Here is a 141,245-nt window from a genome sequence, read left to right on the forward strand (position 1 = left end):
GTGTTGTCACCAACTCCGACTTATTCAGTTGTGACCTCGCCACTGTCATGGCTACAGTATACTGTCCACCAGTCGCAGGATAACATTTGAACTTGTCTGGCCTACTTCTCACAGTGACCCCTTGAAACATTGCTATTCCTTTTTGAATCTGAAGGAACAGAAGCCCCCGGGCTTACTGCCAAGCATGTGGAGAGTGGAGTGGCCCTTCAGGATTGCCCACCTGCCCCAACAGTGGCAGTGCACATGTGGTACTCTGCCCTGGAAATGCAAGCATAGTGAATGTCCCAGAGGTGCCTGTCCAGGGGCTGCCCCACAGGAAGAGCTTGGGGATTAGGCCAGCGGGGACATTGTGCTGCTATCCTATTCACTGAGAAGAATGGATACTATGTCCACAGCTGTAGGAACCTGACTTGCACATTTCTATGTAAAAAAACACTTATCAGGCATCGTGACTGGCTCATTGTTAGTGTCAAATATTAGAAACTACTGTTTCTTAAAAAAAAATTTATTTTAAAGGCAGAATAAGAAAGAGAGGAAGAGAGTGAGGTCTTTCAGCTGCTTCTTCAGTTCCCCAAATGGCTACAGTGCTGGGAGCTGAGACAATCTGAAGCCAGGAACCAGGAACAACTTCTGGGTCTCCCATGTGGGTATAGTGGCCCAAGGACCTGGCCATCTTGTGTTGTTTTCCCAGGCCGTTAGCAGGAAGCTGGATCAGAAGCCAAGCAGCTGGGACTCAAATTGGTGCCCACATGGGATGCTAGTGCTGTCTTATTTTAAAAGTTTTAAATTTTCTTTTCAGTGTTGTTTACATAGTTGAGGGGGATGCATGCTTTTATGGCGCTCTGATGAGGGTGGGGAGGTTCAGGAATTGAGGAAGTGGGTAAGACAAATGTTCACTTGTCTTTTTCTCCTGTGTTCACAGGGGAGGAGGGAAAGGAGTGCTCTTTGCTGTCAAACTCTATCATGGAAGGGAGACAGTCAATTGATGATATGTTAGACCCCCAAATACGGAAGAATGCTCTGAGAGTGTTACTTGAGTGGCTCTGGTAGTTCTGGGAAGTTACTGGTCTCATTGCTCCAGGGTTGAGAAAATCCTTCCATGGTCCACTGGTTGACAAAGTCCAACAGAGTGCACCCACAGGCCCAGGAACATGCTGCAAAGTTTGGCCAGGAGAATTGTTCAACCTGTTCTACATTCTATCCTGACAGGGCACTTGATGTCCCTTGCTGGCCTAGATGGCCTACCTCTCACAGTTTCAGCGTATGCTGTGGACTGCCCTACCTGGCCTGCCCCTAGACCCAGCTCACATATGTGCTAATAAGTGCTGCAGCCCAGCCTGATTCTGCCTGCTCCCAGCCCTGGCCCTCACGCTCACCAGTGGGAGCTGTGCCTAACGGGAAAGTTCCCTTACCAGTCCTTCCCCTAGCAACAGATCTCGAACATGCTTCTTGCATGCTGCCCAGAGTGACATGGCTGTCCCACTGCAGTCTCAGCTCTTTCTGGTGGGTGCTGTAGCCCAGCCGAGCCAGGTGTGACCCACAGCCTGCCCCAGCTCTAGTGCATGTCAGCGGGTGCTGAGGCCTAGCCCAGCCTGGTCTGTCCACAGACCTGGCTCTCAGAAACGCTGACGAGTGCTGCTGAGTTTCCTGGTCTGACCCATTCCCAACCCAGGCTCTTGTGCTCCCCAGCAGGAGCAGTGGTCTAGTAAAGGAGATCTCCAAGTTCCCCTAGCAGGCCTGCTCCCAACCCTGGAGTGCACATGTGCCAGCAGGTGCCAAAGCCCTGCTTGGTGTAGTCTGTCCTCAGTCCCAGTCTTTGCATGTGCTGGCAGGTGTTGCAGCACGGCCTTGCTTAGGCTCCCAGATCCAATGTCCGATGGGTTCCTGTCAGTTTCTATGGTCCAGCCTGGCTTGGCCTGCCACTGCCCCCAGCTCTGCACCTGGACTGACAGATGATGGAGTCCTACAGAGAATTACTTCACTCTCACCTTCAGTGAGACGTCCTTGGCTAGTGAGGCATTCTCAGTGTGGTCTTGTTCTCTCAGTGGGCTTGGGTTTCCTCTGCTTTCCTCTGTTCTGTGATTTTTGCAGGACACACAGTTACTGCTCTCAGAGAACTCATTAAGTGAACAAACCATACTGAGGTGTTTGTATTTTGATGCAAACCAAGTGCGTGTACAATGGCCCACAGATAAGGTATTTCACTACTCCTTACTCATGTGACGTGTAGTTGCAGGGTCTGGGGTCAGTGGTGGGAATAACTCTGCTGTGCCCATCAGTTGATTCCTGAAGTTGTGTGGTCTTCTCCCACTCTGGGCTCCCATGGTCACCCTGGGGTTGACTGCTCTTCTGTCCCTGAAGGCATGTGCTCTCTGCAGGAAGAGAAGTGGCCTGGCTTGGAAGTAGTGTATGTTGTTTTTGTTTCATATTGTCCTGGACAGAAATCGGTCACATGTCCTCACCCATGCTCATGGGAGGCTGGGAAGCTCAGCTGTGTGTTTGAAACAAGGGTGGCTTGGTGGAGGGGCACATGACTAGCACCAGCCATGCAAGTGTTACCTGAACATATAACTGCGGTTGACTTATGTAGGAAGCTTTCCTGTGCCCAGTACATGGTGCAGTTCTGCAGCATGGCAGTTCTCTGAGGTCAAGTGAGGGTTGGCCTATGGCAGGCTCCCACAGGCAGAGGGCATTTCCATGTGTGAGTTCACTGCTACATGCTGACGCTTGGGCACCAAGTACTCCCACATTCCTGTGTGAGTTCTCTAATGTACATGGGAGGCTGACTGGTGGCACAATGTTTTCTCCCATTCCTTCAGAGGGCTTTTCACCGTGAGTTGTGACTCCAAGCAGAAAGTGTTCATGTGATTATTCAGCTGTGTAAGTTCTTTGATGTGCAGCAAGGGCTGGTTTTGCACAGTTCTCACATGTCCTTTAGTTACAGGAGGTTCTGCATCTTGAAGTTCAACTTCTGAAGACAGTGTTTTCCACACTGATGCCATTGGTAGGATTTTTGCCATATGAGTCCTCTGAGGAATGGTGAGAGAGACTTTGGATGAAATCATTTCCCTTGTTTATTGCAATCACAGGGCTTTCCCCCAGTTATGTTCTCTGATGTGGAGTTCTGACTTTCAGTACCAAGTGTCCTGCATCCTGTATGTTTATGTTCTCCTTCAACAATGTGGGTTCTCTGATGTATAGTGAGGGCTGATTTGGGGCAGAAAGTTCTCATACAGTCCATGTTCCTGTGGTTTTCCAGCTGTGTGAGTTCTCGGATGTGCACTGAGAGCTCATGTCTAATAAGGCTTTGCACATCCACCACACTTACTGGGTTTCGCAGTTGTGTGAGTTCTCTGATGTAGAAGACCCAATTCAGGCAAGATTCTTCTCTGCACTCACAGGGTTTTCTTCTGTGTGAGTTCTCTGGTGGATGCCAGGACCTGGCTTTTCCCCACATTAACCACACTCGCAGGGTTTCTCTCCTGTGTGAATGCTTTCAGTAGGATTGTTCACATTTGCTACATCAGTTGTGCCTTTTCTCCTATGTGAATTCTCTGATGGACTGTCAGGTTTAACTGATGGCAGACGGGTTCCCTGCACTGGGGACATTGTTTCCTTGTATGTTCCTCTGGTACATCTTAGGCTCTGGTTTGCTAGTGAGGGTTTCCTCACAGTTAGATGGTTTTCCTCCTGTTTCCCAATGCTTAGTAAGGTCACACTTAAAAAAAAATTATTTAGGTTTATTTGAAAAGCCGATTTTACAGAGAGGACAAAGAGGCCTTCTATCCACTGGTTTGCTCCCCAAATGGCTGCAATGACCAGAGTTCAAATGATCTGAAGCCGGGAGCTTCTTCTGGTTCTCCCACACAGGTGCAGAGTCCCGACCATCCTCCACTGCTGTCCCAGATCACAAGCAGAAAGCTGTACCATCTACCTGCTGGACAAAGTTCTCTTGATCTGTTTCAGGAGTGGGCCCTTTGTCAGGAAAGATGACTTAGAAATAGGATTCTGCGTCTGTGTTCACCCTCCCCCTTAGAATGCAGAGGATTTTCAAATATTAAATTTTGTCTTCCCTATGACAGATAGATTCTTGCAAATTACTAATCCAATGTGACTTCCTCTGCTTCTTAGGATGAAGGTATTGTCTCCCTTTTTGCTGGTGTAAATGGTTTGGTTCTGCAGCCCAATTGTTGCCTACCATATTTGTAAGTTCTTCTGACACCTTATGAGAGCAAAAGCCTTGACTTAAAGGTTTTTATTGCGAGTATCATAGTTGAACTGTCTCCTAGTTTCACAGAAAACTATCTTAAATGTTTGTCATTTTCTTCATTGTTTTAGAATCATTTTTACAAACTGGAAAATGCTAGACTTAAACCCAACCCCCCCAACCCCAGACCTGAACCATGGGACCAGTGTTGTGGCTGACTGCTTGGGAAGGCCGTGTAAAACAGCCCAAGTGCTTGGGCCCCAGATACCCATGTGGGGCCCTCCAGATAGTCATTCCTGACTCCTGGCTTTGTCCTGGCCCAAACAGGCTGTTGCTGGCATCTGGGGAGTGAACCACCAGATGAAAGATCCCAGTCACCCTGTCGTTCAAGTGACTTGTTTCTTTTTGAATTCTTCAGGAAGAAATTGTAATATAGCAAGTTAAGTCACTGCCTGAGATGCTGGCATCCCATTTTGGAGGGCCAGTTCAAGTCCTGATTGCTCTGTTGCTGGTACAGCTCCCTGCTCACACACCTGAAAGGCAGCAGATGATGGCCCAAGCACCTGGGTTCGCATACACATGTGGGAGACTCAGAGGCAGTTTCTGCTTTGGTGCAATTGTTGGGGCCATTTGGGGAGTGAACCAGCAGATGGAAGTTCTTTTTGGCTTTTTTCCCCCTCTAACTTTGCCTTTCAGTTAAATATATCTTTAAACAAAATAGTTTGAGCTCTTCAACATGCAGCCCTTGATCCATCTGAGTTTGGAACTCAGTCTCTCACATTCTGCTTCTGTGTCCGGGGAAAATACCTTCCCATATGTCCATGTTGTGACCTCCTTCCCGTACTTCCATGTTGTGACCTCCTTCCTGTACTTCCATGTTGTGACCTCCTTCCTGTACTTCCACACTGTGACCTCCTTCCTGTACTTCCACACTGTGACCTCCTTCCCATACTTCCCCACTGTGACCTCCTTCCTGTACTTCCATGTTGTGACCTCCTTCCCATACTTGCCCACTGTGACCTCCTTCCTGTACTTCCATGTTGTGACCTCCTTCCCATACTTCCCCACTGTGAACTCCTTCCTGTACTTCCATGTTGTGACCTCCTTCCCATACTTCCCCACTGTGACCTCCTTCCTGTACTTCCATGTTGTGACCTCCTTCCCATACTTCCCCACTGTGAACTCCTTCCCATACTTCCCCACTGTGACCTCCTTCCCATGCTTCCCCACTGTGATCTCTTCCCCGTACTTCCATGTTAAACCTCCTTGTGGTCACTCCTTGTTTTCTGTTCTCATCAGCTCGCTGGGTGACACCCTCTGTAAGTATGACTCCAAATAACAGGAGTGATATAGGATGTGGTATGTGTTAATTACAAGACCAGAAACCTCACCCTGGCTTTGTCCCTTCCTCTAGTTAAATGTTTATGTACTCCTTGTATAACTTCTTACTTAATACATGATCTTTTCTTGTTTCTCTCTTTCTCATCAGAATGTGAACTCTGTAATACAGGGATAGTATTTTGATTATTGATTAAAATCCTCTGTATAAGACATGTTGAAAGAATTAAAAATATACCAATAGCTGAAAATAAATATCCATAAAGGGCCAGTGTTCTGGAATAGTGGGTGAAGCCCTAACTGGCAATCTGGAAGCCCACATGGATGCTGGTTCAATCCCAGGTGTTTAATTTATGGCCTGGCTCTTGCTTTCTGTGCCTGGGAAAGCAGGAGTATTTGACTCAAGTGCCTGGGCCCCTCTACCCAAGTAGGAGACCCAGAAAAAGTTCCTGGCTTTGGCCTGACATAGCCCTGGCCATTGTGGAGAGTGAACCAGCAGATGGAAGACTTGTCTGTCCCTCCCCATCTCTTTTTGTAACTCTATTTATTAAATAAATACGTAAAATAAATCTTTTTAAAAAGCTTATAAAAACTCCATAAAGCTGATAGAAAACAGAAAAACTAACTCTATTGAAAAAATATAGTGAAGAGCAGTGTCCCGGAAGAGTGAGGTTGGGTCTTGGGAATCACAGCCATTCAGCGGAGGATGATGTGTCTGATGCGTGCTGGCCAGCCATCCTGCGGCTTGAAGCCTGGTGAGAACAACTTCCACAGCGGACCCCTGCTGGCCTCCCTGGCCAGAATCCAGTAGTCAGCTTGGGAGACTAGTTAAGGGGTCTTTTACCACCTCTGTGTCCGCTCTGACTTGAAGACCACCCCAGGTTTGGGAAAGCAGCATCTCATTAATGAAAAAGAATGCAGGACTTTGCCAAACTGCTAGGTTGGGTCCTTGGAAAAGCAACAGGTTGGCTACCAGAGCTGGACAATGAGGGCCAAATGGACCTTCTTGTTGATGAGGGAGGACATGTCCTTTCTGCGCTGAACTTGTAGACCCAAGTGGACTAAAACGCGTGTGTGGTTCCTGCATTTACCGGCCAAAAACACCATGTTACTCTGGGGCGTCCTGGGGAGTTGGGCTCACCCATCAGTGCCGCAAGGCTGTGTGTCCCCAGTGTCATACCCTGCACAGGCCCTCTGAGCGTCACTCAGTCCTGTCACCCTCCCAGGGGAAGCCCAAGGCCATGTCTTCAAATGACTCCAACTTGTATAACAGTATAACTCCCTACCTCATCAGTCCTAGGTCACAAGTGTATCTTAGATCAGCTTCTTTGTATCCTGTAGGGTAGGACAAAGAAAATTCATGGTCGAAACACCTCTCCCCTGTACCAATATTTTAACCCCTAAAAATACTACTGCAGAGATTGCTGCAGGATCCAGAACATGCTTACTGCCAGGGATAAAGTAGCAGTAAGGCTCTTGTCAGGAGCCTGTGGTCTAACAAAGACAGTGTCACAGCACGTCTGGGATTCTGCCTTCGGTCTGAGAAACATGGAGTGCGCTGGACACAAAGGACACAGAACCCATCAGCGAGGGAATCCACCCTGCTGGATCCAGGAGAACGGCCCTGGGCCATGACAAGCAACGAATGCATTGTTCTACTCCAACGACAGCTAAGAAGCTGAAGAGACACATCTCTCCAACCACGGCCCCCGAGACCAGGACGCTGGACAGCTGGGTGAAGACGGTCATCACTCCTTCCACTCTTGGGCCTGGAATGCCGAGGAGGATAGTGGGAAATCCAGCAGCACTTTCTTTGTCAAGAATATTCCTAAGTATTTGCCATCTGATTCTATTGTGACTAGAATTCTTTCTTCAGCTTTCATTTTGGATGGTTTATTTCTTGTGTACAGAATGCAACTGACCTTTGTAAGTTAAATTCACACTCTGCGCTTCACTGCACTTACTTGCTGTTTCTACTGAGTTTTAGTGAATTACTTAGGATTTTCCAAATACAAGATGTTGTCATGTGTGTAAAAGGATAGGTCCACTTCTTCATTTGCACTTTAGATTCTTTGGCTGTTTCTGTTGTAGAAATTGCCTTGGACAGCACCTGTGTACAGTTTTGCATAGATGTGGGAGTGACCGTTGTGTGACGTTAGATCTGGGTTGTTCATGTGTCATTCATCAATGTGAGGAGATCCGCTTTCTTCCTACATTGTTGAATGCTTTCATCAAGAAAGGGCTTTGGGTTTTGTCTAACCTGCTTTCTGCTGAGATGGCCGAGGGGTGAGGGTGCCAGGCTGACATCAGCTGACGTCTGCCCTTTGGGGAACGGCATCGTGTCGCTGAGGCAAACCCACCATGATCACGGTCTAATTGCTTCATTAGTTGCCGAGCGGGCTTGGATTGTAGTTTGGGGAGGATCTCCCATCTGTGGTCCTAGGATCCGTTAGTCTGGAAGGCTGTTTGCTTGTGATGTCTTTGCAGGGCTTGGTATCATGGAACGGTTGTTTCAGGGAATGAGCTGGGACACTTCTTTTCTGCTGCTCTTTCTTGCAAGATTTGGGGAGAAGTGGTGTGAAACTTTCTCTGAATGTCTGGTAGTCTTCACTCGTGATGTACTAATCTATTGTGATGAAAAGCAAGCAGTGGGCCATGGGGCAGCAGTTAACATGTCCCCTGGTTTGCTGGGTCATGCGGCAGTGCCTGGGTTGGAATCCTAGCCACACAGCTTCCCTCACAAGTTCCTGCTAATGCATGCCGTGGCAGTGGAGGGGGTGACAGTGTGAGTAGACGGGTCCCTGCAGCCCCATGGAGACCTGGGCATGGAGTGGGTGACAGCGTGAGTAGATGGGTCCCTGCAGCCCCATGGAGACCTGGGCATGGAGGAGGTGACAGTGTGAATAGATGGGTCCCTGCAGCCCCATGGAGACCCGGGAGCCTTCTGGGCTCCTGGCTTCAGCCTGGCCTAATACCAAATGAACCAGCGGATGGGAGTTATTTACTTGTCTCTCTTTCAAACAAAATAAAAAGTAAGTGATAATTAAGAGAAAGAGATGCATCAAGCTTTCCAAGACTGGCCGTGTCTGCAGCGTCAGGGACCCGCTTGTGAGAACGGCGTGTTCAGAACCCCATCTCTGCGCCTGCGCCTGTGCCGCTGCTAGGCTGGCACCGAGCAGCATCTCCCTGCAGGGCACAGGGACCGGCAGAGGGATGCTGTCCCAGCAGCCGCGGCCCGTCCACTGCCTTGTCTGCTTTGACAACCCCTCAAGCCAGCTGGCCGGGTTTGACTCCTTCCCTTTTAAAACTGCTGCTGATCCTTGTGTGTGTTTCGTTTGGAGGCCAGGCCCGTTCCCTGGGAGCAGCTCTCCCACGCAGCTCCTTTTCATCCTGTGAGTAGCACACTTGGCCTTCCCTGGAGCTCATTTTTCCTTAGTATTGATTAGGTCTTGTGCTGCACTTCTGTGAGGTTTGCTTCCTGGTCACTGCTGCCCACCTGGGGGCACTGTGCCCAGGGGAGGTGCCGGCCTCAGCCTCGGCTGCGTCCTGCAGGCCTGTGGGTGATCGTCATGAAGGCCGGAGAGCATGCAGAGAACACCAATCTCATTTTCCTAATTTCTGAATGAGGAGCAGCATGCTGGGGAGGTGGAGCTCTGTGTGGCCAGTCCGCTCCTGGCCTCTGGGAGATGGTCCGGCCCTGGCTTGCCTTGTTGCGTCTTTGCAGGGAGGTGGTGAGCGTGTTCCGTGTACAGGCCAGTGAGTCAAACAGTTGGTGCTGCGAGCTGGCGGTTGTATGCCTGTTGTTCTATTTTGGACAACTAAATGTCAACTCCACTCCTTCAAATGGTGCAAGGACCGTCAAGTCGGGCGCTTCTACAGGCTGCCTTGCTATGTGTGCCCCTCATCCCCGTGTGTCCCTCATCCCCCGTGTGTCCCTCATCCCCCGTGTGTCCCTCATCCCCTGTGTGTCCCTCATCCCCCGTGTGTGTCCCTCATCCCCCGTGTGTCCCTCATCCTGTGTGTGTGTGTCCCTCATCCTGTGTGTGTCCCTCATCCCCCATGTGTGTCCCTCATCCCCCGTGTGTCCCTCATCCCCCGTGTGTCCCTCATCCCCCGTGTGTCCCTCATCCCCTGTGTGTCCCTCATCCCCTGTGTGTCCCTCATCCCCAGTGTGTGTTCCTCATCCCCCGTGTGTGTCCCTCATCCCCCGTGTGTGTCCCTCATTCCCTGTGTGTGTCCCTCATCCCCTTCTGTGTGTGTCCCTCATCCCCCGTGTGTCCCTCATCCCCTGTGTGGGTCCCTCTTCCGTTGTGTGTCCCTCATCCGTTGTGTGTCCCTCATCCGTTGTGTGTCCCTCATCCCCCGTGTGTCCCTCATCCCCTGTGTGTTCCTCAGTCCCTGTGGCCCTCATCCTGTGTGTGGGGAGAACTGTTGCAGGAGAATACTTACAACTGCATGCTGAGCTCTGCCCCTTAGCCTGCAGGATCATGGGGGTCACATGCAATGGTGCCCATGCAGAGGCCACTGTGCCCTGGCTCAGTAGGTCTGAAAGCTAGCCCATCGCTCCTGCTTAGGTGCCAGGGAGGAGGTAGCTGAGCAGGGGCAGCGACCATGGGAGGCGAGAGGGCAATCCCCTGCAGGGCACCCGTGCCAGCCAGTGGCCAGTGTGCGTCGCTTTCACTGGGGCTACCACCTGGTGCAGGCAGAGGGAGAGGAATTGCAGCCATTCTTTCCCCAAGGACACATCCTAAGCTCTCTTCCGTTGATGGATGCATGATGCCATTTAGCTCATTGAACTAATGGGCCGGGGGCGGGGGGAGTGGTTGGGATGGAGCAGCACGGGGCTGTGGAGGCTGCTGTTCTGTTCCTGTCCTGCCCCGTCCTGGCAGGCTGTGAGTAGTGGCTGGGGGAGGCACTGGCCATGCTGAGCCTGGGAGGGACTCCCAGTGGAGCACAGAACATGAGCCAAGCCCCCAAGCATCGTGCATGATGGACCTGGCCAGGCTGTGGGGTCCAGCCCATCGTCCTCATGCCGTGTGCTGAGCCCCTCAGGACTGGCTTTTGAGGAAGAGCTGGTGGATCTGAAGGGTGTGCCAGGGCCACATCTCCCTGGCAGCCCTGGGCCTGCTTCCTTGCCCCATCACCCGGGCTCCTGAGCAAGCCCCAGGGTCCTGATGTCACCGGCACCCCACCTCCACATCAGAAAGGCTCCTGACAAAGCCACGGTGGGGACATCCATGAAGAACATCCGTGGATGTGTCTGGGTCAGTCACAGGCACGGGCAGGCAGTGGGGACAGAAGCAGCCACTGTTGGTCTGGGCAGTGTGTGCGTGGGAAGTGTCCCAGCTGGCAAACAGGAGATCAGAGAGGGGGTCAGGTGAAGGGGGAGTGAGGAGGCCACCAGCGGGCGTGGTGGTGACGCTGATTCCGCTGGCACTGCCCGTGCCCTCAGGCTTCTCTGATGGGCAAACTCTCTCCAGGCCATGTCAGCACTGGCAGAATCCCTGAACATTAACCTTGTTGCTTGAGCGCCTGCTGCACAGCACTGTGCCAGCCCTGTGGGGTGCAGGACAGCCAGGGAGAAGGCACGGCCAGTGCCCCGAGTGCCCCCACAATCATCGTGTGGACTGCTTCCACAGGCCTGGCCTGTGCAGGATCCTTGGGAGCTGGGCCTGGAGCCAGTGTGTTCTAGGCTGGAGACCCCAGGAGCTGGTCAAGGCAGCAGCCAGCAGGGCCAGTGCTAGCATGGCTGCAGTGTCTAGGACACACATGTGTGAGACTCCAGCAGTTGCCACCCGGGAAGGCATCAGACCAGCAATGGTTCTTCTCCTGGGCTGAAATGCAGAGGATGCTGGGTAAGACGCTGCTTCTCTGGCAGCTCACACTCTCGGACGAGGTTGGGGAGAGGCCCAGCTACGGGGCTCCCAGGCCGCAGAGCAGGGCAGAGGGACGGCCACCTGTGGGCTTCGGCACGTGTGGACATGGACTGTGGGCAGCACCCCTGAGTGGGGACGTGAATTGTCCCTCCCCTGACAGGAGCTGGGCCTCCAGCTGCAGGCCAGGTGGACCGGCCAGGTGGGAAGGGGAACACACACCCAGCTGGTGGGCAGTGACGAGCTGGAGGGACCTTCCCAGCCCTCTTCAGATCTGTAGTACATGCAGTCTTAGCTGAGGTGGGCCCTGGGAAACTAAACACTCTCATGGTTCAAACATCCGGTAAAGATGGCAGCTGCCCTGTGCTCGCTGGGGCTGTGGGAGGCCTTTCCCTGCGGGCAGCATCCAGGTGTGTCCAGTCAGTGCCTGGTCAGTGCCCGGTCAGTGTCCAGTGTATTCCTGTACAAACGGTGGTCACAGTGGAAGTGTGGGCAGTGGGGCGGCCAGGAGAGAAGGCGCAGGAGGGAGTGTGCTCTGCAGGCCCAAAGACTAGAGGCAAGTTACAGAGCAGCCGAATGAGGAGCGATGTGTACTAAAGGCAGGTGGCTGTGTACAAATCCACTCTGTGCCACCTGGCCAAAGGAGGAGGGGCACTGAGGGGCAGGGGACTGACGGAGCCAGAGCCCAGAGGGAGCTGGACTCCTTGGGCCTGTCGGGCATGAGGGCATGGCCATGCGGCAGCCAGCCTCCAGCCAAGAGGCCTCTGTCCTCAAGGCTGGTGCAAAGCTGGCAAACACTGTCCCCTGTGGCCCATGAGGCGCCCAAACTGTCCCCACACTCCCTGGGACCCAGCAGGGCTGAGGCGGCTAAACAGCACCCAGACACCTGGGACCCAGCAGGGCTGAGGCGGCTAAACAGCACCCAGACACCTGGGACCCAGCAGGGTGAGGCGGCTAAACAGCACCCAGAGGCGCTCAGCCCGTGTTGAAGTCGAGACGTTGTCACCTCCCCCCAGGTTGGTGCCTGCAGGTGTCAGGGGTGCCAGCCAGAGCAGAGAGAGCAAAGAGGTGCTGTGTGTTAGCCATGCCCCACCTGTAGGCCTTCATATAATGGGTCTATGCAATCGTCTCCCTGAACTGCACAGCTTAGAGTAAATTTGAAAGGCCCAAACTCAGAAAGGCGTGGTTGTAATGTCTTCTTTTCACAGGATGACACACAAACCTCTTACAATTTCAATAAAGCGTTTCCAGCACCTGTGTGTAAATGCATCAGCCAATGCTAAATTCATTTTGGTGCAGTGACAGTCGGAGACCCATGCATAGTTTTTTCATGATAGGTATTTCCATAGGCTTTCTGATATGTGAAAAACATTTGCTTCATAGGAAAAACCCACATATGCTCCTGGGAGGAAAACAGCCAAGATCTGACCCAGCCCTTCACGGAGGGGCAGGCAGCAGAGCCCCCCAGTGCGTGCGAGAAAAGGGACACAGAATGACAAGTGGGACGTGAGAATGACGGTCAGTGGGGAGTATCGTGTGTGCCTCAGAATGGCACAAACAATGTGAACAGAAGTGGAAGGCAGAAGGCAGACAGCCCAGAGGTGCAGAGGGGTCAGCAGCTGGAGTCCTGCTTGGCTGCTGTGCCCAGGGATGGGCAGTGGCTGGTGCTTTGTGTTCTGGTGAATGCTGGGAGGGTCAGGTGGGCACAGGAGGGAAGATGAGGCGGAGAAGTGGCAGCGGGATACATCCTTCTGGAAAAGCAGCCGTTCCTGGGAGGGGCTGTGCGAGGCCCCTGCTCCCTGGGCTGCTGTGAGGGTGAGGGGAGCCCTGGGGAATGGGCGGTGCCCCTGGGCTGCTGTGAGGGGTGAGGGGAGCCCTGGGGAATGGGCGGTGCCCCCTGGGCTGCTGTGAGGGGTGAGGGGAGTCCTGGGGAATGGGCGGTGCTCCCTGGGCTGCTGTGAGGGGTGAGGGGAGCCCTGGGGAATGGGCGGTGCCCCCTGGGCTGCTGTGAGGGGTGAGGGGAGCCCTGGGGAATGGGCGGTGCCCCCTGGGCTGCTGTGAGGGGTGAGGGGAGCCCTGGGGAATGGGCGGTGCCCCCTGGGCTGCTGTGAGGGGTGAGGGGAGCCCTGGGGAATGGGCGGTGCTCCCTGGGCTGCTGTGAGGGGTGAGGGGAGCCCTGGGGAATGGGCGGTGCTCCCTGGGCTGTTGTGAGGGTGAGGGGAGCCCTGGGGTACAGGCGGTGCTCCCTGGGCTGCTGTGAGGGTGAGGGGAGCCCTGGGGTATGGGCGGTGCCCCCTGGGCTACTGTGAGGGTGGGGGAGCCCTGGGGTACAGGCAGTGCTCCCTGGGCTGCTGTGAGGGGTGAGGGGAGCCCTGGGGAATGGGCGGTGCTCCCTGGGCTGCTGTGAGGGTGAGGGGAGTCCTGGGGAATGGGCGGTGCTTTCTGGGCTGCTGTGAGGGTGAGGGGAGCCCTGGGGAATGGGCGGTGCCCCCTGGGCTGCTGTGAGGGTGAAGGGAGCCCTGGGGAACAGGCGGTGCTCCCTGGGCTGCTGTGAGGGTGAGGGGAGCCCTGGGGTACGGGCTGTGCTCCCTGGGCTGCTGTGAGGGTGAGGGGAGCCCTGGGGAATGGGCGGTGCTCCCTGGGCTGCTGTGAGGGTGAAGGGAGCCCTGGGGAACAGGCGGTGCTCCCTGGGCTGCTGTGAGGGTGAGGGGAGCCCTGGGGTACAGGCAGTGCTCCCTGGGCTGCTGTGAGGGTGAGGGGAGCCCTGGGGTACAGGCGGTGCTCCCTGGGCTGCTGTGAGGGTGAGGGGAGCCCTGGGGAATGGGCGGTGCTCCCTGGGCTGCTGTGAGGGTGAAGGGAGCCCTGGGGAACAGGCGGTGCTCCCTGGGCTGCTGTGAGGGTGAGGGGAGCCCTGGGGTACGGGCTGTGCTCCCTGGGCTGCTGTGAGGGTGAGGGGAGCCCTGGGGAATGGGCGGTGCTCCCTGGGCTGCTGTGAGGGTGAGGGGAGCCCTGGGGAATGGGCGGTGCTCCCTGGGCTGCTGTGAGGGGTGAAGGGAGCCCTGGGGAACAGGCGGTGCTCCCTGGGCTGCTGTGAGGGTGAGGGGAGCCCTGGGGTACGGGCTGTGCTCCCTGGGCTGCTGTGAGGGTGAGGGGAGCCCTGGGGAATGGGCGGTGCTCCCTGGGCTGCTGTGAGGGTGAGGGGAGCCCTGGGGTACAGGCAGTGCTCCCTGGGCTGCTGTGAGGGTGAGGGGAGCCCTGGGGAATGGGCGGTGCTCCCTGGGCTGCTGTGAGGGTGAGGGGAGCCCTGGGGTACAGGCAGTGCTCCCTGGGCTGCTGTGAGGGGTGAGGGGAGCCCTGGGGAATGGGCGGTGCCCCCTGGGCTACTGTGAGGGTGAGCGAGCCCTGGGGTACAGGCAGTGCTCCCTGGGCTGCTGTGAGGGTGAGGGGAGCCCTGGGGAATGGGCGGTGCCCCTGGGCTGCTGTGAGGGGTGAGGGGAGCCCTGGGGAATGGGCGGTGCCCCCTGGGCTGCTGTGAGGGGTGAGGGGAGCCCTGGGGAATGGGCGGTGCCCCCTGGGCTGCTGTGATGTGATTTTACAGTGTGTGTGAGGGCCAAGACCAGGAGCCTTGAGGCACATACTATGAAACCTGGAGGAACTGCCAGTGAAGCTCCAAGGGAACTCGTGGCGGGAGGGACGGGGTATGGCTGGTGGTCAGTCCCTACTGATGGACAGCGGGGTTCCTGCCTCCCACGGGGGCGAACTGGTTGGAGAACCCCACTCTGGGCTCCAGCCCGATCCTGTCCCGGATGCAGCAGGCAGCTGGGGAGTGACCTGTTCGTTTCTTGCTCTCATCAACCTGAGCAGGATTGGCAGGTGAGGATGGGGGGCCTGGCAGGTGCTCTCCCCCTCCCAGCGTGCGTCATGCAGGTGTCAGGGACGACGCAAGAGGCTTTAGAAGAAGGTGGGGGAGGACGCAAGGGGCACCTGGCCTTGGGGCCCAGGGACCAGTGCATCTCTGTGCTGTGTGGGCGGTGGCGCTCCCGGAGGAGGACGCCTCCTCTGCCAAGACGCTTTTCCGTCTGAACACTAGGCCGTGTAAAGCACAGTAAATGGAGTCTTTGCAATCTATTTATGCAAAGCCCTGAGTTTACTGCATGCCAAGATTGAAATCCACAACAAACACTTGCTCTGCTGGTCGGCTGCATCGGACGTTGGGGAAATGTGTAGTTAATGATACAGTATAAACTAGATAGCTCAGTTCTTATAATAATTTTGTTATGGTCAATCTAAACCTAATGTCCTTTTCTCACAGTGTTCTCTGCTGTCCTAAATCTTTCCTCTGAAAAGCAATAATGGGAAGCCCATCAGCAGGGCTCCTGGGGACGCCGTGACGCTGGAAGCAGCCCTGATCCGAAGGTGTGGTACTGTCACCTCTGACAGAATAGCACGCCACCAGTTCAGCACCACAGCCTGGCCAGCTGCCCCAGCCCAGGCTTTGCAGCTGTCTCTCAGGCTTCAGGCTCAACACCACAGCCTGGCCAGCTGCCCCAGCCCAGGCTTTGCAGCTGTCTCTCAGGCTTCAGGCTCAGCACCACAGCCCTGGCCAGCTGCCCCAGTCCAGGCTTTGCAGCTGTCTCTCGGGCTTCGGGCTCAGTACCACAGCCTGGCCAGCTGCCCCAGCCTGGCTGGCCTCACAGCTGTCTTTCGGGCTTCGGGCTCAGCACCACAGCCCTGGCCAGCTGCCCCAGCCTGGCCGGCTTTGCAGCTGTCTCTTGGGCTTCGGGCTCCAGCCATGATCCACCAGGCGGTCACTTTCTCCTGGTGTGAGGGAGGCACCTGGACTCTCCCATGTGCTGATGGGGACCATGGGCTGGTGGCTTTGCCACGCTGGCTGTCATCTTTCTGCTGCCCAGGGCCAGCTGGCAGCTGACCCTGTATGGCTTGGTGTAGCCAGACATAGGCACAGGGCCATCCTTCAGTCAGTCCTGTGCCCGGCACAAACCCCTTGGGGGGAGATGGAGGGCCCTGCCAGACCTCCAGGCCTCCGTTCCCCGCACTGGGTGCTGCAGGGGCTCTGACTTGGGGTCCTCCCTTCACTGGCCTTGCCAATGTTTGCCAGGAAGGGGTCCGCCAGCTTCCCTGTGCTGAAACCAGGGAATCTTTAACGGTGGCTTTAGGAAGCCTGTGGGAGGCGGTTTGACCTTGGCTCCAGAATTCAGTGTGAGTCCTTTATTATGTGGCCGCGGTGGCTCTTGGGGCGGGCCCTGAGCTGATGCTGCAGCCTGAGCAGAGTCCCCACGCCTCAGCCCCTGGGGCAGGGATGTCCACTGGGGAGTGGGAGTAACTGGACACCAGTGATGTGGCTCAAGAGGCCCCAGCCTGGGCAAGCCACCAGCACAGTCAGGGCTGTGCCAGGGCGAGTCCTGCGTGGGCCTTGGTCCCGGCTGTGAAACCAGGCGTCTCTGGAGGTTTTGTGAGACAGGATCCCGGGACTGGTGCTGTGACGTAGTGGGTAAGGCCACCGCCTGCACGCATCACGAATGGGCCCAGTGTGTAACCAGTCTGCTCCAGTTCCTGTCCAGCTCCCTGCTGACGCCCCTGGAAAGCAGTGGAGGACGGCCCAAGTGCCTGGGCTCCTACACCTGCCTGGGGCACGTGGAGGAAGCGCCTGGCTCTGGCGTTGCTCGGCCATGGCACTGCAGCCATGTGGAGAGTGAGCCAGTGCGAGGAGGCTCTGTCTCTCCCTCTCTCTCTGTGTTGCCCTGCCTTTCAAATACACTAAAGAACAAATAAAGAAGGGATCCTACTTGTTCCCTACTACACGGAATCTACATTCCGAAACCCTTTTCCTAGCTACCGCCCTACAGACACGCACACACTACACACATTTACACACATATACAACATACACACATCACAATATAATACATGTCCACACAACATATACCCACACAACACATACACACATAATACACACACAACACACATGCATACATATACACCAGACAATACACATGTGGTTACACCATGCTCATTACATACATGTCTACACACAGAGCACAGGTACACACGTGTGCAACACCTGCACACAGGGCAACCCCGGTTCATGACACCGCTGGCCCCTGCCCATCAGAGGCCGCTCTCACCTGCAGGCTGGGCCTGGCGTCCTCTTCAGCAGGATACTTACGGGCTGCTGCACTGTGAAGGGGTGTGGCGAGCGCCAAGCCTGCTGACCACTGTAAGATGCCTGCCGGGGGATCCGACAGCGTCTGAGCACAGACCTGGGAGTACAGCCCCGTCACGGCCATGGCAGGGGAGGTGCTGGGCAGCTGAGCCGGACGAGGCCTGCCGGGGGATCCGACATCGTGGCCAGGGCAGGGGAGGTGCTGGGCAGCTGAGCCGGGCGAGGCCTGCCGGGGGATCCGACAGCGTCTGAGCACAGACCTGGGAGTACAGCCCCGTCACGGCCATGGCAGGGGAGGTGCTGGGCAGCTGAGCAGGACGAGGCCTGCCGGGGGATCCGACATCGTGGCCAGGGCAGGGGAGGTGCTGGGCAGCTGAGCCAGGCGAGGCCTGCCGGGGGATCCGACATCGTGGCCAGGGCAGGGGAGGTGCTGGGCGGCTGAGCCGGACGAGGCCTGCCGGGGGATCCGACATCGTGGCCAGGGCAGGGGAGGTGCTGGGCGGCTGAGCCGGGCGAGGCCTGCCGGGGGATCCGACATCGTGGCCAGGGCAGGGGAGGTGCTGGGCAGCTGAGCCGGGCGAGGCGTGCCGGGGGATCCGACGTCGTGGCCAGGGCAGGGGAGGTGCTGGGCAGCTGAGCCGGGCGAGGCCCTCCCTGGGTTTGAGCACAGGCAGGCCAGGCAGTCACCTTTGCATTTCTCTTCAAGCTTCTTTTTTTCTGATTGTGAACTTAATTCTGATTGTGGACTCGTGAGCTTAACCACAAGATGCGCTGGAACGCACTGGTGTGTACATGTGTGCACACGCATCCTGTCAGACACCCAGGAAGGCTCGCTGGCCGGGTCTTCTCCACCTGTGGGGTGAATGTGGGCACCTTGTTCACTCATGGGCACACTTGCCTCATGGCACCTCGGCCTCCCTGGGGACTTGAGGCTGTGTGGCTGTGAGGGGCGTGCGTGTTCCTGCCCAGGGGGCTGATGGTCTGCCGGGCACAGGCTCCCGGGGGGAGTGGCTGTGGGGTCTGGATTCCTGCCGTGCTGTCTCAGCCCCCACCCCCGGCACCACCTTGTGTGTCTTTGCCAGGCTCACGTGTGGCAGGCCATGTTTGCAGGTGTTTATAGGGACTTTGAGCCTGCCTGTCACGGTCCTCACGGAACACACACGAACATGCATGCTGTGTCCTGCTGCTGGTAGCCAGAGAGAGTAAGAGCCTTCTCACGATCATGTGGGCACCTTGTCCAGTGGCGGCGTGGGGCCTGGAGAGCAGGTGTGGGGAGGACCACAGCAACAGGCTCCGGCGCTGTGGACGCCAGGCTGCCGGCAATCACTGTGGGAATAAAGCCCCGTGATCCACAGCCCCTCTTCCATCAGCTCCGCGTCTGCAAGGTGGTGACAAGGAGCGTGAAATACGGCCCGCAGTGCGTTCTGACGGAAACGGGTGAGGAGATTTACGGCCTGCAGCTGCGGCCTCGAAGGGGAGGCTGAAGGACACTGGCTCCCCAGAAACTTCCCTGCCAAGGGCCCAGCAGAAGAGGTGAGCTGGTGAGCTGTGGGCGCGGATGTCTGCTGGGCCCGGGGTGCAAGCCTTTCCAGGGAGGGAACCGGCCTCCTCCCTCCGCTGGCCTCACGCACCGCCAGGGAGGGGTCCTCCTGCCTGCTGGCCACCCTCGGGCAGGGGCCAGTGAGGCACTGGGCACTTCGACACCACCGTGGCCTGCAGGCGGCTCCAAGGGCCTCTTCTCCAGGCAGGCTGTCCCCACTGCCGGGGGAGGACATGAAGTCGGACGCATGGCTGCCCTGGCTCCGCGTGAGAGCTGGGCACTGACCAGGACCAGCGACAGTGCAGCTCCGTCTGAGGTGCTGGCCTGCTGCGTGCGTAGGTACCAACTCACTGAGAGACGCCGAGACCCAGCCTTCTGCAGGCAGCCTGCAGCTGGCCTGGCCTGCTCTGTCTCGTCTCCCTTCCCGCTATGCCAGGCAGAGCTTCCTGGGCGTGCTGGGTGCCCGCTGTGCCATGTGTTCAGCTCGCAGTTCAAGCTCTGCCTAAAACAGGGTCCTGTGTGACGCTCATGCTGTTTGCTGTCCCTTGGGTGCTCAGTGTGGGCATGGCTGGCGCTGGGGTGGGCTCCTGGCCCCCTGTCCCGCACGTCACCCTGTTGCCATTGTCACCCTGCACCTCGCGTGTCTGGGCTTCCTGGGGGGCAGGGCCGGCTCTGTGCCCCCTGGGCTTCCGCCTCTGTGCCCGCTGGTAGCGGGCAACGCTGCTTGAATGTGTTTTTCCCTGTGAATGTTCTCTCACAGGCATTTTCACACATTAGTAATTTTTCCTCGGTGTCACCTTGCCTCACGGAGGTGCTGTGACAGCTCCCGGCCTCTCCTTTCCTTGGGGTGTCCCCGTTGCTCCCTGGCTTTAGACCTTGCACTTGGTGTGGTGCCAACACTGCGTGCTCTGGCCACACTTGGCCCCAGGCACCCTGGGAACAAGCCCCAGTGGTGACGTGTGGGGCCGCAGGGCTGGACCTCCGAGGCTGTCCGCGGCTGCACGGCCACCTGGAACTGTGGGGCAGTGGCCCCTGTCCCTGGCTGCCAGGCCCAGCTGTGCGGGGACCTGGCCAGCTCATCAGCGCCACAGGCAGCAGCTGGCAGGTCCTGGCTGCTGCCACTCTCGCTCTCCGTGTCTTGATCCAGCTGGGGCATGGGACCTGTCGAGACCAGGAGGTAACTCAGCTGCTGGCTGTGAGCTGGCTGTGCAAATCCCCGCGCTCACACCTCCTCCGACTCCTGCTCGCCCGGCCCAGCGGGGGCTGCCTGCTGGCTGGCAGGTGACACCTGCATGGACCAATTCAGCACCAGGCTGCCTGCCTCTGCAGCTGTGGGCCATGTGAGAGCTGCCCCGGGCGTCGCTTTGATGTGGCCTGGCCCACCCCATTAAGCCCCTGCATGCTGAGCTGCCTGGAGGGGCTCTTCTCTGGGGCAGATGGCGCTCCGGCACCTACCCTGGGAGTGGGGGATGTGTGTGTCAGGGCAAGCATGTGGACGAGCTTGTATGTGAGGATGAGCGTGAACTGAGTGTGTGAACGTGTGAGGGGTGGGGGATACCTTTGTGTGCGCATCCTCTGTGCGGCTTGCCCTCACGATGCACGTGGCAGCAATTCCAGCTCCTTTGCTGCTCTGGCTGCTGCCTGAGAGCCCCTCCCCGCCCGCCCAGCATGAGCTGCTGGGCGTTCCTGGGCTCCTGTTGGCTCAAGTGCGTCCAGCTTCGGACGCTCCCCAGGAAACCTGCACGGCTCCCGAGGAGACGTGGCAGCCCTGACGGGGACAGATGCAGGGGCTCCCAGGAGGACGCAGACCCAGGGTGGGGGCATTGGCAGCCAAGGGTCCGGGTGACGTTCTAGACCTGAGGGTGAGGCCAAAGGCACGGACCTGGCCATTAACCTTGTCCTTGTCACATGCACATGCGTGTGGCAAGGCCTTCTGGGAAACAAGTGCAGGTGTCATGGGCCGCCTCCAGGGGGCGCTGTGCTGGGAACACTGGGAAAATCCCCTCTCTGGGTGCCGAGTGGAGGGAGCCCACTTGTGTGGGGTGAGCACCCAGGATGTTGGGCCAGGGGCCTGGGGGCTGTTTCCAGTGTGCCCAGAAGCAAGCTCCCCCGCGGCTCTGCCGCCCAGGTCCCACCTGCTGGCAGTTTTGCCTGAATACAGAGCGTGTGTCAGGTGCCTTCAAGCGCGCCGTGCCAGCCTGCTGACTCTGCTGGGTGTTGCTTTGCATTTTCATGGTGGATATGTGCCCTGTGGCTTAGCTGTCACCGGAACTCTTCTGAAAAAAGATTCTTTTTCTCAAGATGTGGTGTTTAGTTTTTCAACAATTTGACACGTCTTTCCAGGTTGAACATGTTGGTACCTTGCATCACCGCTTTTCTGCAGCCTGTACCATCTAATTAAGCCAGAAAATTCAGAGAAAAATGCTTGTAATCGGGGTTATTTGCTTCCCTGTGAGATGTTACATGGTTCTGCCCTGCAGGGGCTGGGAGAGAGGCGTGGGCCTCTGCCGGGTGTCACTCAGCAGACCACGTGATGGCACCAGGCGTCATGGGAGATGCCAGGTGAGAACTGGGGTCCACCTTACCTGTGCTGCCCTCGTCAACATCAGGCAGTGTCTGGGCAGGCGCTGAGCTGGACAGCTCGCGCAGCAGGGTGAGAGGTGCTGAGAGGGGGTGTGGCAGGGCCCCCTGGCTCCCCCGCCAGCAGCCTGGTAGACACTGAGCCTGGGACTTAGCCACAGTGACAGGCTCAGGTTGCTGAGTGAGCGAGCAGGGTGGAGAGGGCCTCAACGAAGAAGCTGGGGACAGGTCCCACCTGTGTGGACTGGGGCGCGGGCTGGTGCCTCGCCCTGCTCTGCTTCCTATGGTGTGGGGACACGCCCAGGGCTCCCTTAGTTTGCCCAGAGAGGACTTGGCAGCTCAGTCTACAAGACAAGAGTCTGGCTCTGGCCTTACTGCCCCTGGGGGCCCGAGTTTGAACCTCGTGCTGGCTTCCAGGGTGACAAGTGTCCGCGGAACAGGTGGCTTCTGACAACACAAAGTATGGTCTCAGGGCTCTGGGGGTGGGATGTTTAAGACCGAGGTGTCGGCAGCGTGGCTTCCTGCTGAGGCTTGGGAGGCCAGCCCGTTGCCTGGGCCTCCCTCACTCCCTGCCTGATGTTCCGGCAGCTTCTCTCTGCTGGATCTGTGCTCACGTCCTAGCCCCTTCTCCCATCGTCACTGTTTACTGGACTCAAGGCCCATCTGGACCCAGAGTGGTCTCACCTCAAGGCCGTCAGCAGGATCAGACCCCGTCCCAGACCACATCCCACTCCCAGGCACGCATGCCTTGTGGGAACCATCGCTCGGCCACACCTTCCCCAGCGCCGTCCAATTTCCAGAGAGGGACGGTGGGCTTGGTCGGAGGGTGCCCTGGGTGTGGCATATCCCGGGAAGGGGACAGAGAGAGGTCTGATGGACCATGGATGGTTTTGTTCATCTTTATGCCTGCTTCTGGATGGGGCAGCTGGGCGGCCCATGCCACGCTATCTGGGGTGGTCGCTGCAGGTGGTGCAGGGCCAGCTAGGGCTATAGGTGACAAAGGAGGCTTTGCCTCCTGCCTGGGTTTTGGCGTGCCTTCCTTGGAGCCCTGTGGCAGCGCTGCGGTCTGAGCTGTCCCTGTCTAGCCTCGCCCTGAGGCAGGGGGAGAAGCGTGGAGCGGCCATTAAGAATGGTCCTCTTTCTCCTGCGACAGGAGGCGCTCCGGAGCCTCCAGGGTGGGCGGAGAGGGCTTGGCTCCGCTGGCGCCCAGGGGCTGCCATGCTCTGGTCCTGTCTGAGCAGGTGCCGCTGCCGCCCGCTAGGGGGCGCCCTGGCCCCGGGAACGCGGGCAGTCGTGGCCCTGACGGCTGCCCAGCGCAGAGCTGCCCCAGGGCTCTCCAGGGCGCACCATGGAGTTCGCCTTTGTGGAACAGACATGGATCACAGCTGCGCCCGGGGCTCCTCTGCTCGCCCTCACTCCCTGAAACCCTTTGCAGGCCATGTTCTGGACACACCAGGGGTTGTGAGGGGGCGGATGGAGGTGTGGGCTTCTGCCAGAAGTCCTCGCTCCCTGCAGCACGACCCTCTGTCCTCCCTCCAGCCCGCAGACTCTTGGAGCTCCAAGGGGAAGAGTCCTGCAGTGTGCAAAGCTGGGCCAAGCTAGAGGGGAGGAGGGCAGAGGGGGCAGTGTGTACGGGGACGTGCAGAGCCGGGGGCAGAGGGGGCAGTGTGTACGGGGACGTGCAGAGCCGGGGGCAGAGGGGGCAGTGTGTACGGGGACGTGCAGAGCCGGGGGCAGAGGGGGGCAGTGTGTATGGGGACGTGCAGAGCCGGGGGCAGAGGGGGCAGTGTGTATGGGGACGTGCAGAGCCGAGGGCAGAGGGGGCAGTGTGTATGGGGACTTGCAGAGCCGGGGGCAGAGGGGACAGTGTGTATGGGGACGTGCAGGGCCGGGGGCAGAGGGGGTAGTGTGTATGGGGACGTGCAGGGCCGGGGGCAGAGGGGGCAGTGTGTATGGGGACTTGCAGAGCCGGGGGCAGAGGGGACAGTGTGTATGGGGACTTGCAGAGCCGGGGGCAGAGGGGGCAGTGTGTATGGGGACTTGCAGAGCCGGGGGCAGAGGGGGTAGTGTGTATGGGGACTTGCAGAGCCGGGGGCAGAGGGGGTAGTGTGTATGGGGACGTGCAGAGCTGGGGGCAGAGGGGGCAGTGTGTATGGGGACGTGCAGAGCCAGGGGGCAGAGGGGGCAGGCCGGGGCTGCATGCCCTTTGGAGGGCAGAGCTGGTCTTACTCCTGCCTAGCCCTCTCTCGCTTGTGGAGCAAAGGGATGAAACCCAGGGAGAAGCTTCTAGAGCCAAGAGCTGGGGGCTGATGTAGACCCAGATTTCATAGGTCCTTGCTAGGGGTGTTGTCCCAGGTATGACTGTGTGTGTGTGTGTGTGTGTGTGTGTACGCCAGTGATCTGCATTTCTGCCCAGAGAGCCATATGGAAGAGAAGGAACAAAAGGGCCCCACGCGGTAGCCTAGCAGCTAAAGTCCTCAAACACACCAGGATCCCATATTGGCGCCAGTTCTAATCCCGGCAACCCTACTTCCCATCCAGCTCTCTGCCTGTGGCCTGGGAAAGCAGTCAAGGACGGCCCAAAGCCTTGGGACCTTGCATCCATGTGGGAGACCCAGAAGAGATTGTGGGTTCCTGGCTTTGGATCGGCACAGCTCTGGCCGTTGCAGCCACTTGGGGAGTCAGCAGATGGAAAATCTTCCTCTCTGTCTCTTCTCCTCTCTGTATCTGACTTTCCAATTTTAAAAAAAAAGTCTTTAAAGAAAGGAGAAGCCCCTGGGGCCCTCTGCAGGAGATCCTGCTTCCCGGCCCGGAGGGCTCAGCCCGGAGTGGGAACCACACTCGTCCGTATCTGCTGTGAACTTGACTGAGAAGGTGCGTGCAGGCCAAGCTCTGCCTGTGGTTGGAGGTCACACACTCAGACAGAGCGGGGAGAACCCGGGCCGAGAGAGCCGCCGTCCCGCGAGGATCTGTGACCCAGAATCACGGCCACTGTAGGAGGCTGCTGTTGCCACGAAGCGTCCTCACAGAACTCTGCTGTCTCAGGATAGTCGCATGTCTTAGAAAACACGCATGAGAGAGCTGTGAAATGTTCATGGAAAGTACACATCGTGAAGAAACATAGCTTGAATCAAAAACTTTTTGCACCATAATGAAGCTACATCTTGACCGTTTTCACGAGCATTTTGTGGCATGTGTGTTAGGACCAGTCTGCTCTAGGCTGTGAGGGCTGGGAAAGAGACCCAGCGTTATTCGCAGACACCTTCCAGGCTGTCTGGTGGGTCTAACTCCACTTTGTGCCAGGCTAGGCCACAGCGGACATTTTTTTTTTTTAAGATTTATTATTATTGGAAAGCCAGATATACAGAGAGGAGGAGAGACAGAGAAGAAGATCCTCCATCCGATGATTCACTCCCCAAGTGAGCCGCAACGGGCCGGTGCGCGCCGATCCAAAGCCGGGAACCTGGAACCTCTTCCGGGTCTCCCACGTGGGTGCAGGGTCCCAAAGCCCTGGGCCATCCTCAACTGCTTTCCCAGGCCACAAGCAGGGAGCTGGATGGGAAATGGAGCTGCCGGGACTAGAACCGGCGCCCATATGGGATCCCGGGGCGTTAGAGGTGAGGTCCTTAGCTGCTAGGCCACGCCGCCGGGCCCATACAGTGTACATTGTTGCCCAACCCCCATTTCTTCCTTTTATTTACTTTCTGGGATATTCTATGATGATAATACAGCAACTACTTTAATTTATAAGTTAAATTTCTTATTTTCAAGTAGTTGCAGAAACACATGCAGTTGTATGAAATAAGGCAGGGATCTCAAACACTTCACCCAGTGGTGATGTCATATGTATCTGGAGTGTGACAACATAGCCAGGGTGGACGCTGGACCTGGAGTGTGACATCACAGTCAGGGTGGACGCTGGACCTGGAGTGTGACATCACAGTCAGGGTGGACGCTGGACCTGGAGTGTGACATCACAGTCAGGGTGGACGCTGGACCTGGAGTGTGACATCACAGTCAGGATGGACGCTGGACCTAGAGTGTGACATCACAGTCAGGGTGGACGCTGGACCTGGAGTGTGACATCACAGTCAGGGTGGACGCTGGACCTGGAGTGTGACATCACAGTCAGGGTGGACGCTGGACCTGGAGTGTGACATCACAGTCAGGGTGGACGCTGGACCTGGAGTGTGACATCACAGTCAGGGTGGACGCTGGACCTGGAGTGTGACATCACAGTCAGGGTGGACGCTGGACCTGGAGTGTGACATCACAGGGTGGACGCTGGACCTGGAGTGTTTCATCACAGGCAGGATGGACGCTGGACCTGTTGTGTGACATTACAGTCAGGATGGACGCTGGACCTGGAGTGTGACATCACAGTCAGGATGGACGCTGGACCTGGAGTGTGACATCACAGCCAGGGTGGACGCTGGACCTGGAGTGTGACATCACAGCCAGGGTGGACGCTGGACCTGGAGTGTGACATCACAGGGTGGACGCTGGACCTGGAGTGTGACATCACAGCCAGGGTGGACGCTGGACCTGGAGTGTGACATCACAGGGTGGACGCTGGACCTGGAGTGTGACATCACAGTCAGGATGGACGCTGGACCTGGAGTGTGACATCACAGTCAGGATGGACGCTGGACCTGGAGTGTGACATCACAGTCAGGATGGACGCTGGACCTGGAGTGTGACATCACAGCCAGGATGGACGTTGGACCTGGAGTGTGACATCACAGCCAGGGTGGACGCTGGACCTGGAGTGTGACATCACAGTCAGGGTGGACGTCGGACCTGGAATGTGACAATATAGCCAGGGTGGACGCTGGACCTGGAGTGTGACATCATAGTCAGGATGGACGCTGGACCTGGAGTGTGACATCATAGTTAGGATGGACGTTGGACCTGGAGTATGACATCACAGGGTGGACACTGGACCTGTTGTGTGACATCATAGTCAGGATGGATGCTGAACCTGTTGTGTGACGTCATAGTCAGGATGGAAGGTGGACCTGTTGTGTGACATTACAGTCAGGGTGGACACTGGTGCAGTCAAAACCCAGAACATTCCCATTTTCACAGTTGCTGATTTATTTTATTTGAAAAGGAGGGAGAGTGAAAGGTCAATCTTTGATGCATTATTCCATTTTTTCCAAATGCTGTGACAGTGGTCACTGAGCCCAGCTAGGGCGGGGAGCTCCGTCCACGTCTTCTGTGGGTGGCAGGAACCCACCTCCTCGAGGCACCTGCTACCTCCCGTGGAAGCTGGGATCAAGAACAGAGCTGGGATTTGAGCCAGCATCAGACATCCCAAGTGGTGCCTTAAGTGTGTGGCCCTTACACAGCCACACCTCCCTCCCTCCTGTGCACATCCACTCTGAGCCTGGAGAGCCATGACTTGGCTGTCCAGTTCTGTGACTGTCCTCGGAAGAATGCTGCACTCATAGCAAGGAGCAGTGTGAACCTTCTGGAGAATCGCCTGGCGGGTACCAGCATCCATGGCTTGTTCCTTCACACAGCTGACCAGCTGTGAGCGTGGATGTGCCATGGGCGGGATAGTCCGTCGCCCACTGCAGGCCTTCTGGGTTGCTGGTGGTTCTGCCTCCTGTGCATGGAGATGCTGCAAATGCTCTGACCAGTATTTGTTATCCATCCACCAGTAGCTTAACACCTTAGTATTTAAACATCTCTGGGAGTTTGGGAAATGATGTTCTGTTCAGTCTCTAACACCCCATCCTCCTTGTTAGTCTGTGAGCCCCCCAGTTGCTCTGGCATCTCTCCTTCAAATTTCTCTTGCACATTATTAAAAAAAATCCATGATTGTGTTTGTGTAGTTCTGTCACTGGGCTTTGTTCCGTTCTACAGCCACTGTGTCCATTGCTCTGATACCTCTATACCATCTTGGTCATACTATAACTAAATCATAATCTTGATTTATCTTAGTCTATTCCTTTTTTAAAAAATTGTTCTTATTTTCCCAGTTCCTTTGTCCTTTCTGTGTAAATGTTAAGAGTTGTCTCGCCTTTATCTGTAAAATCTTCCGCTAGGTAGGATCTCGACAGGGATTGCAAGAAATCATGTGTGATTCACAAGATTTGCACCTTCACTGTGTTCAGGCTCCCAATCCATGAATATGGTACATCTTCACTTACAGCTTCTCCTTTGCTTTATCAGTATTCCATTGCAGCACCTTCACTGTGTTCAGGCTCCCAATCCATGAATATGGTACATCTTCACTTACAGCTTCTCCTCTGCTTTATTTTATCAGTATTCCATTGCAGCACAAAGTCCTGTATATGTTTTGTTAAATATATACCACTTATACCTTCATATTTTGTTAAAAGAACGTATTTTAAATTCTGTTGTTCAAACATTCATCACTAATATAGAGGGATGAGTTGGGTTGTAAATGTTTGCTTAACATGCTACATGACTGTCAAACTCACTAGTTCTAAGAGTTTCTGGTACATTCTTTGGGATTTTCCACGTAGACAATAGTGTCATCTGCAAATAAGAATGACTTTGTCTTTTAGTTTCAACTTGCGTGATTTTTGGTTCGCTTTCTTGCTTTATTTCATTGTCTAAAATTTCCATAACTACACTTTATCAAACTGATAAAATTCTCCTTTCTTTCTAGTCATCTGAGTTTTAAAGAAAATCATCAGTGGGTGTTTAATTTTATTAACTGTTTTTTATACGTTGATTGATATGGTCAAGGCAGTTTCCTTTTTGAGCCAGTTAACTTGGTGGATTACACTGATTGATTTTAAAATATTGACTTGGCTTTCCACCCCATTTAGTCTTGATGATTATGATGATTTATTATTTTTTATGTAGTTGAGTTCTATTGGATAACATTTTAAGGATCATTCACTTGAATTCAAGAGAGATATTGGTTGTTGAGTCGTATGTGAGTGTGTCTGTGCATGTTAGAAGTCACATGGACAAAGCAGGGTGTGTGTGTGTGTGTGTGTGTGTGTGTGTGTGTGTGATTTGTTATCAGTTTCATAAAACGATGGTTGAATTTTTCCTATTTCCTGTTTTGGTGAATGATTCCCTTTGAAATATGGACTTTCTGATTATAGTCTGAGTTTTATTTTTCATGAGCCATCTGTTATTTCTAAAATCCCGGCCCATCAGGTCAGCAGGGGTGAGGGATACTGTCTCCTAGCCGTGGATGGATGTGGACCCAGGCTCCCATTGGTCCCTGTTGCCGGGGGGGGGGGCTGGGGCACCTGGTGACAGTGGTGGGTGTGGCCTTGCTGCAGCTCCCATTGGTCCCTGTTGCCGGGAGGGGCGGCTGGGGCACCTGGTGACAGTGGTGGGTGTGGCCTTGCTGCAGCTCCCATTGGTCCCTGTTGCCGGGAGGGGGGGCTGGGGCACCTGGTGACAGTGGTGGGTGTGGCCTTGCTGCAGCTCCCATTGGTCCCTGTTGCTGGGAGGGGCGGCTGGGGCACCTGGTGACAGTGGTGGGTGTGGCCTTGCTGCAGCTCCCATTGGTCCCTGTTGCTGGGAGGGGGGGCTGGGGCACCTGGTGACAGTGGTGGGTGTGACCTTGCTGCAGCTGTGTGCAGGTGCAGACCTCAGCTTCCACTGCGCTCCCTCTGGCTCTGCCTTGGCTGCTGTTGCAGCTCACGGTGCACGGTGCACAGCAGTCCTGTTCCCCTGTGGTCTGTGTGACACTGCCTGGTTTCCACAGGTAGGAATGTCAGTGCTGGCCTGACACCATCCAGGGAGAAGCTCTGCATGTCTGTTAGGGTGTCACAGGGCTCCCGTTTGGACGCCACCTGACTTTCATGGTCTAGGTGCTCATAGGGCCACAGAGCTTTCTCCTTGGACGCCACCTGGCCTTCGTGGTGTAGGTGCTCATAGGGCCACAGAGCTTTCTCCTTGGATGCCACCTGGCCTTCGTGGTGTAGGTGCTCATAGGGCCACAGAGCTTTCTCCTTGGACGCCACCTGGCCTTCGTGGTCTAGGTGCACACAGGGCCACAGAGCTTTCTCCTTGGACGCCACCTGGCCTTCGTGGTCTAGGTGCACAGGGCCACAGAGCTTTCTCCTTGGTGTTGAAAGGCTCCCCCTTCCTGGTTCTTTGGGTAAAGTGTCTGTTGTCGGGTTTGACTACAGCCACAGGTGTTTCCAGATTGCAGCGTCTTCAGTTCTGAGATTGTTGATTGACATCACAGGCAGGATGGACACTGGACATGGTTGATTGTTCTATGTACTCATGGCCATGAGAAAACCCAGGACACTCAGCCTTAGGTCTTGCTCTGGCAATGCCAAGTTCTCCGCTGTGTTCAGTGGGAAGAACGGGAGAACATGATCTTCATCCTGTCGGGAGCATATGTCCCTTATTAGCTGTTTTTTTTTCAGATTATTTCTGTGTATAATCTCTGTCATTTTCTGAAAAGGCTAAGTTTCTCCCATCGTATTACCTTGGCCCCACTGTCTTCTCTGACGCTGCGTGGCACAACTGAATTCCCACCCCTTCAGTTCAGTGAGGACACCCACTCCCAGGTGAGAAGGGCCCCGCAGATGAAGGGTGTCAGCCCACAAGACAGCCCCCACTCCGGACACTAGCTGCCCCCAGGCTGCTCACATCCGCCTGGGACCTCTCGTCAGATCTGGTAGTTGTTTGCAACTGCTAGTAGATTGTAATTTCAGGATCAGCTGAGTGGAAGCTGTGCACTGGGCTGGGGCTTCCATGCCCTCCTGGGCGCGCCACCCTTCCACCACGTGGATGTGTCCTCCAGCGTGGAAGCTCCCTGCCCCTCGGAAATGTTTATGGGGGCCGTGTTTTTAGGGACTCTTGATTCCAATATTGGCCACTGGCAGTGGGGTTCAGTGGCTCCTTCCTCTTTCCTCTGCAGAGGCAAGGGTGGTGTTACTGTTGTAGCCCACAAGGTGGTCCTTCTGGCAACCAGACCTTACCTTGAAGCTATAGAGCAACCTTAAAAGCGTTATTTCAACAGCATCAGCTCAGCTATGGTTAGAAAGGAGTTCCTGTGCTTGCTCTGAAATGTATTCCTATCAATCTTGCTAATCAGGGGATTTTGAGGATTAGGATCCGAGGGTGAAGATGAGACTAGAGGTCCAGTTATGCCACGCATGTTTGCCCGAGATCGATGGACCTTGTGTGGAGCGTTCCATTTCTGGGTTCACTCTTTGGCACACACCTAGATCACACTCCTGAGGGCAGTAGCTTTATCCCAAGTCTCAGAACCCAGTAGCTTTAGTTCTACTTTGTCATTCCTTAAACACTTGCCTGTAGCTGTCCTAGAACACAAAATTCAGAATCAGCTTTAAATGTCTTCAGAAAATGCTGCTAAGATTTGATTTAGCTTGCACTGGATCCCATCAATATGGGAAAACATTTAATACTGAGCTCTTCAATCCATGAATATGGTATCTCATATCTTCACTTTATTCACTTTTATATCTAGGCCTTACAAAGATTTCATTAAATTCTCCCTGTGTGATGTTTATTTTTATTATTTTATTATGTATATTATTTTTATTATAGAGCAATGGTTGATTGTTCTATGTAGAAATCCAGATGATTTTTGCATTTTGGTCTGTATCTGGTGAATTAAGTTGACATATTCTGGTGATATTTGTTTCTTTGGGGTTTTCTGTTTTTCTTAACAGGTGATTCATAGATCCCTGGTGTGCCCTGAGTTTCTGCTGGGATGTTTGAGGTCATAACTTTTGTAACTTCCTGAGATATTCTTTTCTTTGTGTTGATTTTCACACTGATAAGACAATTATGGGTAGAAGCACTTGTGCCTTGATACAAGTCAGGAAACCGCAGCGCATGACTGCCGTAGTCACCGAATTCCTCACCTTCGTGAATTTGCAATTAAAAAAGTCCAAATCAAGCTTCACTTAAGGCAGTGGTAAAATTTAACAATTTTTTTAAATTCCTAAAAGTATTAAAAATATTCTGTATGAAGCAATGGGAAGCGGAGATGAATTAGTCCTGCTGGTTACTGATGCATGATTGCTGGCTTGGGAAACAGCACGTGCCAACTGCTTGAGTTGTAAGCTGAAAAGTAAATTGTTTTTTATGAAATATAGTATGTACTTGGAACAGCAGTGCTGATTAAAAACTATAATTATTTTGACTTGAGTGTTAACACAATTTTCTTTAAAATGAACAATAAAATCTCTCACTTCAAGATAAGTCACTGATGATATTTTGTTACTAATGATAAAATCTTTTCAAACAAATTAAGAATTTTGGCATGTTCATTTCTGTCTCTGTGAGACAGTAGCCCAGTGGTGGTATTAACATGCGATATTTTAGTATTGGATAGGGAAATGTGTTGGCCCTATGATCTGCATAACCTGAGTTACGTTTTTAACATAAGAAGGGGTACTACATGGGTAAAATGGTTTTTTTCCTATTATTATGGTTGAATTTTTACGCTTCTTTAAATGCCTGGTAATTTTCTGTCAGTTTCCAGACAATGTAGGTTTTATATTATAGGGTGGTGGATGTACTTTGCCTGGTAGATAATTTTGAATTTTGTTCTTGGAGTTGGATAATTTCCTTGTAGAGAATTTATCCTTTGAATCTTACTTTAGCAAGATTGACTATCTGGGACCCCATCTGAATCTCATCTGGGATGAGCCAAGATGGCTTTCAGTTCTCTAACCAACATCTCTGGTTGGGCACGGGCATTCCTCTGGTCCCTCTTGTCCTTCTGGAAGGTTCTCTCCTTGACTCAGGGATGCCCTGTGCACACATGCTGGTGGGCGGCGAGGGAGGGATCTCTGGTTCCCGCAGCTCTCTCTCGGCAATGCCACCTCCCCTGGGACACTCCTTCCTGTCAACCTGCTGCCCTGGTTTCCCTGGATGTTCACTAAATGTCCTCCCAGTGGGCTTGCCTCCTGCTTTGGGACAGCAGGCCTTCTCCAGGAGGTCACCTGGGACAGCGTCGGCCTGTGTTTTGTTTCTGGTCTGTGGTTGCTGTTCTTTGCTGTCTGATGTCCAGTGCTGTATGTCCTTGTTTCATGGATCTTGTCTGGCTCTGGTTACCTTGTTTTGACTTGAAGTTCCTCTGTTAAGGAATTACACTCTGTCTTTCTGGGTGCTAGTTATCTGTGCAGTTTTATTTCTTCTAATAGCCTTTGGTCTGGGTATTAGAGTATTGCTGGCTTCAGAAAATGGTTTGAGAAAAGGCTTCTTTCTGCTCATTCTCTTTTTCTTTGAATAGTTGAAAGAATTCATGAATGTATGAATGAAAGTAGCTAATGTTGGAATTTTTTTTTTAAAGATTAACATTCATTCAAAAGGCAGTTTCAGAGAGAGGGAGATGGAGAGGAAGAAAGCTTTCATGCTTGCTTCGCAGATGGCTGCCACACCGGTGTCCGCCCCTCGCCAGCTCCTGGCCACTGGCTCCATCTCCAGCCCTGTGGCACGAGTACTCTTGGGGTTTCTGGTTGGAAAATTTGTCCTTCCCGCACTGGCAGACAGCTGAGCTCAGCCTGGGGCCGTGGCCCTCGGAGATAGCTGATCCCTGCCTGGACCGTCGCCCTCGGAGACAGCTCACCAAAGAGGTTTCCTCACCTTTGTGCATTGGGGGAATTAATATTTTATTTATTTTTTTTAAGATTCATTTTATTTATTTATTTATTTTTAAAGATTTTATTTTTATTACAAAGTCAGATATACAGAGAGGAGGAGAGACAGTGAGCCGCAACGGGCCGATGCGCACCGATCCGAAGCCGGGAACCTGGAACCTCTTCCGGGTCTCCCACGTGGGTGCAGGGTCCCAATGCATTGGGCCGTCCTCGACTGCTTTCCCAGGCCACAAGCAGGGAGCTGGATGGGAAGTGGAGCTGCCGGGATTAGAACCAGCGCCCATATGGGATCCCGGGGCGTTCAAGGTGAGGACTTTAGCCACTAGGCCACGCCGCGGGGCCCAAGATTCATTTTATTTTTATTGCAAAGGCAGATATAAACAGAAAAGAGGAGAGACAGAGAGGGGGATCTTCCATCTTCTAATTCCCTCCCCAAGGGGCTGCAACAGCCAGAGCTCAGCCAAGCCGAAGCCAGGAGCCCAGACCCTCTTCCGGGTCTCCCATGTGGGTGCAGGGTCCTGAGGCTTTGGGCCGTCCTTGACTGCTTTCTCAGTCCACAAGCAGGGAGCTGGATGGGAAGTAGGGTTGCTGGGATTAGAACTGGCACCCATATGGGATCCCTGGTGTGCAAGATGAGGATGTTAGCCGCTAGGCTACCATGCCCAGGTTGTGGGATTAATATTTTCATATAAAAACACAAAGATATTGTCTTGGGAAACAAGCTTGATATGTCAACAGGCAGAAGGGTATCGAAGTGTTTTTATGATGATGTTTTGTTTTCTTTCAACTGAAGATTAATTAAAAATTAAGACATTAATGAACGTGCTGTGGCCTGGATGCTGCTCTACTTAGAGGAACGAAGGGTTATTGATGAGCGGTCCTCTGCTCACACTGTTGCTTTGGTGCAGTGATTAACACTGTGAGCTGTGAAGGCTGGGCCGCTGATGGTCACCTTCTTTCAGATTAGGCAGATCTGGCGGGAGGAGGGTGCTGGCTGATGGAGGGTGCTGGCGGGAGGAGGGCGCGGGCGTTAGGAGGGCGCGGGCGTTAGGAGGGCGCTGGCTGGCTAGAGGGCAGGGCTGATGCCTTCTCCTTGGGCCTTCCAGCCAGAATTGGGAGGAAGACAACTCCTGTTCACAAGTTGCCCAGCCCATGGTGCCCTATGCAGATGCACACGGACCAGGCCAGCAGCCCACTGACACCTGGGTTGGGGTGAAGGTTCAGGGACTGGCGTGTGGACCCCAGCAGGGGACGTCACTGCTCCTGCAGATGTAGTTAAGCATCTCAGGATGACACCACCCTGGATTGGAGGGCATCCTAAATCCAAGGACGAGAGTGGGGGAAATCGAGGCAGCCGTTGAGGGCAAAGCCTGGTGTAGAGCTGGCCCTTCCCTATACTGCAGGGCTCGTCCAGCCCTGACCGTGTTGACACCTGATGGGGAGGACACCCCAGTCCCTTCTCCCGCCTCCAGGACGGCGAGAGGGTCTCCCGGTGTTTGCTCTGGCCGCCCTCAGGAACACACGCAGCTGCCACTTGGAGGAGCTCCAAGGAGCGTGTTTCTCCCTCACTGTTCCTGCCTCCTCCAGGGTGCGGGCCAGCACCCAGTGTCCACTCAGCTTCTCAACCCTCTCCTTCAGGTGAGAGTCCACAGTCCAAGCAAATGGCTGAGACAAGGGCGGTGGAGAGGCTGTGAGGGCGTGACTGGCACCAGGGCTGGTTGTGGCGGACAGTGGGATTGGCTGGCAGGGCGGGGACGGCCGTGCTGGCAGGGGCTGTGCGTGGGATGGGTTTGTGGGTCTCCCTGTAGGACTGGGTCACTGGCAGCTGGGGTTGCCTCAGCCTGGGAGTGGTCTGTGGATCCCAGCTGCCACGGGGCAGAGTAACCCCCTGACTTTGGAGGCTGCTTTAAATCAGTCTAGGGGCCAGGGTCATTGATGATACTGAGCAAACAGAGTGGCTTCTTGGAGGAACTGGCTCAGTGAGATCACCTCCTGGTCTTTCTGGAATTGCCCTTGGGGGTGGGGGATGCTGCTGAGCCACCATGAGTTCCCAGGACCCCGTGAGGGGCAGGTGGTCTGTTGGGATCCTAGCGCAGCTGTGGGGAAGTGCCCCAAGGGAGCCGGGCCTGAGGTCCCGCTGGTGTGGCTGGCATTGTCGTGGGAGCATCTTCTGACCTCCCCAGGGGCTCCAGGGACTGCCCAGACCCCCAGTAGGCTCCCCCTCCTGCCTTAGGTCAGGAACATGTTCAGTCTGCCGGGCTGGCTCTCAGAGTTTCCACAAGGGTTGTGTGTGTGTGTGTGTGTGTGGCAGGTCCTGCAGGAGTGTGCCTTGCAGGAGTGGCCATTTGTCATTGTCACACAGTTTGGTTTCCTCCTGTGCCCCCGACACCTGGCTGGCACGTGTCTGACTCCAGGTTGGGCTTTCCCTCTGAGACTTGCCGTAAGTGAGGCTTAGAGAGAAGAAGGCACGTGGCTGTGCCCGGCTCTGCCTCCTGCTCTCAAGCCAGCAGGGGTGCTACCCTGGGGGGCTCTTCCTTGGGGTAGCAGTGGGGAAGGAGAAGAAATTCCAGGGCTCAGATGAAGCCAGAACCTTCCTGTTGGCTGGCAGAATCCGGAAGAGGGTGGGAATACACAAACCCGCCTGCAGGATCAGGTGCGGGTCAGTGCGGGGGAACCTCCGGATGTAATACATTCGGACACCAGCCAGCTTCCTGGGACGCCTTTGCTCCTGAACCAGCCCGTCTTGCTGCCCGCCTTCTACCAGAAGCAGCACAAGCTGCAGTGCAGCAGGGGACCCAGAGCAGCCCGTGCAGCAGCTGCTTGGGGTCTGTCCAGGTCAGGCCTCGTAAGGAGCGATTTGAAGGTGCTCATGGAGATGGGACTCTGCCACCCTGGACCCGGCACCGTTTTCTCTACTCCGCGGCTCATGAAATTCGCGCTGACCCACCTGTTCACCAATCAGACCATCCGGCATTCCACCTGAGAATCTCACCGTCCAGCCCCTTCCCCAACCCCACCCACTCACCAATCATCCCTAGGCATTCACCTGCAGGCACCGATCCCCTGGGGCCTGCCCTCAGTCCCTCCCAGCCCTGCCCCCTACACACACCTTGCGGCCTCACCTGAACATAAGGACCCCCAGGTGCTTCCATCTGCCCTTCCACCATTTCAGTCCTGCTCCTGCCCGCTGGAATAAACCTCCAATAGTACCTGTTTGCCTCTGGTGTTTTCGGCTCACGGTAAAGAACCAGGCTGCGGGAATTAGCTACGCATAATAACGTAAGAACTCTAAGAACTTTAACTGTTTTAAATAACTAACAAGCCCTGTCAGCAGTACTCTGAGCATGTGGAAGGGAAGGGCCGTGGAAGGGAAGGGCCCCGGCAGGGCTGTGGGAGGCGAGCTCGCTGCTCCTTCCACGCCTTCTTCTTGTTCAGCATCTTACCTGTGTGATTTATCCAGAGCGCTGCCGAAACGGCCAGGCCACAGACGCACGCATGCCTTCTCTGTGGCTCCTCCTGGACATTTAGTGGGCCAGTCCAGAAAGGAGGTCACTGGGCAACACCCAGCAGAGCTGTGGTTAGAATGCAGCCCAGGGTGGGAGCATTTGCTCCATGCAGGGCTGCTGGGGTCAGCTCCAGGAGCAGCCGTGTGTGTGTGTGTGTGTGTGTGTGTGCGTGCGTGCGTGCCCAGGGCTGCTGGGATCAGCCCCAGGAGCAGCCGTGTGTGTGTGTGTGTGCCCAGGGCTAGTGGGGTCAGCCCCAGGAGCAGCCGTGTGTGTGTGTGTGTGTGCGCGCGCCCAGGGCTGTTGGGATCAGCTCCAGGAACAGCCTTGTGTGTGTGTGTGTGTGTGTGTGTGTGTACCCAGGGCTGCTGGGGTCAGCTCCAGGAGCAGCCGTGTGTGTGTGTGTGTGTGTGCGTGCGTGCATGCCCAGGGCTGCTGGGGTCAGCCCCAGGAGCAGCCGTGTGTGTGTGTGCCCAGGGCTGCTGGGATCAGCCCCAGGAGCAGGCGTGTGTGTGTGCGCGCCCAGGGCTGTTGGGATCAGCTCCAGGAACAGCCTTGTGTGTGTGTGTGTGTGTGTGTGTGTGCGCGCCCAGGGCTAGTGGGGTCAGCCCCAGGAGCAGCCGTGTGTGTGTGTGTGTGTGTGTGCCCAGGGCTGCTGGGGTCAGCTCCAGGAGCAGCCGTGTGTATGTGTGTGTGTGTGCGCGCGCACCCAGGGCTGCTGGGATCAGCCCCAGGAGCAGCCGTGTGTGTGTGTGTGTGTGTGTGTGTGTGTGTGTGTGCCCAGGGCTGCTGGGGTCAGCTCCAGGAGCAGCTGTGTGTGTGTGTGTGTGTGTGTGTGCACACATGCCCAGGGCTCTGGGGTCAGGAATGGCAGGTGTATTTCAGTTTCTAAAGGCAAGTGTGAGAAGGATGTGTCAGATACCTTGGACGGCTGCTGTGGACCACCTCGACCAATGACCTGGGAGGTGCGTTTCCAGGGCTGCACAGACAGCCGCTGGGCAGTGTCCCCACAGAGCATTAGTGGCCATGCCTGAGTGAGGCTGTGGCACCTGGTCATTGGCCGCGGGATGCCGGGTGATAGCCCTCCACCCTCCCCTACTCCCGACATCATTGATTCGTTCTTTTGTTGGAGTGGACTCAAGTGAGTCTCCCTCGGATTCTGGCAATGATCGCATTTGGGCTGAGAGTGGGTCCTAGGGTGTGGCCAGCCTGTGGGCAGATCTGTCCAGCAGTGCCCACTCCATTCTGAGAGATCGCTGCCAGTTGCTGTCCAAGTACCTTCAGGGCTCCACTGCAGACCCAGGCTGAGTACCCGCTGGGCACACTGACTCGGTCACAGCTGTGAGGCCACGGACTGCACCATTGACAGGTGCCAGGGACGGAGGCTTGTCTGGTCAGTGGTCATTGTCATACTACCAGAGGCCATCTGCCCTGTCTGGGCCTGCAGAGCCTGGGCACAGACTGTGGGATGCCCACGTGTGGGTGACATGCGCAGGTTCAGGTGACAGGGCCGGCCCTGGGATCCCAGGAGCGCCTGAGAGGTGGCAGCCAGCCTGCTTGCCCGCATACATGTTGCCAGGGCCATGTCAGCCATGGGGGATGGTTCCGGTGATGCCCACCCTCCCTGAGCTGCAGGGAGGTCACCCCTCCCCCACTCCACTGCTCCCCCACTTCCCTGGGTTCCTCTCAAGGGCAGCTGTGGGGTTGGACGCTGGGCAGGACAGCTCTTCACGCAGTGGCCATGTGGGGAGAGCTGGGAGAGACCCAAGGCCTTGGCTGGGCGGCTGACTCTGCGTGCGGGGCTGTCCATGGCTGCTGCCGCTGCCTCCTGTTCTGAGGGGCACAGCACAGCCGCAGGCGACCACAGGCTCGTCCCAGCTCCCCACTCAGGTGTCTGGTCAGGCTGGGCTGCAGGCCCAGAGCAGGAGCCTGGACACCAGGGGCCTTCCTGGCCTCTTCTCAAGGGCGCCCTGACCCCAGGTGTCCCTTCGTGTCTCTACCACACTCACAGAGCTCATGGCAACTGGTGGTCAGCACACTTCGCGTGGGATGTCCACGTCTTACTGTCAGCGTGGGGCCAGGCACATGGCCTCAACCCGGCTGTGTGCCAGCCAGGGACTGGGGTCTTCTGTGCACCCAGGGAGAACGGTGGGCAAGTGTCTGGCAGCTTCTCTCTGCCAGACCCTCTGCTTCCCGTGGGCGCATGGACAGAGCAGATGCCAGGAGCTGGTCAGAGCCTGGTCAGCACGGACTATCCTAATTCCAGTGATTCTAATGTGACTGTAAAGGGTGTCCAGGTTCCTAATGAGTTCTGGGGCGTGCTGGGATTGGACCGGGCCGGCAGGCCAGCTGGGGCAGAGGCGGAGAGGACCTGCTTGTCAGCTTTACCTTGCGGTGGGGGGATTGTCGCGCCACAGGCAGGAGGGTCCCTGGGATGAGGAGAGGGATTCCCGGAGCAGCAACGCCACCTGTTTATTCTTCCCCAGTGAAGCCCTTCTGGGTCTGTCACGGTGATTTTGAAGATGGCTCATAGCTGAATTGCAATAATAATGATATGATAATGAGCCCGGGGTTGAGGAAGCCAGCCCAGTGGCTGGCAGTGTGACTGGTCCCTGCGCTCACCTTCACGGTTTCTGAGTTACAAAACGGAAAATCCTTGAGATTGTCCCAGACTTCTGGGCTCTGCTGTGTCCAGCTGTCCCTGCTCTAATGTTCGGTGTTACGCTGCCGCCGCCACAGCCTGGCGGGTCCAGCAGCACTGGCCTTGTGGGCCCAAGATCCTGGTGGTGGTGTGGGTCCCCTCTTAGACGGTCCTGGCCACTGCCTTGATACTACAGATAATCACCGAACCCGGGGACCTGTGTGGTCATTCGTGCTTGGCCGCTGAGTGGTTGCTGGCTTGGGGACTGTGTGGGCACTTGCGCTTGGCCGCTGAGTGGTCGCTGGCTTGGGGACTGTGTGGTCACTCGTGCTTGGCCACTGAGTGGTCGCTGGCTTGCAGCCGGTCCTCAAGATGGTAGTTCAGGCTCCATGGGATCCTGGGTGTCGTGCTTCTGTGCCCGAGCTTCCTGGCTGCTTCCAAGCCTGGGGTCTTGGCAGCCCTGCTCCCAGGGTGAGGGTGTAGGAGGACCATGCTCCCCCACCCAGGGGAGCTGGACTTGGGCAGTGCAACACAGTGTTGGAGACCAGGAGGGACACTGCAGTACAATTCTGATCCCAGGTGTCTGGCCCCATAGACCAGAGGAGGCCACATCTTCCACCAGCCCCTTCTGTCTTCCTGTGTTTTTTTCATTTTAGAGTTCCCCGGCCACTGTCCTCTGGGTGTCTAGAACCCTTCCAACAGACAAAGTTTTCCTGATGACGGAGGTGGGGCAGCATGCCTGGCTCATGGCACATTGCTCATGATCCCTGAGGCTGCATGAGCCAGAGGAAGGCCCAGATGGCCAGTTTCCTGCATGTTGAAGCCAAGCTGTCTATTGGCTTACTCTACCCACCTGTCCTAGGGGCTGGGCCTGCCTCCCCTGGTATCTGCCTGTGTCCTCACGTGGACAGCGCTTTTGTGGGCCTGTGCGGCCCTCCCACTAATTCTCTCTCCCAAGAAGCAGTCACCATCCCACCCACTGCAACCCAGAACAGCCGGTGAAGCTCAAAGCCCCTCCTGCTGCTGCTGGGCCTCGAGGGGGGGGCAGCCTCTGGCAGTGTGCCAGGGGCAGCCTGCTGGGGCAGCCATGCTTTCCCTGCTTGTCACCTGCAGGGCAACCAGTGGCACAGAGGTGCCAGGGAGTAGCACGCTACTGCCCAAGACCTCCCATCATGGCTCTGACCTGGGAGGTCTTGGCTTCACCACACTGGGGCAGAAGCCGATGAGACACCAGGAGCCTCCTAGCTGTATGTCCCCACTCAGATGGGCTGATGTTGACAGCTTAACTAAACGCTGAGCTTTGACATGACGTAGACTTCCAGGAAGATGTCCGAGGGGCCTGTGGGCCTACTGGTCATCTAGGGACACCACGTCTGTGTGGCCATCACCCGAGGGCTGCTCAGGCACCGGGAGTGACCTCTGCCCAACTTCAGGGAACCGAAGGCTGTGCACGCTCAGCTTGGGTGCTGGTTCCCACACTTGAGGACCTTCCTTCCAATTTTGATTTATTACTGAACAAGAATACTTGAAATAGAAATTCAGTAAAGTTTTTCTTGATACACGAAAGGCCCAGACATACACCATACACATGTACCCACACAAACACGTACACATGTCACACATGCACATGCATCCACACACATGCACAATGCACACATCCACATGCATGTCCACACATGTACCCACACATACATGCACACCCACACACTCACAGCCATACACAATGCACACACACCCACACATGCACTCAATGCACACACCCCCACACGTACACACAGGTACACACACTCATACACAATGCACACACACCCACGTGCATACATGCATGCACACATACGTGTGTACACAGAGTCTTTTGAGTCTTTTGATCAGTTCCCCAAGGAGAGTGCAGGAGGGGCTGCCTTGGACTGCAGGCTTTACAGAGCTTGGAACTGTCAGAAAGGGAGGGCCTGGAACCCCGTTTCCTTACAGACTTCTGTCTGTGGGTGCACCTGTGAATGGCACACAGCTCAGAAGAGCGGTACTGTCCCTTGTGGTCAGGAGGGGATCTGAGGGGGCCTCCTTTCCTAGTCAGCATGGGGTCAAGGAAGTGCCCACGGGGGTTCAGTGATGGTCGGGGGAGGCATGATGCCCGAAACAGTCTCCTTCCCATTGCAGCAAACTAGTCGAGGGCCCACACAACTCACAACTGCCCTGTCACTCAGTCTGGGGTCTCCGCTTGCCTGCCTGTGCCGCATGGGCACAGGGAAGTGCCCTTGGGAAGTGCCCGAAACTACCTTCGCCCGTGTGCGGTGTGGGCAGCTGTCCTCCAACCCTCCAGTCTGAGCAGAGTGCTCCCCAACAGGTGGTATGGATGAGGGGTCCTGACGGGGCCCACAAACCCCCTGGCGCTCCTGCTTCTGCTGCTGTCTGCCAAGGACACTGGTGCCCCTTGGTGCCCCTTGTCCTGGCGGTGGGCCCAACGACAGGGAAACTGGGATGCTGGGACGCAGCTGGAGCCAGACATGGCTGTGTGGGGGATAGGAGGAAGAGGTGGTCGCTCACCCAGCCTATCTGTCAGCCAGCAAACCAGCTTATCAACTAACCAATTGACTTATCAGCCAACCAACGTATTACTACTCATCCATTTACCAATCAGTAAACCAAGTGACCAACCAGCCTGCCTGTCAACTCACAAATCTATCCATGCACCTGCTTACCTGTCAGCCAAGCAGCCTGCCTACCGGATATCTGACCAGTCAACAGAAAAATCAAGTATCTTTTCCAACAGCCTGTCAAATAATCCTCCAATGGTTCAGTTACCAAACAGCCTATAAGCCAACCTATTGCCTACCAACCAACCAACCAACCAACTTCCTTGTCTGTCAGCCAAGGAGCCAGGTAGCCAACCAGCCTACCCACCCACTCACTGGCCTACCAGCTAACAAGCCAGCATCTTGTTGGTGTTGCCAGGTTTGCTTCTTATTCCAGTTTTGTTCCTTGAAGTGCTGATGACAGACAGCATGGTCCTGGAGGCTCGTGGGTACTCCGTACTGTACCTCCAGCGATGTCCCTTATGGAAGGACCTTCAGAAGTTAGACACCCGAACCCTGGTGTCTTGGGAAGTGCCCAAGACTACCTTCCCCTGTGTGCTGTGTGGGCAGCTGAGGGACGGGCCTCCTGGCACCCGGGACTCCTCCTGCAGTTCTGACAGCTCATGAACATTGAAGAGGGGGTTTCATCTTCAGGGACGTGCTTTGGTGAGAATCCTCCCTGACTGGCAATTACAGATGGTTTTCTCTGGGACGGGGTAGCATCCGTCTGCACTCATGAGGCGAGGCGACTAAGCAAGGTGACCCGCCTCTGCCCATCCTCCCGATGTCCTCTGATTGGGAAGCGCTGTTCCCCTGGGCGGCAGCTAACCAGTTTGGGTAAGTAGCTCATTATTGCTGCTCCTCCTCCGGCTGCCTGTGCCGATGGCTTGGTGCCTCTTGAGCTGCCCTCTGCAGCTTAATTTTCTGCTGTGTAGGATGCCGCCTCCCTGGCAGAATTTAAACCCCCACGCATCTCATTAATTTATTGGAGCTCAAAATTCTTGTCTTCTCCATCCCCATAACTTCTACTAAGATCTCAGAAGCAGTGAGAATGGGCTGAGGAGCTGTGCTGTGGAGGCATTAAGTTCCCCTCCCCCCCGCAATGAAATGTGCTCTTTTGCGACAATTTCTGTCTCACGGCATTCAATTCCTTGTCAAATGTGATAAACAACAGAGTGAATAGGTTTTATATTAGCCTTTCGTCACCCGACGGACTAGTTCCCTCTCTCGGAGGCTCTCTGACGGTCTCCCGATGTTTCATTTAGCTGGAATGTGACACCAGGAGACCGTGTTGGTGAGTGATGTGTGTGGCGTGGCGCCGGGTGGAGCCGTGCTGGCATCACAGCACTCGCCGGGCGTCGTGTGCTTTCCTTAATTGCTGCTTCGCCTTCATTAGGCGGTTTCCCAGCTTACCTCGAGCTCCATGCGGCTCCCCATCTAGGCTTTGTTCTCTGCAGTTGCCTCGCTGTTGGAGCAGGCAGCGCCACCTCTTCTCTCTGTTATCTTAAGTTGCTGTCCTGTTCTGTTTCGTGTGTCTTCCAGGCTGAGGAGGCGTCTGCACCGGCTGTATTTTTGGTCACATTTTTAGAACCAAATTACTTGAGCTCCATACTGTTGATGCGTTAAATTTTTCATGTTGGCTTATAACAGCTGAAATGCTTTCATAATCTAAACTTAAGTAACATCATTCCCCCCACTTGGCGTCGGCCTTTGGAAGTCTTGGGATGCTGGCCGGACATGGGTGGTTAGTTCTCCTGGGGGTGGGCGCGACTTGAAGGAGCAGGGGCGGTTGGCCTGAGAGCGCCTGGCAGACACCGCCAAGGCGTGTTCTCACCATGTCTGCCCTCTCCCTTTGCCAGGCCTCCCTTTGCCAGGGTCTCTTAGGGGTAATTATTTTGACACTGTGGTATCTCCCGCCTCTCCTGGAAACCAGTGTTGGCATTTCTCCGTGAAGGTGTTGAACCTCGGTGCTCTGTGGACAGAACTCAATTGAACTCTTCAGATAACTTGTTCATTTTCTTTTGGCGTAGGAGGAGAGAACGCAGGTGAGATTAGTGATTTTGTCATGCAAAGAAATCAAGAGATTTAGGAAAAGCCAGGATTTGAAGATGCCAAATCCGTCCCTTGCTGACTTCCTGAGCACGTGTAGCCCAAGAGGCTCCTCAGCAGGTGTTGGGGCTGCTGGAGCTTGGGGGGGCATGACTCAGTGCCACAGATACCCGAGAGCTGCTCAGGAGAGCAGGTGCGGTGCAGAGTCCTTCAGCTTCCCAGTGCTTTCAGGCAGGTCCTTCTCCCGGACACCTTGCTTTCCATTAGACGGCATCTTGCTTGGCTGGACTCTGGAAGGATGTGTTTGCCTGGCTCGCAGGGCTGCAGGGTGAGGGACCCGAGAGGCAGGGGCCCAGGCGAGAGACCATCCTCACATACACTTTGGTGGTTTGCCTGTCACCTGCTTGTCTTCCCTGGAGCTTTGGGTTGGATCTGCCGTGCCAGCCCAGTGCCCGTCGACCCCTCCCTCTGTGTTATCTGGAGAATGGGTCAAGCGCTGATGCTGGTGCAAGCCACTGTGAGCATGCGGGGTTTCCAAAGACACTGCTTCTGCCTGGTGCCTTGGGAAGGGCAGCCCTTTGTCCAGGAGGACCCTCCAAATGGCACCGCAATGGCCTGGGCTGCCACAGGACCCTTCTCAGGCTTCCCCAGACAGGTGACTTGGGGCCGCCCCTCTGAGCTGTGCAATGTCCTGCAGGTCCCCACAGGCTCACCTCCCGACAGTACGGGGACCCTCAGCGAGACCCGGCACCTCAGGGTCAGCAGATGACCAGCTAGAGGCCTCCTAGCCTGGGTGTGTCCCTTGGGGAGGGCTTGTGGTTACCCCAGAGGTAGTCTGGGTTTGCTTGTCAGAACAGGCCCCCTCTTTGAAACCTGGGGTGAGAGTGGAAGCCGAGGGCTACTAGGAGGGCAGGGCGGGATGAAGGTGCTGTGAGGACCCCTCGCCTGGGAGGCCACAGCTGTCCCCCCACTCATCCAGACTGTGGGTCAGGCCAAGGGCCGCAGCCCGCAGCCCCAGAACCATGCAGCCCGCAGCCCGGGGGGCTCTGTGGTCTGTCCTTTGACCTGGTCTTTGAAGAACCTTTGTTCGGCAGTAATCCCCATGCAGGTCCCACAGGAGCTAATTAAGCCTGCCCAGGAAGTGGGAGGCCTCCTGCACCGGGCTCTTCCCCTGCACTTGGCCCCCGGCTTACCCGGCACCCCTTCTGAGCCTCTTTGTCTTGCCTTCCCAACTAATTGCTGTTTAAGCTAAGCCTTGTCAGATAAATGGCTTCTCATTCAAATCACCCGGCTGGGCTCCCGCCCCGGAGGCCGGCTCGCCTTGGCCAGGATAGGCAGCCTTCTCGCCCTGCCGTCTCTGCTTGGGCGATTTAGCAACCGCTGGCGGAGAGGTGCTAAATTAATTAAAGAGGTGATGCTAGTGCTGAATGGGGCTGAACACTGAAAATCAGCTTTTAATTGAAAAATGAAATGCATCTTGCTAACATCAGAGGTTAGATTGGCAATGCTGGTGTTTCATTAGCATAGCGCTTGGCATTAAGACTAATAAGATACACGGAGGCGGGCGAACTGCCCCAGCAGCCCCTTCTCCAGGAGCCTGGGATAAGGGGCTGCTCCGAGAAGGATGAGGGTGAGGGGGCAGAGGGTGTGGCTGCACCCCTTGAGGTGCCTGTGGACTGCTGTGCTGCCATGAAGGCCAAACCTGGAGATGCCTGCTGTTGCCAAGGCAGGGAGCTATCACTGGCGTGGAGCAAGGAAGGGTGCTGCTGCCCCAAGCCGCGTCCCCTCCAGCTTGGGGCTCATGGGGGTGGACAAAGCAGAGGCTGGGGAATAGTTTAGGGGCCCAGGGCTTCAGGTGCTGGCAGGAGGAGGGCGTGGCAGGGAGCTGGGCTGGCAGGGAGCTGGGTGCGTGCTCCGAGCTTCAAAGGACAGGAGGCCCAGGCTGCAGGCCTTTGAGACAGGGTTGCACCTGTGGAGACTCTGGTCCTGTTTGAGTAGAGCACACCCAGGCCCCTAGGGACATGTGCCCTGCCAGGCCCGGTGGCAGGACACCAGGGTGGGTCTTGGGGCTTCCGGTCATTGTCTTCTCTTCCAGGCTGTTCCCAGAGATCTTGTCAGCGTGCTTGGTGGGATCAGCCCCCGGGGCTGGGCAGGCCATCAACATGAAGGAGCAAGCGTGGGTCTGAAACTGGAGACCGTGTGCCCCGGGCGGCAGGAAGCCCTTTCCATGGAGTTGTCCCGGAGTTGGCTCAGGCAGGAGGAGGGAGGCGGGCAAGGCAACTGTGTGACGGGGCCTTGCTATTTCCCTGTCACCAGCCAGCCCTAGGTGGGCCTTAGCAAGGACAGTGAGAGGGGTAGGAGCAGGCCTGGGTGCAGCTGTGTGCTGGGACTCCAGGTGTGCTCGCCAGGTGGGATGGGAGTGGAGAGGCTGCCTAGGGCCTGAACTATCAGCCCCTGCTCCCAGGCTCAAGACGCCCAGGCAGGGGGCTCCTGGCTGTGGTGCTCTGTCCACCGCCCCTGCTCCCAGGCTCAGGACGCCCAGGCAGGGGGCTCCAGGCTGTGGTGCTCTGTCCACCGCCCCTGCTCCCAGGCTCAGGACGCCCAGGCAGGGGGCTCCAGGCTGTGGTGCTCTGTCCACCGCCCCTGCTCCCAGGCTCAGGACGCCCAGGCAGGGGGCTCCAGGCTGTGGTGCTCTGTCCACCGCCCCTGCTCCCAGACTCAGGACGCCCAGGCAGGGGCTCCAGGCTGTGGTGCTCTGTCCACCGCCCCTGCTCCCAGGCCGCTACCCATGTCCTGAGCAGTTGGAATCTCAGTGTGGATGGAGCTATAGGCCCACCTTCCTGCTGGGACGCGTGGGAGAGAGATGGTCATAGCTGGTCCCAGTGCCCCAGCCTGCTTATCAGTGGGAAGCTCCTGTGTTTGGGCGCCGCTGGGCAGGGGCAGTGTCCCCCAGAAGTGTCATCGCGTGGAACCTGCTGGCTTGGAGCTCCTGTAGTGACACGGCCCGCCCTGAAACGCCAACAGCACCCAGGGTGAGTGCACTACGGGCAATTAGTGTAGATTGCGGATTTGAAGTGGAGAAGGAAATATATTAATATGTCTAATTACTATGCTAATTAGACATCAGTGCCATAATATTTCATACCTAAATGATAAAGTTGATGAAGCTGTAATTATTATTATTATTTTATTTTTTTGCGGTACAGAATGGATCCCTGCTCTTCTGTTCCACAGTAAACAGAAGGCATTCGCCTGTCCGTAATGTGGGCTGTGTGTACTGCTGTCCACTGGTTAACTGCAGGGGCCGGGCGGCACAGGGGACAATGCCACAGCCCTGGCTGGGGAGGGTCTGCTGCCCACTCCACGCAGGACTCATGTGTGTTTTCCTAACTCCTGTGTTTCCCATTGCATCCTAATTCCAGCAGTTTTCCATGCCCTGGTCTGGCCCAGAGCACTGGGAATGGGATGTGGGGAATTGTGGCCCAGAGCACTGGGATGGGGTGGGGGGAAGCCCCACTCTGTCCCAGAGTGCTGGGATGGGTGGGGGGAAGTCCCACTCTGGCCCAGAGCACTGTGATGGGGTGGGGGAGGCCCCACTGTGGCCCAGAGCACTGTGATGGGGTGAGGGGAAGTGCCGCTCTGGCTCAGAGTGCTGTGATGCGGGGGGGAAGCCCCACTGTGGCCCAGAGCGCTGTGATGGGGTGGGGGGAAGCCCCACTCTGTCCTAGAGTGCTGGGATGGGGTGCGGGAAGTGCCGCTCTGGCCCAGAGCACTGGGATGGTTGGGTGGAAGTCCCACTCTGGCTCAGAGTGCTGGGATGGGGTGGGGGGAAGTCCCACTCTGGCCCAGAGCTCTGTGATGGGGTGGGGGGAAGCCCCACTCTGTCCCAGAGTGCTGCGATGGGGTGCGGGAAGTCCCACTCTGGCCCAGAGCGCTGGGATTGGGTGGCGGCTGGGACCTTCTTACAGAAGAGGTGCTGCTGATGCCTGCTGGTGTGTACCCAAGTACCCTGAGTCAGACCCGGCCCAGCCCTGACCCTGGGCTTCGCCTGTGATTCAGGTTGGGGGAGGCCAGTCAGGGGGTGTCAGCTGTTGCTCGGCCGTCCTGGAGACCCGCACTGCTGTGAGGTCTTGAGCTCAGGCTCTTGTCCACTCCTCTATCCTCTGGAGCCGCCATCTCACTCCCTTTTGGGGAATTCACTCATCCTATGGAGACGCATACTTGGGTGCAGGTCCTGGCCAGGGGCAAGTGTCGCCAACTAGACAAACCAGACTGAGTTCTGACCAGTGGCTTCCAAATCGCCACCAGCTGCTGTGGCTCCCGAGGCAGGGTGGCCGTGGCGCCAGGTTTGCGATGGCCGGGGCCTCTCTGAGTGGCTTTGAGTGTGACTTCTCTCCAGGAGTGGTTCCCCACATCTTCCTGTGACTGCTCAGTGGCTTGTGTCTTCCTGGCTGGGACAGGCTGCTGGGCAGCAGAGCCCAGGCGTCACGGAGGTTGGTCCCCAGGCTTGGTGTGCGGTGGGGAGCTGATGGGCTCCGGAGTCTGCCGGGCCACCCGCTGGATCACAGCGTTGCGGTTCTTCGTGTCCTGTTGAGGTGGCGAGCATAGAAGCTCTTAGGATGTGGCAGCCCGAGCAAGCCCTGAACTCGCTTCTCAACTGATTTCAGCCTGCAGGGACAGGGATCAGCGCCTCCCAGATGGTCCCCGAAGGTTCTGGGGTCTGTTGGTCCTTACCTGCAAAGGAGAATTGAACGGGTCTTGCTTCAGCCAGTCCTGTCTGCCCCCGCTCCCCTCTTCCCAACTCCCCACTGTCTCCTGCAGCACTCTGCCTCCAGGGAGCACAGGCATGAGCTTGGTGAGCAGCCCTGGGCTGGAACCCCGTGTCCATCCCCAGATGGGAGCCAGCGTCCTCCCCTCCCGCCGGCTCGGCCGGAGACCTGGGTCGAGCTTCCCTCTTGCCTTGCGCTTTCAGGCACCATCTGCTGGGTAATACAAACAGGAACCAGTTCAGCAAAAGGAACATTTTCCTGGGGAATATCTGACTCACAAATCAGGAGTGAAACTTGGCACGAAGGCTTGGAGCGATGCAGGCAGCAGAGCAGAGGGGCCCTGGCAGGTGCTGAGCAGAGCCAGCCAGGCTGGGATGTGAATCCCAGAGAGTGGCCCAGGTCCCTCAGCTGACCACCAACCTGAGCTTGCACCTCAGACCCGGGTCACAAGCGCCCAAGCGGGTCCAGGCTTCTGCTTGGCCGAGGTCTGAGTTCCCAGACACGGAGGTGCGTTGGGCTGGGTGGATTCAGGTCTGAATTTGGCGACACTGGGAAATCCTGGTCAGCCCCGCTGACTTGGCGGGCACTTGGCTGTCAGCACTTCCGTGCACACTCAGTGACCCTGGCAACGGCTGAGACTGAACCCGCCCTTGCTGACTCAGCACCAATTGGGAAGTGAGCTTTCCCTCTGAATATGTGGCTTTCGGACAGTGGGCGAGTGGGAGTCTGCAGGTCCACACGCAACTCTCTGGCTTTTGGAAGTGGACAGCGCTGCCCAGCACCGCTGGCCTGGGTTTTCCCTCATGGTGAAGCAGAAGGCGCTGCTCTCACTGGGCGGGCAGTGTTGGGTGCCCTTGTGTCCCTGGGCGAGCTGGGTTCTATCAGGCGCAGGGCAGGTGCACAGGGAGACGCTTGCAGAGGAGGCAGCCAGTGGATCTGCCAGGCTGAGGCTCTTCCTGCCGGCCTGGCCAGCCCCACGCAGGCAGTGCCCTGGGGAAGGGCTGTGGAGGGGCATCCTTGGCAGGCCATGGCCGGCCCTGGGACTCCTGTCACTGCCTCCTTATTGATAGACACCATGCTGGGGAACTGGGTGACCATCTTGAGAGGAAACTAAATCTCAGGCTGGAGCAAAATCGAGCAGAAGGTTCTTTTATGAGTTAACAGTCAAGTTCAGGTCTGGTTCGGCAAACCTACATACCTGGACACGGAACCTTCTTAAACCAGGGCGATACTTACAACAGTTCCGCAAGCAGTATGACTAATAAGCCAGTTGTGGAGACAAAAACATCACGATGAAAACTCCAGTGATCCCGAAGTAGTGAGCAAGAGAGAAGGAAGATGTGTGAGTAGACGTGTGTGTGTGGGGGAGACACTAGACCGACGGTGGGCTGAGTCCCAGCTGTATGGGCGAGTGTCGCGGACATGAGGACCGTGAAACAATGTAAAAGTCATTGGTGTGGACCAGGGTTTGCCAGCCTGGACAGCCACCCTCACAGCGCTGGGCTTGAATCTAACTCGGTTGGGGATTCATGGAAGATTTCGCAGGACAGAGTGGGAGCAGATGGTGGCACGGGAGGGATGGCATTAGATGTGCTGTGGAGGGAGGAGCAGGTGGGTCCAATGTGCAATGTGGACTTGCGAGTGGAGTCAAGGTTGGGAACAGGGAAAAAGGAGTTTCCAAGTCTGCTGGATAACCGGGAGGGTGTGTGTATGTGTTGCATTCAGAGTGGCTGTGATCCAGGTGCCTACTGGAATGGGAGGAGAGAGTCACGTCCTGGTTTTGCCACTACATACATTTTGCAAACAGGGATGTTCGGCCCTGCAGTGTCCTGACATGACAGCACATGGCCGGCTTAGGCTCCAGTCCGGGCGCACACCCCCACGGGGCCTGGGCCGGGGCAGCCCTGGCACAGCGTGCCTGCGCACGCCCCCACGGGGCCTGGGCCGGGGCAGCCCTGGCACAGCGTGCCTGAGCACGCCCCCACGGGGCCTGGACCGGGGCAGCCCTGGCACAGCGTGCCTGAGCACGCCCCCACGGGGCCTGGGCCGGGGCAGCCCTGGCACAGCGTGCCTGTCATCATGTTTACAGGAGTGACTGCAGGGCTGCTTGTGCTACACTGGTCGTTTTTCTTTTAAGGCACTCACCTGCTTTGCATAATTGTTTGACACATGCATAATTAGTTTTGTGTCACGTTAGGCTCCCGTGGAGTGCCTGGAGAATCAGAATTTGCATTTGTGAGGTGTGGTGGTGCACGCTGGCAACCTGGGTGCCCAGGCATGCACTCTGTTCCACTCAGTGCTCCCCGTACGAGCGGCAGCTCAGCACACACTGCTTTCTGGCACTTGCTAACTTGTCAGGTACCTTCAGGCACTGGTGCTCCATGAAGCTCCCTTCCAGCAGCGAATTCCATTGAGTAGATACCTGCATACCTGCGTGCATACCTGATAGTGGTGGTGAGGTGGGTAGGGTATGGTCCAAGGGCATGGCAAAGGTCGTGGGAGGTTACACCTGCACATAATCCCTGAGTGAGGATGGAGCCTGGTGCTCTGGGTGCACTGGGAAAGAGCCTGGCACTACCCAGAAGGGGAGGGGCTGTCACGTGTCCAGGTGCCAGGAGGATTTAGAAGATGCTTGAAGTCTGGGTTGAAGAATGAGTATATTAAAAAAAATGACCATGACAGAAACTGAATAGACTATTTCTACAAGGAGAACTGATTGGCCTGTGTCCCTGGTGTGACTGGATTGAGATGTCCCAGGTGAAGTTGAGAACCTGTCCCACATCTCAGCTGTGTTTTCCCCAAGCTTGTCCTCTGTTCACTGACTCGGCCGGCCTGCCCTCTCTGACCTTGCTCCCCCAAGCTTGTCCTCACTGCCTGCTCTGTTCACTGGCTCGGCCGGCCCTCCCTCTCTGACCTGCTCCCCTCGGCTCTGGACAAAGTTGCTGTGCTTTTTGCTTCTCATACTGACACAACGGAAGTCCCAGGAACAGCTCTCATTGGTCTTGTTTGAGTCATGTCCTTACTTCTGAACCAATCACAGGCCAGAGGAATGTATATTCTCATTGGACGAGACAGGCCCTGGAGACGCTGGAGGACTGTTAGTTCCACATGACCCTCCCGGATGGAAGCGGTGCTGTTACCAGAAGGAAATGCTCAACGCCAGGGAGCCAAAAGCAATGTGCTTGGTGCAGGAGGCGTTTCTCGCTTCTGCCCTTGCGTCATCCTCTGTTCTTCCGTTGATGCATTCTGTCACGGTACTCACCCACGCTCCTTCCATCCCACCAGTGTATCCAGCATCCATCCAGCATCCATCCTTCCTTCCACGTATTCATCCATCCATCTGCCATCTCACCCACTCATGAGATGAGTGCCTCCATTTCCTGTGGCAGCTGAGAAGAATCATCATGAGCCTCACGGTATCGTCTCACAGCTCTGAAGATCAGCAGCGTGGGATGGGTCTTACTTGGTTCAAATCAAGGCATCACGAGGGTTGGTTTCCTGTTGAGGCTATCAGAAGCGCATTGCTTCGGTTCCTGACTTCTGGAGTCCATGGTCCCCTGCTCTGTCTCTGAGCCTGCTGCAGGCCTCTGCATCTGGGGCCAGATCTTCCCCTTTCTAGCATCTTGTTCCCTCCCGTCCACTGTGTTTCCACTAATTACAGAGCCTTGTGATGGCCCATGGTCCAGGAGAACTTCCCCACACCACGGTTAGCTGGAGAATGCTGCTTGCCCTGGCGGTCTTGTTTTCCTCTGCCAGGTCGGGGACTGGGATTTGAACATTTCTTGTGGGGGGAGGGCATCAGTCTGTGGTTAGGTGATAAAGACGCAACGATGAGTAACCTTGCATAAAATAGCTCCCGAGTTCCAGGAACTTTCAGTTCTCTGGAGGGCTGATGGACAGTTGTTAGGTTCTCGGCCTGGGGTAGGGTGATCCAGCTGTATTACCCAATCAGGGTTTCCGATGTTCTTGGAGGACCCCGTGAGGCAGGCAGAAGAGGGGTGGCCTCAGCCTGGAGCCTGTGAAGGCGGCCTTTTGGTTTGTTCTGCTTTAAGCACGTTGTCTGCACAAGTTTTAGCAAGTTAGCTCTGGAGACAGAGTGGGGGTTGGCCACAGAGGGAGGTGACCAGGCGGCAGGGTCACCCTGAGAGGACGGACTGTGTGAGACCTGAGTCAGCGGCAGAAAGCAGGCCCGCTGGGCAGGGCTGGGTGTCGGGCACAGTGCCCGTGCCAGGCCGCCCCACCCCGCCGTGGGAGGTGACGGGCACCTAGCTCACCCTGCACTGTGTCTCCCCGCTCTTCGTCTTGTTCCCTTGCCTGCAGCCACAGACGGCGATTCCCCCATACGTTCTAAACTGATTTTATGTTTCTAATTAAAGCTCAGTATACAACACAATCTTCTGATCTGCGCAGTGAATTGATTTGCGTAGGTAAACAGTTTATCACAGCTCTCCTCACCTCCCAGTTACCTTTTCTGCAGAAAGGCCACCTAAAATGTACTCTCTTGGCAAACATTTGGTGTGTAACCTAATGTTAGTGACTACACACTTCCTGTTGTATATTAGATCTCTAGACATGTTTCCACAACTGCAGACTCATCCCATCCCTTAGGTCGACACATCCCACACGTTATGCTATTCAGTGTGGAGGCTCATCCATGTGCTCACCGGTTCATCACACGACTCCTGCTCTGTATTACTCTGTTCGTTGTGTAGGTGAGTCTGTGTGTTGCTCTGTTTGTCATGTAGACTTACACGACGTATGACCCTGTTCACTACATACACACACCCTGTGGAGTATTCTGTTCCTTCCATAGACATGGTCTATGCATCACCCTGCTCATTATGTAAACTCATCCTATTCACTCTGCTAGTCGTCGAGCAGACCCGTGGTGTGTGTTGTTCTGCTTGCTGTAGGGCACAACAGATCAGACTCATCCTGGTTGCCCTAGCCATTATGCAGACCTCAGCCTGTGTGCTTGAACCAGCGTCTCATCCCCGACTCCGGGAAGGCACAGCCTACTCGTTCCTGTTCGCCTGATGGGATCGTGAAGTGTCCATTGTGCAGCATCATTCCCGTGTTCCTACAGGTGCACAGCTCGCTGTGGGGTTCAGTTTGATACGTCCTGTGTGGAGTGTGTTGGTGCTGGGAAGATGCCCCTCTTTCTCCCTCTGCCACGTGTTCCTGGCTCCTCTTGCAGGCCTGATGCCCCACGGTTCAGCTCAGGGGGGCTCCAGGTTCCTGTTTTGGCATTTCTGGCATCTCTAGTTCCTCATATTTGCTTTTTTCAGTGCTGTGGGATGGGCATTTCCTGTGTGACTTTCTTTAATTTCTTTTTTCAGTGCGATAGAAAGAAATGACCCTGAAAGGGTAACCCACCATTTCCTGACTCTGTTGTGGGCTTGTCACCTGGTAATGGGAGCTCACAAATCCTCAGCTGCTCCTGTGGGGACGTCTTTGAACCTGGTGCTGCAGATGGAGCCTGAGGCACCATCCCAACGTGGGCAAGCTGACTCAGCACAGTACTGGAGGGGACAATTCCTACCATGCAGGCAGTCTGGGGGCTGCGCCTGTGATGGGGTCCCTGGAGTGCAGTCCCTGGCCTGGAGTTGCTCTGGAGCTCCCACAGTCCTGGGCTCATGGTGTCTTCTCTGTGTGCTCTGTCGCCTGGCTTTTACTGCTGACTCTGATCCTGCCGTCTCTCTCCTGTAAAGACCGTGTGAACACACCGGGCCGTCCTGGGGCTCAGGGGGGACCTTCCTGTCTCAGAGCTTCAGATGAACCGCGTGCAGCCACTCTGTCCTAAAATGCCAAGTGCCCACAGGCAGAGGTTCAGCCTAACACTCCTTCACCCCAGCCTGTTGTGACTCTAATTTGTTGTTTGATTGTGGTGGTTTTATAGTTTTTAATATGTACTTCTAAGGGATATTACTTGGATACATCCTAAGAACCTTATACGTGTATAAATGGTGCCCGACTATAGACTGTTCAGCTTCAAGATGCTTTCACCTTGTGATGCATTCACAGGGATGTGACCCTGTCCCGAGTTCAGGAGTGTCTACACTGCCAAGGCTTTCTTCCAGCCTTTGATTTGCAGCTGTCATGCAGTTCACACACAGTTTCAAGCACACTGTGTATAATTATTACTGGTTCAAACAAACAGCTGTATTTCAGAGATGAAGATACCCTATTTTTATCTGCATGGTTAGCATTTCCAGGTGTAGGCCTGTCTTCTTTTACTCTGAAGAGTTGCATTTTTCACCAATTGAAGCTTTGTCACAATCCTGTGTCAGGCCAATGTATTGGTGTCATTTTACCAGTAGCTGAGAGAGGTTGATAGCCCTTTTGAGCAATAAACTGTTTTTAAAAAATTTATATTTTTGAAGGGCACGGTGGGGAGGGGGAACAGTCCATCTTTTGACTCATGCCTCAAATGGTTGCAGCAGCTGCGGCTGCAACAGGCCAGAGCCAGGGTTCTGAAACTACCTCTTGGGCTCCCACATGAGAGGCAGGCGACCTTTGCTGTTTTCCTGGGTGCATTAGCAGGGAGCTGGATGGGAAGCGAAGCAGCTGGGATGTGAACTGCGATTCCAGCTTTGCGGACAGTGGCTTACCTGCTGTGTCACAGTAAAGTGTTTTAAAATTGCATCTTTTAGTAAACTACAGTGTAAGGCAGACACAGCTTTTCTGTGCAGTTCTGGGACGTCAAAGGCTGTGACTTGCTTTGCAGCATCATGAAGTTTGTTTCAGTGACTTGGAACCAAACTGGCCACATCTTCAACGTTTGCGTGCTTTCTTTCTTTGTTTATATGTGTCCAGCTTCTGTCTGCTCCAATGTTTGCTGGGAGCTATCTTGCAGCTCATTTGCACTGCTCCCAGACACTCTCCCAGGCTTTCATATGTCTGGAAAACTGTCCTTTGTTGTTCAAAGCTCTTTTGGTGAGTGCAGGATTGTGGGAACACCGCTCTTTTCAGCTGAGGTACCATCGTCATCCAACTGGCACTGATCCCAACAGGACATCTGCTGTCATTCCCGTCTCCTTCCTCTTAAGAAGCATCGGTCCCTTCCCTCCGGCTGATGTTAGATTTAATTTTGTTTCTTTCTACATCACTGGCTTTGAGCAGTTACTGTGTGCCGTTGTGCTCATTGTACTTGACATTTATTGCTTTCTTTCATGTTCTGTTAAATTAGGAACATGTGGTCATGCTATCGCCCACTTCTCTGGGGAATCCTACTGCATGTATATTTGACCACTGGGAGTTGTCCCACATCACCATTTTCTTGGTGTCTTTTCTTTCTTTCTTTCTTCCTTTCTTTCTTTCTTTCTTTCTTCCTTCCTTCCTTCCTTTCTTTCTTCCTTCCTTCCTTCCTTCCTTCCTTTCTTTCTTTCTTTCTTTCTTTCTTTCTTTCTTTCTTTCTTTCTTTCTTTCTTTCTTTCTTTCTGTGATCTTTGCCTCTCTATGTTTGGTTACACATTGTTTATCCTCCTCATTAATTTTTTTCTTTTGTAATGCTTAATCTACTGCTAATTCCACCCACTGAATTTGTTTCAAACCTTATGGTGCTCATGTACAGAATTCCAAAACCAGGATACTGGAGCTCCAGCTGTATCTCTCACGGGCGTGGCAGGAGTCCGGCACTCAGGCCATCCCCATTGCTTTCCCAAGTGACTTAGCAGGGAGCTGGATGGGAAGTGGAGCAGACTCTCAGGGGCAGCACCCACAGCTCCGGCCCACCCTATGTTTCATTGGCTTATGGTCTTCTCTCTTCTGGAACAGGATGTTTTGTGTGCATTTCTGCTGTTTTATCATTGATGCTGGTGGTGAGAGTGTTTTGACTGAAATCTTTTTCTCATTTGCTATGGGTTGATTCATCTTTTAGTAGTCTTCATTGGATGTCAGTCCACTGATCTTAGTTTGGCACAGGCTGGTAGGTTGCTGTTCTTGTAGATACTCTGGATCTTTTCTTGTTCTGCTCAGTTCTTGTTATTTCAGCTTTGCTTTTGTGCTCCTTGGGTGGGAGCAGAACAATCTTTAATCCAGGGCTAATTTGCCCCCTATTTAGGTGCAGTCTTGGGTCCTCTGTAATGTAGCTCCAGAGTCCTTCCCAGTGATGGGTGAAAATGAGCCCTGCTTGGGGTCCCGGGTGCCCTCTGGGCAGTGCGATCCCGGGCCCTGACCCTTTCCGCCCTGGCTGCCACTGATTCTAAGGGTTCCTCCTTGGGTCTCCGGGGTTCCCCCCCTTGGAGACCCTGCTCTGGGAATTAGACACACTGGCTGTTTTGAATTCTTGGTTCTATCTTCTTAATACGAGAAGACCTCTGGTCTCTGCCTATGGGATATATCAGCGAGAAACTCCTGCCTTTTAAACAAAGAAACCCCATGTGAAGAAGTCCTCTCTCTATAGCCTTCCTTCTAAACTACACGCCTGTGGCCCTGGTCGTGTGGCTTGCTCTGTGCCTACCAGCTGTGAAGGCAGGAATTTCCTCTGGGCACATGCTGCTGCCTGGCTGTGCCTCCAGCCATGCCACAGGTGCCCCTTGTCCAGCCTCTCTCTGCCCAGAAGGCTCGCATTTCAGTCTCTTTCCCCCCTGCCTTGCTCAATGACATCCAGCTGTTGCCTCCCCTCCATGTGAGGTGCTCACATTCAACCATGACATTTCTGGCAAGTTCCAATTACAGGGGCAGCTCTCACTGCTGCTTTTTCGATATGATGACTCTATTCATGCAGCCCAGGATTGTTCTGGCTGTGTGGTTGTTTTGATATCTTGCTTCCTGTTGTCTGGCAGTGAAATGACAATGGACTGAAACTCTCAAGTCTTATTTGCACATGTGTTTGTTAAGCTATACTAAGCACAATATTTCTTTACTTCATTCAATATTTGCTTTTGAACTTGTACCAGGAAAGAGAAAGAAAAGCACGACAGTAAGAGCAGGGCGAATCCGGCTCGGTCTGCTTCCTGGTCTGTTCCAGATGAAGCCATCCGACACAAGGAGTGGTCAGAGAGGGTGCGTGCTGGACACGCGGCTCCGCACGACCTGCTGCAGCTCTGGATGCGTGACACAAGTGGGAATCTAGTAGGGGGTCAGGACTTCAGCCAGACTGTCCTTTCAAGTGGCTCTGATTCATTAGACCACGTTTGGAGAGCACTTATTTAACTCATCACCCGTACGGTGTTGAACTTCATGAAGCGACAAATGGTGTGTGCTATTGACTTCATGCTGGAGTAGAGATGAGCCGTCGGCATGACGCTGCTCGCAGCTGTTCTGTAAGTGCCATGCTCCAAGGCGAAGAGCACTGTTATTATACAGCAGAATAAAATAGTTATTGCAAAATGCCACCATTTAGAAAATAAAAGTTACCTGAGATTGTGAAATTATTTTGAGTTAATTTTGCACTCTGCTCTCGAAGCTGATTAGTACAGAACGTAATGAAATGTAATTTTTGCTAAACAGCTTAACCCAGGAGTAGAGCAGAGACGACAGCAATTAGCGCTGATTAATCCAGGCATCCTGTGTGCCATGCTGGCCTGCAAGGTGGCCCTCTCCTCTGGAGGTGGCTGGCACCAGCTGGGTCATTGGCAGCCACTCCTGGTGCCTGTGGTGGCTCTTTGCAGCAGCTCGTGTGTGTGTGTGTGTGTGTGAGTGTGTGTGTGTGTGTGTGTGTGCTGGGGAGGGCTATTTCTGGCCTCCAGGGGTGACCTGGGGCCTGGTGTGAAGCTCATTGTGACCCCTGCCCCTGCCCCTTAGCCAGTGATGATTCGGTTGTACCAATGAGCCCTGGCAAGCAGGTCTTCTCACTGTGGGAGCCTCAGGAAAGGGGCGTCCTTCTGTGAGGAAGCCAAGGCTGTGTACCTAAGATGTGGCATGTGGCTGATGAAGGTACTTCTGACCCACCCACCTGCACCTTGGGTGGTCTTTGGACCCTTGGTCTGCTTGTACACGCGTGCATGTGTGTGTGCATGGATGTAAGTGTGAAGCTGCTACCTGCAGTGCCACATCCCATGTAGACACTGGTTCAAGTCCCGGCTGCTCCCTGACCCAGGGCTCTGCTGATGTGCCTGGGAAGGCAGCAGAGGACGGCCCATTCGCATCACCCAGCTGTGAGTCAGCTTGAGAGGCCTGGAGTCGGGGACCTGCAGTGAAGCGTGCCCAGGTGTTTGACAAAGGTGGGGTCCTTGGGGTTGCAAGGGGCAGCATGCAGGGCCTTCAGCTGGGCCCTCACTTCCCGACCCAACTCCCCTGGACCACCCAGGCTCTCGGGTGGTTCCCCCTCTGATGGTGTTAGGGAGAGCTCATGTTTCCCCATTTCTACCAACATTCTTGCAGGAAGACAACATCTTTTCCCGGTGACCCCAACACTGGCTACCCCAGCTGTGAGCCAGTCCCTGTGGCCTCAGGGCGGGCATGGGATTTGGTCAAGTGCGTATGCTCACTCAAGCTTGGGGTATGAGGGGGTTGGTCTCTGATAGACCACACAAGCTGAGGGCAGTGAGGGAAAGCGTGAGTGTGCCCCAGTCAGGGCTCATTCCTCCTGGGCTGGGCGAGGCTAGTACCAGGCCTGGTACCAGGCTGCTGAGCTGGCCGAGGCTGCTGCCCTGGCTGGGGAGGAAGGTGCTTGAGTGGCAGGGATTCCCGCGGCTTCCAGCTGGGGCGCCGCAGCCTCCGAGTCACAGCAGCGCGTTCCTGAACAGTCTCCCTCCCGACAGAGTTCTCTGTGGCACTTCGTGTCACCCTCCTGCTCGACATTCTTCACAGGTGGACATACAGCTGGCCAGGACCAGGCCATGGGGACCCCCACACCCCGTGTCAGGGGCCTGACTTCCAGGCTGCACCTCCAGCCCCAGCTTCCTAGTAAGGCACTGGGACCAGAGACAGAGAGAGACTTCTAATCCCTGGTTCACTTCCCAAATGACCAAACTGACTGGAACTGGACTAACCTAAAACCAGGAGCCAGGAGCTTCTTCTGGGTCTCCCACGTGAGGGCAGACTCTCAAGGCCCGGGCCATCCTTTATCACTTCCCCTGGCCACAAGCAGGGAGCGGATTGCAAGTGAAGCAGCTGGGACTACAACAGGTGTCCATGGGGGATGCTGGTCCTGCAGGAGGGTTAGCTTGCTGTGCCACAGGGCCCGTCCTCCTTCCTGGGGAGTCTTTCCCTCTGAGCAGTGGGAATAGCCAAGAATGGAGGTTTGGGGATGTGGCCATGAGATGTGAAGATTTACGAGGTATAAATATCTCCCAGGACCCACCAGACATCCACTGATAGGCCCGTTTCTCCTCCACTGCCCAAGTTAATTGCATTTTTAATGTTGTATTCTCTACCTGTCAAGAGTTAAATAAAGCCAATAAGCTCAGGTTAGTTTGTAATGACATTTATGCCATTTAGGAAGATGAAAATAGTGTATTAGGGTGCCTCTTCTGGAGCTGGAACTTTGCACACCCGTGTGCTGCTGTGTCCAGTCCCATGAGGAGATGAGGCTGGGCCCATGGCCCAGTGCCTTCCACACCGGTGCCCCCGGGGCTGGCAGCACCCTCTCCGGTGGTCCTCGAAGCACAAGTGGGGTCCAGGGGCCGCTCACAGCCTCATGGTGTCTATTACATCCAAGGCTCCTAGCCACCCTGGAATGGGGCCTGGTGTGGGGGCTTGCAGCCTGGTGGGTAGTGCCTGCAGTGGGTACGAGTCTGTGTGGAAACAGCTTGTAGGCAACAGCAACTCCCCAAACATCACAGAATCCACGCCCTTTGACCCGTGATGCGTAGCAGCTCGGCTATGTCTGATGGACAGACACAGAGGTCTCAAGTGCCTAGCCATCACCAGGCAGGTGGCCCATCATAGCGCATCTGCCCCAGGCACCCTGTGTCCACCCCAGCCCAACCTGTCCTCTGAGGCTGGACCTTTCTGCTCACCCATGGCCCCTGGCCTGGGGTACTCCTCCCCTGGCTCAGCCAGTGTCCCCTTATAGAGCCCCATTTTCTTTTTTTTCAGATCCTGGGAGGTCTCAAGGAAGGAGGGCACCCTGGAGCCCTAGTATTCCTGCCAAGAGACTCTGTCTCTTTAACTCTTGGTTGGCTATTCCCATCTTCCCAAGACACATGACAGCTGAATGTGCCCTCCTTCCAGGGTGTACCTATTACCTGGATATCAACTTCCCAGGGTGCACCTCTCAGCGGTACACCCACCTTCCCAGGATGCACCTCTCAGCCGGGTACATCCCTCTTCCCAGGGTGCCTCTGTCATCTGGATACACCCACCTTCCCAGGGTGCACCTCTCAGCCGGGTACATCCCCCTTCCCAGGATGCCTCTGTCATCTGGATACACCCACCTTCCCAGGATGCACCTCTCAGCCGGGTACATCCCCCTTCCCAGGATGCACCTGTCATATCAGGTCTGTCCCCCTCCTCATCTCTTTCCATGGTGGGCAACCTTTGACAGATGGAACGTTCCGGATTTGGCTTAAAGGTGCCATTTTGCTTACTTCTACGTGGTGGTGGACCCCGCCTGTGTGTGAATGTGTGTTCGTTCTCTCTGTTGATCATATCCTGTTGCTGAGTGCACACGAGTCTGACCTTGCTTTCTGTCTCTGTGGGAGGTGAGGACCTGGCCTGCCAAAGGATGCCTTGCATGCCCTGACAGTGGCAACTTCTCCCAAGTGGCATCAGTCGAGTGGAGGTGGGGAGGGAAGCTTGCTCCTGGGACTAAGCCCGCACGAGCACCAGGTTCCTATAGTCTGGGGCAAATGCTTGGCACTAACGCAGTAGCTCCTTGGGCAGCCGATCTCAGTTTGAGTTCTGAGCCATTTGCCAGCTGAGCTCACGCGAGTGGACTTCCTTTGCAACCAGACATGCATACGGGATTTTTATGCCTTTGAGAATCAGCACCATGGCACAGTAGGTTCCTTCTGCCTCTGGTGCTGCCATTCCGTACAGACAGGGATTCCAGTTGTGCTGTTCCACCTGCCGTCGAGCTCCCTGCTTGTGGCCTGGGAAAGCAGTCGAGGATATGGCCTAAAGTCCTGGAACCCTTCATCCACATGGGAGACCCCGAGGAAGCTCCTGGCTCCTGACTTCAAACTGGCTCAGCTCCAACCATTGCGGCCATTTGGGGAGTGAACCAACAGACAGCAGATCTTTCTGTCTTTCCTTCTCTCTGTAAATCTGCCTTTTGAATAAAAATAAGTTAATTGAATGAGAAAAGAGTTGTTCTGTGTCGGGGTCTGTAGGCTCTGCCACAGCCAGGTGGCAGAGCTGGTCCCTGCTTCCTTGCCTTGGTCACCTCCTTACAGCCCTGAGCTGCCGCCTTCCCTTCTGCTGGGGTGCAGAGAGCCAGCCGGCCCCTCTCCCGGGGGGGTCAGGTTGGGAGCTGGTAGGATGCCCGGCAGCCAGCTCCCCTTTCCTCTTGCCCGTCTCTGTCCCTGGCACCTATCCTGGGCTCTCATGGTTTCTTGCCCACCCTGGACCTTCCTGCCTCCATGCACTTACACTGCTCCTTCTGGAACATTCTCCTCCCCACTCAGAGTCCTTGTCAGCATCTTTTCTGCCCCTTAGAGGGTGGCTTTCTTTGCCATGGCACTCGGGGTCATGGACTGAGCGTCACGGTCAGAGGGTGCCGCAGGCCCTGCTGTGCCCAGGCCAGGGCCTTCTAGCACGAGGGCCACTTCTGGGGGTGCCTGGAAGAGCAGCGGCTTCAGCGAACCTCTGAAGAGGTACAGCTGAGCCCACGGGGCAGGAGGGATGGACTTGGCACCTGCTCCATGCTCCTCGGAACTGCTTGCAGCTGGCAGGCAGATGCGGCCCTCCGTGTCCCTTGCTTGCTGTGTGGCCTGGGCTGAGGTCTGCGCACCCCACTGAACCTGCACGCCTTCCTGCCCAGGAGTGGTTACACAGCGCTGCCCTTGTCTGTGACCACTGGGACCTCAGACGCACCTTGCTTGGAGATAGGGTCTTAGTAGCTGAGGCTCTGACAGCTTGGATGGACCCTGAACAGTCATCTGTGGGGACAGACTACAGGAAGACACAGAAATGCCCGGGAGAATGGAACGGAGTGGGATGATGTGTCAGAAGCCTGCAGCCAGGGGGACACGGGCAGACCCCGCCTGCCAGAGCCTGACCACAGACCACCTGCAGCCAAGGGGATATGGGCAGACCCCGCCTGCCAGAACCTGACCACAGACCACCTGCAATCATGGGGACACGGGCAGACCCTGCCTGCCAGAACCTGACCACAGACCTCCTGCAGCCAGGGGGACACGGGCAGACCCTGCCTGCCAGAGCCTGACCACAGACCACCTGTAGTTGGGAGGCACATGGGGAGACCAACTCTACTCTCCCCCTGCCCAGAACCTCCAGAATGAGCTAGCTCTGCTACCATCTTGACCTTGATTTGGGTCTTCCTGGGGTGCCCCCTGCCCCCTGCTGCCCACTGTTCAGGGCTGCAGGTGAGGGTCTCTACCCAGCACGGGGCGAGCCTTGGGGTGCCGCTGACTGCTCATGGCCCAGGCAGCAGCGCTCACAACCCGCATCTTGAGCTTGTTCAAGCAGCAGAGTGTTTGTGTCGGTTCACGTTTTATTCTTAATTAACTGTTTGGCACATAGCATGCTTTCTAATGCTTTCAATTACCACGCGTAATTATTTAGATATAAATTTTAGAAATGTCAAATGACAAGTTTCTTGGCAGAAGTAGCTTGCAGACGATCAACCCGCCATGATTAATGCTCTGATGCCAGAACCCTGAGATTCTTGGACCAGAACCCACATCCGCCCGCCCTCAGCGTCTGGCTTTACTGCTGTGCTGTCTCTGTATGGTGGGGGGGTTGAGCAGGGGGCTGGCTGGGTTGGATTCCCACGACATTAATGCCCTGGGATTCTAGGGGAGTGTTTTAGGCAAGGCGCTCTTCCTGTCGGAGGCAGGGCCATCACTTATTTACTGGCTGTCCTTGGTTTCCTCCATGTGGCAGATGGGGCGCAGGGTGGCTGATGGTGGGCCTCACCCCTCACCACTTGCCGTCAGCTGGTGGCATGGCCAGGGTGGCAGGCAGGGCTGGTGCCAGCCACCCGCAATAGAGACAACCAGGACACATAGCCTGGACTCTACTCCCCTCCTTGGTGGCTCTTCGGAGGACATGCTGAGGATGGGTGGTTGTCAAAGGCCACAAGGAAGACAGCAACCAACGGATCCTGTAGCATTCAGGCCTGGGGGGCTTGACATTCAGGCAGGCAGCCCTGCTCAGGTAGCCAGGGTGGGAGGCGAGCCAGCAGTTCCCGGCCTGCTGCTGGCTGGTGGGAGCGTGGTGCAGTCACCAGGTTGGCCCGTCCTGTATGCAGAGCAGCTGGGGTGGGCTCAGAGACGTCCTTCTCCGGAGACTGCCTGATGAGAGGACCCCTGAGAATGCCCACTGCTGCTGTCCCTGGAGAGGCCACCTCCTGGGGGGAGGGAGTGTGGCAGCTCATAGGCAGCCCCTCTGGGCCCCTGGAAGAAGGGCTGAAGGCCAGCCAGGACCTGACCTCACGGGGTTCCTGGGTTCTGCCTGGAGCTCGTGTCAAGCTCTGACATCCAAATCCCTGACACTCAGTTTTGAAAGGCTTGTTCTTGGAAGATGGCTTCCTAACTCACGCGTCACACTTGCAGGGCCCCGGCTGTGTGGTGTGTAAACCATGTGTGTTCAGTGACTCACAGAATGCCAATGGCCGTTTCTGTGGCCTGGGAGGGACAGCAGGCTGCTAAGACAGGCAGAGCTGGTTGTCTCCATCTTGCCACAGGCAGATCACAAGCATTTTGAGTTTCTGTTGCATATTTTTATTTGTAATTTTCTTAGCAGGATTTGCAGAGCAGTGGGCAGGGTTGGAGAGAGGACTTGTCTGTTACACGTGTCCATTTCTCTGCCAGGATCTCCCTCACTCCACGGAGTCCCCAGCACCTGGCGGCAGGCCAGGCACAGGCCAGACATGTGGTTAATCTCACCAACAAATGAAGGAATGAAGGAGTCCATGACCACAGCGCCATCCAGTCTGCCACTCCAGGAACAGCTGTTGCTGAAGGGAATCCCTCGAGGCCTGCATTCCTGAGTGGCCGCCGATCCTCTACAGTACAAGCGTCTCATGTCTTCTACCTGTTGTCCATGAGCTTTTGTATGACGTGCTGAATTCTGAAGTGGGCACCTGTGTATGCCCACTGGCGGAACCTGGATTGGAGCCACATGGTAGCTATGCCTCAGGCCTGCTTGGGTCAGGGGCTGGTGCTTGGTGCCAGGCGTGTAGTGCAGCCAGGCCAGGTGTGACCCCGGAGGGAGGATGGAGTGGGTGGGCAACAATTCTGGGCGACTCAGGGTCAGGAAAGGATGCTGGGCTCTGAGGCCCCTGAGGGGAGGTGGACACTCTGGGAGGTGGCATCAGGCAAGCTGGCAAGGGCTGGAGGATGTGGCATGTGGACCCAGCCAAGGGGAAGGAGTCAGCTCTGCAAGGATGGCCCTCAGAGGGACATCCGGAAGCTGCATTCAGCTGGGACGGGGGAGGCAGATGTGACAGGCCAGGGTGGCATTGGGGTGAACTGGTATGTGTGTGTGTTGGGGGTAGCAAGTGGCTTCTGCTAAGCAGTGAGCTACTGGCTGCTGCAAACAGCAGAGGGAACCCTGGCCCTGTCTGGGGGAAAAACAGGTGTGTGGGAGCTGGCTGGGGAAGGGAGGAGGTGGGCAATCCAGGGCCGCCCATGGCACAGTTACAGGCCTCACAGATGTGTAGGCTCAGGTGACGGTGGCTCTGAGGATCTACACGCTGCAGGCTGGGCAGGGACACCCGTTCCCGGCGTCAGGGTGGGCAGGAGAGCAGCGGAAGCAGCCAGTTCTTCCTATGCCACCACCCAGTGGCCGAGTTCAAGTCAAGCTCCATTCCAGAACGTTCCTGTGTTGCTATGTGGCAGATTTGGGGTGGCAGGACATCAGGGCAGGGCTCTTGGGTTTGAAGCTTGGCTGTCACCTGATGACGACCTTGGTGGTTGATGGCCCCAGCTGCGTGCACCTGTGCACCTTGGCTTGGGTCCTGGCAGAGTCCAGGGGTTGTGGTCATTGCTGTCCCCCAGGTGTCCCTCTTTCTCCCCCACGGTCCCGGTGGCTGCAGGCTCAGGCTCCCATGGACGCTGGTTGATGAGTCACTCGTGGGACTCACTGTGGGGAGGACTGCTCCCAGCTGGGCCCTGGGAGAGGGGTGGGTGTCGCTGATTGACTCAGTTCACAACATGCAAGAGGGCGGTTTGTCTTATCCAGCACAAGGCGGCTCTCCCAGGGGTGTCGAGTCCCTCCTGTGGACTGAAGGGTGACAGTCTCCTCTGCGTCCTGAACGTGATCTGATCTCTCAGAACTCGTAACAGGCCTCGTTGGTGTGAGCACGCTGCAGTGAGTGGTGGCTCTGCCAGCCAGGAGGTGTGTGCACGCTGCAGTGAGTGGTGGCTCTGCCGGCCAGGAGGTGTGTGCACGCTGCAGTGAGTGGTGGCTCTGCCGGCCAGGAGGTGTGAGCACGCTGCAGTGAGTGGTGGCTCTGCCGGCCAGGAGGTGTGAGCACGCTGCAGTGAGTGGTGGCTCTGCCGGCCAGGAGGTGTGTGCACGCTGCAGTGTCACTGCCATGAATGGGGACCCCACAGAGGCCAAGGTGAACCCGACTGGGGAGCAGGAGCACCCTGCAGTCTTCCGCGCCTATCCCAGGGATCCTGCTGCGATGCTGGGTTGGGAGCACCTGCTTAAATGCTCCAGGTGAGGGCTGCCAGAGAGCCCTCCTCTGATGCTAAATACAGGTCCTTGGATCTCAGCCTGGAGCGCTTGGTGCTGTGGAGACAATTAGCTTAATGGGGTTGCCCCTGCAGAGGGCAAGTGGTTCACCATGCGCGGCAGAGGTGCCTGGCTGAAAGGCATGAACGTGCTCTTGTCCTTCCAGAAGGTTGGAAATGCCGCTCTTGCAGAGGCCTGCCTGCCACCCACCCCTGCCCCGAGGCCACCTGGCGCCCCTGCCCCGAGGCTCACCTGCCACCCACCCCCACCCCAAGGCCTGCCACCCACTCCCTGCCCCAAGGCCGGCTGGCACCCCTCGCCCCGAGGCCTCCTGGTACCCCTCTCCCTGCCCTTACACATAACTTCGCTTCTCTGCACAGGAATGGGTCTGTGTCACTCAGGCCTCTCTGGGGGACAGTGTTCAGCGGAGAGGCGTCTCAAGGCATCCTCTGAACTGGTGAGTTTGTCAACAGGAGCAGCTTTGGGAAAACCTTTTCCAACACAGCTTTCGGGTTGCGGTTGACTTAATGAAAGGAATCAGAGGTGAGATTTTGGTGCTCAGCTGGAGGCAGTCTTGGAATGCGTCCTTGCTGTGGGCTCAGTGGGCAGCCCAGGCCCCTCTGCTGACAGCTTTCTGAGGGTGGCGGCCGGTCCAACAACAGGTTGGGCGGGCACTGCATTCCGGAAGTCCCACCCTGTAGCCTGGTACTCCCCAGGCTGTGCTGCTCCTCCCGGGTGTTGCTGCCGACCACTGGGGGCTGCGAGGGACTCCTCTGGCAGGGTGCACCCAGGCGGTGCGATGTCACTGGACAATATGTGCCCTGGTGGGGCTGCTTTTGGGATAGGCACAGGCAGGAGCCAGCTGGACCTGGGTCTCTCATGGTAGTGCCCACGAAGGCAAAAGGTTCACAGACGGAGGGCCGTGATAGGCAGGGCTGGGTCTCTGGGGGAAGGGTGGAATCCCTTGGTTTGAGAGGGGTGCAGGGCGTGAGCTGCCCGCCGCCCTGGAATCCAGGTTCCCTCCAGGGAATGAAAGCCGCTCGCTCTGCTGTGCGGGTCTCACTCCCTCCCACTGCCTTCCTGGCTCCTGACACTGCTGTGTTCTCACCTGTGGCCCACGTGAGGAAGTGCTGGTTCTTGGGGTGTGAGGGCCCGGGCTGGGAAGGTCTCTGAATTGGATTCTCATCTGATCGGCACTGTTGCAGCTAACCATGGGTCAATCTGAGACTGCTTTGGAAATGAAGCCTTGTGCCCCGGCTTTGGGCTGGACGGCTCCCACTGAATTCCTCCCTCAGGTGCCAGGAGTTGTTGGTCCTGTGGGCCGGCATGAGGCCAGTCTGTGTGAGTATGTGCCTGGCGTTGGTGGAAGAACAGGGCGGCAGCCCCTGCAGGCTGGACACGGCTCTGGGGTGTGGGGTGCAGCAGACGCCCTGACCAGGCAGCCGGGCTTGAGTCTCCCGGTGGCCTCAGGCAGCCAGCGCCCCCTTCCCCTTCCTGGATTCCTCAAGCCGGTGTCTTGACCAGGTCTGGAATCCGGGTTTTGGATGGGGGTTGGCCTGCCCGGCTGGCTGGCTGGCAGCCCTTGTGGGAACATGGGGATCCCACTGTGGCCCGAGTCGTCAGTGCCAAGGGCTGTGCCTGCTGTAGTATTTTAGTCCCCGAAATGGTTCAGGAGACCTTCCAGATGGGATTGGAATCTGATGTTGTGTGGGATAGCTGGCCCTGAGGTCCCTGAGTGCACCCAGGGTCGTCACGGACACACTGCTAAGAGGGCTAAAAGGCCAGGGGTGGAAAGGGCGACATGGTGACTGAACTGAGAGCTACAGGGGTTGGAGAGAGGAGGGGGTGCAGGTGCCCCTGGAAGTGAACCAAGGCAGGAAGTGGATTCTGCCCCGGAACCCTTGGGTCCGTTCTCACAGCTCTGAGCTGCGGATACTTGTCACTGCAGCCGGGCAGATGGGCCCAGCGCTGGCTCCAACCCCCTCCCAATTGTTCCCTGAGGGATGAGTGGCCCTGCACAGGGTGCGACTGCAGGCACGTGAATCTCAAGTGGCACGAGTGCCCACTTTGGTGGCGTGAGGGCCAGTAGCCGCAGCCCCGTGTGATGATCCAGCGGCAGGCTCTTGCAGTTCCTTGGGGAAGTTCTGCACGTATTTAAAGCTGGGGTTTTGAGGGTGTCGCCATCTCATGATTTCCAACGATGCAGGAGGGAGCCAGGAAGAGAGGAGCACGCGGTACCCCAGCTCCCGCAGGTGCCATTCACAGTACTCGGCTAGGAGGAGCTGTGGGAGGCCCTTGTCCTGGTTTCTCAGCACATCTTCTGTTGATGCTGAGCCTGCGACTTTCAGGCCAGACCAGCCGCCACGTGGTCCAGAGGTGGCAGGGTGGGGGCAGGTTCCTGAGAAGTGCCCAGATCCCTCCCTGTCTGGGTCTTGGTTTCCTCTTCTGGAAGCTGAGGTGTCTGATGGGAGTCTCCCCAGGTCCACAGCAGCTGCTCCCCAGCACAGTGGCAACCTGTACCCCAGCTCTGTGACAGTCTGTACCCCAGCCCTCCTGCCTGTGCACCCAGGCCCACAGCAGCTGCACCCCAGCCCTCCTGCCCACCTACGTGGGGGCCCACGGCAGCTGCACCCCAGCCCTCCTGCCCACCTACGTGGAGGCCCACGGCAGCTGCACCCCAGCCCTCCTGCCCACCTACGTGGAGGCCTGCGCACTGGCCGCATTTGCCTGGGGTTCGCCTTCAGAGGCGTGCTGATCTCTGCTACCCTCCCCTCTCTTTGAAAAAAGAGAGCGTGAGAGAGGGAAGTTTCTAAGCCATGAAGAAACCACCCAGAGACCACATCCATCATCCGGAGTGAAACCTTTTAAGCGGCCTAATTGTGCTCTCATCCTCTCGGCTCCCTCGCTGCAGTCGGGGGAAGCGGTGATGAAGTGTGCGGCGCGGGATGATGCGTGTGTCTTCAGGTGTCTGCCCTTCTCGGTTTTACATTTATCTTCACTCTCTTTGCCAAGTGAATCGGAGGAGATGCTGGCACCGCTCCAGGGTGGCGATTATTGCCTCCTTAATTTCGTCTAAAATTAGCCGATGGTGATGAGGCGGTCTTCCCTTCTGCACGTTGCTTTTCCTGCTCCTGATATAGACGAAGGCGCCATGCCACTCCAGAATGAAATCTACAGCCTGTAAATACCAGATTTTTAAAAAAAGGTTTAATGTATGACTTCCTGAAAGATTTATGAGGCTCTGTAACTAGATTTTGTGTAAAGAAAGTACAGATCCTAAATTTCGTGCTTGTAATGAGATCAGAGGGACTGATTCACAGGCTCTCTGGTGCTTTATGGAAAGTCGATGGATGGAGCTCTCCGACCCTGCGGGGCCTCCGGGTTCTGGTCTTCAGTCAGGCTCAAGTGCACACTGTGGGTTAAGGCTTCCCATGGAAATGATTCACAGGCTGTATTATCTAGCAACCTTAACTGGAAGTCTTTGGGATATCTCACCGGCGTGGCCGTGAACAGCATTTAGCCCCGTTCTGATTCGCAGCCTGAGACGCTGCGCCCGGTCCCACGGGTTCCGATCCCGCTGTAAAGGGGGTGCTGCAGACCTCATGGCCCACGGCTCTGAGACAATCACGTGGATGCAAATGAAATAAACATGCCAGGAAGCATCAGAATCACCTGTCCTGGGAAACATGAAGTGGACATAACTCAGCGGGCGATGATGTGCCCCCTGTGGGGAGTAAGCCTGCGAGCCAGGCCATAAAGGAGGGGCAGGAGGAGAGCCTGACAACAGGGCGGCTGTAAAAAGGACTTGCTTTGTTCTTGGCCATAAAACTGACATCTTCCTTAATGACGTGACCTCGGAGTTGGCTGGTCACTCTGCTCTGAAGAATGGCGCTGGAGGAGAGTGGGGGCTGGGTGGCAGGTGGCACAGAACGCTGTGCACACAGGGCTGGCGGCCAGGGCGTGCCCCTCGCATGCTCTGTGGGCCCAGGCAGCTGCCATCCGGGCTGGGCTGAGGGCGGCTGCTCTCCGCTGGCTGTCCGGGCTGGGCTGAGAGCAGCTGCCATCTGGGCTGGGCTAAGGGCAGCTGCCATCTGGGCTGGGCTGAGGGCGGCTGCCATCTGGGCTGGGCTGAGGGTGGCTGCCATCTGGGTTGGGCTGAGGGTGGCTGCCATCTGGGCTGGGCTGAGGGCAGCTGCTCTCCGCTGGCCGTCCGGGCTGGGCTGAGGATGGCTGCTCTCCGCTGGCCGTCCGGGCTGGGCTGAGGGCGGCTGCCATCTGGGCTGGGCTGAGGGCAGCTGCTCTCCGCTGGCTGTCCGGGCTGGGCTGAGGGTGGCTGCTCTCCACGGCCGTCCGGGCTGGGCTGAGAGCAGCTGCCATCTAGGCTGGGCTAAGGGCAGCTGCCATCTGGGCTGGGCTGAGGGCAGCTGCCATCTGGGCTGGGCTGAGGGTGGCTGCTCTCCGCTGGCCGTCCTGGCTGGGCTGAGGGCGGCTGCTCTCCGCTGGCCGTCCGGGCTGGGCTGAGGGTGGCTGCTCTCCGCTGGCCGTCCGGGCTGGGCTGAGGGTGGCTGCTCTCCGCGGCCGTCTGGGCTGGGCTGAGGGTGGCTGCTCTCTGCGGCCGTCCGGGCTGGGCCTAAGGGTGGCGGCTGGGCTAAGGGTTCCTGTAGTGTTCAGGCAGTGGTTCCAGACTTGCTTTTCCTGAAGCCATGGCACCGTGACGCTGGCCTTCACGTGCTCGTGGCAGGGCAATGAAATGCAGGTGGGGACTGAGTCTAAACCCACGCTGAAGTATTCTGTTAGCCTTCCTCACCTTTTCCTTTCTTTCATGGAAATCCTACAGGATTCAGGTGTTTCCCAGAATTGAAAAAAACAAGGATACACAGACAGCCATAAAGTGAATGGTGCTCACGTGGACGGGGCACACAGATATGCGGACAGGGCACGCAGACATGCAGACAGGGCACATAGACACGTGGACAGGGCACGCAGACATGTGGGCAGGGCACACACACACGTGGACAGGGCAGACATGCAGACAGGACACACAGACACATAGACAGGGCACACAGACACACAGACACATAGACAGGGCACACAGACACACGGACAGGGCACCCAGACACGTGGACAGGCACCCAGACACACGGACAGGGCACCCAGACACACGGACAGGGCACACAGACACACGGACAGGGCACACAGACACATGGACAGGCACCCAGACACACGGACAGGGCACCCAGACACACGGACAGGGCACACAGACACGTGGACAGGGCACACAGACACATGGACAGGGCACACAGACACACGGACAGGGCACACAGACACGTGGGCAGGGCACACAGACACACGGACAAGGCACACAGACACGTGGACAGGCACACAGACACACGGACAGAGCACCCAGACACACGGACAGGGCACACAGACACACGGACAGGCACACAGACACACGGACAGGGCACACAGACACACGGACAGGGCACACAGACACGTGGACAGGGCACACAGACACGTGGACAGGGCACCCAGACACACGGACAGGGCACACAGACACGTGGGCAGGGCACACAGACACGCGGACAAGGCACACAGACACGTGGACAGGCACACAGACACGTGGACAGGCACCCAGACACACGGACAGGGCACCCAGACACATGGACAGGGCACACAGACACGTGGACAGGGCACACAGACACATGGACAGGGCACACAGACACACGGACAGGGCACACAGACACGCGGACAGGGCACACAGACACACGGACAGGGCACACAGACACGTGGACAGGGCACACAGACACACGGACAAGGCACACAGACACGTGGACAGGCACACAGACACGTGGACAGGCACCCAGACACACGGACAGGGCACCCAGACACATGGACAGGGCACACAGACACGTGGGCAGGGCAAACAGACACATGGACAGGGCACACAGACACAAGGACAGGGCACCCAGACACAGAGAGGGCACACAGAGACAACCAAAGGCAGACGTGTGGGATTGATCAGATGTGTGCCTGTGTGTTTTAGGGTAATAAATGGTGCCTTGTTTGCTCCCTAGAGAAGCTGTAATCTGTACACAGTAAGTCATGGGCTCTCGATGTGCAGCTGGCTGTTTTCACACAGGTGTACCCGTTATGTCAGGCCCGCGAGTTCCCCCTCCCCTGGCTGCTCCCCGGGAGAGGTTCCCACGGGGCTGGCTTGTCACTGGACAGGTGTCATGCTGGTGGAGCTGCACCAGTTGCTCTCTGTGGACACCCAGGCTTGAGTGTGATGGCACCACTTGCTTCTGTTGCCCTCCATGGTGTCATCTGTCCTCCTGTTCCCGGCTGTGCTTTCCTGGAGTAAATGAAGGTTCTGGAAGCAGGCCTGTGCTCACCTGATGGGAAATGAATGCAGTCATGGCCGCTCGGTGTGCATGTTAGCAAAATGTTTGTCACAAGATGCATACAGCTGCCGCTCCCTCCAGACCCCTGCGGATACCAAAACCCAAGAATGCTCCAGGGTGCCCCAGCCCCTGCGATGAGATGCTGGGTGGCCACGGTGCTCGGCAGGGCCGTTGTTAACACACAGTGCTCAATACTGACTTTTTTGAGTATTCTGATTCATATTGCACAAAATCTTGACATATTTGTTCCAGTACTTCTTGTAGATGTCTAAGCACGCTTACTTACGATTCTGATTTACAACCATGCTGGGACTCTTCTGCTGACCAGCTGTTTAAATGTCCCTTTTTGTGACTTGCTCATTCAAGCCTTTGCTCATTAAAAACCATCAGGTAGATCTGTATGAATCCTTGGGTGTTTTGGCTGGGAGTTCATGTTTAGAACGTGTTTGGTTAATTGTAGCTCAATGGTAATTTTCTTTCGAGTGGTACTTCTCACGGAGACTTCTCCGCTTCCCCAAGCCTTTTCTTTTCTGTTACTGCTTTTTGTGGCTAGATATTGCCCTACTCTGGATGATGGAAAGTTTTGTTTTTTTTAACCTTCATGTTTTCTTCTTGAAGTCTTGTGGTTTTGCCTTTGCATTTGGACTGACAGTAAATCTTGGACTGATTTTTCCATGTGAGCTGAAGCAGGTGTTGGTGTTGCTGCTCTGTGGCCGCCTGGCCGTGGATTGAAGATCCATCCTCATCCCTGCTGGGCGTAGGTGCCTTGCTCCACCCAGCCACAGCAGGCATGTGGCTCCTCCAGTGCTGTATTGATCAGTGGCCACTGAGGCCCCACCGGCCCCGTAACCTGGCCCAGTGACCACTGAGGCCCCACCGGTCCCGTCACTTGGCCCTGTGACCACTGAGGCCCCACCAGCCCCGTCACCCAGCCCTGTGACTGTGGAGACCCCATCCAACCCATGACAGCAGAGACCCCACCCAGCCTCGCCACCCGGCCCTGTGACTGTGGAGGCCCCACCCAGCCTCGTCACCTGGCCCTGTGACTGTGGAGACCCCACCCAGCCTCGTCACCCGGCCCTGTGACCTGGGAGACCCTCCCAGCCCTGTGATTCGCTGGGTGCTGCGCAGTGAGACCTGAGCCAAGGGCTCTCAGCAATGTGCCTTACCCTGACTTGTCCCGATGGTCCCAGATCTTTGTATTTCCACCTACGTGTTAGAGCGGGCTCGTGCGCACACAGCAATCCCCCTGGGATTTGATGGGGATTTCATTGAGTCTGGAGATGAGTTTGGGAAGAATTGACATTTTAAAATAATGACTGTCTAATCCCTGAGCCAGGATTCCCTCCGCTTACCAATGTGTTTATTAATTACTCCAGTGTAGAGGCTTTACATTAAAATAAAATTCTTCATGGGGATTAAATGTTCATTTTCCTATATTAAACATTATTTAAATTTTCAAAACTTTCACTGCTCATATGCAGGCACAACACTCTTTGTCTGACCATGTTTCTGAGATCTTTCTAAATTCACCTGAAATCTGCAGGTTTTGGGCTCACCGTCGCCACAATGATGTTGTCTGTGAATCATGACATGTGTATGGGTGCCTAACTAACCTTGCCAATGTCTGCTCATTTCCAGGAGTGACAAGGTTGCTCCTGAGCTGGGGAAGTGCTCCAGGTGCTGTGCTCTGCTGGCCTCCACATGTGCTCACGGCTGGGGAAGTGCTCCAGGTGCTGTGCTCTGCTGGCCTCCACATGTGCTCACGGCTGGGGAAGTGCTCCAGGTGCTGGGCTCTGCTGGCCTCCACATGTGCTCACGGCTGGGGAAGTGCTCCAGGTGCTGTGCTCTGCTGGCCTCCACATGTGCTCACGGCTGGGGAAGTGCTCCAGGTGCTGGGCTCTGCTGGACTCCTCCACATGTGCTCACGACTGGGGAAGTGCTCCAGGTGCTGGGCTCTGCTGGCCTCCACATGTGCTCACGGCTGGGGAAGTGCTCCAGGTGCTGTGCTCTGCTGGCCTCCACATGTGCTCATAGCTGAAGGAAGTGTTCCAGGTGCTGTGCTCTGCTGGACTCCACATGTGCTCACGGCTGGGGAAGTGCTCCAGGTGCTGGGCTCTGCTGGCCTCCACATGTGCTCATGGCTGGGGAAGTGCTCCAGGTGCTGTGCTCTGCTGGCCTCCACATGTGCTCACGGCTGGGGAAGTGCTCCAGGTGCTGGGCTCTGCTGGACTCCTCCACATGTGCTCATGGCTGGGGAAGTGCTCCAGGTGCTGTGCTCTGCTGGACTCCTCCACATGTGCTCATGGCTGCAGGAAGTGCTCCAGGTGCTGGACTCCTCCACATGTGCTCACGGCTGGGGAAGTGTTCCAGGTGCTGTGCTCTGCTGGACTCCTCCACATGTGCTCATAGCTGAAGGAAGTGTTCCAGGTGCTGTGCTCTGCTGGACTCCTCCACATGTGCTCATGGCTGGGGAAGTGCTCCAGGTGCTGTGCTCTGCTGGCCTCCACATGTGCTCACGGCTGGGGAAGTGCTCCAGGTGCTGTGCTCTGCTGGACTCCTCCACATGTGCTCATGGCTGCAGGAAGTGCTCCAGGTGCTGGACTCCTCCACATGTGCTCACGGCTGGGGAAGTGTTCCAGGTGCTGGGCTCTGCTGGCCTCCACATGTGCTCACGGCTGGGGAAGTGCTCCAGGTGCTGGGCTCTGCTGGACTCCTCCACATGTGCTCACGGCTGTGGGTAAGCCTTTCTGTTTCCAGTGTTATGAACATTCTCATCATGAACAGGTCCTGCATGTTACCAGACATTTCCTTGGTCTGTTTCTCTTTTATTCTGCAAATATGGCGACTTAAATCTATCGGTATTTTCAGATTATTTCCCCCCTGCATTGCTGGTCATGATACAACACCCTTTCAAGGCACACAGCATCGAGTTACTCATGTCTGCTTAAGAGTCTTGCATTTGCATTTATGGGCGTGATTGGCCTATAATTTTCTGGCTTTGTGATGCTATCGCAGTCATGTGTTGGTTTCAAGTCCTGTTGGGTTCCTAGAATTAATTGGAAAGTGGTCCCTTCTCTTCTCCTAAAGTGTAGTTTTGCAGAGGGGTTTTAGAGATGTGAAGAAATGGATCTGTGAATTCGTGTAAGTCATGATTTCTTTAGAGCTTTTCTCATTGTTGATTCTTCTTTAAAAAGAAAAGCAAAGTTAGAGAATGATGGTGAGAGAGTTCGTGCACATGAAAGAGACAGAGATCCTTCATGTGCTGGTTCACTCCCCAGATGGCTACAACAGCCAGGGCTCTGCCAGGCTGGAGCCAGGAGCTGCTTCTTGGTGTCCCACACAGGTGCAGGGTCCATACCTGGGCCATTGTCCACTGCTGTTCCAGCTGTCAGCAGGGAGCTGGCGAGTAAGAGGAATAGCAAGGACTCGAACCGCTGCCCTAGAAGGATGCTGTCATTTTATGTCGTGGCTCATTTGTTGTCCCCAAATGGACACAAGGCTATTTGAATCTGCTTTTTCCATTGGCCAGTTTCTAGATTGTGTCTTTGAAATGCTTGTCACTTCCTTTGAACTTTTGAGAATCCTTGTATATCTTGTGGTAGCTGTGGTCACCATTACGAGGCCTGTGGACACTTCCGGGGTGCGACGGGTGCCCTCTCTTTCTGCTTCGTGGTCCTTGCCCGGACTACAGCTGCCAGTCTGCCTGTTGGTATTCTCAGCGTTTTATCTTTAGTGTAACTTACCTGCTAGGCAAATGATTACTGTAGGAGCAGTTGAAGGCAGCGGTCTCCTCTTTATGGTGGGGTGTGAGCCCTGCCGTCCTCACAGCACACTTCCAGGAGCACACCCCAGCTAGGCAGCGCGCTCCCAGTGCCGTCTGAACACTTGCCAGTGCACCTGCAGTTGGACCCACAGCCTTACGTCTGCCACTTGTGCGGCCTCCAAGGACTGTTCTAGTTGACTTCCATCACTTCATTCGGCATGGTATCCTCTATCCATCCCTACTGGTGCGAGTAGAAGGATCGCTTTCTCTCATTCAAAGCTTTGCTGATTTTTATTGTAGGAATGTGTGACAGCGAGTTCTTCCATCTGCTGTCTCACTCCCCATATGGCCGCAGAGGCTGGTGCGGGGCTGATCTGAAGCCAGGAGCCTGGAGCTTCTTCCGTTTTCCCACCTGGGTGCAGGAGCCCGAGCACCTGGGCCGGCCATCTGTGTCCTCCCAGGCCGGTAGCAGGGAGCTGGGTGGGAAGTGCAGCAGCAGGGGCTCAAACCAGTGAACACCTCAGAATGTCTATTTTTTTTAAATTGCTTTTATTTTTATTGGAGAGGCAGATGTAGAGAGGAGGAGAGACAGAGAGGAAGATCTTCCAGCTGATGATTCATTCCCCAAGTGGCTGTGATGGCTAGAGCTGAGCTGATCCAAAGCCAGGAGCTAGGAGCTTCTTCCAGGTCTCCCACATGGGTGCAGGGTCCAAGGCTCTGGGCCATCCTCTACTGCTTCCCAGGCCATAGACAGGGAGCCGGATGGCAAGTGGGATTGCCGAGATGTGAACTGGTGCCCATGTGGGATCCTGGTGCATATAAGGCGAGGATTTTAGCTGCTAGGATACCGTACTGGGTCCCAGAATCTCTTTATAAAGGCTCAGTTGTGTGTGTGAGAGAGAGAGGAGAGGCTGCCTTTACTCGTGCACTTCTGAGGGACACGGGTTTTCCAGACTGGCGCTTCTGTGGACAATGGCCAGTGAGCACAGAGCACTGCTAGCTCACACGGCCTCTGCTTCCTGTTCCCGCGGGTACACGCTGTGGAGATGGGCTGCCATCCACCTGCTAACCGCCCTCTGGTGATGGCTGTGTGATCGGCACTCCCACCACAGAGCCGGGGTATCTGGCCAACACTCATCCCTCTTTTTGACAGTAACCATGCTGATGTGTGTCAGCCCAGGGTGGCATGTGTCATGTGTCAGCCTAGGATGGTGTGTGTCAGGTGTCAGCCCAGGGTGGCGTGTGTCAGCCCAGGGCAGTGCGTGTCATGTGTCAGCCTAGGATGGTGTGTGTCAGCCCAGGGTGGTATGGATCTGGATTTCCCTGTGTTTGGTGATCCTCTGTGTGTGTGTGTGTGTGTGTGTGTGTGTGTGTGTGTGTGTGTTTTGTTTAGAAAACATGATTGAAAGAGAGAGTGAGAGTTCTTCCAAGCGCTGTCCATTCCCTGAGTGCGCGCGATGGCCAGGGCTGGGCTAGGCTGAAGCCAGGAGCTGGCACCTCTGTGAGGGTCTCTCCGGGGCTAGCAGGGTCGCAGTGCCTGAGCCCTTGTCCATCGTGTCCCCAGGCACATGGAGGAAACTGGCTGGCAGCAGGATGGCTGCTGGACTCCGAGTCAGGCCCTCCGGGTGGAAGCAGGGATTCAGAGAGGCCCAACCCGCTGCACCACGAAGCCTACCCCCGATCCCAGCGGCCCAACCCGCTGCGCCACGAAGCCTACCCCCGATCCCAGCTGGATGGACCCCTCGGCCATTGTGCGTCCTCTTCAGAGGATATCTATTTTGGTCTCTTGCCCATTTTTCTGTGGGGTTATGCACTGAAGTTTTTGGCCACTGAGCCGAGTACGCTATTCGTGTATCTGGTTTGCACACATCTCCCCCGACGTGAGGTTTACTTGTCCCACTGCCTGCCCTCCTGGCTGTGTAATAGTTCCCCTCACTTTGCTTCTGCCGCTTGAGCCTTAGGTGTCCTTGCCAAAGACCCCTGGCCCACAGCAGCGCTGCTGAGCTCGCTCCTGCCTCCTGTGGGTTGGCACTGTGGCCATGCCAGGGCGCCCGTCGTTGTCAGTGGATTGCCGGGCACCCTGACCCCATGCATGGAAGGCCCGTCCTCTCTCTGCTGTGTCCTTGGAGTCTAAGCAGGTAGCAAGCCTCACAATGCCTTTGCTCTGGGCTCTGCAGCCCGCCATCTTGCTGCACGATGCCCGTGCTCTAGGCTCTGCAGTCTGTTGTCCATGCTGCGTGATGCCTGTCCTCTGGCTCTGCGGTCCGTTGTCCACGTGTCCGTCTTGGGTTTTGCTTCCGGCAGATCCACCTTGCTTCAGGTGCCGTAGCTTTGAAGTGTAATTTGACAGCAGGGAGCAGGACACCTCTCTACTTGCAGGAGCTGGTTCTTGGGGTATTTTCAGCCGGACCAGAGTCTACAGGGGTGGGCGCGTGGCCTGTGTGCTGGGTCTATGCTCCCAGCTGTTCTATTTCTGTCGCCGGCTGTCCGTCAGTGACAGGCCAGGAAGGCCGTTGTCGTGTCCTCCTCTTGTATTCATGGGTTTCTGTGTTTGGTCTGTGGGATCGACACAGGAAAATGGGATGCCTTGTGGGCAGAGGGGGGCTGGACCTCTCACAGGGCGGCGGGCACCTCTGGGGGGTGTAGGATCCCTCACAGGGCGACGTGCCTCTGGGGGGTGTAGGATCCCTCACAGGGCGACGGGCGCCTCTGGGGGGTGTAGGGTCCCTCACAGGGCGACGGGCGCCTCTGGGGGGTGTAGGGTCCCTCACAGGGCGACAGGTGCCTCTGGGGGGTATTGGATCCCTCACAGGGCGACAGGCACCTCTGGGGGAATGCCCTGAACGTTTATACGCTGTGCCCTCTCCTGCACAGCGTGGAGATGTGAGTGGTCGCCCAGAGCAGCCTGTTGTCTGGGGGCACCTGCTGTGACGGTCCTGCCCTCACGGCCCCCGGAGCTCGGGTGGAGGCTGCACCTGTGGAGCCTGGTGATCATTCCCATCTCCCGCACTGCAGGCTGGGTTCCTGTTTACTTCTCACAGCACGTTTCTCAGCACGAGCAACGCACGGGCTATAAGCTGCTCGGCGTCCAGGGCCGAGGACGTGGGCTCCACACGCTGGGCCCAGCGGCCAGCAGAGCTCTGACTGTGTTAGCCGACGGGATTCTGATGCCGAACCTGCAGCTCTGCTCATGAGCAGCTTCAGATCCTCGATGGGGTGAGCGGCACACCCGTGGCACATGGCTCATTCATCCCGGTGTCCCACAGCTCCCGGGCCGTCGGAGCGGCCGGGCGCCCTCGTTCTTGGCAGTGGAGTTTTCAGACCTTTCCCTTCTCGACCCCGACCTCTCCCACTTTCACACTCGTGGATGTCAGGAGCCTTCTCCTCTTCGCCCCGGCATCTGCCCCCTGCATCCTCTTGGAGCCCCTGTGCCCCTGCCACATGGCCGCGTCCTGCTGGGGGCCGGAGCCTAACCCTTCCTGCCCGGCTCTCTTCCCCTTCTGATAATCTGGGCTGTCTGTCTTTTGAACTTGTTCCATGGTAAGCCATTAAAATGGAGAACACTTTCTGACCCCAGTGACACCAGTTTCAGCCTCTGCCACAGTGAAATTGGAAGTTTCTTTGCTTTCTGTCTCCCCTGCATGAGCTGTCCAACCCTCTCCTGTCTGCTCCTGCTGCAGCCTCTGGACTGCGTGTCTGCACTCGGGCCCCTTCGCTGGACCAGGGCCTCTGCACATGCCCGCTGTCTACACTAGACCAGGGCCTCTGCACATGCCCGCTGTCTACGCTGGACCAGGGCCTCTGCACATGCCCGCTGTCTACACCCGCAGGCAGGCCGCTGTCCCTGTGCTGTTGCATGCTGTGCGCTCAGCAGGTGAGCCAACAGTGGCCTCTTGACTGCTGTACAGAGGCAGCTGTGTCCCAGGGGCCCGGGCCCCTCTACCCATCCCACGTCGGTGGGGACAACCAGCCCCTGGTGACCTGTGGCATTGCCAACCCTTGTGGGGCCCTCCCACTGCCCGCTGTCCTGAAAGTGACACAGGTCAGTGAGGTCAGCGTGCAGGCTGGGCTCTGGAAGTCACCACATTAGGCTGCCTTGGGTCACCCTCCTACCTCGGCCCCCTCTCCTTGTACTCTGACCGTTACTATGATTGTCAGCAGAGCAGTAAGGAACCTGGTCTCACTCTGAGACCCTTGGGGAGTCCCTGGTCTGTTGGTGGTGGGGGCAGCACCTCATAGACCCCAGGTTCCATGGGAAGTGCCCAGTGATCAGCAGCTGTGGCGTCAAGTGCCCAGGTGCCCGGGTGCCCCGCGTATTGCATGAGGCACGGCGTCCTCCTCTACTCGCTCAACAGGTGGCGCCGAGAGCTGTGGACTGTCCTCGGCACTCATGTCTCCATGGGGTTCCCAAACACCCAGTAGATCCTCCTGTCCTGTGGCGAGAGAACAAAGCCGTGTTGCACTCCAAGACATGTGCCCGAGTGCCACAGGATTTGTTCTGTTGTAACCTTAAAGCGTGTGTTTTCTGGGTGTGGCTGAGCAGGACTGTATGTGATGGTTTGTACCGTGTCTGTACAGAGCCCCACTCCCCGCCCAGCCGTGTCCCCTGGGTCCCTGCCTCCCCACCTGCCTAGGCCTGCTGGGCAGCGTCAGCTGGGTGGAGCCCAGGCCCAGGGTGCTGTGCGTGGGGTCGTCTGTAGGGAGGTGGCGGCAGAAATCCAGGCCGGGGTCATGCTGGGGGTGGTGGGAGGATGCAGCTGGGGTCATCTGTGTCCCTGGGGAACTTTGCAGAGCGTGCGTGGGCAGGCAGCAGGCTGGATGTCAGAATGACCCCCACACCTCCCTTGAAGAATGTCCGTCAGCATGGACAGTGACACGGCCAGTGTGGGCGAGAGCTTGGCCCGCCAGCGGCTTGGATGTCCACAGGAGGACGGCATTGGGACCTTCCTGGGATGGGCATATGGTCCATACACAGCATGCTGAAGGTCATTGCAGCGGCCAGCAGTGCCCCCGTCCTGTCCAGTGGAGGGAAGGCGGCCCGTTGTGCCACCCGGGCCGTGCAGCCCTGGACGTGGCTCCCAGCTGATGGAAGTCAGTGAGGAGGGCACTGTGTGACACGCGGGTGGGTGGGAGGAGGCGCAGGGCAGCCTGCTGCAGCTTCAAGGGATAAATTTGCATAGCTTGGGATTAGTGTGTCCTTTCTCACTAAATTGCTTTGATCATTTTCTATGCAAATAAAATCAGGGCCATTTATAGCATTCAGAGCTGTAGTGATGAACAGAAAGAGGAAGACAAAACCATTCGGCAGCGCGCTTCTGACAGCAAGATGGAGCCAGGAACTGGGCACGTAGGGGTGGGGCGCTCCATTTCCTTCCTGTCCCTGTGACAGGCAGCAAGGTGTCCTTGGGGATGGTGAGGGTCCTGCTTCCCCAGGGCCAGCCAGGGCCTACAGAGGGCGCTGGAGGACTATGAGGGCGGTCCTAGAGTAGGAGCTTGGCCAGGTGCCTTGCCAGGGCTGGTACTGGGCATGGCGACCCTGGGGACAGGAGAGAGATTTCTAGACAGGTGGACAGGTGTTGGGTGCTCCAGGCCGAGGGAGGTGGGCTGCTGACCCAGTGCCCGCCCACAGCGTCCGCCTGGGCCTGACTTGAACAGGAGATGTGGGGTCGGGCAATCTATTTCCTGTGTGCCCAGAGCTGGTTGTTTCCCCAGACAGCCTCAGGGTTGCAGCTCTGGAACCCATGAGCTGACAGTTTAGTGTTTGGAAACGGGGCAGTGGGATTAAGACTCTCTCGCATTTGTTCTTCGGAGACGAGGCCTTGGAAGGGGATTGTGAGGAGTCTATGAGCCAGGCAGCCCTGTCTTCTCAAATCACAGCACCGCCTTCACGATTTTCACGTCGAGACCTTGGTGTAAAAGCTCAAGTGGAGGACAGGGCTTGGCGAAAGAGGGTGTTCGCGTGCTGGCTGATTGCACCAGCTGTTTAAAATGCAGTCCTCATTATTTCTAAGTTAATGCTCCCAAATACTGAATGGAAATTGTGGTGAGACAATTGGACCAGAATATTAAACAACTTAGATGTTTCTGGAATCAAGTGATTTAGGAAAGTCCCACTGGCCGGGCTGGAGCCCACGGGACCCAAGCGGAGGCTGTCTGTGCTTGGCCCAGGCAGGCTGTGGGCCCTGCACCGCTGGGGTGCTGGGTGTCCCGCTCCCGTCTGAGCCACAGCCTCACACCCCTGGGAAGGTGGTTTCCTGTTACTCCCCAGCTCCGTGGTTCAGTGGGGAGGAAGGGGACATTGTTCCTTCGTGAGACATGGCAAAGGGACAGTGAGATGCAGTGTCTGAGGGCCAGTCCACATGGCTGACCACGGCATCCACAGGGAAGCTGAGTCACTGTGTCCACGCAGGGTGACTATTTCCGCAGGAGAGCTGAGCCACTGCGTCCACGCGGGGTGGATGTGTCCGCAGGGGAGCTGAGCCACTGCGTCCACGCGGGGTGGATGTGTCCGCAGGGGAGCTGAGCCACTGCGTCCACGCGGGGTGGATGTGTCCGCAGGGGAGCTGAGCCACTGCGTCCACGCGGGGTGGATGTGTCCGCAGGGGAGCTGAGCCACTGCGTCCACGCAGGGTGGATGTGTCTGCAGGAGAACTGAGCCATCCTCCCTGCTGTACTATTGACCTTCATCTCTTCCCCATGATCAAGCCTTCATTTCTTTTCTTTTTTTCAAAGATTTAATTTATTTTATTGCAAAGTCAGATATACAGAGAGGAGGAAAGACAGAGAGGAAGATGTTCCTTCTGAGGATTCAATCCCCAAGAGGCAGCAATAGTTGGAGCTGTGCCAAGCTGAAACCAGGAGCCTGGAACCTCTTCTGGGTCTCCCACACGGGTGCAGGGTCCCAAGGCTTTGGGCCGTCCTCGACTGCTTTCCCAGGCCACAAGCAGGGAGCAGGATGGGAAGGGAGGCTGCTGGGATTAGAACCGGTGCCCATATGGGATCCCGGCACGTTCAAGGTGAGAACTTTAGCCGCTAGGCCACCGCACCCGGCCCATGCCTGCAGTTCTTGAGCGCTCATGTTGGTGGGGCCGGTGGAGGGATCTCCTCAGAGCTGCGTGTGTAACCATGTGTCCGAGCCCTGCCCTCAGCCGGTGTGAGTGACTGCGTGTCTGCGCTCTTCAGTCTCCGTTGTACCTGCCTGGACGGGCTCAGGAGCCTGAAGAGTCCCAGCCTGATGATCTCCACTCCCAAGAACTTGCTTGCCCTGTGGGTAGTCTCTCCCCCCCCATGAGGGGCCCAGAGGAGCTCACAGTGGCAGCCAGGCCCGCTAAGCAGGGGCAGTTTAGGGTCTTTGTCCGTTTCCGGTGCAGGATCCCCATGGTCACGTTGTCCTTTCTTTTCCATCATTTACAAACACCTTTTGTGTGTGTCCCTTGTGTTTTGCAGTAGCCTGGACCGTTTAATTTGAATATGGGGCGTTCTCCAGGTAACCTTTTCTTGAAGTGCAGTCTAACTCCATTAAGTTTGTGTCATTTGCTTCTCTGACATTCATGGAGAAGCGTTGGAGGGTCCAGAGCAGGGCCACACTCAGCGGAGATCTGAATTACCTTGTGCCACGACCTACTGCCTGCCAGCACATGCTGTGTCCTGAGGAGCCAGGCTGGTTGAGGGTGCTCTGTGGCTGTCTTCACTGGCTTTCCTCCGCTCAGGGCTCTGGACGCTGCCAACCACAATTTTAGAATTTTCTACATCTACATTTGCATCCCCTAAGTTCTGCTTCAAGTAAGTGAAAGTTCTGGGGTCAGGTGTGTGAGAGAGACATGGAGGGGTGCTGTATGTCACAGGGAGCTGTCCATGGTGTATGTGAGAGAGACATGGAGGGGTGCTGTATGTCACAGGGAGCTGTCCATGGTGTGTGTGACAGACATGGAGGGGCGCTGTGTGCCACAGTGAGCTGTCCATGGTGTGTGTGACAGACATGGAGGGGCACTGTGCCACAGGGAGCTGTCCACGGTGTGTGTGACAGACATGAGGGGCGCTGTGCCACAGGGAGCTGAGTCTATGCTGTAGCTCCTCCTTGTTGATGGAAATGTGTTCTTGATCTTAACGTTGCCACTCTGGTTTTCTTTTGCATAGTGTTTACACAGAGTGTCTGTTCCATCCATTGGCTTTGTGTGTGTGTGTGCGTGTGTGCGCGTGTGTGCGTGTGCGTGCGTGTGTGCGTGTGTGCGCGTGTGTGTGTGTTTGTCTTTAAAGTTGTGTTTCTTGTGGACAAGCCATCCTTGTTGATTCAGTCCAGTTGTCACTGGTTTTTCCTGCTTGCTTTTGAAGCCATGTCCATGTAGTGGAATTATTTATGATGGTGGGTGTAGAATCTCATTGCAGCCATTGATTTTTCTGCTCTGGCTCCCCCTCTGGCTCCAGCCACCCTTGTGTGATTCCCTGCCCTCTGCAGGCCGCACTCTGGGCACAGTCAGGGAGATGGGGCTGCGTGCTGTGGCCGATGTGTGAATGGGAGTGTCTGGCACTCCCTCTAGGGGACAACCCTCGGCCTGGATCCTGAGCCCTCGTGTCTTATGCTCTCCTCGGGGCCTGGCAGGTTGGCACCTCCCTTGGTGGCCCACCCACACAGTCCTTCACCAGTTGGGAAGATGACGGAACTGCCACACAGGCCTGTGCTGCCTCAGTCACCAGGTGCCGTACCCCACTGTGTAATCTGACGCAGGTTCGTGCCCACGGCCTCTGTGGTCCCATCCCTTGCTGTAGGCACTGTGTTCCATGGCTGGGTGCCTGTTTCTCTGCTCAGCTCCGACAGGGCTCACCCCCGTGCACCGGCCTCCCCGCCCATCCACGCTCTGCTGGTCCCTCGGGTTCTGTGTTTGGGGGCTGGCTTTTCTCTTCAGCTTCCTGTTTTGGTTGAAAGAATCGTTTTCTCATCACCTCTGCTCTCACTCGTCCTCCTGCTCCCCGTCTCCTCTGCCCACGAGTCTTACTTGTTCTCCTGCCTGTCCCTTGCTGACTCCAATGCCATTGGCCTTGCTCTGTGGCCTGCGGTGCTGACCCTGTCCACTCCCGGCCCTGGAGGGCTCCCCTCCTCACCAGCTGGCTGCCAGCCGCTCAGCTCCTGCAGGCTACCTCCTCCTTGTCCTTGCCTTGGACTTGGCTTGAGTGCCCTGTGCCTTTGGCTTGTGGTTCTCTGGAATCCCTGAACTCAGGGATGCAGCCGATGGTGGAATCTGAAGTCAGGAACAGAGGAGGCACTGGGATGTGTCTGGGCTTCTAGGTGCTTCCTGAGTGAGCTGGCCTGTGCACACTTACCCTCGGTCTTGCCGGGGAAAGAATGCTGGCGGACACAGGAGGGCCTCGGGAGCAGCTGTCAGTACTCCCGGCTGCCGCAGCCTTGAGCCCCACACCGCTGTGCTGACGCCGTGTCGCCACAAGTGCCTTTTCCCTCTGAACGTGTGGGTCTGCCCGGAGCTGAGGTTTGCTTGGTCCTGTTTAATACTCATTTTCCAGTGGACTGGCTTGTGCCAGGGAGACCAGTCTCTCACAGATATCCCACAACTGTCTGGGGTGAGAAATAGCCTTGTCGGGTCGCATTAGCAATGATGGAACACTCTTGCTGGCAGCTGCTCAGCTCTGCCTCTGGGCTGACCTGGGCGCAGAAAATCAGCACTGACGTCCAAAAGGCCTCATGGGCGCTTGATGTAGTTGTGTGTCAGGCGTCCCCGTCGGTGCCCCAGGGTGCTGGTCTCTGGGGAAGCCATGCCCTGCGGAGCCAGGCTGTTTATCTCTCTCTGGGAAGCACAGCAGCTCCTTGCAAAATGGGGGATTGGATTTGGCTTGTGCACCTGCGTGCTCACCTCCTGGGGCTTGGCAGAGGAGCGCCAGGAATGGGGGCTGGGCCCAGGGCTGACAGCTGAGTCTGAGGGTAAAGACAGAGACTTCCAGCTTTTACAGCAAATATTAGCAAGTCTCATTTCACTGTGAAATTTCTGACCTGTTTTTAAGTCAATAAAATGTGGGAAAAATGTATTTTTCTCTGGCCATGCAGACGGCAGTTTCTGTGCATTGTCTCTGACCAGGGCTAGGAGTTTGGAGCCTCCGGCACGGGAAGCTCATGGGCTGGACGCTCTCTCTCCTGCTGCTCCTAGACCTGAGAGTGTGTACATGTTGTGCACACGTGTGTGCCAACACACCCACGCAGGTGTGCACCTGCCTGGTGGAGCAGGCATGTGTGCACCATTGTGTTTGTACTCACACGTGTGTGTGTACACCCCGTATGCATGCATGCACACACGGCTGGGAAGGGTGGTACTCCGTGGGCACTGAGCTGCCTCTGCTGGCCTCTGGTCAACCTGGGCATCCCATGGATGTCAACTCACACATCACACACCGCTCCCACTTGATTCTTGCTGCCTACGGAAAAATGCTGGTAACTGGAGCAAGGCTCTGGCATACCCATCTCCACTGACCGTGAGCGGCCCAGGCAGGGCTTGGCGCTCCCTGGAGGCCCGGGTTGTTGCGGCTGACCCTCTGTGGGCTGGGCTGTGCGTGGCCGCAGGGACCCCAGCCACTGCTCACAGCTCTGCTGGGAGATGCAGGCCAGGCCAGCCGGGCAGTCGGCCAGGACCTCGTGCCTCGGGCCGCCATGGAGAGCGGAGGATGAACGGCAGCTAGAGCGACAGCTTGGAGGAGCTGGCTCCCCCGGCGCAGCGGAGGCTTCTCCAGCTAAGCGCAATGCTTCCTCTCTGAGGGGACAGCGGCCTAAATGCAAAGAATTAGGCTGGATTAGACGACTCATTAAATGCCTCCTCTCTGAATGCAGGACAAGCGAGAGCAGAGGTGACAGAGCCAAGTGCAGAGGGGGTGTGCAGGGATGCCCAGCTGCAGATGTTCGGCTGCTGCCCAAGCTGCTCTCACCACTCCCCGAGCCATTGGCGTGAGAAGCTGGCTGAGCCGCCCCGGGGCCAGGCCTAGCCTTGGCAGTGTCTGCTGGAGAAAATGTGCGAGTGACTTTGGCTCTCAAGTGATAGGCAGGTGACAGGCACACTGGCTTGGCCCCTACCCAACCCTAGCCGGAACCCTGGGGCAAGCTGGAAGCCCAGGCACAGCCAGGGTTCCTCTGAGTGTGTCCCCAGGACATGCTGCTCTGTTCCCTCCCCACTCGGCTCGCACAGTTCCCGGCTGTTGAGGACCTCACGTGTGACAGGCAGAGTGTGACCACTAACCCGAGGAGCAGACCTGCTGCAGCCCCTGCTGACCACTGACCAGGGCGCCTCTGACCCAGCCCTGCTGCCCGACTCGGTCCCAGTGGCTGCATCCAGGACCCCGGGGGACACTAGGTGCTACCGTCACAGCTCAGCACAGTGTCCCCCAGAGATGTCCACCCCTCCGGGCCATGGGGACAGAGGCAGCTAGAGGGCAGTGGCCAGCGTCAGGAGGCGGTCAGCATAAGCAGGACAGGACAGGGCTCCCTCCAGAGGTCATACGTGGGGCGCGTGCTTGCTTGCTTCTGTTTCCTGGGTACAGGCACCTGTTTCTGTGTGAGCAGGCAGGAAGAAGGGAGAGCGAGTGGGGGTCCAGCTGCTCTGGACCAGGTAGAAATCACCGAAATCCAGCGCAATGGCTCAGTTGGCTCATCCTCCGATTCTGAGCGCTGGGATCCCTTACGGGCATCAGTTCATGTCCCAGCTGCTCCACTTCCCATCCAGCTCCCGCCTTGTGCCCTGGGAAAGCAGCAGAGGACGAGGCAGTCTGGGAACGCGGCACGGACGAGGTTGGCCTGGAAGCGGTTCCTGGCTGCAGATCGGCGCAGCGCTGGCCTCTGTGACCACTCGGGGGGTGGCCCAGGATGCAGGGTGGCTCTCTGTCCTTTGCTCTGTATGTTTGCTCTTCCAATAAAAGGATCCCTCACCTCCATCTTCATACGCCTCTCCTCCCTCCTCACATACCTCACCTCTCTCCCTCCTCACCTCTCCTCCACCCTCACACTCCTCACCTCACCTCCGTCCTCACCTCACCTCCGTCCTCACACTCCTCATCCTATCTCAATACAGGAAGTGATATCTGTCACATCAAGTCTTGGTACACACACACACACACACACACACACACACACACACACACACAGAATAGAACAGCAGAAAAATATAACCTGTTTTGAAAGTTCATAGAAATGGAATTTAAGGATAAATTTGTTTTGGTGGAAAATTTGAAATCCATGCATAATGTTTTCATACTATGCATTTTTCATGAACTTAAAAAATTCCTATATTCATGATTTAAGAGAAGTTTCTGCAGCAAAATAAAACTACCTTAGAGTTACAATTACCACCCAGCTTATGTGAGTGCTCCCCTGGGCAGTGGGCAGCCCAGCAGTGGACAGTCACAAAATGGCAGCCCTACAGTGGGCATGCCTACAGTGGACAGCCTGATAGGGGACAGCCCTACAGTGGGCAGCCATAGAGTGTACAGCCCTATAGCGACAGCCTTACAGTGTGCAGGAAACCCTCAGAGCTTGCATTTCCCTTTTCACTGTCCCGGAAGCCGCACCCCGCTGGGTGCACTTGTCCTGTGGGTGAGGCCTCCTTCCTTGCTAGGGTGGAAACCGACAAAAGTGTCACTGTCTTGGGGCTAGAGGCCCCGCAGCAGCCAGTTTGGGACCAGTGGGACCAGGGATGGCGTCCCTGGGGATCTGCAGGCTGGAGCACGGCCAGCAAAGGTTCTGTGAGGCCACACGGTCATGGCCACGTCCTTCGTCTGAGAAGTCTTTGTGGCCAGCCTGTTTGCCTTCTCGGCAGCTGGAGGTCGTGGGTGGAGGCCGCTCTCACCCGAAGGGCAGAATCCCGATCCAGCCGGGCTGTGAAAGTCTCTGCTCAGCTTGGAGGTGCGGGCAGTGCCCCTGCCCTCCGTGCCTTTGGCTGAGGGTGTCGGCTGCACAGCGCTCTCTGCGGGGCCTGGGTTTCCCACCTTGGGGCCCCGAGGCCTCTACAGAAGATGCTTGTCCCCGCCCGGGTCACGTTGACTGGAGACCCTGCCCTAATTCTTGGTGGGGTCTGGACTGCCACCAGAGGTCTAATCAGAAACATGTTGCTTTCTCTTAATGATTCAAACTTCACACACTTCAACTTGGCCTTGGGACATGCTTTGCAGTCTCACACATAACTGCACTGACGTGATGGCCTCGCGCAGTTAAGGCTGGCTGGACTCTCCTCCTCTAAGTCACAGCCGACACAGCAGCTGCTTCCCGGTTCTCGCTGCTGATGCTCCCGCTGCCGCCTGGCCTGTCTGGCTCACAAGTGATCAGTCATTGGCATCAGAAAGCCCCAGGAGGGTCAGAGTGCACGCTGGGACGGACACTTAGTAAGAGCAGTCACTGTTCTCCTGTCATGCTCATTCCAGCTGCCAGCACCCTCGCAGTTTCGGAAATGTGCTGAAGTCCCGGCGATGGGGGCAGACGCGAGCTGCTGGGACCCCAGCCTCACCAGGGCTGGTCCCTGCAAGCACCTCCACACCTGCTCCTGGCAGGTACAGTTTCGGATTTCCTGCCTTCTGCTCTGCCCAGCTCCTGCTCGTGCTAGCGAGCAGCAGAGTGGAGAGCGAGGGAAGCAAGGCATGCGTGCCGGGAGCCGCAGCTGCCTGGCGTGGTCGTGGCTCCTGAGCACAGCCCAGCATCCATCGCTCAGACTCAGGCTCTCTCCTGCCCGCCTGGCCCTCAGGCTGGGTGGTCCTCATACTCACGGCCTGCCAGTACCCTGGGCAAAGGTGGCCCACGTCCTCACGGCCTGCCAGCACCCTGTGCAAAGCAAGGTGGGGGGTTGGCAATGAGATGGTGGCCTTGAACTTGAGTTCTTTCATTGGAAGCATCTTCAAGGGCCCACCCTGCAGCCGCCCTGGACGGCAATTTGGGCAAAATCAGGCAAACTGGCAATGAAAGTGGCTCAGTGTGAGAGTGAGCTGGCATAGCCTGAGCTGCCACAGGGCCACAGGAGGGAAGGGGCTGGCAGCCATTGGGGTTCCGATTGTAAGGCCTTGGCCTGCTGTGCCCTTGGGTGCTGACTAAATAGTGATCTGAAAACAGTTTGAGAGCTGCTGCCCTGGTGGGGGTCAGACACTTGCAGGCCTGTGCCTTGCCCCTCAGTGTGGCCCTGCCACTCCCCAGAGACACTGGGTAGACACTGTAGGAGCAGTGGAGCTCAGGGCACGTGCGGGACGGTGGGGGCTGTGTCTGTCCCTCAGTGTCCCCGAGGCTGAGTTCAGAGTGGCATTTGAGACTTGCCGGATTCCCACACATGTATGTGAGCCCACACCTGCCCCCAGAGTGCCGCTCTGCCCTCCTGCTGGGTTCCCACACATGTATGTAAGCCCACACCTGCCCCCAGTGTGCCGCTCTGCCCTCCTGCCCCATGGAGCCTGTGCTGCCCTCCGGAGTACAGCGCTGACGCTGGCCTCTGGCCTCACCATGTGCAAGGCTCAGTGCCCAGCAAGCTTCCTCACGCCTGATGCCCACAGGCCGGGCAGAGGTCAGCACTGCTCCCCACAGTGTGCCTGGGGGTCGTTCCTCAGGGGAGACAGTCTCCCAGAGAGTGTGCCCTCTGCCTGTGGAGAGCCAGGTAGTGCTGGCATCTGCTACCTAACCCATGTACAGGTGTCCACTGGGGTGCTGGGCAGGCGGCCAGCCTGAGGTGCAGGTGGTGGCCAGCCTGGGGTGCTGGCGGACTGCCAGTAGGGGTGCCAGCGGGGGCCAGGGCCTCCTGGATAATCATTCTTGCTGGTCCTTGCCCTTGCAGCTCTACCAGGTGCTCTGAGGGGCCTGTGGCTCCCGAAAGCTGCTGAGTCAGCTGGGGTGGCTGTGCCAACTGGGGTGGCTGTGGATGTGGCGGCACTTTGCCAAGATGTGTGGTGTCTCGGGGAAGATGGTAACATTTGCTGCTGGATGCCAGGCTCAGGGCGGGCAGCACAGGGCTCGCACCTGCTAGGGGTGCTCTTGCCACTGAGTGCCAGGCTGGGGCCAGGTGACACAGTACTTGCCTGCTCCCCACAAGTGGCACAACTGGCCATGGCTGCCTGGGAACCATTGGCATCACAGGGAGGAGGCCTCACTGTGACCTGGGCAAGGCTTGCGGGTCTCAGGCTCAGAGGCAGGCCTGGCTGCACTGGCAGAGGCCTGGAAGAGGCAGCCCTCATGTCCTCCAGGGTGATTGTGTGCCTGGGCATCCCGTCCTGGTCCACTCTGTGAGCTGTGAAGGCAGGACAGCGTCTGGCTTGATTCCTGCTGCTGCCATGAGGGTCTTGGGTGTGCAGTTGTGGGGTGGGAGCCAAGACAAGCAGCTGCAGTCTCACTCCTGGCCCGGGACGCAGCTTGGCAGGAGGGCCAGCTCCTGGTCAGGAATGACGGGCTAGAGGCCACAGGGGAACACACAGAGCCTGGCATGGTCCTCCTCTGTGTCACTCTGGATGGGGAAGGGGCCGCCTCAGCCCAGAGGGACAGATCAGCAGGCAGCTGGGCCGACTGGAGCTCAGTGTGCAGTGGGACCAGCTCCAGGCTCACCCATCGCTGCCTGTCTCATTCAGACCTCTCAGACTCTGTCCCTGTCCCAAATGGAAACCCAAGGAGGCTGGGCTGAGTCAGGATAGCACACGGGCGGGTTGAGCACTGTGCAGTGGAGCTGAGCTCTTGAGCCCAGGCACTGGGCTTGGACACTGGGCATGGATACTGGGTACGGACACTGGGCCAGACACTGGGCATGGACACTGGGCTTGGACACAGGGCTCAGACATAGCACATGGACACTGGGCCCAGACACTGGGCATGGACACTGGGTTCGGACACAGGGTACAGACACAGCACATGGACACTGAGTACCATGGTGCGTCTTTGCTCTCAGGCCCTGGTCCAGACAAGGGAGGGATCCCCAGGACACTGCCACACCCCCGAAGCCTGCCAGAATCATGGAGAGGAAAGCCAGCTGCTTTTCCCCATCGGGCTGTGGGCATACAGAGTCCCGTGCCCCTGTCCCAGCTGGGGCTGGCTCCATGGGGAGGACCGGCCCCTCTTGCCCACAGGCCCCTTGCTTCTGGCTGGGAATTCTGAACCAGCGTCCACTGTGTCAGCTTTGCAGCAGCAGCAGGAGCACTGTTGCATGCGGAGGCTCAGCTTGGGCACAGGACCACTGGTACTGTTGTGCACCAACCACTGGGAAGTCTTGCCCATGCCTCATGCCCACGTTTCCTGGTGCCCAGATGATGGGTGGACAGCCCCGTTCCTGGGGAGCCTGCGGATCTGTGCAGGGAACGGGGAGGAGGGTGATGACAGTTTTTGCTCACTGCCTTTCCCAGGGTCTCTGGCTGTGCTGGCCCTGCAGTCCAGGCCTCTCCAGGCAGAGTTACAGAGAGGAGAGAGAGAGAAATGTCTTTCATTGCTGGTTCACTCCCCGTGTGGCCACAGTGAGTGGAACTGAGCCATGCTAAAGCCTGGAGCCCGGAGCTGCTTCCAGGTCTCCACAGGAGCAGAGATGCTCGGGCACTTAGGCCATCCTCTGTTGCTTTCCCGTGCACATCAGCAGGCAGCTGGATTGGAAGTAGAATGGCAGAAATGTCAGGATGCCGACACTGCACGTGGAGGTCTAACCCTCTTTTCCATAATGCCAGCCCCCAAAGTGAAGGTTTTCCAAAGGCCTCACCTGCATGCTGTTACCCTGAGAGGTTGACATTCACAGCACTGTGTTCAGAGTGAGGGGCAGGGCACCATGGGAGTCGGGGGCTGCTGCCCAAGGGGTGGGGGTCTGCACTCTTCACTGCCCTAGAATGCACAGGCGTTCTGGAATGCACACCGAGACAACAGAGGGAAGTGTGTGTGACGCCGAAGGCACCGCTGAAACCAAGATGAATGCTTCTAATTACAGGAGGTATTAGGGGCACAATGATGCCTGCGGTTCGGAGCAGTCCTCGCAGGCTCTGCAGGGCTGGCAGCGTCTAAAGCGCCTGTCCTCATTCCTAGGTACTGATGGAGCCTGCGCCAGGAGACGCGTGTACCGCCAGTCTCCTTCTGCCTCCTGCTGCAGCGCTGTGGCTCCCTGTCGGATGCCCCCAGAGCTGGCTGCTTCGCAGTCCTTGTGACCTGGGTCCTCACGCTGGCTCCCAGTTCTGTGCTTTGCAGACCCTCGCTTCCCCAGGGCCCTCCCAGGCTTCCTGGTGGCTGAGTTTACTGCCACTTCTCTCCTGAAAGAACCCAGTGTGTGTCCCCCAGGGCCTAGGAGTGAGGGGCCTCCATGGCCCCCGCGGCGTCTCCTGCCAAGACCCCACCCTGCCTTTGCCTGGGGACCGTTCCGTGTGACGGGCACGCTTCCCAGGACTGCCAAGAGTCTGCTGTCGAGGCTGACCATTCCTGCCCTGTGCCGTGGCCGCGTGGCCTCCAGCCCAACAGAACACAGGGTGCTGGCTCCTTAGCTATCGGGTCACTTCTCCAGTCTGAAGGCCAGAGCCCTGGCCGGGCTGTGTCTCGCTCTCAGGTGCGCCAGGCTGTGTCTTGCTTTTGGCTGAGCCGGGCCATGTCTTGCTCTCAGCTGAGCCGTGTCCTGCTCTTGGGTGTGCCATGTCCTGCTCTCGGCTGTGCTGAGCCTTCCCCTCCTGAGACATGAGGCGGATGCCAGGCAGCAGGTGCTGCTGTTCTGTAACTCCTGTTATCACAGCTGGCTCTGGCTTCTGCACACAGGCACCCGTTCACCAGGAACCAGCTCTGCTGTGGCCGGCCCTCCCTCAACAGCCACTGCCTGCTCTGGCTCCCCTGCGGCTGCTGGGCTGACCTTTCTCTGCGTTCCCAGCTTGGGTCCAGCCCGCTTGCCTTTCCTGGTGCTTGGGCTGTGTGTGGTGTCCCTGCAGCCCTGCGTCCTGGGTCAGTTTATTTTCCTGAAGTCTATAGTTTCCATTTTCATCTTGTTTTATAATCTTGCTCTTGACTGACTTTAAAAAGAGGTGTTGATTTGAAAGGCAGAGTTACACCAAGAAAAAAAGATTTTCCATCAGCACATTGCCCCCCAGATGGCCACAGGTGGGCAGAGCCAGGAGGCAGAAACTCACCTGATCTCGTGTGTGGGTGCATGGGTGCAGGCCCCCAAGCACGTGCCAGCTTCCAGTGCTTTCCCTCCCTACCAGCAGGGAGTGGGTTGGAAGTGGAGCAGCCGGACCGAGACAGGTGCACAGGGAACGCCACCTTCCTGGCCTCCCTCCGTGGAGTCCCTGGCCCTGGCCACACGCTCAGACTGCAGCGTGAAAACCGGTCGAGAAGTTTAGGGGTGGGACCCAGGGACTTAGGTCTTTAAATCTCCCAGCTCATCCCCAGGGAGTACAGCCATGGCTGGCACCTGCTGGCTACCATCTCAGGTCCTGGGAAGGCTGGAGGATGCGCAGTTACACAGGCTAGAGCCGCCACTGTAGGATGGGGTCCTGTGATGTCAGTGTTGAGCGGGCACACTCAGTGGTGATCAGATGCTAATGGCCCGAGGGCTGCATAGCCCCCGCCGGCCACGCCCCAGGTGAGGAGCAGGCTGTCCTGGGAGCCCCTCCTACCTCCAGGCTGGCTCTGGTCCCCAGGTGAGGAGCAGGCTGGCCCCAGGAGCCTCTCCCGCCTCTGGCCCCCAGGTGAGGAGCAGGCTGGCCCCAGGAGCCTCTCCCGCCTCTGGCCCCCAGGTGAGGAGCGGGCTGGTCCCAGGTCCTTGCATTTTGCCGTCTGGCTCAGCTTCCAGCCACTGCCCAGGGTCAGCCCTGCGGTGTGTCCTGCTCCCGCAGCGCCAGCCTGAGCCTTCGCTGGAGCCCACGCTGTGAGCTGTGCATTTCTCACTGATTCCCAAGCAGGAGATGCAGAGTTTGTTTACTTTCTTAAATTCACAGTTGGCCTGAGGCTGGTGGAAAGAATTTTAAACATTCCCGAGAGCTGTAAAAATGAGCTGGCAATGCAATGACCACTCAGCTTTCCGCAGGACCAACATTTCCTGCCCAGCGTGTCATCAAGGAGGGACAGCAGTGGGTAGCTTTGACTGAGGAATGCCCCGAGCTCACAGAATGCTAATTGCACTGGCTGCTGCTTGGGGATGGTTCTCACGGCCAGGGGATGGTGTTTGAGCCAGGCACAGCCCTGGCACAGCGTCCGGAATTACAATTCCATGCACCAGCGTACTGAATGTTTCATTGGGTCAGGGAATTGGGCTGAGGGATGGGCCCTGGCTCACCACGAAAGCCGCTCCTGCTGGGTGCAGGGGGTGGGACAGGCGCTCCTGCAGGTGCAGAGCGGAGGGGGCTCCCCTGCCCCTGCAGGAAACACTCGCTGTGGCTGGAAGCTCAAGCCAGCCAGTGCTTTGGTGCCTCCAGGGCTGTGAAAGCCGTCATGCTTCACCCAGCCTCTCTGGTGACTGACAGCTGTGCACGGATCAGAAGCCGTGACAGGTGGAGTGAGGTGGAGTGCGCAGGCCAGCTGGAAGGAAGCAGCGCTGGCGGGGCCTGGTGGGGCCTGTGCATGACAGTGGGGTCGGGTTAGGCACATGCTGTGGGCACCGTGTAACGGGAACATGCTTTAGCACAGTGGGGACTCATCCTGAAGGCAGCGCCAACACACTGCTTGTGGCTCCTGAGAGCTGGTGACAGGCAGGTGCCTGGGCACCACGCAGCGTGTGCAAACTGAGAGCACGCATGGCCACCCAGGGACGGTGGGAGGGGCCCGGTGCAGCAGCACCGCTGTGCAGCGCGAGTGAGGAGGAAGAGCGTCCCCGTGGAGGCACAGGCTGGGCTTCCCAGCCCCGTGTGCACATGGACAGTTCCAGGCTGAGCGGAAGGTTCTGTCCAGGCGCCTGCCTGCTCAGCCCCCAGGAACACTGCTGTGGCAGCAGGTGCCCCCAGACGCAGCTCCATCGGCCAGTCCAAAGAGTGGAGGAGCCGGGGCAGAGCCGGGCTCGGCAGCCCCTCCTGGACCATGACTTAGGCCAGCTCCTTCACCTCAGCTTAGAAGACAGTGCCCAGTCAGTCATGGCCGTGGATCACAGCTCACAGGGCACCAGAGGATGCTCAAGCGCCTCGGGCAGCGTGGCCTGCCATCCTCACATCCCTGAGAATGGGCACGGCTCCTGGCATGTCCAGGGTCAGGAGTCCAGCCTGACTGAACACACAGCTGGTGGGAGAGCAGGCAGGACCCAAGGGGCTGGCTGTGCAGGGCTGTGCTCACGGTCCTGGTCTCTGCTTGCTTACCCGATGACTGGCAGGGTTCAGGAGCACGTGACCACAGGGCAGGGCTGACCCCGAGTGACGGTGCCCAGGGCTGGGTGGGCAACTTCTTCACTTTCACGCATGCCTGAACATCTCTATAAGCAGCCGAGTTGAGCACCATTACCATATAGATGGAGGAGTAACAGCGGGCCGAGCGACAGCACGCAGAATGTTTCCTCGTTTGAATCATCGCTTTCTGGGGTACAGAGGGCCTGGGCTTGGCTCCAGAGTCTGCGTGGAGAGGGTGTTGCTCTTGCTAAAGGGGCCACCATGGCTGGCCATCACACCCCATCTGTCCGTTTCATGAAGCAGCTGAAGGGAGACCAGGCAGGGCTTAGCATCACCTCACGAGTCTCGTGTGTGTCATGCCTGGTTTGTGTGCGTGGGGAGGTGTGTGTGCGTGGGGAGGTGTGTGTGCGTGGGGAGGTGTGTGTGCGCTCAGGGAAGGTATGTGTTGTGCCTGGTGTGTGTGCGTGGGGAGGTGTGTGTGCGTGGGGAGGTGTGTGTGCGTGGGGAGGTGTGTGTGCATGGGGAGGCGTGTGTGCGTGGGGAGGCGTGTGTGCGTGGGGAGGTGTGTGTGCGTGGGGAGGTGTATGTCATGCCTGGTGTGTGTGTGTGGGGGGAGGTATGTGTTGTGCCTGGTGTGCGTTGTGCTCGGTGTTGCACTGTCCTTCCATGTGGCCCATCGTGGCCTGGGGAATGGCGGAGCCATCCTGTGGAGACAGTCACTTTGTGCCTTACGCTCCATCTCTACTGCCCACTTACAACCCGTGGGCCTAGGCCCTCTTCCACGCGAGGCAGCAATTCCCATGTGCCTGGCGCGTCCCCTTGGGGCTTCCGCAGGTCTGGGTGGAGGAGTTTACGGGCATCACGTTGTACTGCGCAGCGCTTCTTTCGCATTCCTGATGGCATCTCGGAAGGGCAGGCCACATCGCTCGTGCAGGCACACCAGCCCATGCCGCTGGCTGGCAGCGTGTTGCCACTGGAGCGGGCAGCGCACCGGCTGCTTGAATGGCCCAGCGGCTGCCAGGGGCAGAGCCGTGTGCTGAAGACACACAGGATTTGGCTTTCCGTGAGCACTCTAGGTCCTTGCCGTGTGTTCAAGGGAGTGGCTCCCCCAGACAGCAGAGCTGCTTCCCTGCCCGCTTCACAGATCTTTTTGGCATTTCTTGCTGGTGCCCCTGTGCCATGTGGACAATGCTGCCCAGAGCTGTGCCAAGTTTTCAACCTCCCAGATCCATGATGAGGCCTGTTGTCTGGAACGTGCCGCCGGGGAGTAAGCTTGCCAACACGGGATGGCAGAAGCGAGCCCTGGGACAGAGCCCGTGCACGGGGTGGCAGAAGCGAGCCCTGGGACAGAGCCCGTGCACGGGGTGGCAGAAGCGAGCCCTGGGACAGAGCCCGTGCACGGGGTGGCAGAAGCGAGCCCTGGGACAGAGCCCGTGTAACTCCACCTGGCTGCCCTTCAGCTGCACCTACCGCTTCGTGTGCCCAGGAGCCCCTTGCACAGGTGTGGGAAGCAGGGCTGCCAGTTCCTGCCCGGGCCTCTGTGGACTAAGTGGTGTGGGTCTGGATGAGGGAAGTGGGGGAGACCCTGTCCTGCCTGCAGGGATGCTGAAGGGGCAGGGGTTTCTGAATGCCCAGGGGGTGCTGCAGAGGCCTGGCCTCCGACGTGAGCCTCGATGTTGTGGTGGACAGTCGGCTGCCTTAAGAACCCTGAGGCCAGCCTGTGGCCTGCGTGTCCCTGCGCTGTGTGCCCTGCCCTGGCTGAACAAGGTCGCATTGTCAGGTCCCTGCCCTCCAGCTGTGGCACAGGAGGGCAGGGCCATAGGAAATGGAGGCCCCATGGTCAGAGCACAGTGGGAGAATTCTGAGGCTCAGGTGCCTGCCCAGTGAGGGCAGCCCCGGGTCCCAGGTGGCCAGTTTGCAGCAGTTCTGAGAGCAGGGTGGGGAAGTGAGCTGCAGCCTTGGGGACTGGGACTGGGACTGGGAAGACCTTGAGGCAACTGTGGTCAGTGGGGTCGGACGCGACTGAAACCCCAGGCTGGATGCCGTGGTCTGAGATGCTGGGTGGTGCTGGGATGTGCTGGCGAAGGCGGCTGTTGCTGCCTGTGGGGCCAGGGGCTGGGCCATCTCCAGTTGCTGAGGAATCAGGCACACTCCTTCTGGTGGGGTACTGAGTGCGGGTGGGATTCACACAGAAGGGCAGGCAGTGGCATTTCAGGGGACTGGCCACAAAGTGTGGATGGCTGTGGGAGCCCTGGGGCAGTGGCCCTGGTTCCAGCGTGGCTGTGTCACCCAGGCCAGTGACTCTGTCCTCCCCTGAGCGGTGAGTGTCAGCAGTGTCTGTCTGGTGGGTTTCTTGTGCAGTGTCCCTTCAGTGGACACAGCCAAGGAAACAGCCCTAGGTCAGTGCCTGAGGCATGCTTTTTCTTTATAAAGTTTTTATTTATTTGAGTGTCACAAAGCAAGGGAATTGCAAGCATGAGAGTTAGAGGGGCCTTGCATCCACTGGTTCATTCCCCAGAGGGCTGCAATTGGGGCTGGGGCAGGACAAATCCAGCGACCGGGAGTTTCCTGTGTGTCTCCCACGTAGGCGCAGGGCCACAAGCACTGGGCCGTCCTCTGCTGCTCTCCCGGGTGCAGGAGCAGGGAGCTGGACTGGAAGCAGAGCAGCCAGGTTGCAAACCGATACCCATATGGGATGCGGGCACAGCACACTGTGGCTTAGCCTGTTACATCACTGTGTCTGTAAGTGTATTCCACTGCAGAAGATGGCAATTCCGGGAACAGATAGGGTCTCTGGGGGCGTAAGTTCCACCTTCAGAAAGAACTGTGTCTTTCTTTTGCTGTTCTTTACCTTAAGTAGGTCAAACATGCAGTAAAGAGAGCTGCCGAGTTCACTGAGTGCTTTTCCTAGCACTGGGTGATGACACAGCGGCTGCCTGCTGGCACTAAGAGACAGCATTCATCACTGCTGAGGCTGCCCACCCCGCAGGTGCCTGGGCACAGCTGCCTGCTGGCTGGGGCAAGTTCAACTGTGGAAAGGCAGCAAGTGTGGTGGGTCCCCTGCTGCTGGGAGGTCAGCCCCAGCAGGTACAGCAGGGGTGGGAGGGTGGGGTTGGGGTCCCCTGCCCCCTGCTGCTGGGAGGTCAGCTGTAGCAGGTGCAGCAGGGGTGGGATCGGGGCCCCCTGCTGCTGGGAGGTCAGCCCCAGCAGGTGCAGCTGGGGTGGGTGGGTGGGGTTGGGGTCCCCTGCCCCCTGCTGGGAGGTCAGCTCCAGCAGGTGCAGCAGGAGTGGGTGGGAGGGTGAGGTTGGGGCCCCCTGCTGCTGGGAGGTCAGCCCCAGCAGGTGCAGCAGGGGTGGGAGGGAGGGTGAGGTTGGGCCCCCTGCTGCTGGCAGGTCAGCCCCAGCAGATGCAGCTGGGGTGGGTGGGTGGGGTTGGGGTCCCCTGCCCCCTGCTGGGAGGTCAGCCCCAGCAGGTGCAGCAGGGGTGGGAGGGAGGGTGGGGTCAGGGCCCCCTGCTCCTGGGAGGTGAATGCAGCCTTGGACTAGGTCAGCACAGGTCAGAGCTCTGTGAGTGGAAGGGCACCCAGGAGCTGCTGCGGTGCGGCCTGTTTTACAGCAGGGCACAATGCTGCTTCCCACTGGGTCCTGTGCTGTGACTTCCAGCAGGAACTCACTTTGTGCAGTCAGGTGGGCCCCAGGCTGGGCAGATGCTGGGTCTGGCTTTGGCCTCTGTTCCTACCACCTGCAAAGTGGAGGAAGAACATATCAGGCATGTGTGTGCAAGAGAGGATGAGCACACCGATGGCAAACAGAGGCGGGGTCCTTTACTGGAACTCACTGCTCAGACACTCGGCATTCCCCACAAACGGTGTCATCATTTGCAGATGTGGTAGGCTGAGGTGGCCCTGGCCCAGACCCCTCCCATGGCTGGTCCTGCCCCGTCACTGCTCTCCCCTGGCCTGCCAAGCCGCAGGCCCTCACAGCCCATCCTAACGCCCAGCACAGAGGCCTTGCTGGGATAGACTGGGCCCAGTCCAACTCCAGCTCCCCACTGCCCAGCCATCTGCAGGTTGGAGCCTGAATGGGCAGTGCTGACACTGCAGGAGGCATGGCTGCTGCCCAGGGTGGCCACACAGCACCACGAGATGCTGGCCTTTGGAGGAGCAGGCAGGCTAGCCAGAGGTAGAAAAGGATACAGCTGGGCCCTGGATCGAGGCTGGAGGAGGGCTGCACGGATAAGGCAGGAGAAGGCAGTGAGGCAGAAGCGCAGGCCGGGCCAGCTCTGATGGGACGGGCTAGGGTCGGCCTGCAGGCCATGGGCTTCTCATTCATGTGCTGGTGTGCACAGACTCTCACTTCTGGAGGGTTCCCGCGTGTTTAGGCTCCGGTGTTGTCCTGGCTCCATGGTTCTGCTGGCTGCATTCCCAATTGTCCGGGTGGAAGCTGGCTGCTGGCTGGTGTTTGGGCCCCTGGGCTCTGCTTCCCCTTGAGCACCTTTGCTGCCCGCTGTCGAGCTCACAGGCTTCTGTGGACCCCTCTTCCCCTGGGTCTCCCTCCCTTCTGCCTGTGGGTACACCTGCCGAGCCGTTTGCTTCTGGGGTCTCCGCTGGCCCCCTGTTGTTGAGATGCCCACTGCTGTGACGTGGCTTCCCACCCCCTGTCTGTTTCAGGCGTGTTTGAAGCGCCTGTGACCCTGCCGCTGCCGCAGGATTCTCAGCACACATGTTTGATGTCTGTTGCCTGGGCCTCGGGCTTGTTTTTCAGCCACTCTGACACCTGTCCCGGGTGGCTCTTGTGGTGAGGGATTAGTGGTTGGATTCCGGAGATCCTGGCCAAGGCATTTGGAGAGCCTGGGTCTGCCTGGACTGGTGGCCGGGCTCTCTGGCACAGGCTGGCCTGATCGGGGGCTGTGGGGCCCAAGCCCCCCATCTCCCCTGACCTCTGAGCTGTAGGGCGGGGCTGCGGCACAAGGCCCACACCGCTCCAGGATCCATGCTAACAGCCAGGCAGAGGGCACACAAGTTCCCGCCCCATCTCCCTGGGTGGCCCCAGCACAGGAGGGCGGCGTTGCACCCCCAGTGCGGTTTCTGGCACAGGGAGGGCTGGGGTGATCAGGGAGGGCCCAGGCACCCTGTAACCTCTGCTCTTGACTCTGTCCTTAGGGGCAGAAGGGTCCAGCTCCCCACCTGAGTCCAGCTTGCAAGGAAGGAGGAGGTCTGAGGTGCCTGGTGAACCAGCTGTGGCGGGGACGGGCGGCCAGGCCGCTCCAGCTCGAAGGGTGGTCGTTGAGGGAATGGCTTTGTTTTTTGTTTCCCAGCTGCTTCTCACTCCAGAAGGGCCTAGGTCAATGCAGGCCAGAGGTCCGTGAGTGGATGGGCACCAGGGGGCTGCTGCGGTGCCACCTGTTTTACAGCAGGGCAGGTGGCGGGTCCTCTCCATCTTTGGGGACCTGGGATTCCTGAGGTTTCTATTTTGTTTCTTAGGAGAGAAAGGGAGAATAAAAACATACTGCCGTCCACTACACTGCTTCGTGAAGTGGCCAGGGTTGGGCTGAGGCAAAGCCAGGAGCTGAAATGCCATCCAAGCCACCTGTGGGCAGCAGGAACCCCATGCCCTGGACCGTCCCCACCTTCCAGGAACTGCATCAGCAGAAAGCTGGAGCCAGGGGCCAATGCCAGGACTCGAACACAGGCTCTCATGGTGTGATGTGGGATATGGGCATTTAGCCCAAGAGCTAAGCTCCTACAGCACCCAGCAAAGAAGTCACAGGTGGGTGGGCTTGGTGGCTGAGTGGGAACCAATGGAGCCAGGGGAGTGTGCGGCTTGTCAAAGGAGGGGCACTAGGCACTGCGGGCGTCCTCTGGCCTCAGCAGGAGCAGGTTAACTAAGCCACGGGAACGTGCCACGACTGGGAGTCGTGGCCTGGCAACGTCAACGGGGCAGCTCCGTTAGGCATCCCCAGCCCTGCTTTCCTGAAAGCCAGGAGCCAGTGAGGAGGGAACACGTCCTTGTGGATGCAGTGCAGAGCTCTGGGCTCAGCTCTGGGGCCTGGCTTGGCACCTGGCCTGGAGTCTATGCTTGCTGCCCCATCCGTCACAGCCTGGCACGGGGGCTCTCGGCACCTGAGCTGACAGTATGGGTGCTCTGTGCTTGGGGCATGGATGCTCCTCCTGGGTTTGGACAGGTGGTGTGACCTCCTGCTGCTGGAGCTGCCTGGCTTTTCTGCTTCTGTGCCAGCACAGCTCTGAGGTTGAGGCGGGGGGCCAGGCTCAAGTTCCATGTGCAGAAGTTCTACTGCAGGCGGTGTGCTCATGCGATAGAGACCCTCTCTTGTGAGGGTCTGACCCCTTCCTCAGGACCCTCCCCACTTGGCTGACCCTCCCACAGGGCCTTCCCGTAGCATCGCTGCTTGTGTGTAAAGGCCCCCCTATGGATTTACACTGAGTTAGCTTGTCCCAGGGCACGTGGAGTCTTGGGGGCAGCAGGAAAGCTTTGCTCAGGTGTGTATCAGGTGTGCACCTTGTCCACACCCCAGCCTTCCTGCTAGAAAACCCTGGAAACACTGCCAAGGTAGCAGAGCTGTGGCCTGTGTGAGGAGGGTGCAGGGGGAGTGAGGGAGGGAGGAAGGCTGTGGGAGGTGGACACAGAGGGGGTATGGGAGGGAGGCTGTGGGAGGTGGACACAGAGGGGGTATGGGAGGGAGGCTGTGGGAGGTGGACACAGAGGGGGTATGGGAGGGAGGCTGTGGGAGGTGGACACAGAGGGGGTATGGGAGGGAGGCTGTGGGAGGTGGACACAGAGGGGGTATGGGAGGGAGGCTGTGGGAGGTGGACACAGAGGGGTATGGGAGGGAGGCTGTGGGAGGTGGACGCAGAGGGGGTATGGGAGGGAGGCTGTGGGAGGTGGACGCAGAGGGGGTATGGGAGGGAGGCTGTGGGAGGAGGATGCAGAGGGGATGCTGTGGGTAAGGGGAGTTGAAACAGCCACAAAACCTACTCCTCTCTCCCAGGGACCTGCCTTGGGGTGTTCTGCATGGTCTGCAGGAACATAGAGCATGGAACCGGAGTCCAGACACCCCCCTTCTCTCCTGCTCTCCAGCTGCTGTGAAATCGGGTCTGTTGGGGAGGTGTCACTGCCTTCGGGGTGCGAACAAGCACTGTTTTTTGGGTGATGCTGGCTGCCCCAGCTCCCCCTTTTTGCAGTGGGAATAGCGGAACCTGGAGAGACACGGCCTGGCTGGGTTCCGGGCAGGCCCAGGCGCTCTTGCCAGTCGGTGTCTGTGGCCCGTTGGCAGAGCTCGGTAATTTTTCTGTCCCTGGGAAGCACGGGGTGTGAGGTGGGGGCACGGAGTGATCAGAGCCGACAGGGTCTTTGCTCACGGAGCAGAAACGCCTGCGCAAAGTTGACTGATCCCAGGATCAGTCTGCAGGGGAATTTCCACTTAGTGACAGGCAGGAGCTGGCGCCTCTCACTTGAAGACGCGTTGTATTTTTTTTCCCCCAAAAGTAGACTACATTAGACTCACCGCGGGCTTCCTGCCAGGGCCAGCACCAGTGGTGAGTCTCACTTCATTTAACTCCTGCCACAGCGCTGGCCGGGCTTGGGCCCAGAGTAGAGAATGCCACCAGAATGGGAAACTCGCTGTGCCCCCGACATTTGCATTTTGTGAAATCTCTCTTCAGGCTTGTGGGAGAAATCATTCTCAGGTAGTAGCAGGACTCGGAGCGCTCACCAGAATCCCAAGCACGCTGCTCTCTCTCCCCCCCCTCCCCCGTGGGCGGTGGTGTGGAGGGAGCTGCTGCACTGCTTCTCCAGGGAGCTGCTGACGAGGCCAGCTAGATTCTTCAAAATCTTTTATGTGACACGAGGAAGGCTGTAGGTACCGAGGAAGCGCGGTGACTATGGCTGGGCTGGCCCTTCCTGCTGCACCTGCTATGCAGGCCTCAGCGTGGACACAGCACACCTCCACAGGCAGAGTGCCCAGGGGTCCCTGCCCTGGCCCAGCAGGCTGTTTAACTCCTTGGAAAAGCTAAGAACCAAGACAGAAGCGATTGGTAAGAACCCTGGGGTGGCATCCGCAGGGCCGGAAGTGGAAGCTGCCGAGCGCTGTGGTTTGTAGCGCTGACATCCTCACTCAAACAGGCTGTGGGGCGGAGATGAGGCTGGCCCGAGGAGGTTAGGCTCCCTGGGACCCTCCCTGGGACCTGCTTACCTGGGAGGGACTCCTGGCACAGAGGTGAGTGCTGGGCCCGCACGCTGGACTCTGGGGCCCTGCCTTGGGCCGTGGCCATGTCCTTGTCTCTACTGCTTTGAGGTGCCCATGACCTGTGGAGGCCACGGCGCCCTGACTGGCAGAGTGCCACATCTGCGAGGCACCAGAAACTGGTGCCTTGAGGCCTAGGCCGGAGTCATGGCGCTCTCTGAAGGGAGGGGACTGAGGGTGGGGGAGCACCCCGACTCCTCCTGGGGAGGACCAGGACTCTGCTCCTTGTCCTCCTCTGGAAGAGGAACCTGGTAAAGTCGCAGCCCAGGGTTCCGCTGCGGCATCTGCAGCCAGGAACCTCAGACAGCAAGCCTGCTGACAGATGAATGGCACCGCTGGCTGGGGCAGGAGGCGTGTCAAGCCCTGAGGCTGTGCTCTGTGTGGATGTGGCCTGGGAGGTTCTGGAGCTTTTGGAAGTCACAGCTCAGGCCTAAAAAGTTGAGCCAATCTTCCGCAGGCTCCAGAAACTGATGCAGCAAAACTCAAAGTAGAACATTGGTAAAAAAAGATGGTGGTGGTGGGGGGAGTAGTGCCATGGTTCAACTGGCTAATCCTCCTCTTACACTGCCCGTCCAGCTCCCTGCTTGTGGCCTGGGAAAACAGTAGAGGATGGCCCAAAGCCTTGGGACCCCACACACCCGTGTGGGAGACATTGAAAAGGCTCCTGTCTCCTGGCTTCAGATTGGCTCAGCTCCAGCCGTTGCGGCCACTGGGGGAGTAAACCAGCAGGTGGAAGATTTTTCTGTCTGTCCTTCTATCTGTAAACCTCCCTTTGCAATAAGAATAAATCAATATTTTTAAAAAAGATGCAAGTCATAACCTATACCCCAAGGTGAGATGACAGATGGAGCGAGGCGGCTGGCCTGGAGGAACTGGGCCCGAGAGAAAATGATCAAGGCTCCAGCACCTGCTATGGGTGTGGCAGCGGGCTGAGGCTTTCTTCCGGGCCCTCAAGGGCTTGCAAATGTACATAAAAGAAGAGAGAAGACGTGCCGCCCTACAGAGACCCTGTCAAATCCTGTGATCTCTGGCTGGATTAAGGTGATCTGTGAGGAAAGCAGGAGGGATCCTGCAGTGGCTCCACGTGCCTCCCAGGCGCGGCTCTGTGTCTCCAGAGCAGGAGGTGCGTGTGTGTGATACCGGTCGGTCGTGTGTTCTGAGTCTCGGCCTGGAAGTATGTGATCACGGGGTTGGTAGGTGGCTCTTCCGGCCGGCGCCTTGTGACCCGAAGGGCCGTAGACACGTGGACCAGCAGCACAGCTTACAGCAAGCAGAGGAAAGCCCAGCGTGCATCCTAAGGAGGGAAGACAGAGCGCAAGGGCAAAGGCACTTGGTTTGGCTTGTCTGGAATCGACATGCCCGAGGACAAGAAAGTCTCCAAGATCCAGGGATAAATGATGGCGGATGACACCGAGGTCGCCTGAGGGCCCAGGGTCAGACGCCAGCCTCAGATCCACTTCCTCCCCACACTTAGGATGAGACAACACAGAGCAGCGTCAGCAGGAACAGCGTGGAGCCAGAGAGGCCCCCGGAGTGCACGCTGGGATGACTGGCAGGTGTCACAGGGGAGAAGCAAAGTCAGATGGTGTGCACGTCCCCAAGCTAGGCTAGCCAAGCCGCGGGCTCAGACAAAAGGACGACATGTTAAAATGAAACTGTCCGGGACAAGATTTGGGAATCGAAGCTCACTCCTAATCATCCAAGGAGGCTTGGAGATGGCAGAACACGGTGGCCACCAAGGGCACGGGGTGTGGAGAGCAGGGCAGCTCCTGCAAAGACAACTGGGGAGGGTCAGTCCTCATGGCTGGGGTGCCAGGTAGGGGGCCTGCCGGGCAGGGTCAGTTCTCGTGGCTGGGGTGCCAGGTAGGGGGCCTGCCGGGCAGGGTCAGTTCTCGTGGCTGGGGTGCCAGGTAGGGGGCCTGCCGGGCAGGGTCAGTTCTCGTGGCTGGGGTGCCAGGTAGGGGGCCTGCCGGGCAGGGTCAGTTCTCGTGGCTGGGGTGCCAGGTAGGGGGCCTGCAGCCCCCATCAGAGCACGGGGTCCAGCTCCTGTCTCCCCCTTGCTGGCAACACAAGCCCTGGGAGGCAGTGGTGATGGCTCAGGGTTCCTGCTACCCACATGAAAGGTTGGTGATGTCACCTGATGTCGGTGACATCCCTTGAGGTTGGTGACATCACTCGAGGTTGGTGACATCACTCGAGGTTGGTGATGTCACCCGGTGTTGGTGATGTCACCTGATGTTGGTGACATCCCTCGAGGTTGGTGACATCCCTTGAGGTTGGTGACATCCCTCGAGGTTGGTGACATCCCTTGAGGTTGGTGACATCCCTTGAGGTTGGTGACATCAGCTCTGTCAGTGCAGTTCCTGTGGCTGCTTGGTGTGGCAGGATGCGTTGGGGTCCACTGTGCAAGGGGATAAAAATAGGTCGGAAATGCGTGCCTGGAGCTCACAGTTACTGCCTCAGAAGGAGTGACACGGGGACAGGAGTGGTTCAAAGGACAGGGCCATCACGGCAGGTCCTTGGAAAAAGCCTTCAGGAGGTGTGGGTCGGCAGAGCGCCTGCAGCACGTGGGGTGTGAGCCAGGGTGAACGGAATGGGTAAGGTCACACGGGGGGTAGGGCAGTGTGCTGGGACGGGGTCAGAGGGCACAAGAACAGGGCTGAGATCACGCATGCATTCATCTGTAGTGCATGAAGTGCACATTTCTTATCTAAAATAAGTTGAAACTTAATTTATTTGATAGGCAGACAGAGGAGGGGGAGAGAGAGAGGAAAGAGAGAGAGGGGAGAGAGACCTCCAACAGACAGGATCCCATATGGGTGTGTTGGTTCGAGTCCTGCTGCTCCATCCAGCTTCCTGCTTGTGGCCTGGGAAAGTAACAGAGGTGGCCCAAAGCCTTGGGGACTCTGTGTGTGCGTGGGAGACTAGGAAGAAGCTCCTGGCTCCTGGTTTTGAATGGGCTCAACTCAGGCTGTTGCATTTGGTGGGGAGTGAACTAGTAGCAGGGAAACGTCTCTCTCCTCTGTTTCTGATCTTCCTTTTCAATAAAAATAAATAAATCTTTAAAAAGAGATATTTTATCTGCTGATTTGCTCCCCAAGTGTTTGCAGTAGTGGTACCTGGGCAGGACTAGAGCTCCGTCGTGTCCCAGTCCTGGGCGGCCAGGCCCCGGGCACCTGAACGCCCGTGCTGCCTCTCAGGGGTGCGTGAGCAGGCACTGGAGTGGGAGGGAGTCCGGCGCTGAGCCACAAGCCTGGCGTGGGATGTGGGCAAAGCTTGGAGTTTTTGCAAACAAAGGGGCTGGGGAGTTCTGAGACTCTGAAGTGAGGGCCCTGCGCACGTGCACGACTCCCAGTGCAGGGATTACGCCAAGCCAAGCCAGGGTCTCCGTGCACCCACACACCGGCCAGTCTCTTGCCAGCGGGAGGAAGACCACGCACAGGGGCCGTGTCGCTGTGAAGGACAAGGGGAGTCGGGCGGGGCAGAGATGCCCCAGGGTCGATGCCACAATGAGTGTGCCATCTGAAGGACGGAGACTCACCCACGTCCCGATTCCCAACACAAGGCTGGGCGGAGCGAGTGCAGAGGTGAGGCTGTGGGGGCACTGCATGAGGAGAGGACAGGGAGGGAGAGCAAGGCTCCAGCCAGGGACCACGAGACACAGGGCCACATGCATTCCATCAGGACATGCCCCACCCCGGACCACACTAACGGTGCCCAGGGAGGACCAGCTGGAGCCCAGGGCCACGTGGACCACCCAACACGAGCCACAAGATCACAGAGGAACCGCCCTGGGACGCAGACCTGCCATGGGGAGACCTCGTGCACCCCCAGCTGTTGGATTGGCCAGGGACACCACCGCAGCCGAGCAGGCTTGCTGTCACTGTCGCGGTGGGCCTCAAGGCAACGGTGTCAGAGACAGGAAAGACCACCGTGAGACAGAAATTACAGATGCAACAAGATGAATGGATGAGAAACGGTAGAAATCAGAAATCGTAGAAAGGTTCAAATGGCCTCCCCTGGGGAAAGATGAACAGCAAGGCCCCAGTAAAGGCGGTGGGTGCCGTGTGGGAAGGAGGGTCCCAGGAGGGTGTGCAGTCCACCCAAAGCCTCCTAGACAGGACACCCTCCCCCCACCCCAAGGTCAAGGGCGGGAGAGAGACTCCCCACAACAGAGACCATGCAAATCAAAGCCTCAAAGGAGCTGCGTGCTCAAAGAACTCCAACAAAGAGGGAGTGCACCAAGGGGTTCCTGTCTGGCAATGTCGTCCTTCAGATGTCAGAGCTATTTAAAGATCAGCTCGAACACGCAGGCGCTTTCTTGAGGAACCCACATAAAACAGAAATTTAATTCTGCCAGGAGACAACCAGGCAAACTTGAGAGCACAGTGTTACTGCGTGGCATGTTGAATATTTGAGAGTTGAATGGATGGTGGGTGGCTGGCTGGGCAGAGGGACGGACTGGCTGCACTGCAGTTTGAACATGGTTTATGTATTTAAAGCCTCACGTGTTGGGGTAACAGTGCTGACAAGGCAGGCAGGTGGGGGGACGACCAGCCAGCTTAGATCCCTGGGGAATGGAATATGGTGGCCTTGCAAGGAGACGCGGGAGCGCTGGCTCACCTCGTCCCCGCCACCTGGGCCTCCTGCCTCTGAGTTCTGCCACTCTGCCCTCCTCAGACGGAGAGCACCAGCATAGCCTGACCTCTGCCTTGACTTCACAGCCCCTCGCCCGAGCAGCCCCTCTCGACCTTGTAGCTCTGGTGCCAGAAGCTGCTTAAAGCAGCCCCACAGAGTGGATTCTGAGTGGAGGTGGGGAAGGCAGCGCCGGGTGCCAGAGAGGCTTTGGGGTGCAGGGACCCCTTCTCACAGCTGCCGTGGAGGCAGTTTGGCTGTATCTTAGGCCTGTATTCATTGTGAGAGCCACCATCCGCTCGCCCAGGCACAGAGAGGCAAAGATGTGTATACTCACTTCTGTGGATCAGGCAGGGCACCGTGGACACCCGGGAGCCCGTGGCAGGCATGCTCCATCCCTGCCAGGGAAGGTGGTGATGGTGCTGGGGCAGTAGCCGGGAGAGCCTCACACTCTCATCCTACGGGAGGGTGGCCAGACAAGTGAGGACGTGTTTTGCATGACCCTGCGTTCAGGAAGCAGTTGGAAAGGTGCACCTGTGTCTTCAGACCGCGGACCAGCAGCTGTCTGCACGAGGGGAGGGACAGGAAGTAACATCTGATGGAAACGAGTCTATTCTGGGGAGTGATGGACGTGTTCCAGAACTGAACGATGCTGATGACGTCACAGCTCCTTACACTTATTGAAAAGAATTAAATTTTATCCACAAACGGGGTGGATATTATGATATGGAAATTAAACCCCAATGAAGAGTCATACAAAAATAATGTGATGGGGGAAGATAAATGCCAGCTTTAGCAGGGCGGGGCTTAGGGAGCCTTGTCAAGGAAATGGCTCACCGACCATCGCGTCTGCGAGTGCAGGAGCCTCACCAAGAACAAGGCACTCAAAGGCAATGGGCCTACAGAAATGTGTGTGGGCACACCGCGTAACCAGAACCCCGGGGAAGCATCCAGTGGTGGGAGAGTGTCTTTCCCTCCTTCTCTCTCTTGCAAATACATAAATCTTAAAAAAGGATGAAAGCAGACAGAGTATAATTCCAGGTCAAGAAAATGCTATCTCACGCTAAGTGAGATTTTGTTCCCCTTAATACAAGGTTGCATAGTATAAGCGAACTCATTAATATAAAGCCAAATATTTGCATAATCTGCAGAGAACCTTGTGTATGATTTTCTCCCACGAAAGTGCAAATGTCCTTCTCAACATTCAACAAGCACTCTTCCTGGAAGTGATGACTGGTGGGCCTTTTAACAGGACAGAGCAGGCACACTGTAGGGGCCACAGAGCGCTAAAGGCGTTCGCCAAGGCTCAGCGGCGAGCCCGGTGCTTCCCTGCCCTCCCTCCGGCTGGAGGCCCAAGTGCGGCCTCGGAAGCAGAGGGGGTTCTTCCCATTTTGTAGTAAAACAAATGCAAATTCACAACGCACAGACATGTCGCTTCTTACTTGGTCAACACACGTAGGAAATGATTCCCCTCAGTCTGTTGTGGGGCTGTGGGGAGCAGGTGCCCTCCGGTGGCATGGTGGGGACCTTGGGGTAGGCGCCTCGCGGAACGATGTGCCACAGCCAGGAACTCCACTGTTGTTCTGGTCTGCCACCCAGATTCTAGAAACCTGCGGCGTGACTCGCTCCCAAGCCTGCCGTGAGCCAGGTCTGCAGGCCGATTCCTTCAGCCCTGCTTGTAATATCTAAGTGGTGATTGGAGACGTCTGCACTTTCCCATCTTCGAGTGTTTCTGGGTTGTTGTCCACACCACAACCCAGCATGCACCTGCCACGTGGCTGACCAGGCGTGTGGGGCAGGGAGGCAGCTCCGGGCTGCATCATTAGGCAGATGAAAAGCAAGATGAGGGGGGATGTAGGGAAAAGGGGAAATGGGGAAGAAACACGCATCTTTTCACCTTTTAGAAAACAATGAAACACAAAAGCCAGGACTGACAGGACAAAGGCGAAGCAGAGGCCAGGGAGCTGTGTCTGCGTGGGCCGATGGAATGAGCAGGGAGACGGCCAGGAGCCACTGTGGGGCGGGGAGGTGACCCAGGCCATGTCGTGGGAGATGACTCAGGCCACGTCACTGGAGGTGACCCAGGCCATGTCACGGGAGGTGATCCCTCTCTGTGCCGGCCGTGCAGCTTCTGCCTTGGAGACTCAGCAAGTTTTCCCTACTCCAGAGAGAGAACGCCACAGGGTTCACCGAGGGGGTCGGGGAGCCATCTAGGTTAAGAAGCCTAAGGGACTTGTTTTATGAAATGACAAACACAGCCACGCAGGAGCTGCTGGGAGGTAGCAGAAGTTCCAGCCCAAATAACTTTGGAACACTGCGTTTGGACCTTGACCTCAGGCTGCAGAGCAAGCAACTCTAATCACATTTTGTACTCTGTTTAGCAGGCTCATTTCTCAGAGGCCTGGGTTAGCAATCCTGGATACTTTTCTAGTGCTTTAGAGTCAGGAACATCAGCAGATGTGTTGCAAGTGATGCGAGGCAGAGGGGCTCCAGGTGCCAAAGGGAAGAGGAGAGGCATGCCCAATGCTGGTTGGCCGCTGGGCGGCTGGTGTGGACACAGGGGTCAGGTGTGGACACAGGGGCTGGTGTGCATGCAGGGGCTGTGTGTAGACATAGCAGCTGGTGTGGACATGGAGGTCAGGTGTACTGTGAGATCCGTGTTTGGAGGGGTGGGCGAGGCCAGGCCACGCTCCCCACGGTCTTGGTGATGGCGGTCCGTGTTTTCATCACCGGCACAGGAGCTGACCGCCAAGGTCATGCGCTGCCTTCTGAACTTCGTGCTGCTCGGGGCCTGTGTGTGCCAAGTGAGCTGTGGGGGTGAGTGAACTGGCCTGGCCAGCAAGGGGGGTTTTGTTGTCAATGAGCTCTCTCTGCAATGGGTTCACTCTCCTCGCCTTTCAGTGTGTGCTTGACTGACGGGGGAGCTGCCCCATGGTCTGGGTGGGAGCTGGCCTGGCCCGACCCCGACCCCGACCCGGCTGCCGGGAGCAACACCTGCGCAGTTGAAAGTTGTGTCTTTGTGGCATCGAGGTTGTGATGATGGTGGTCCCCGGCGGCTTCAGTCTCAGAATGTGAGTGAGAAGGAAAGTGATGCCAGGGACCTGGGCAGGCCCACACCTGTCCCTGGTTGTGGCAAGGGCACCATCACTGGTGAGTGAGACCAGGACAGCTGTGAAGGCTGCCCTAGGACCACGCTACCCAGAGCAGGGTTCAGTGGCTGCTTGGCAACCAGGACCATGGGCCACGGGGGCTGCAAGCTTCAAGTGCTGTGAGCACCGACTTGAGAGAGCCACAGCGCATGCCCTGCCGCTCTGGGGAGGCCAGGTCACACGCAAGGCAGGCAGGGGTGTGTGCGGCCAGGCGGCAGCTGACACATTCTGAATCTGCCACAGACACACACTCACACATGCAAGCATTCACCAGCACAGACTCGGGCACACACAGTTGTACACATGTACACATGTACACATGTACACATGTAGCCTCAACTCTCAGATCCCAGCACCGTGTAGGATGTCCGGCAGCTCGGCCTCCCCTCCTCACATAAAGCTGTTTTGTTTTTCTTACATAGAAATAACCACATTTCATATATTATTAGATTACCAGTCTTGTAGTCTTTTATCATGAGCAGTTTACAACACTACTGAATAGTTTATAAGGCCGTTGTTTTGAGAATAACATTTATTATTTTCCCAAGCATCAGTTTCCTGGCTGCAGTGAGGTGTAACTGACACGAGCAGGACTCCCACTCCCAGGTGATGCCCTGACAGGTGCCCTGTGCGCCCGTTTCCTCCACCGGGTTAATGACCGGCGCCATCATTCTCAGAGCTTCTCAGCACGCCATCGCCTCAGCAGCCGCACACCTGCTCCCCATCACTGCTTCCTGGGGATGGGCGCAAGCGACATGAGAGCCTTTCTTGCCTGGCTTCTTTCCCTCCAGGTAACAACTCTGGGGTCTCAGCGTCTCACTGCTGGGCTCAGCCACTTGTGGTCTGCGATGTTCTGGCAATTTCTTTTTAGGTGGCTGCAAGTCAAGTTGCCATGGACATTCCTGTGCGTTTCTCTTAGCAGGAAGCACGAGTGGAGAGTTCCCATCTTGTGAGAAATTCTGTGGTGGTGGCTGTCGCTGTCGGGGTGCAGTGGGAGAAGCTGCTGCCTGTGTCACCAGCATCCCTTGCAGGCGCCGTTTGTGACCTGGCTGCCGCCTTCTGCCCCAGCTCCCTGCGCCCTGCCTGGGAGAAGCCAGAGGGCATTCTGGCTGTCCGCATGGGAGAGCCGGGAGAAGCTCCTAGCTTCTGGCTGCCTGCCTGCACCGCTCCCCTTCACAGCAGTCGCAGCCACCGGGGGGGAGTGAACCAGCCAAAGGAAGATCTTTCTGTCTCTCTGCCCCCACCCTACTTTGTAAATCTGAGTTTCAAAGTAAATAAACATTTAAAAGCAGGACTCCATGAGTAGAACCGTTGGCAGAGTGGGGCGTGTTTGTGCTCCATGGCCGGGGGAGAGGCTCAGCTTGCCCGGTGCCGAGGCGCCCAGTGGGGTCAGGAGCACCGCACCATTCGCCAGGTGCAGCTCTGTTCCCACGCGTGTCTCCGGGCCTGTGTCTCTGTGGCCGTTTTCACACGTGTCTCCGGGCCTGTGTCTCTGTGGCCATTCTCACGCGTGACCTAAGTGACGTGTCTGTATTCTGCCTGCGTCTCCCTTTGCCTTAGTGCTTGTTGGACTCTGAGGTCTCTGCACAGTCTGAATGCGAGCCCTTCCTCCCCTCGCCTCAGTGTCTCCTGGCGGGTGGGTCGAGTCTTCCCTTGTCCTGGTGGAGTCGACTGCAGAGGGAAGCGTGGGTTTTCATGGCGTCCCACTTGAGCATTTATTCTTTTGCGTGCGGCATGAGGAAATGTTGGCCCAGCCCAAGTCGCAAGACGGCATTTCCCTTTCGTGTTTGAATTGCTGTACTCCCACTATCCAGCTGGAATTGGCTTCTGTCTGTGAAGTGTGGGCTGAAGTGTCACCTTATTCCCTTTGCATTGAGACATCAAGGCGTGTACCCCCGGATGGCCCTTTCTTAAGGGTCCCTGTGTTTACTGGGGTTCAGTTGCCCGGACCCAATGTTCCGGAGCTGGCTTCATTCCGCGGCTCTGCCTTGGGGACACTCAGACTGTCGCTGGTCTGAGGCCAGGCTGCGGATGTCCTCCCACACTCGCTCTCCTTTTTGCATAGTTGTTCGGGTCCTTCAGTTTCTGGGTGGATTTGAAGAACAGTTTGTCCATTTCTGTCAAGAAGTCGATTGTAATTTGGGGGTATGCTGAACCTGTAGGTAGCCTTAGAATGGGGCCGACATGCCGACCACATCAAGTTTTCCCACAGGGTAACGGAGCTCAGGCCTTCATTGATTTAGGCATAAAAACTTCTCTCAACAGTTTCATGGTTTTGAACATACCTGTCTCTTTTGTCAGATCAATTTCATATTTGATCCTATTACAAGTGTTTTGCTAACTTTGAATTCCAAGTTGTTTGTAGCTGGTCTAAATAGTTTAACGTCTTACCAATTGTGTATGTCCCCACCTTGCTAGGTCCCATGGTCTCTGTGGGTTATGGCCTTGGATTGGTTCCCTTGGCGTGGTGACAGCGCCTCTCACTGTGGCTGGGAGGGTCTTGGGGGCCGGCTTCTCATCCCGGTGACGTGTGCGTATCCTGACTGGGGGGCGTGCCTTCCAGCTGGGTCTGGCCTGTCGTGGTCTCTTCATCAGAGTGGTTGGATGGAGCTGGAGGCGCCATTCACCGTGTTCTTCGTGCTTTTCACATCACAGAGTCTCGGTTCTCACTCTCTCCCCTGTTGTTTGGACTGGAGTTTCTTTTTTAAAAAGTCTATTTCCTGTCTTTAGTTGGGTTATGAGCTGTAGCTCATTTTCACACTGGTGATTGCTTTGTGTGTGTTGTTACACTTATTCCTTCCTGTCTTCAAGTGCTACTTTCCATCTTCACAGCCTAAGAACCTTGCAGTAACATCCTTCGTTCTGGCGCTGGGGCACGGCATCCTGCATCTCATGGGTATGATGGCTTGGACAGATATGATGGCGTTGGCTTGGACAGAAGCAGTTAACCTCCAAGCAGGTTAAATGACCAGGCAACCGCTGATGCCGCCAGCTGCATGCTGTCTGGGGGCCGGGTGTCCTGGGGACCCCACTCAGGGTCCATGCTGTCCTGGGGGCCGGGTGTGCTGGGGACCCCACTCAGGGTCCATGCTGTCCTGGGGGCCGGGTGTGCTGGGACCCTGCTCAGGGTCCATGCTGTCCTGGGGGCCGGGTGTCCTGGGGACCCCACTCGGGTCCATGCTGTCCTGGGGGCCGGGTGTGCTGGGGACCCCACTCGGGGTCCATGCTGTCCTGGGGGCCGGGTGTGCTGGGGACCCTGCTCAGGGTCCATGCTGTCCTGGGGGCCGGGTGTCCTGGGGACCCCACTCAGGGTCCATGCTGTCCTGGGGGCCGGGTGTGCTGGGACCCTGCTCAGGGTCCATGCTGTCCTGGGGGCCGGGTGTCCTGGGGACCCTGCTCAGGGTCCTTGTACTGTTAACTGAGACCTTCTGTTCATATCTGCCTGACACCCTCTAATGATGTGCACCTGTCGTTGCCGGCACCTTGTTTCCGCTCTGTGGATGCGTCCCTGTGTTTCCAACAGGGAGTCTGACATTAGCTTCGCACCTGCTGCTCTGTGTGCCACCTGCCCATCCCCGACTGCTGGCCTGAAGGTTTTCTCTCTGACACTGACCTCAGACTGTTTGACTACTTGCCATGGAAACTGACAGACTAGTGCTTCGTGCGGACAGGCACAGCCTGAAGGGAATGGGTCCATCAACTGGCAGAGAGAGAGAGAGACCGAGAGAGAGAGAGAGAGAGAGAGAGAGAGAGAGAGAGACTTTCCCATCCACTGTTTCATGCCCCAAATGTCTTACAGTAGCTGGGGCTGGGCCGTGTTGAAGCTGGGAGCCAGGAGCTCGATCCAGTTCCCCTGGGGGAGGCAGAGCCCCAACCTCCTGGACTCCCAACCAACCGGAACCTGGGAACTCCGCTAGGAGTGTGGCAGCCCAGTGTCGTAACCACCGCGCCTGACCTGGCAATGGCTCTTCTGCTCCCCTGACAAACTCCCAGGAAATGTTTATTTACGCTCCCATGCATGGAAAGAGAATGTCCTTCTTAGCTAACCAAGTGTAATTTCAGCATGGGAGTGTGTGTGTGTGTGTGTGTGAACATGCAGACACCTACAACACACGCACACATTATCAGAATGAATCATCCTTTGCTTATTTTCAAAACTCAATTTATGCATAAATGATATAGTTAAATGTAAGAGGGCTGCAGGAAGTTCATGGAAAATGGAATTAAAAGGCAAGTTTGGAACTGCCTGAGGCTAAAGCTGCCACATGAGACACCAACATCCTGTGTGGACCCAGGTTCGAGTCCCGGCTGCTCCTTTTCCTGCTAATGTACCTGGGAGGGCAGTGGAGGGTGACCTGAGCACCTGCACCCAGGTGGGAGACGTGCAAGGCGCTCCTGGCTCCTGGCTTCCGCTTGGTCCTGCCCCTACTGCCCCGGCCATGTGGAGAGTGAACCCATGGGCAGAAGGTCGCTCACTGATTCTCCTTCTGTCCAACGTGGCCCTTCATATACATAAATAACTAATCTTTGAAAAGATGAGTTTAATTTGTATAAGGTGATTTTGTGACTCACTCCTGGCTTTCCCCCAATCCTCAGTGTCCATGAACTTCTTGGAAACATCTCAGTCTTGCTGCAGGACAGACTGGTCTGGCACTGCACTGCCGTTCAGGTGACACCAGGGCCACACTGTCACACAGCTGTAGCCACCAGTCAAGCGTCCAGTCCACACAAGGCTGCCACACATCTGCCTGAGGGCACAGTCCACCTGCCAGTCCAAGGGTGAGACTTCATCAGCACCTGCTGCATTCTTCTCAATATTTAAATGTATTGGAAGAGTGCTTGTAGGTAGAAGCCCCTTCTCCGTAAATATTTTCTTTTCTTTTTTTGCCTCATGCCTTGCTACAATGACAGGACCCATGAGAGTGTACACACTCCAGGGAGTGCACACAGTGGTGTGTACACACTCCAGTGAGTACACAGTAGAGGGAGTACACACTCTATTGAGTACACACTTCAGTGAGCACACACTCCAGTGAGCAAACAGCAGTTAGTAGAGACCCCAGTGGATACATCAAGTGGTTCGTTATGTGCAATGAACACGTGTGCTGGTGAGCGTTTGTGCCTGGCCGCAGGCAGCTCACTGCGCATGCTTCCGGTCACCATTCGCTCCCTCCGCGTCTGTCTGTGTGGCTGATCCTGCAGCCGTTAAAGTCGTGGCTTTAACAGTACTTGCCGTCCTGTCCTTGCCTTTCTATGTTCAAGACAGGGTTGTATCACGCTACCTTCTTTCTTCCTTGTAATCATTAGTTATTTATCCCTCCTCCCAAAATTAGATTTTTTAACTTCTTGTTTTGGTAGTAAAAGCCACATTATTGATGTCAGGTTTCAGTGTGCAGTGGCGACTCTGGCCGATGTGTGTTGTTTGTTAAACATCACTGGTGTTCTCTTGGGGCGATTTCTGCCCCCCTTGGGCTCCTGGGAGGCTTGCCCAGGCAGGCGCCCTCCTTCGGCCCCAGCTGGCGCTGTGGCTCTGTTGTCCCCTTCTCGTCTTCTGATTTCTTCTGTACTTGCAGCCTGCCCGGCCGCTGTGGTCAGGTGGCTTCAGTCCAAGTTTGCATCGTTATGTTGGAACTTTTATCAACACAAAGCAGTTCTCTCCAGGCAGCGAGACTCATTTCAGCCTAACTTTTCTTTGCTGGTGTGACTGTACTGTCTGTGTCCTTGTCCCAGTTGTCCTGGCTCTCTTGGTCACTTCACTGGACGCACCGTTCCTCTTGCTTGAGGTGTGACGTTTAGGGTAGTTTTAAGCTCACCGCCAGATAAAGCAGCGATGTACAATTTCTCACTCCGACTCGAGACCATTTCTGCCATCCTTGCCTGGTGATTTCTGCTCATTGTGTCTGTTTATTCCCTTTGAACGAAAGAATGTGTGCTATTTGCTTGTCCCTGCGAAGGCCTGGTGGAGTCTGCATTGTGTTGTTATAATTTTGCCTCGCATCATTAAGTAATAGTTTGCTCGTTTTCCCCAAGGTACTGGTGGTGGACTCACTGTCTGTTTTACAGGGCCTTGCCCGTCCCAGGTCCCGACGTTCGTTGATTTAACAAGTTCTTTAGAACATCATGCTCCTTATGGAGGCAACCTGCTTTGCATACACCTTCCTCAATTACTAAATAATTCAGTGGGGACCACGTTGTGGCTCAGCCAGTTAAGACACAGCCACAGGCCTGGAATCCCATAAGGGCGCCGTCCCAACTGCCCATTTCCAGCCCAGCTCTCTGGTAATGACCTTGGAGACCTACCTAAGCTGTGTTGTGGAAAACCACACAGACCATGGTGTATTTTCCCCAAGCCTTGCTGTGGATTTTGCTAGTGAGGTCAGATGGAATCACACTTGAATTAATTGAAGCTGTAGGATAAAGAGTAGATGAGACAAAATTGGTATTTTCTCACCTTTTCAGCTGCCATCAGGCGCCAAGGTATTCCAATTAGAGCTTGTGGGGCATGGGGAGCCGTGGGCATCCCGGTGGAGACTGTAGGACCTGGACGGGACACCTGCCGGCCCGTGGTGAGCCAAATCCTCCAGATTTCATCTGGATTCATGCTGGAAGGACTCGTGCACCAAAGTGTGAGCATGGCAGACGCTCCTGTTACAGGACCATGCTTGCAGGGCAGCGCCCTTCAGCAAATTAAAAGCCCAGAGGCACGGGCTTTTCACAAAGACACACCCCGGTGACAGCCGAAGCTTGCTATAAACCCATGCTGACCACTCAGTATGTTATGTTAGCTGAGACTCCTCTGAGCAAAGTCTTCTCCCTGCTCCCTCCAAGACACAGCTCACAGTCAAGCCAGGAAAATGAAATAAATGCTTAGACCCACCACAGGCTCCTGATGTGGGCTCCGTGGGCTCAACATGCAGACCCACCGCACACCACAGGCTCCCAACGTGGGCTCTGTGGGCTCAACATGCAGACCCACTGCAAGCTCTTGATGTGGGCTCTGTAGGCTCAACGCGCAGACCCACCACAGGCTCCCGACGTGGGCTCCGTGGGCGCAACGCACAGACCCACCTTGGGCTCCTGATGCAGGCTCCTTGGGCTTAACAGTCAGACAGACCCACTGCACACTGCAGGTTCTTGAAGTGGGCTCCGTGGGCTCAATGTGCAGACCCTCTGCAGGCTCCTGATGTGGGCTCAATGTCCATGATCTGGGAGCGGGGCATCCTGGCAGCCACGCCATCACCATCACGTGGGCACCCTGCTGCCTGGTCCCGGTGCCAGCACTCCCTGGGGCAGTGACACTACCCTGAAGGACTGGCTCTGCTGGAGGAGTGAGGTGGTATGTTTGCCTCTCGCCCTCCACTGTGGCTGTGGATGAGGCCATCGGGTCTGGACACCTCACAGCCCAGCTCCAGCCTCCGGTCCCAGGAGCCTCCATCTTGGTGTCTGCCGAGGGCTGGATGGTGCACTGCCTGCCTCCTGGGCTTCTTCCGGGACAGGGGGCTGGGCCCAGGCCTTCTTAGCACTTCTGGAAGATGAGCTGTGGCTTCCCCTGTGTCCTCAGAGTTTCAGACAGCAGGTGGTAGTCTCTAAGGGGCCCACTCTGGGGCCTCAGCCAGAGGGCTGTGTGGCTGTTCTCCTCGCTGTGCTCCACAGGGCTCTCTAAGAATTAGGGTTTCTCGGGTGGTGGTTGGTGTCTCCTGGAGCATGCTCCTTTGGTAGAGATTAGCTGCTCTCCACCAGGCGCAGCCAAGGCCACCATGTGGTAGTCATGTTCTCCCTCATCAGGACCCTGTGGGCATGGAGGTGGGCGGCAGGGTTACAGGTGGCAGGCTGGCTGCTTTGGACACAGGCACAAAGCTTTTCACTTTGATGGCCTCTGGCCCTGGCTGTTGCCTCCCTGGACCCAGAACAGGCAGATGCTCCAATCAGACGCCTCGTGCTTTGGGCAGTCAGTGTGTGGCAAGACCCAGGCTCCTCTGGGGGCTGGGAATCATCAGGCTGACCCACCCATGCCGTCCTGGGTTTATTTGGTGAGCAGTGTTGTGCAGGGACCAGAAGGGAAGATGCTGTTCTGGGGCCCACGTGAGTGAGAGTCAAAGCCGTGTGTCTCAGCATCGTCATGGTGGGAGAGGCCTGTCATGGGGCATGACATGGTGGTAACTCTAAGGCTGGCACCTGCAGCCCAGCCTCTCAGCTGTGCAGCCAGGGCCCATGAGCCAGCCCTCGTGGTGGTGTTCTCATTGTTAGGTGAAGACAGTCTACTACATGGCACAGACAGCCCTAGGCATGCTGCTCAGACCCGGCCTCGCCCAGGGCAGGAAGAACCCCAAGGAGGGAAGTGGGCGCTCCCAGCTCCGGTGAGCCCAGCGGCCACACCTCCTTTTCCCCAGGAGTCCTTCTCTTCCACCCCATCACACAGCGTGGTCCTAGGTGGCCCCTTGGCTCACCCCTGGCAGGAGGGGTCAGCACGTACTTCCTGGTCTCAGCTCCATGACACAGGCCAGGGTCACTGGGGAAGACGGGTCATGTGCTACGTCTAACCCCAGTGACCCTGGCCCGTGTCACGGTCCGGCCGTGTGCTGCGTCTACCCCCAGTGACCCTGGCCCGTGTCACGGTCCGGCCATGTGCTGCGTCTGCCCCAGTGACCTTGGCCCGTGTCACGGTCCGGCCGTGTGCTGCGTCTGCCCCAGTGACCTTGGCCCGTGTCACGGACCAGCCGTGTGCTGCGTCTACCCCAGTGGCCCTGGCCCGTGTCACGGTCCGGCCGTGTGCTGCGTCTAACCCCAGTGACCCTGGCCCGTGTCACGGTCCGGCCGTGTGCTGCGTCTAACCCCAGTGACCCTGGCCCGTGTCACGGTCCGGCCGTGTGCTGCGTCTACCCCAGTGGCCCTGGCCTGTGTCACGGTCCGGTCGTGTGCTGCGTCTACCCCAGTGACCCTGGCCTGTGTCATGGACCGGCCGTGTGCTGCGTCTGCCCCACCCCATAGAAAGGAAGGCACAGCTGAGGGAGTGCCAGGCAGCACCATGATGGCACACACAGCAGGAACCCAGCGTTGGTCCTGCTGTGGCGCAGGCAGAGCTGGGCCTGCTGGCCCCCAAGCCCACGCCCTCGGTGTGCCGCTGCCACTCAGCTCCAGTTCCTTCTCCTCAGCCAGGGCCTCTTGTAACCTGGGCTCAGGGTCACCCTCTAAGGACTGGGAGGAACGTGTTCATGTGACACGGCACCCCCGGCAAAGCAGGTAACAGGTGTGTCCACAGTAACGTGGCTGCGGCTCACACAAGGCTTCACAGAGCCATGACAGGCATTGCTGTCTCGGCACAGAGTTCTGGGCCAACTTGACGCCTGGCAGCAAGCAGGCAGGCTTCCCGGAGGAAGTGCAGTCTGCGGGAGACGTGAGGGAGCTGGAGTTCCCAGGGACTCGAGTTAGATTCTGGCTCAGGTCAGACTTTACAAAAAAATATGCCTTCAAAAACGATTTTAAGTAAAGGCATTTGACATTGTTCTGCCGTAAGAATGAAAGCGTATTCTAATCTGAGTTCTCTTGGCCAAGAGAACTGTCTGTGAGCTCCAACACTGCAGAGGGCTTGGGTCAGGATGTAGTCGCCCCCATCACGGCCTTGAAGTTCATGGGAGCGGAGGCCCAGGCTGTACTGGAGGTAGTTAGATGACAGCAGCACCTGGGCTGTTAAGGCCTGGCCGCACAACCCAAGTGTGCATTGAGCAGGAGGAGCGGCTTGCCTGGATGGCCCCTGTGTTGAGTGAACCAAGGGCTGACACCGTGGGTGTGGAATTCCACGGGGTGGGCAGTGGGGCACTCGAGGATTGAAGGACCCGCAAGCCCAGCTGTGCTGAGGAGGAGGCCTGATCTGGGCGGTTGTCAATGCTTGGTCACAGGAATGGGGTTTAGAAATGGGGAGACCGTCTCCTTGGTGTGTAATGCTGGGATGATGTGGTGCCCACGTGCCAAGGAGTGTGACTGGCACGTATCTGAGACCATTCACAAAACTGCTTCACAGGGATCGGAAGGTGGTGGCTTAAGAGGAATTAAAACTCCAAGAATAAAGGGCCAGGAACGCCTGGACACTGGCCTGGCCCTGGACACTGGCCTGGCCCTGGACACTGGCTTGGCCCGACACTGGCCTGACCCTGGTCACTGTCCTTGCTCCGGGCATTGCACTGGCCCTGGGCATTTTGTATACAGCACCAAAAGCTCAGTCAACACCAACAAAATAAGCCAGGCAGACCTCGTCCAACTGGAAAGCTGCTGCCCAGCCTGGGAGACACTGCACTGAGAAAGTCAGCCCACGCACTTGGGGAGCGTGTTTGCAAGCCACACAGCCGAGAAGAGGTTGATGGCTTAGCTTCATTAAAGAACTCCCTCAATCCCATGGCAAACAAAAATCTGCAAACAGCCTGATTTACAAAACGATAAAGGCATCTTCTCACAGAAAACACACACGGCCAGCAGGTGCGTGGGGGAGTACTCTGGGCCTCCCCTCGCCGTGATAGGCAGGCAGCAGCTGCCAGGTGGGTGGGCACTGCAGCGCAGGAGCAGGAACAGGTGTAGGTGACTGGACCACCGTGGAGCAGCTGGGATGGGAACTGCAGCACCGTCCTTGGAACACAGATGCAGGAAGTACCTTCTGATCCGGCCATTTTCCGACACAGGCAGCGGGGGACGGGGATTCTGCTGTCCACAGGAGGAGGCGCTCTGCTGTGTGAAATGCACCAGACCAGAGAGGAAACCCCACGTGCTCTGCGTCACCGTCAATCCGTGCGAGACAGAGGGAGGGTGGTTACCAGGGTCCACAGGGAGGGAGGTATGGGGTGCTGAGAAGGCCCGGGAGCCGGGACTTCCTCCTACAGGGACACCTACTGGGTGCTTCTGCCTTGGGGCACAATGCTGTGCTACTTGCTGGCTGCAGGCATTTCACTGCAGGTGTAGGGGAGGTGTCCCATCCTGCACTCTGTGTCCTACACAGAGGCAACGAGCAGATTAGGAAGAGAAATCTCCTGTACGAATTCCAAAGCCTGCTCCCAGCTCCGGCACCTCCCAGACCCTGAGCTCCCGCACCAGCACTGTTGGTCATTCCTTGCCTGCCCTCGGCTCTGTGCCCCTGCGGGAGGCCTGGGAGGCGCACCCAGAGCGAGTGTCTGCCAAGGACAGATCCACTTCTGCTCTAGCTGGCTCCTCCACCCCAACTCTTTCCAGGCTGCACGGGCCACAGACATGGCAGCTGCTGCGGTCCCTGGGTGGGGCCTCCAGGTGATGCTCCCCAGACGCTGTAAGGTGGAGGATGACTGCCTAGGGGCTACGAGCTCTGTGACTGCCGGAGGCTTTGTGTGAAGGTGACGGATGCTGCATGCTTTGTTACAAGGCTTCCACAGCCCAATGCCACTTCCGTGGTGCCAACACCTGCTGAGGGGTCTTACTGAGTCTCCCTGCCCCGCTCACAGCTCGGCCTGCTGCTTCTCCAAGCCAGAGTCTCAGTGGATGACGCACCCTAGAATTGGGTGGCCACAGGTAGCCGAGCCACCAGTCACCTGCTAGGGCCTGTCAGTGGGCTGGAGCCTGCGAGGACAGACATGGCCGTCAGGGCAGCTCAGGGACCTCCTGGGATGTTCAAGACGTTCATGGAAAACAAAGATGATGAAATAATTAGAAATGAGTTCCAGAAACTGCACCAGGACAAACATAATTTTGAAATTTTGTTATTTATTTTAAAGGTAGAGATGCAGAGAGAGAGAGAGATCTTTTGTCCCCAAATGTGGGGTCAGGCCAGGCTGAAGCCGACTGGGAGCTACACCCAGGGCTCCCACGTGTGTGCCAGGAACCCCATGGCTTGAGCTGTCACTGCTGCCTTCCGGGGCGCTGCTTGACAGGTGCCAGAGTCAGAGCAGAGCTGGGGCACCTCGGCTGTGGGATGTGAGCACCCCAACAGACTCAACTCTGCCAAATGTCGGCCCCCATTCCGTCTGCTGGGGTTCTCTGCATGGCCAGCTGTGGATGCCCAGGGGGAGCTGCACTGGGGCCTTCTCAGCGTGATGGAGGCCACGTGGTGCCCTGACCTGTTGCCTGCGAGCCAGAGCAGTCTGGGAACCAGGGCAGCCAGTCGGATGGGCCAGGGCCCTGAGGTCCAGGACTGTGGCCCCCAGAGGAGAGTCGATCCCTTCCCCTGTGCCCATCAGTGCCCACACAGACTGGACAAGGGTCCCTTGGGCTGGACCTGCTGCAGTGCACCGACCTGAACACCCCACAAACACCACAGAAACAGTGCCTTCTGGCAGTTGGGGGTGAGCCAAGGAGGTGGGGGTCTCCGCATTTCCAGGTGACCTGGTGCCCAGAGGCTGCTCCACCTCATGGTGCGAGGGGAGGTGGGGGCAGAAGCCAGACCCGCTTTAGTCATCTTACCTGCTGAGCTGGGCACCCGTTGCCAGCAGGGGCCTGGTGGGTCCTGTGAGCCATTGTTGCAGGACTGCCCAGAGTTGATGTCCCCAGGCAGGCTGCCCGGAATGTCAGCAGCCTGTGGGCTGGAGCAGGGCCTTGCTGGGAACCTCACCTTCCTTCACCCCGAGGGTGTGTTAGGTGCAGAGGAGACAGCTCCGCCCCGGCCCCTGCCTGGGCCCCAGCTGGGCACCTGTGTGGCCGCCATTGCCTGTGGCTCTCCTGGGCCCTTCCAAGGAGAGACTTTTCAAAAATTGTTCACTTGTATCTGTTTAAGGGACAGGGACACACACACACACACATGCAGCCCGGCTGGGCCAGAGCCAAAGCCAGGAAACCGGATTTCCATCTGGTGGCCCACACTTTTGAAGCTCACCTGTCAGCTCCCAGGGTGTCCATTAGCAGGAAGCTGGATGGGACCAAGCAAGGAGTTGAATCCAGGCGTGCCTCTGCTGGGCCAAATGCCCACACCTGTTAGTATCTGCCCTCCATCCCCATGCTCTGAGCAAAATTTGCTGCCAATTAATTCATTATGGGAACTGTTTGGTATGCAAATTTAATTTCTTAACTGTCAACTTTTATTTGCCAGTGTGACAAGCCTTTATTTGTTTCTATATTAAACCAAATCCCCCCAAACTCTAAATTCTTAATATTTTGCAATTTCAATTACCCACCGTGATTGTATCTCTGTCTGCAGTGCCATTTGCATGCAGTAAGAGCTGACAGTAAACAAAAGTGAGGAGAATTATGTGAACTCATGGCCAGAGCTTTGTGCTGTCTGCCTGAGAAAAAGCTGTTTTCTGTAACCAAGGCAGAGGAGGGCGGCCAGAGGAAATGGGCTACAGGTGCACCCTGGCTGGAGCCTGGCCATGTGCTGGGCCCTGTGTTGGGAAGTGCTCAGGTTCCAGATGGACTTTGCCAGCAGGCGCCTGCCCTGGTGACTGCGAGTGAGGGGCCAGGGTTGGCCCTGCTTAGCTTAGAGTGGCGGGTGTGTGGTTTGTGGTCTGGGAGTTGCACAATTATTTTGGAATGCAATGAGGCAAAGCCAGGAGCTGCTGTAAGCCTGGGGCATGCCTGAGGGTCTCCTGTTCCCTGTCTTGTGTGCAGTGGGTGTCGGGCACTGTGTGGCTATCGGGTTCTCCCAGCAGCCAGGAGCTAACTGCTGTGCTGGGGGCCCAGGACCCCGGGGACTCGGGTCTGGTGTGGACACGTGGAACCCTGTCCCATTAGCATGTCCCATCTTGGCAGGTGGCAGGGGCCACCCAGCACCAAGCAGACACCGTTGGCCGGTGTCTGCACAGCCTTCCCACCTTCAGTCCCCGCACTCGGGCCCCAGCTGCAGGGCCCACCCCTGCAGGTGAGGCCTGCAGGTGGCAGTAACCAGGAAGGAGGACATGGAGGTGTGGCATTTCCCTGGTGGTTCTCCCAGTGGGAAACAGGAGTCCTGGGGCTGGGCCCAGTCGAACATTTGTTGATGGACCCATAGCCAGGTGGCCTGCTGATGCATGGGGGCCAGTCTCCCTGCTAAGTCCACTCTGCCGACCGCAGGCAGATTCACTGAGCATGGTCGCCAGACTGACAGACTGAGAGGAGGGGCAGGGACAGGGTCCTGCGGGTTGTCCCTGGAAGGACACCTCTGACCTGGTTCCCAGAGAGGCAGTGTCAGGCCCACGGGACAGGACAGAATGGGTCTCACATCCTGTGTGTCTATGAGGGAATTCCAGGAGGCTGAGGCTGTGTCTTGCCACGGATATGTGGACCCAAGAGGCGGGTGAACTGCCGCTTGGTCATGTGTGTGGTTCCTGGCACTGCTGGGTCCCCCAGGAGACGCCGGGTTTGTGTCTGCTCCGTGAGCCATGGCTTTACTCTCTGCAAGCAGCATCGAGTCCATCTGTCACTTGGACACACTTAGCTCTGCTCTCCATCACTGCTGCCCCGTGTCTTCCCACGCCCTCCCTCCTGTGGCTCAGTCCCAAACATGACCATACCGCGAGCCAGGAGAGGCAGCAAGGGAGACAAAGCAGGTGGTCTGCAGGGCAGTGGTGTCACGGGGTAGGCACAGGCAGGCCAGGGGCACAGAACCCTGACTAATAGGTGTGTGGTGGTAGCTGGGGTTGGAGATGCCAAAAAAGGAAACGGGTTTCCAGGGACACAAGCTGCACTGACCGTAACTCATACAGGCTCTTTAGAGTGGGGACAGGGCTCTTCAAGACCAGGCTTGGGGATGAAGGCTGTGAGGGCTGAGTGCCCCTGAGGCCAGGTGCTAGAGAGTGCCTGGGGGCAGGGCAGGTGTGGGAGAGTGCCTGGGGGCAGGGCAGGTGCGGGAGAGTGCCTGGGGGTGGGAAAAGCTCACTTTCTGCGGATGCCCTAAGCAGGGGACATTACTCTGACCACTGCGTCCTCTAATATGGCCTCAGCCCCTGGCCCCATCTCCCCAAGCTGACACCAGCCCTGGCACTGGATGTGGCCCTCCACGGGCTGAGGAGGAGCTCAGATCAGGCTCCAAGCTGTGCTTGGTGCTGGGAGTGGGGGGCTCGCCTTCTTCAGGGGTGAGGGACATGTGCTCTGCCCCCAGCCCCCCTCCCGCGACACTTGGCAGTACTGGTCCAGGCCTTGAAGGGGGTCGCCTTGAATGGGCACCTGGTGTTTCGGTCATGGAGGGTCTCTGGAGAGCTTGCAGTGGGTGAGGTGGCAGATGGCACTGGAGCACAGATGGTGGTCCAGATGCTTGGATGGTGGGCACAGCCACCGAGGCCGAGACATGCTTCCGCCTCATTCCTGGGTCCTGCTCCGTGGTGTCACCCAGGTCCCTGGGGCATGATGGAGTGGGGACAGCCTAGCTTACAGTGGGAGCCACCACACAGCGCACCTCCCTGCAGACAGGGGGCAGTCTGGGCCACACAGGGGAGCTGAAGTTCCCAGAGCAGGCCCAGGACAGGACAGCCTGGCACCAGACCTCATGGGTTCTTCTAGACCCAAGATGATGTTTGGCCAAGAGTAGGGCTCCCAGGCCAGTGTGTCCTTTCTGGAGCCAAGCAGGCAGAACCCTTGGGACCCCTTGGCCTGTGCATCTACCGGGTGGAAGGGCAAAGGGCCTAGCGCGCCCCCAGAGAGGCCCTTGTCTGTCCTGTCGGCGAAGCAGCTCCAAGCAGCTCCGTGCTGTCGGATTCCTGTGTGGGTGCTTTGTGGTTTGGTATTTTCCTCAGCAATTTACCAGGCTTGGTGTGTCTCTGTATGGCTGGTTTTGCTCTGCTGGTAGATTACATGTTTGCAGCAGCCTCTGCTGTGAATTTTAATTACGAGGCTCAACTCAAAGGGAGCCTCACAAAGCAGCCGGCACAGTTCACGGGCCAGGGCTGTGTGTGGGGTGCGGGCAGAGGCAGGCGTGGGCACCAGGGGACCTGGCAGGCAGACAAAGGAGCTGTGGGCTGCTGTCCCTCCCGCCTGCACCCCCGATTTAAGCGGCCTCTGCAGTGAGGGAGGACTGTGTGTAAAATTGCTTCTCAGTTTTTGTTTTCTGCCAGTAATTGTCCTTTGATTCTTAAGGCAACATCGCAAAAGCCTCAGTAGCTTTAAAGGGAGCAGTTCTGGGATTTGTGGCGTAACTAAATGGAAAATGCGATCTTGTGTTCTGTTATTTCAAATTGTCGAAGTGAACTTACAGAACTCTGGGGGAATCAGCTGTGGTTATTTATCAGCCTGGGACCATGTGAGGGGCCCTCGGGGCCTTCCAGCAGGCGCCCCTCAGGTGGGTCTGCCCCAGAGCATCAGCAGCTGGGCCCCTAGCTGGCAGCCAGCTAACCGGGCACCTGCTGACCCCCAGACGGTGTCTCTTGCTCCATCGTGAAAGTGCTGGTGGTTCCCCACAATCATGTGGGTGTGGGTGTGAGCTGGGCTGAGACCAGACCCCCTGGGAGCCTCCAGCGCAGGCTGAGGGTTAGCTTCTGGGCTCTGGGTGGCCTGGAGCTCCTAGCTCTGCCGGCAGGTGTGCTCCGAGCATCCTGGAGGGACCAGAGCTGGCCGCAGCTGCTGTCGGGGCCTGAGCCACTCACACCTGCTGGGCTGTGCCTGCTCCTTCTCTGGGGCCTGGGGATGTGTAGAGCTGGGACAGTGCCCGGGACAATGACTTGAAGCGTTTGCACCACCACCACTGGGCAGTGAGTCTGTGAAGTTGGCATCAATACCCTGCGGGGAGGCTGTGAGCTTCAGAGGCTGCAGCTGCAGTTTGAGCATGCATGCCGTTGGGGCGGACGCTGTGGCAGAGTGAGGAAGGCGTGCGTGGGAGCTGCTGCAGCGGAGCCCGTGCTTAGGCAGCCATGTGGACAGCCTTGCTGCCAAGTTCCACTGGACGCGTTTCTGACTGACGCAGCGGCTGTGCGGGCTAGCCAAACCACAGTTGGAGACACAGTTCATGACCTCATAACCCGGCTGTGCGCACTGCCTGGTCTGTAACGCCCTCATGCACCCAGGGGAGCGTGGGCTGCCTCCGCTCTGTCTAGATGGTCCAGTGACAGGTGACTCCGGGAGTGTGGGGAGAGGGGCCCTCCTGCCAGGAAGGGTTGGAGCATTTTCTATGGTGAGCTGCCATTAGGATCTCTGTGCTGGGCTTGCCCACTGTGGATGGTGCGTGTTGTCCCTGGGGAGGACATGCGCGCCCGGGATCTCCCAGGAGCAAGGGCTTCACTGGGATGCGTGGAGCTAGGGAATCGCTGTTGGAAGCCGTAGGGTCAGCCGGCCTTGGTGTCTCGGACACTCAGGGCCCGTGACTTTGGAGTCTTGCTCCGGCACGGAAGGGCTACATCTGTGAGAGAAGCAGAGACAGTGCGAGGGCATGGCGGGGCCTGTCTTTTCGAATGACACCAGCTTCGTAATTCTAGGCTTACTGGTCCAGGGACCAGTGGCACGCATTGAGGGAGTGACTGACTTGCTCACTCACATGCCAGGGGCTCACTGAAGATACACTGCACTTCCAGACTGTGTCTGCACAAGCATGATGAGATGAACGAGGCGGCCCCTGTCACCTGGCGGGGAAGGCAGACTTTGCTCTAGTACGTGGAGCTTGTGGTCCAACTATAACTGCAGTCAGTGCAGCAGCAGGTGTCATGCAGACCCAGTGGGAGCTGCCCCTGTCACCTGGCGGGCACGATGGGCAGCATTCACCTGCGAGGCAGGTGCTTCCAGGGCAGCTGTACTTAGGGGGTTCCTGGAACTGGCTGCTTAGTGTATCTGGTTTGTATGTCTGGTTAGCCTGTCTGATTTCTGTGTTCAGTTTGCCTGTCTGGTTTGCATGTGTGCCAGCCCTGTGTTTGGGGGTCTCTGCAGTAATCCCAAGTTTCCCATCAAACTAATTGGGAGATGTGGCTCTTAGAGGTAAATCCTCTTATTGCCACATGGATATGGAACGTATGTCCTGTGAGAGAAGAAAGTGCTTAGGAATGCAGCGAGTCCAGGTTGTTCCTTGAAAATGCCCACCAGCTCACTGCACCTGCTCCGTACTGCACCTGCTCCGTACCACTTGGCGAGTTGCAGCAGGAAGAGTGCAGCTTGTGCTAATTCCTTCTGGAAAATCATCCAGAGGTGTCCTGATGACGTCACCCTTCGTGGCAAGTGGGACTCCAGCACAGGGGAGCCCTGTGGGTCCCTGAAGCTCAGGTGCCGGGGAGAAACAGCCATGTGCCAAGGCTAGGGCAGGCCTGGCTTTGCCCCAGGCGGGAGCCCCTCTCCGTGCCCGTCCTGAGAAGTGGCCAGGCTCCTTCGGAGCACATTTGCAAGAGTGAATTGCGATTGTTAGAGGTGGACAACCAGCGGAGTGTGAGAGGCTGGGGAGGGCTCCACAGGGGTGGCTGGACCCTCCTGCTGTGCCTGTGTGTTCCCAGGAGGCAGCCGGCAGGTGGACGAGAGCTCTGTCCCGGCCAGCTGAGTCCTCTCCTGCAGGCTGCTTCCTTCGGGGAGCCCTTCAGTTTCCCTGAGTTCCCTCAAGGCCACAGCAGACGGGACTGAGGCCTGGTTGTACTCCCCTATGGCAGTACCTTCCCCAAGCCTGGCTCACCCCCATCTGGGCCCCACAGCAGCCTGCCCACCCCTGGCAACCAGGTCCATCACCACCAGGGTCCAGGCACAAGCTCACCGAGAGAGGCTCTGGAGTGGGGAGGCCTGGCCAAGGCCTCGACCATGCCCCAGGTGAGCACGTGTGCGCGCCTATTTAGCAAACCTCTACTTGTCCTGGTCTTTCAGGCCTGCCTGGTTTGAAGGAGTTCATGGAGGAGAAGAGAGGATATGCCCAGGGAAGTTGCGGGAGGGGAACTTAAGCTCTCCACGGGATTTGTATTGCTTGATTCAATGAGAGAGGCCCTGAGTGCCCGCTTTAAACACTGCACTGGACCTGTGGGAGGTCCCATGGTTTCTCCAGGGACTGGGAAGGTGCAGGCATGGTTAACCTGACCTGAGCTATCCTGTTACAAAAACTGATGAGCATAGGAGGGGAGGGAGCGGGGAGGGATAGCAAGCATTTATCTGTGTGCCTGCACCCAACGTTTATCGGGTAACATGGATTCTCCCTGAGCAGTGCGCGCGTGGCTGCAGCCTGTGAGGCCCCCCAAGCAAGGGAGGTCTAATGACGCTAAGACTGGCTGGCAACAGGAAGCAGTTTGCAGATCGAGTGGAGTCAGCGTGGGGCACATGTGGCAGTCATATGGGAGAGTCCTGGTTCAAGTCTTGCTTCCTGCCACCCCCCAAAGCAGCAGTGAGGCTCAAGGACTTGGGTCCCCACCAGCTGTGTGGGAGATCGCCTGGAGCTCATGTCAGCCACCATCCGCGCGGCCCAGCCCCGGCTGCTGCAGGGCTTGGGGGAGGCACCACTCGGAGGAAACCTTGCTGGTCTGTCTTGCTCACTCTGTCTTTCAAATCAAATGCAAAGAAAGGAAAAGGAACACAGTGATTTCCCCAGACTTCTAGAGCTCTTTCTAGAAAGGAAGCCATGAAGTCCTGAAACTACCAGGCAGTGGCAGGGTCCCTGGACCTGGGATGGCACCCTGTCCCCTACTGTGGGTACCCGTTGGCGCTGAAGGAGTCCTGGCCCCACCTGGATTTCTTTGCTCCCAGGCAGCAATGGCCCCTGCCAAAGACGCAGCATTTGGCCCTAACATGGCTAGGATCAAGTTTGCATGTTTGTTTCACGGTGACACTCCTCAGAGGCTGAATGCCCACCACTGATTGTCTTTCTGCACTTCAGCTGAGCCTGTGTGTTCTGCAGTCTTGTGACCAAGCCACGGTGAGGGAGCCTTGTGTTGCTCAGGCTGTCTTCAGCTGCCGCCGGGCCTTGGTCATGGGGCTCAGAATGACGGCTCCCTGCATCTTCAGCAGCGGCCCTTCTTCCCCCCTTGGCAGGCGTGCTGATTGTGGAAGCCGGGAGCACAGGCTGGCTTCACCTTTGAGGACCCACCCTCCATGTCCTCAGTAGCATCATCTTTGTGTCACCAGTTGTGTTGACATCACCTGGTGACATCACCTCCTGAAGCTGGGCAAGGTCTCAGCATGGCTGCTTGGCTTGACCTGTGTCCCTGCTTACGTGTCATCCCTGGGCTTTTGGGGTATCCAGTGTACAGACATCTTGCATTCTGTGTAAATTACCTTTGAACCCATGATGACCTCCTGGACCAACCCAGAAGAGCACAGTCCCATTTTGTCTGACCTGAGCACCTTGGTTTTGGTCTCTGCATGCTTGGAACTTCCATAGAAGGTCATCCACTCATCCACCCATCTATTCATCAGTTCATCAATCCATACATCTACCTATCCATCTATCTACCCAACCATCCGTTTGTCCGTCATCTATCCTCCACGCATCCATCCACCCATCCATCCATCTATCCATCCATCCATCCATCCACTCACCCATCCATTCTCCCACCCGTCCATCCGTCTGTCCATCCACCCTTCATCCGTCCGTCCATCCACCCATCCATCCATCTGTTCGTCCATCTGTCCATCCGTCCATCCATCCATTCTTCCTCCTAATGTTTACATTTCTCCTGTTATGTCGGTGCCACTCTGATAGAACATAGAAATTAGTCATGGCACCCACTTTGTGAGGTTTCATTGCTACAAAGCCTTCCAGAAAGTCACCCATCCATTCCGTCCTCACTCTGTGCCCTCCCAGCCCTGGCTTTTCTCTGCAATTGACTCTAGCCTCTCCTTCCTCCCAGTACTTTCCTTTGATGTACACCGTTGTCTTCCTGTTAAAAGTACAATACAAAACCCTCATAGCTGAGGGCTTGTCTCTAGTTTTGGACACAGCTGGTCACCACCTCCTCTTGGTGGTCTTCCCCAAGGTGGCTGCCCTCTTTTCATGTGCATTCCTCATGTATCAGAGGTGGTCTGCAGGGACTCAACAGACTGCATTGAGTTCTCCAGGCTCAGGTCAGGTGAACAGCGCTTCCTCTCCAGGGGTTCCTGGTCTCCCTCAGGGCCGTCTCTCTGTCTGTCCTTTGGGGACTGACTCCCTTGGGACTTGGTGCCTGGATTGCTTCTCCTTTCCCTCGTGCTCACTGTCCTGCAAGCATGGCCATCACAGCTTCGTGGTTCCCTCCACCCCAGGCACCATTCCCCTGAGCCTTGCATCCCTGTGCAGGCCTCTCCTGAGCCCCAGGCTTAGGCTTCCATCTGCCTTCTCGATGTCTACAGAGATTGCCTGAGCATCAGAACTTGAACATTTCTAAAAGCAAATTCATCATCTCCGCTGGCCATTGCAATCACCCCAGAGTTAATGTTGTGCAAACCCAGGGGAGAAGCATGTTTCCCCCTGCAGTGGAGGCCCACTGTTATCATGGATGGCCACTGCTGGTACAGTCACAGGTGTGGGCTGCCAGGCCCTGTCCCAGCCAGTCCTTTCTGCCTCTTGGGACTCTCCACCATGGCTCCTCTTTCCTCCCATGCTTTGAACTCTCCCACTGCTGGCATTATCTTGAGGAGCTCTGTGCTTGTCGTGCCCCCTCCCTGCCCCGCCCACATTTCAGCACCAACGTTGCTTCTGAAGTGTGTCTTTGTCGCCACTGTTGTCATCACAGGCCGTCACTGTGTGAGCCCTCGTCCCTCTGCCCCACTTGCTGGGTTGTGCTCCTGCCCAGAAGAAAGTGCAGCTTATTTCCTGATGTGTCCCCAAGCCCAGGGCTGTGCTGGACGCAGGCACTGCCAGCTGGAAAGACCGGGGAGCTGAGAACCAGCCTGGAGCCCGCTCCCAGCCTCCTGCCTCTCCCGTGTTGTGTGTGTGGCAACCTGGGAGCCATTGTCCATCCCAGCCTGGACTCACTCTCCTCAGGGGCCAGGGTGGTGGCTGACTTGGCACCCCAGGCAGGGCCTGCAGCAGAGCTGGGCACTTGCAGGGGCCAGGAATCCACGGGCTGTGCCTCTCTGTCTCCCTTCCCCGGGCGACTGAGGAGAGCTTTCATCTTCCAGCTTGTGGCCTTAAAGGCTGGATCACAGTTCCAGGGCACCAACAGCTGTTCCTCCTCGCAACAGCAGGTCAGAAATGAAGCTGAGCTTGGGCTTAATGGAAAATGTCCCCTGAAAGGTTTGAATTCGGAACATTTATTCTCTGTTAATTTCAAGTAGACTCTAAATGGAGCAAAGCAGTCCCTGTCTTTTCTTCAAGTCGCAGGTTTCAGCTGACACATGGTTGCCAGGGTGACATGCAGATGCTAGGGCAAGACGCTTGTCTTCCCACCTTGCATCAGCCACGGGTTCCAGACCCCACACTGTCAGTGCTCAGTGTAGAGGGGGCTGTGATGCCACACTGGAGGAGGGGGCAGCACACACTGGGGCAAAAAGCAGAGCATGGCCACTCCTGTGAACATGCTGAAAAGACATAAGAGGGTAATGCCCTCTGCTTGTGCATACACTGGGTAGATCCAGGACACGTCCACACTAGACTGGATAAGATATGCCCATGCCAGATCCAGAACACGCCCAAACTAGACAGACCCAGGACATGGCCATGCTAGACAGACTCAGAACACGCCCACACTAGACACAGAACATGGCCACTAGACTCAGAATATGCCCATGCTAGACAGGCCTAAGACATGCCCATGCTAGACAGATTCAGAACATGCTCACACTAGACAGACCCAGAACACGACCGCGCTAGACACAGAACACGGTCATGCTAGAAAGGCCTAAGACACGCCCAAGATAGACCCAGAACACGACAGATCTAGAACACGCCCATACTAGATACAGAACACAGCCATGCTAGACACAGAACACGGTCATGCTAGACAGGCCTAAGACACACCCAAGATAGACCCAGAACATGACAGATCCAGAACACGGCCATGCTAGACACAGAACACGGCCATGCTAGACACAGAACATGGCCATGCTAGACAGGCCTAAGACATGCCCATGCTAGACAGACCCAGGACTCATGCACACATGTGCAGTTATGGAGGGACACATGCATTACTGTGCATATGCTGGGCAGCCACTGAGAAATACCCTCTACTGGGCACACATTGGGGTGGGCAGAATGGAACATGTTCTTTGCTGTGCTCATGCTGGGGTGGACAGACTGAGTCATGCCCACTGTTGTGCACTGGCTGAAGGGGACAGAACGGGACGTTTCCTCCGCTGTGCACATGTTGGGGTGGACACCAAGGTGGATATGGAGTGAGGCCTGAAGTGGAGAAGGGCTTGGACAGGAGTACTTCTGCTGCACCCCTCTGCTTCCACTTTACAAACAGACTTTGGGGCTAGACAGCTCTGGGGGTGCAGGACATGACCCAGGTATCAGTTCTGTAGGAGTTGGGGCTGGAGGCCATGTCACCCTTCCCTGCTCCCCCTGAACTGAGATGCTTTCAGCTGGTACTGTGACCAGATTGTGGCTGTGGGGCATGGTCTGGTGACCTAGGAGCCCAGTGTGAGTCCCTGGGGTGTGACCTCTGAGGCTGCTGTCTGGCTCCTGAGATCCCATGCAGGCTGTGTGCCCAACTGGCACCCCTCGGACAGACACGCACACAGGGATCCTCACTCCCTGATCTTGTGAGGCTCTGGGAGGCAGTGTGACAGCTGAGGGAGTGCCGGCAACGGGCTGGTATGTCACTGTGGGTCACTGTATTAGAAGACAACGCCGATAGTTGGGAATTGTTCCTGTGATGATTCAGAGCTCACTTTATACATCAGCTGCTTTGTTTGGGTCCAGCCTGAGCTTTGAGCTTCGTTGCACAAACGCTCTATGGCAGCTGGGTGTTTGCACCACTGGGGCCCGCCTGCCCTGGGCTCCCTGCCCTGGGTTCCCTGCCCTAGGCTCCCCTGCCCTGGGCTCCCCTGCCCTGGGTTCCCCCAATGACACAGCAGGGTCCTCCTGCCCTGGGTTCCCCTGCCCTGGGTTCCCTGCCCTAGGCTCCCCTGCCCTGGGTTCCCCTGCCCTGGGTTCCCCCAATGACACAGCAGGGTCCCCCTGCCCTGGGCCCCTGCTGCCCTGAGCCTCCCCCATCCTGGGCCCCCTGCCCTGGCACCCCCTGCCCTAGGCTCCCCTGCCCTGGGCCCCTGCTGCCCTGGGCCTCCCCCATCCTGGGCCCCCTGTCCTGGCACCCCCTGCCGTAGGCTCCCCTGCCCTGGGACCCCTGCCCTGGGCCCCCACAATGACACAGCAGGGTCCCCCTGCCATGGGCTCCCCTGCCCTGGGTCCCCCCAATGACACAGCAGGGTCCCCCTGCCCTGGGTTCCCCTGCCCTGGGCTCCCCTGCCCTGGGTTCCCCTGCCCTGGGTTCCCCCAATGACACAGCAGGGTCCCCCTGCCCTGGCTCCCCCTGCCCTAGGCTCCCCTGCCCTGGAACCCCTGCCCTGGGTCCCCCCAATGACATAGCAGGGTCCCCCTGCCCTGGGTTCCCCTGCCCTGGGCTCCCCTGCCCTGGGTTCCCCCAATGACACAGCAGGGTCCTCCTGCCCTGGGCCCCTTCTGCCCTGAGCCTCCCCCATCCTGGGCCCCCTGTCCTGGCACCCCCTGCCCTAGGCTCGCCTGCCCTGGGCCCCTCCTGCCATGGGACTCCCCCAAGTGACACAGTAGGGTTTTCCCTGCTCTGGGCCCCCCTGCCCTGGACCCCTCCCTGCCCTGCCCCTCCCCAGTGACATAATAGGGTCTCCCCAGGCCTGGGCCCCCCTGCTCTGGGCCCCCCGATTGATACAGTAGGGTCCCCCCTGCCCTGGGCCCCTCCTGCCCTGGGCCTCCCCCACCCTGGGCCCCCCTGCCCTGGGCCTCCCAAGACACAGCAGGGTCCCTCTGGTCGTCCCTGCTGCTTCTTTTCCATTCCCATGACCCGAGCCCTGGCTTTGTGTGGGTTTTGGCTCAATGGGGCACAGATGCGGAGCTGCTTGATGTTTTCTAAGCTTGCCTGCAGCTTCTTCTTGCTGCCCGGAGCCTGCTTCTTAATGGTGTCCTGGCCAAGGTCACCTTGGCTTGGTGGGACAGCCAGGAGGCTCCAGCTTGAACTGCCTGCCTTCCATTCTCTCCTTTCCCGGGTCCCGTCTGTGCTGTGGGTCAGGAGGGAGGGCTAGGCAGGGAGGGGACGGTGACTCCCAGGTCCCTGGCTGTGATGGGATCCCCCGTTGGGTGCTGCTGCTGCCGCCCTGGCAGGTACCCAGGGCTGGCCTGCTCAGGACGCACTTGGGCCTCTCTGTGCGCCCTTTATGCCCTCACAGTGCCCGTCCCTTGGTTCCACTTGCCATGGCACTCTCACTAGCGTGGCAGACACACATCCTGCAGTGCCCCTCCCCCGGGGTGTGTTGCTGCCACGGGCGGCCGGAGGTGGAGGGTCTGCTCTGACCCTCTCCTCTGTTGTCCTCCCCAACACCGCATTAAGGAATAGAGAAGCCTGAGTCCCTGTGGGCATCGCCAGGCTTTGGAGAAAGCTCTGCGCATGGAGAGCGTTTATTTGACAGTCACTTCCTCTCCAGTCACCCCTGTCCCTCGCAGGTCTCATTAGATCTGTCCATGGAGCCTTGTACGCTTGTGTTGGAGTTTGGGGAGTCAAACACAGCCCGGCTGGCCCTGGAGGCTTCTCAGCTGGCTTCCCCATGTTGTGCCTTGTCCTGCAAGCCACGGGCAGCCTTGAGTTCGGCCACCGTGCTCTGGTACATCAGTGGCATGGCCTTTGCCAGTAGTGCGGGAGAAAACGATCGGTAGGATAGAAACACAACTTTCATAGGTCACCAAACTCCCCAGAAAAATTGTCTGTAAGTGATTTGTTTGTTCTGAAAATTGAAGAAGTCACCACATTTGGATATTTAAAGTAGGAATGTGTTTCAGTGATTGCAAACCTTTCTGGAGTAATAGCTCCATCAAGAAAGTGCTTAAAGAAAAATAAATTATTGCAATTTTCCGGTTGAGTAATAGACTATGTCTAATTGCACTGGCTAATCTATGCATTTAATGAAGGATGTCTACCTTCTTGCAGATGCTCCACCAATCAATTTGTGATGAAGAAGCCAGCACTGTTCTACATGCTTTTAGCATCCCACAGTGCCTGTGTGAGGGCCGGGGTCCAGCCACGTCCCCCACAGTGCCTGTGTGAGGGCCGGGGTCCAGCCACGTCCCCCACAGTGCCTGTGTGAGGGCCGGGGTCCAGCCACGTCCCCCACAGTGCCTGTGTGAGGGCCGGGGTCCAGCCACGTCCCCCACAGTGCCTGTGTGAGGGCCGGGGTCCAGCCACGTCCCCAATGGGGCAACAGGCAAGCTGGGAAAGAACGCAGAGTATCCACAGGGCTTTGGTGCCATTAGCCCCGGGCTTCAAACTGAGCCTGCCAACTTTCTGGACCTGCTCAACTCTGCCAACTCTCCTCCCACTCTGCATTCAGTGGGAGTGGCAGCACCCCCTCATCCTTCAGGCAAATCCTGGCGGTGCCTGGAGTGGCACCTGTCATTCTTCCCTGCCTGCCTAAGACATCTACCCTAGCTCACTTCTTAGCACCTCGTGGCTGCCCATGAGACTGGGGTCACGGCGCTGTCCTCTCACAGGACTGCTCAGAGCCCATCAGGATGGCCGCTCACCAACCTGGACACACCAGCATTGGACAGCTTCCAGCCACACACCCTGGCACCGGTGGGGTGAAGTGCCCTGTGGACCTGTCCCTGTGGCTGTGGTGTCCCTAGAGCCCTGCCCCACGCTCTGTGTCTGCAGTCCCCTCCCTGGCATCCCCACCTCTGTCCCTGATATACTCTGGATCCTGCTGGAACCCACAACTGTTACTGTGGTAATTGCAGACTCAGGTGTTGCCTGCTGGCTGGGCTGTGTGCCTGGTTTCCACTCTGTCTAATTTAATTCCCGGGATATGCCGCATCGACCCAGACCTTGGAGATGCAGAGAAATGCCGGATGGACGAGGTCCTCCCTGGGGGTTGTGGGTGCATTCATTGTTGACTTCTGGCTGGGGCTGTCAACACGTCTGACGTGCAGTGACAGAACAGGCCATGAAGACTAGTAAAGTCAGCAGTGCGACATTCCTGGAGTCCAGGGTTGAGCGTGTGCAGTGTGGGATGGAGACCCATCATCGGTGGCGTTGCCCAACGGCCCGGCGCCTCGTTTAAGCATCACGACACCTGTGTGAGCAGTTCAGCAGCATGGGGAATGATGGCTAAGCCTGCCGAGGCCGAGCAACCCATGAGAAGCAGACCAGGACAAAGCAGGGGTGTTAAGTGTGGGAGCACATGCCAGTGTTCCAGATCCTTCCAGAAGGAAGAGGAGGCAGACAGGAAGTTGGGCTTCAGTCCTGGGAAACAGTGCACTGCAGGCAAACTGATGACTACTGTGTGTGACGGGGCAGCTACACGTGCCTATGGAGTGCACCTGTCACACACTCAGCTCACAGCCTGGAAAGCAGGACCCGAGGAGACAGGCACGCTGCCCAGGCCTTGCCCTTCCCACCTGAAGCCAGTGGTGTAGTTGCCAGTCCTCACTTCTTTCTCTTCTGTCACATGGTCTGATCTCCCAGAGCTTTGGCTTCTGTGGGGCTGTGGACCTTGTGTGATGGGGGGACATGGCGCGTGGTCTCCTGGGGCTGCCCGTGTGCAGCAGCCTGAAGTTTGCGGGCCTCATCTTGGTGATGTCACAGATCTCACCGCGTTTGCTGCTCCGTAGCACTGCACTAAGTGGAGGCGGGACCATTTATCCGGCCCTGCGGTGTACTGCACTCTGGGTTTTGCGGTCACAGATGTGGCTGTAAGTTCTCTTGACTCTCCTGCGCACGAGCAAATGCTTCCCACACTGCAGCAGGGATGACGCTTCCCAGGAAGACGGAGTCGAGGCTCCCGTGTGCTTTCCTTGAACGTCTTGTACATGCAGATGTCTCAACGTCACCGTAATGTCACCCCCTAAGGGACCTGGCTGTTACTTACCGGCAAAAATGATGCTGTTCCTCCTACATTTTAATTATTGTATTTTTATTGAGAAGACAGATCCCCAGAGAGAATGAGGGATGGAAAGATCTTTCCCAGATGGTCCATTGTTCCACTCCCCAAATGGCTGCAATGGCCAGAGCTGAGCCAATAGGAAGCCAGGAGCCAGGAACTTCTTTCAGGTCTCCCATGCAGGTGCAGGGGCCTAAGGCTTTGGGCCGTCCTCTGCTGCTTTTCAGGCCCTAAACAGGAAACTGGATGGGAAGTGGAGCAGCTGGGACATAAACCAGTGCCCATTTGGGATTCTGGCTCTTGAAGGCAGAAGATTAG

The sequence above is a fragment of the Ochotona princeps genome, chromosome 13 (genome assembly GCF_030435755.1).
Source record: "Ochotona princeps isolate mOchPri1 chromosome 13, mOchPri1.hap1, whole genome shotgun sequence".
NCBI lineage: Eukaryota > Metazoa > Chordata > Mammalia > Lagomorpha > Ochotonidae > Ochotona > Ochotona princeps.